The sequence below is a fragment of the Hippoglossus hippoglossus genome, chromosome 5 (genome assembly GCF_009819705.1).
Source record: "Hippoglossus hippoglossus isolate fHipHip1 chromosome 5, fHipHip1.pri, whole genome shotgun sequence".
Taxonomy (NCBI): domain Eukaryota; kingdom Metazoa; phylum Chordata; class Actinopteri; order Pleuronectiformes; family Pleuronectidae; genus Hippoglossus; species Hippoglossus hippoglossus.
Genome location: NC_047155.1, coordinates 15607793 through 15748334, shown reverse-complemented (window position 1 = coordinate 15748334; position 140542 = coordinate 15607793). Strand labels below are relative to the sequence as shown.

The window sequence follows — 140542 nt, the reverse complement described above, 5'->3', positions numbered from 1 at the left end:
CAAAGTGCAAAGCGAGGAAACAGAATCCGATCAGATTGACTTGACTAATGGTTCGACTGTTGTTCATCACAGAGGAAGTTTCACTGTGCCAGCCTGACGCCGTGGCCGCCCTGGGTCTATGCACTCTATGACTCTGTGAGTAAATCAGCCCTGCGTGCACGCCTTGGAATTTCCTCAGTACATAAACACCACACAGCTGCGAATGTAAACCACGTTGATTTCTGGCTCTTGTGTTCCACCTCACAGGAGTCGCTCATGAACAGAGTGAAGAAACACCTCCACGAATGGGACGAGAATCTGAAGGATGATTCCCTCCCTACGAACGCCGTAGGTCAGCCTCTGTTCTGTTTATTACAGATGGATCACAGACGTGTATACACACACACACACACACACGTGTCCACTCACATGCTCGCCTCTTTGTTTCTGTCCTTTGTGCTTTCATCCCTCCTTCTCTCACTCCTATCTGGTTTCTGTCAGACTTCTCCTACAGAGTGGCAGCCTGTCTGCCCATAGACGATGCTCTGCGACTCCAGCTGCTGAAGATAGGCAGCGCCATCCAGAGACTGCGCTGTGAACTGGACATCATGGACCGGGTAAGGAAAACGTCCCAGGTGACCCCGCGTCCCTGCTCCCAACACACCAAACTTTAAGTCTCGTTTTTACCCTGCAGCCTCAGCTATCGTTTCCCTCATGGTTTGATTTGTGCTGTAAGAGTCTGTGTGGTTTTTGAGTGTATCTGTTTCTGCCTCTGATGTTCTTTGGTGTATTTAACCATGAGTGACAGGAGGTGACCAGTGTGTTGACACTCAGTTGACCTTCACAACCAAAAGAGTGTCTACATTCTTAAGTTCAAGATCAGCAAAGAGAGTTTGATTAATTCCTCAATAAATTTTAAAAGATAAATAGTCCACGCACAATATACATCAGGGTCATTATCAACATCTATTTCCTCAGCAGACAGATCCTACAGTAAAGTCTATACTGAGCATAGTGACTTTATCCATGTGTTGTCTGAAATTCCAATGTGATGGTGAGTTGGATCCAGATTAAAGAAGCTGTTCTTACTTTATCTTGCCTTCCTCTCCTCTCCACTAACATCCACTTTTCAATATAAACAGTACAATGCAGTCTGGCCTCTGTCGTCCTGGTTTCACTCAGTCCTGTGTGTCAGGGCAGTTACAGGTTCTTTTCAGCCACAGTCGACCTGGGACTGCATCCTCCATCCATCACTTTGGTCCACACTGAAATATTTAGACAACAACTGGATGGATTGCCATTTGTCAGCCCCATGATGAATCATAATAACCTTAGCTAACCTTCCCTCTTGTGACATCATGAGATCAAAATGTTCCTTCTTTTGCTGGGCAGGTTTGTTAAAAGAAGGGTGAGAGGTATCATGTGGTCTACATCATGAAAGAAAAGGTTAAAGCAGGTTTTACTCCAGGCCTAAATAATATTGCATTATAGATGTACAATAACCGACAGGTACTTAAAAAGCAGATATCACAAAGGTATCAAAATATAAAAGTTTGAAGTCTTAAAGTTTAAAATCAGCAAAAATATGGTATGTACCTGAAGTGGAATCTGATTTTTTGAAAGCGATCATAAACATTTATCGATCAAAGAAATTATTTTACATTGGACTCTCAGTATGATTTAACTTTGGATTCTATAATGACAGAAATGACAAATATTTCCCTGTGATGAAGGCCAGTCTCACTGTAACCTAATCACAGACGTTAAGAGAGTGACACACAAGCTCTAAACACAAAGTACCATGGTTGCATTACCAGGAGCTGTAAAGCTGTCGCTGGATGTGTGTCTGCCCATCGTCTGCTCTGCTCCTTGGTCACACTGAAGGTCTGACCTCATGTCGCCCAGCTAACGGCTCTTGTCTGATTGTTTACTAGGATCCTCAGTGAGAACAATTTGACATCTGTATATTCTGTAAACACTTCTCTTTATTCTCTCCTCCTCAGTGCACGTCCCTGTGCTGTAAGCAGTGCCAGGACACAGAAATCACCACCAAAAACGAGATCTTCAGGTGAGGAACATCATTTTTGCTTCAAAGCTCCTACGTCAGTATTTTGACATGCCGTAGCTTACTTGGTCCAAATTCTTCTCAGCACAGTGTTAACAAAAGCTTCAAGAGACTTGACATTTTGTTTGAAATAAGTAAATAATCATTGGTGATATTACACTTGACGGTGTCCCAACTTCTTCCATCTGGCAGGTTACCAAAACAGAGCTAAAAAGCCAGTACTGCTTATTTGGTCTAATAATCAGCACTGACAGCCCTCTCACATCAAACAGGAAGTCATTTAATTCGGTAATAACATCAAAAATATAACCTGATGCAACATTTTATTCTCCTACATTCACAAAGGTCTTTCCCTGAAGTATTTGTTCGTCTTACTTTTAAAATAAATGCAATCAAGGAGTTGTACATCTTTACTTTATTTTTGCTCAAAGACAGAAACCTTAACTTTTCAGTGCATTTAACCTTTTAGTATTTTTATTAATAGAAAAAACCTGAGCTGTTTCTGTAGTTCACAGTTTTGTCTGAGGTCATCCAGATAATCTCAGTGAGTGATTCTGTGTTGAATATGGTTTCTGAGGAAGATATTAGGAAGTTTATTTTTCTTTTCAAGCACACTTCCTCTGAATAACACTACATATATAATATATATGGGGTAATGGATTTTCCATTAGGGACCCACACTTCAACTGGACTAGAGTAAAAGACTCCTGGAGAAAATGACTCCGCAAAGTAAAGTTTCTGCTGCTGACTGTACAAGGATCCAGCGATTCTATTTTAAACTTTCTTTAACATGACATAGCATAGGTGGAGGTATTTGCTCTCCAAGCGCTCTTCAAGTTTTAAATTTGTTTTCTCCTTCTAGCTCTGTTTTTGGTCTCCACCAAAAATATCTTGTCCTCCAGTGACCAATTCTCTACTTAGAGAATGTACTGTTACTTAGAGAATGTACTGTGTCTTTATCGAAGCTCGTTCCACCCAGACAAGTAATGTGCAGCAACACAGAACCAAAAGAGTGATGTCGCAGGCGGTAGAACCAAAACAAAGACACTAAGACTCTCTGTAGAGCAGGAGAATCTGTGAATGTGACGATTTTACTTGGATTTATCAGTGACACATGCTACATTACACAGTCATTGTTAATTTTACAATATTGATTATAGCTTATATACCATAAAAACATCCCAGGCTGTATAACACCAAATGATTTCTGTACCTTCCATTGCAAAACTGAAACTACACAATACTTATTCTGACATAAGTGGCCATGACTGAAGTTTAACAACAGTTTACAGTTTTTCATCATACACATTTAATGCACATATTCACCATGACACGGTATGTTGCATCTTTAAAAAAACTGTTTACTTGCTTTGTGGATTTGAATAATGCACAAGTTTATTGTCTATGTATTGAATGGTTGGTTTACAGTGGATGCAGATTTAAAATTTCGATTTTGTCATTTCCTACAGAGTTTGATACCTTTTATGAAGTCTCCGTTCCGTCTCATTGGATCGTTCTGATATTTCCTTTTTGGCTGAGCTGTTTAATAAAATGGTAACTGCTGCTGCTGACATCCTCCACCTGCCTCTTGTCTCTCTGCAGCTTGTCTCTGTACGGCCCCATGGCGGCGTACGTAAACCCTCACGGTTACGTCCATGAAACCCTGACTGTCTACAAAGCCAACAACCTCAACCTGGTTGGCAGGCCATCCACACTGCACAGCTGGTTTCCAGGGTAACTCTGCCGTACTAATGCCATTAAGCTCTCTTCCCCCACCCAGACTTGTGAATAATACAACACATAACACACACAGTAAATTGAATGACTCAGACCTGTCACTGTGATTTTCAGTGCTTTTATAAATGTGTCCTTTTAAATGAGACTTGAGTGAGACCTCACTCTACCTCTGGCACGTTGCATTGAAGGTGCAGCTTTAATCCATTCTGATGTTGCCCACTGCCTGAAATTCAAAGTCTTTGGCATTACTGTGTTTTATCATGAACAGTAATGTCTTTTATTTTTGATGGAACATCTCTTCCTTTTTGTTTGTGGTCCAGGGTCATTGTACAATACAAGGCTTCAGCAGAGATCAGCAGGGACTGAGACCTCACTCAGGCTCAAAACTGTCAAACTATCAAATCAGACTAAAACTAAAATGACATCTAGTTTTAGTTCCTGTTAATAATAAAACATTATTATTCTCTCATGAGTGGAAATTAATTGAAATATAAATTTCAAGAGACCCTGACAAGATGCTGATCAGTGGAATATTTCGTTTATGATTAGAGAATTAAATTGATCTGCATTGATCAATATGTTGATCTATTGCTATGCTACATTTTCATTTATTAGGACGCTTTAAGAGGCTCTGAAATCATGGTGGACTCTGACATAAGTTGGTTGTTGCATTTATAAAATACTAATCATCAAAGACGGCATTGAGGATTTGTAATGAAAAATATATCCATGAAATGTGAAATAAAGGTTTTGATGAACATTGTGTAGGTTTTGATCAGTGGCAAAAGTTTAGCTGTTTGTTACCTCATTGTGCAGAAGCTGTTTTCATATTTATTATAAAAGTTTCTCTGAGCTCACTTTACATGTGATTTTGTGATTCCTGCATGAGATGAAAGGTTCTCGAGACGTGTGAGTCACATACAGACGGGGATTTCTGGAATCATTACACTGATTTCTGGAAGCATATCTGTAGACGATTGTGACATATGTTGCCCTGTTCTTCTGCCGTCAGGTACGCCTGGACTATCGCTCAGTGCCGGACTTGCGGCTCTCACATGGGCTGGAAGTTCACTGCCACCAAGAAGGACTTGTCTCCGCCTCGATTCTGGGGTCTGACCCGCTCTGCAATGCTTCCCCGCATCCCCCAGGTTGAGGGCGACGAGGAGGAGGGGAGGGGCAGCTCTCGCCTCTTCTGCCTGTGACGTCAGTCCATGAAACCCGCCCCCTCCTCAAGTCTGGATCTTCAGCCACTATCTATAGCTGCGATTACCATTAGTAATCAATGCATCACTCCTGTCACCCCTGGCAACAAATCCATCATATTAGTGAAAAGGTCAGTTGGCCAGGATGGAGGCGATGATTGTTCTTAAAGGTTCTTAAATGAGAAGGCAGTGGTGAGACGACACTATGCGCTGTGATAAAGTGAGACGGAAATGAAAAGTAACAGATCGAACAGACTGATTCTATACGCTGTGACATCCCAGCATGCAGCTCCACTTTTAGCCATTTTCTTGGTATTTACAACACAAACACATACGAACACAAAGGCTATGCTTAATGTATCATTTCCCCTCTAATCTCTATAATGGAGGGTGTGACTGTCTGTAGTTGAGATCATCATCGACAGGTAAGCTGCGTTAGACAACCTCAGCAAACAGTAAATCCACTTAGCAGTCAGATCGCTTTGCGGTTTCTCAGATGTGTTTTTTGTCATTTCAGCTGCTGTTGGTCAGCGGAGGAAACTGTTTGAATGAAAGTGGCCTCATGTCAGTGTAGATCGAACACGATAGGAGGATATTTTGAATATCGGAATTAAATCGGATGTATTTTTGTATGCAAGAAAATCGGAAACAAATTTAACGTCCATCATTATTCATGTGTGGAGAGTTTTATTTATTGTCACACCAGTTTTGTGTAATAAACCAAAACACTGAGGTGAAAATTATGATAGTGTGCAACATACTTGATATAATTGGTGTGTGTTTTTGTATTCAAGGTCATTTTCATGTCAGATGATGTGGGTCAGGAGTCAACGCGTCATCCTTGTGTTCAACAAGTGAAAATTTAAGACGTCTCCTGGCGGACTGTTTTCTTTTTGTAAAGGTCAGAGCTAATGAAGACAGAGTGAGACGAGCCTTCTTTATGTAGTTTGTTCATTTTGTGTGGCATATTAGAAAGCTGTGCCTACGCTCCAGCTCAGTGTCTTCTGACAAATGTGATAAAGCAGCGAAACGCAGACGTGAATGAAAGATTAAAAATGGCAAAGTGATGATGAGACTTTTGATTTAATTTCATCTTTTTTCAGGTTTGTCTTTGGTTCATAGTCTCACAGGATTCAGGATCTTACTTGGGATATTGTCGTAAGGCGCTGGCTCACGTTTGTTTAAGTGTAAATGTAAATAAGAGGCAATTATAGAATTTGCTGGGTAATATAACTGCTGTTCTACTGTTTGTAGAAACTGACTCTTATTTCCCAAATCTCACATGTTGGACTAAACTCTTGTTGTCAGTAAGCACAGGACTTGAACTCAATGAGAAAACACCTGGAATCTGAAGGTGTTGGTCTGTCTAATGAAATGTTTTTTGAATTTTCCCCAAAGCAACAGTTTGACATTTTGGTCTCTTACAGAGAATTAGATGAGACGATCGGTACCACTTATATATTTAGGATAAATAAAAAAACTTAAGTGGCTCCTTGCTGTAAAGTTATCATCTAACTTTCTGTGTCAAAGCAAATTGTTTTTTTTTTTTTTAAGTCAAACTGTCCTTTAAAGGAAAACAAATTACAATGTATTGGTTTTGTTGAATCTTTTCATTGATCCTTATATTCTTGTGGTAGTAGGGAAATCTGAAAACGTGAGCTTCTTAAGAAAATACTTCAATTAAGAAAAAATGAAGAAATCTTGTCCAAACATTTACTTGTAATTCTCAAGTTTGATGTCATATCACCACATCAATAAGAAGAGTTTTCACCAAAAGAGTGATTCATAAAATCTTGTGTAACATCTCTATTGGTCAAATTCTCTTGTCATATCACTAGTTCTGTGTTTGCCAGGCTGTCGGACTTTCATTCATCCCAACAATAAAATGCTTCACTGAAGAAATCAATCAGTGGCGTGGTTCCAAAGAAAGCCTCTGCTTGTTTTTCCATTGCACCCCCTGTACCACAGAATGAAATAAACATCCAGTTATTATCCTGTGACCCTGTTCTCATTCTCATGTGTTTGTCACCAGAGATGTTGTGTACACGGATCAGACACAACATTAAAACATGTGACTGGTCTGAAGCCGGTTTAGGTTACAGACACGACAATGTAAGAACATTTTGGCCGGTCTTTGGTTTGAAGGCTCAGATTACAGTTAGTGTAAAGGTTGGGGTATTTAGTTGGGATGGTTAAGGTTATGCTAAGGGGCTATAGTGGAATCCGTTATGTCAACTTGAAGGGCGCTCAGAAAGGACATACCTCCACCAAGGCTGACAGGCCACCATATTGCATGCATCGATAAAGCCCATTTATCTAGAACGCTTCCAAAAATTAAATGAGACAGAAAGACAAACTAGAGTGGACATTTACAAGAGCACATTCCTCCATCAAGTCCCAACAGCCCCCTTATGAAACTATCAAATTCACAAGATCCAGATTCATATTTGGATCTCATAAATATCAGTCCCATAAAAATGCCAGATTTTTTTTCATCTAGATCCATGAATTATTCTCTGAGAAATCTGTCACAACGGGAACATCTTGCAAAAGAATGTGAAAAGAAATCTTAAATCTGCGCCTTTGTCCAGATGAGTTCTTTCATAGCCCGTGTTCCATCTTTCCACCAAGTTTCATGGAAATCTAACAACCTGATTGGTTGAGGTAAAGAGGGTCCTCACAAAGACTGAAGAACACTGGATGTGTGTGTGGGTGTGTGTTGAGATGATTAATTTACATTTGACAAGCAGGTAAAAGGTTCTATGATGTCTAATTCCACGTGTGTCTTCTTGTGTTTGTGGGCTTTCTTGTGTCTGCATATGTTTGAATTGTAATCATCTCTCGTGCACATACACGTGCATGGAGGATCATTTGTGTGTAGGCACAGCGAGGGTCTTATGAGCCTCTAAGAGCTGGAGAGGAGACACGTTGACCACTGCGCTTCACTGAAGACTCGGGCGTGAGGATCCCTCCAACAACAGCATTTCTAGTAATAGTTATGGCTCATCAACACATGCATGCAACATGATTTCTCATCTCTCAGATCAGCTTGGTGTACGTGATGATCTAGACTTGTTTTTGGCATCAGAAATCATTATGTCTCTCTGCTACTCTGCAGTAATGTCTTTTGCTTTATGAAACTGTTTGTAATGTGTTAAATTGTCTGTTAAATCTGTGCTTTACCTTGAACAACTACTCACTGAAATTTGTTTGCTAGTCTGTTATTTTGAAAACCAACTTTACTGTCATCATGTTATCTCATAGTTATTCCTCAACTAATATTGAGTTTCCAAAAACCTGAAGTGATGCCTTCAAACTACTTGTCACAGCAGCAAATCCTCACACTGGAGAAGCAATTAGTATTTGTAATATTGATTGTTCACACCGTTTGCAAGAGTTGGCCAACTCTACTCTTTTCCAGTTATTACTCCACCAAGGAGGTTATGTCTTCACCCCTATCTGTTTGTTGGTTTGATTGTAATTAAGATTATGCAATAACTACTGCGTGGATTACCACAAAACCTTATGTAAGGATGCGGGATGGGTCAGTGAAGGACCCATTCAATTTTGGGGCAGATCCAGATCCGGATCTTTTTTATCACTTTCTTTAACAGTGTGAGATAGAGTTTATATGGTTTTTCATCAGTTGAAAAATAATCATGTTTCGGGAACTTATATTTATGAGTGTTTGAAATTTGGTGCAGCTTGGTTGAATTTAAGGGGACTGTTAGGCCTTGGTGGAGGTATGAGCTCTACTCAGTGCCATTCTAGTTTCAAGGTTAAATCACGTTTTGTGTAAATCATTCCCTCTTCTTATTACCTGTCTAAATGTCTTCTTTAATTGATCTAACAGTTTTACCGTGGAATAAATTCCTAAACGATGTTGAACCATTGCTCTCCTCATTGCTCACCGTCAGCCCCACCACATTTTCTTGTTAAAGCTATTTTTATTAGCAACTTCTCTTTTCCAGGTACCCCTCTCTATGGCCTCCTTTCATTTACTCGTAGAAACTAGTAGAAACTACTTGCAATCTTTTTTAATGTTTCTTTAATATAAACTCCATCAGTTAACGCTGTCAGTTGCTTCACTGTGGACCTGAGGTGGAGGTTGTTGCTGTGGGCTGTAACATCCTCATTCACATGTGTGACATAAGATGTTAGTCACATTTATTTAGTGCGCTAGTCCATGTGAATGTGTGTGTGTGTGTTTTTTTTGCATGTTTAAGTGATGCAAGCACACATTGTTCTCCTTTATATTCAATTACAGTCAGTGTTCATGTTGCGAAAACTGCCTGGTTAATTATTTCTTATTTAAACACAATTATTTGGGCTTATGTAATGTCCTTATCGGTTTAATCACAACTGAAGATGTCTATGTATAAATACAATAAAACAACTGTCTTTGTTTGATCCTGGACCTATATTTAAATCTTGTGTTACAGTGTAAAATGTATATCTTTCTCTGAGGAGGACACAGATTACATCAAATTACTGAAAGGATCCTGAAGAGGAGTCTTTGAGTTGTGTGCTCTCTTCGCTTTGTCATTAGAAGTAATCATATTTCCTTCTGCATGTGAAAAATTACTCATCTTTGAATCTTTTTAAGGAGGGTGGGCTTTCGAGTAATTGGACCTGAGGCTGAATTGAATCATTTCTATAAATTACGCAGGAACGAGCTATCTAAATATCTGCTGGAACATTATTACCAGAAATCCGGTAATTGTAGCAGCCAATGTTAAATGTGACACTCTGGTGAAAAGGCTAGTTTTCTCTAAAGCAGGATCTAATCCAGAGCAGTACTTGAAACAGGGATGACGTGGCTTGTAGTCGATTAAGATGTTTTTTGATTCTAGAACATACATATCCACTCATGTCTTTTCATGTTCTCTGCTGGCATTAACTATAATTACGTTCATTAGTGCCGTCGGGAACAGTGGAAAGTCTTTAGGTTGATGTGTCCATGTGAGCACATGGGTCTGATGAGGACATGAGCACAACAGGCTGTTTATGGCCGAGTCTGTTCCGCTCTCTGTTTGGTCAAGACAAGAGTAAACAGTGGCAGTAGACAACACAAACGTTTTAGGAAATAATTTCAGTGACTCAACTTTAATATTTTAAGCTTTTCACTTTACTTAGTTTTCTTTCAAAAACAGTCCGTGCATGGCTGGATTAATATCCTGAGAGGCCTGGAGGTAAAAATGTGTGATGTTTGATTGGGTGCAACTCACGGTGTGCTGAATGTTGGTGGTTGAGTCAGATAGAATGAAGGAGATCTATATCCTCTCTACCATCCAGAAATCTGAGAAACACCCAATGGTTGACATGTGGAATTAGATAATATAATACATCTGGAGAAAAGAGAGAATCATTCAGAAAAGCTAGAGTGGAACACTGAAAAGCTTGACTTCATTTTATTTACGACAGCACTTCTTCTGCTGATCAATGTCCCTGCAACAGGAGGCAGATTAGATGTTGCCAGAAAACAAAGGGTGGTTTCTTCGTGGACAGAAACTTTGTCACTCACTTACACTGACAGAAACCTGCTGGTGTAACAACTTCAATTATTTACCAGATGTTTACCCGTTTAATGCTAAAACTAGACAAGAGCTTGGACTTGCATGTGGATAAAAAGCATTCCTCTTAACATGGTGTAATAATGCGGCTGATTATTTTGATATTTGATCAATAATAATCATGAAGATGCTGAAAAGTTTCATTGGGAAATAAATCCAAGCACCTACACTTAGAAACGATGACGAAGAAACAGTAGCACGACTGGATTCTGTGGAGAGAAAGCATTAACAACCTTCGGGTGTTGTCATGAAGGTCAAAGCACTGAGTAAAATACATCGACTGAATCGGCCTCAGTAAAACTAACACAAACCTTTCCATTAGTTCTGCTCACTTCCACTGTTAGAATTATTCACTCTATCACTTTGACACAGACACAAATGACCTGTCTCCAGTCTGATCTAATTACAGAGCATTAGTTTCCCAATTCCACAAAATAATGGCAGAAAGAAAATGATTTTCATGGGCTGATTTTCAGGTTTGACTGAAAGTCTTGATCAGAATCAAAATGTTTGACCTTGATAAAAACCTTTTTACTCTGAACTGTATACTCACCAAGATGTGGCTGAAGTGAAACAGGACATGTTGTGTAACACCATCATGCTTAGTCTCAGCGTTGTCAAGCAGCTACGGCACATACCATCTACACCAGGCTGGAGTCTGGCTAGTATCTTTTCCATACATAACAATGATAAGATGAAGAAAATCATTTTTTAAGTGAGAGTATTACAGATAAAGCTCAGGTGTCTCATTGCAAACAACCAGTTTGCTGAACAGTCTTTGAATGTTATTCTCATAAATCTGCTCTCACTTTGACATATAAACAAATGGTGTATATACATGTACATCATTTATATACAATATATGTTGAGGGCCAAAAGGCTGAGACCACTTTCTCATTCGTATGAATGTGGTCTCAGACTTTTGGAATCTTTTTAAACACAAGTAAATGAGACAACGCATTAGTGAGAATATGATTTTACTACACATTAGCTTTCTTTTGTTGGTTATAGCATAAACAATATTGTACAAATACCATCACTCAGTGAGCGACCGTGTTCTTTTAAGAGAGAGAAAATATTTATCAAAGTGACAAATGTAATTCACAGCTTTTTAAATATACAGTTCTTATTTTACAGCTTCTTTGAGGCGGACACATTTCGCGTTTCAAACGCGGAATGTGTCTTATGTGAACTCAACTCAAAGGACTGTGGTATATTTTAATGTCCTGTAGTGTATGAACTGGTATTTTGCTCTTAATTCCCCTCATGCAAAATGCCAGATTTGCAGAGACAAAAAATAACAATACACTTAAATACACCTAGATTCTTCATACTTTACTCACTGACTGAATCTGTGGGAACATGAAAGTGTTTATGGAGCTTCTGTTAAATGTGAAGAATATTTTTACAGAACAAAAGAACTGTCAAAGTCTTAATGTGATTCACGCTCCAAGACAAAGAAGGATGTACAGAACCTCAGTGTCCTACTTGCTTTTGAATTCTGTCAACCTCCAACACCTGGAGCACAGTTTTCATTCATGAAGAGCCCAATTCTGTCTTTTGGTGACTACTTCAATGACAAACCATCTTTACATGTCAAAGACCCAGAGAGACTCATTTCGTCCTGTCCTCACATTTTCAGTTCAGAAGAACAATTCATCCAAACCCAGGGAGTTCCGATGCTCCGCAGGACGTACACGTTTCAATGCAGGATTCCCCCCACCCCCCCTTTTCTAGACTTGTTGTCCTTATTTGGGCTCGGAGACATTTTTGAAGCTCATGTACAATGTGCTGACCAGCGTCGACTCGTCGTGCATTGAATCGCCGTTGGACTGTCGCTGACACATGAGTGTGACCAGCCTTTTGGGAAACTGGTCGCTGAACACAAGGTAGATGCAGGGGTTCGCGCAGCTGTTCAGACTGGCCAGCAACATCAGGATGGTGAAAATCGCAGCTGGAAGAAGAGGAGAATCGCAAAGTGTCACAACGTTTCAAAGAAGAACAATTTGATACTTATTAAGGAGTTGTGGATTTTGTGCGTAATTACGCACATACGAGAGCGCGCCGAGGCCCCAGCTTTACAGTTAACAAGGGTCAGGAAGAACCCCCAAAGCAAATGACACAATAAAAAACAATGAAACAGAGAAACCAGTCCGAATAGTTTAATGACTTACTTTCTTTTGGTGCATGTGTGTCCCAGGCGGACCAGAGCTGGACAGTGAAGAAGGGAGCCCAGCAGACAATATAAGCCAGCACGATAAACACTGTCATCTTCAACGTCTTGACTCTGGCTCTGGACATACCGGCCACACCGCTGGCTCTGGATGGCAGAGGGAGACCTAGCCGCTGCTGGGTCTTTTGGTACAGGTTGATCTGGATGGCCTGGCAGATGCGCACTTGGCAAAAAACAATCGTAATGACGGGTAAAACAAAAATGACCAGCGTGGTCCAGGTTATGTAAGTCTGCAGTCCCCACGGCTGGACGAATTTCGCCCAGCAGTCAAACACACCGGGTGCCACCTCGACCTGTGAGAAGATGAAAACCTGCGGCAGGCTGCCCAGCAGAGAGACGCCCCAGGCGACGCACACGGGGATGTTCAGTTTTGTGCGGGAGCGCTGGAACTTCACCATCGGGTTGCACACAGCTTGGTACCTGTCCACCGTCATCACCACAATCATGTACGTGGATGAGAACATGCCCAGGACCTGCAGGTACTTCACCAGGCGGCACACCAGGTCCGGCCCCACGAATCTGTCCGTGATGTCCCACATGAGCTGCGGACACACCTGGAAGAAGGCGACCACCATGTCCGCGAGGCACAGGTGGAACACGAAGACGCGCATCCGGGACATCTGTTTGCGCTGTCTCCAGAGGCCGACGAGCACGGAGGTGTTGAGGATGGAGGCGCAGACGAAGATGACGCTGAGCAGAGCGATCTCCACTACGGCCAAACTCTCATCCCGCGCCAGGTCCTGCGCGCCCACAGAGCCGCTGTCATTCAGAGGACACATCGTGCCCGGGTGGTGTGGAGAGATCAGAGCTGCCAGCGGGCTGAAACACTCTGTGGGAACTAAAGAACAAATAGATCCATTACATGGAAATCTGACACTGTTCCAAAAAATAATACACAAGTGTTCAATAATGAATGACACTTTTCATTCTGATGAAAAGTATTGGTAACTAAGAGAGCCAATCAACATACTTAAAAAGCTTTGGTCACCAAGGTATTTTATTTCTACCTACCTTTAGATCAATAATGTGTCCACCTACAGTTGAGAGTAAATTGTTGTTGAGATGGAGTTCAGGTTGGGGATAAACTCCGGAGAGGAGGGAGGTCGGGCTCAGGAAGGTCTCTCCAGCTGTGCCCCTGGGTTTTATGTGAGGATGAAACTGGGTGGAGCTTCCATGTACTGTGAAGAGTTGGAATTCCAAAGTCTGACGTTTCTTTAATTATAAGTTTTAAATAACCCAAAGCCTGTCAATGTGCTCAAGTGACATGATTGAAAGCTCCAGACTAATAAACGGACGAGGAGGGGAGATTTTCCACTACCACTAAGACCTATATGAGTAATTACAGATGGGATAAAAGTTATGCAATGGAATGACCACTATCAGTGAAGCTATTACATATTATATTTCCCTATTGGAAGGTGCCAACTTAATATAGTTGCAGGTATACGTCGGGATCATTTTGACTACCTTTAATTATATTGGCAGTATAATATTAACATTTTTTTATTACACCCAATAACATGTCATACTGCAGGTTTTGTATATAAAATAATAATCTACAAAGCATTAATTATTATTATCAGAAAAGGTCATTTGGATTCTCCTCCAGCAGAATATTCTCTTTTTCACCAATGGACAATTTTTTCTATGCGATAATCTGTTGTAAACATATAGTAAACATTAATATTCCCATCTGCAGGTTTAATGGATGAATGTCTCCACAAGCTGAAAAAAAGCTGTTTTTATCAGACCATGCTCTGTTTAGCTTTGGTGATCGATGTATTAATTATCGATAACTTTGCTTAATTGATTGTGACATCTATAGACTGTACATATCTTTATATATTCAATTGTCTGAGACCATGTCCAGTCCCGATGTCGTCATGCCTTTCTCGGCCAATCACAGTACAGAATAGTTTGACGTCCCATTTCCAACCGGAAGAGAGAATGTAAACAAGATAGTTGAGGAGAAGTGGAGACTTTTGCTGCGGTGCTATCATGAACACGTCACCGTTTACTGGTTTTATAAACGATCGAACGCACTCGGACTGACTTTGTTTTACGCTTCTGATAAATTCGTCAACTTCCGCGGTCGAACACAGTCTTCGTTTATGAATATCTTGCTAGCTAGCTGCTAGCTAACGTTAGCTTCAGGGCTAATTCTCGCTGCGCTCACGGTTCAGCGGTAAAGTAGCCACTGATGCCTGAGGAAGGGGATCAGACTCTGCCCCTGGTTCGATCCCTGAACACACGGATACAGATCAGCGCCGTGTTCTGTAACCGCACGGCCCGTGTGGTACGACCGCTGTGGATAGACTACCAGGGCCACGCTCAGAGCTACGATGACTTACAGCCCGGGACTGGACGGAGAATGTCCACGTTTGTTGGTAAAGCAGCTTTTCCACCATCACAAGTGTTTGAATAACTGTACACGTGTGCTACGTCTCCTAGGAACAGGGACAGCTCATATAGGGACTGTTGGTGTTTGTATACAAAAGCCAAGACTACAGCAGAAGCACCATTAATATAATATCTAATATATCACTACATCTTGATTGGTGGACATGAACATGTTACTCCCCAAGATGAAGTTTGTTCAGATATCTCAGGATGTTTTCTCAGCACCAACAACAGTAATATAACCAACAAAGTCACCAATCAGTCTGTGGGACATGCACCATTTAATTCAACACTTGATGTTTTGATTTGGAGTTTAAATAATCCATTTGCCTGTTGTCAGTGAAGTGATACCACCAGTGAGCTGTGCATGATCGTTTTTAATGTCTGACGTGCATGTTCCTCCAGGTCACCCGTGGATGTTCAGAGATGCAGAGACAGGTGATCCTCTGAGGGTGAACAGCAAAGAGCTGTTCCTTCCTAAACCAGCAGAGGGGGGAGATGCTACATTTGCTAATATCACCCTACCAGGTGAGATTAAACCAGTGACCTTAAAATATTAGTGATCAGAGTCCATTTGTATAATAAGGCAATTCCACTTTAAACTGTGTCTAAGCACACTTAGGCAGGAGGTAAATACAGTGTATCTACTCATGAAGGTACATGTAGTTTTACCTAGAATTGTCTTAGGACACACTAAAAGGAAAAAAAAGGCGAAGGGCATTTGGCTTGTTGCGCTGGAAACATTACAAAATTATGTTAAAATGCTCCTGTAATCTCTTACATAAACTCAGGTACATAGGATAATCTTGCTGTGAAAGATTTTCTCTGAATCCTTCTGCAGCGTTTTTTGACATTTGTAAAGCAGAAAAACAAGCTTATGTTCTGCCTGTCAGTTGGCACAGAAAGAAAAAGCGTGTCATTCATCCACAAATGAAATTTAAATAGAAATTATAGCATATGTACCTCAAATAATGTATCTTCATTGAAAAGGGATTCTACCTAAATAAAACACAGCAAGTCAGGTGCCGTAGTGACCAGTTACTGTTCCTACAGTAACTGGTAGTGCAGTATGGAAGATGAAAGACGGTGTGTAAATTATTAAGCCTGTATCTGTGCATTGTGGTGATTGAAACCAAACACGGTTATTCAAAACAATTGACATTTGCTTTACTGTAATCCACTAAATTCTTCTGTCACTTTTGTTATTCAGTAATTTGAAAGGAAATATATGAAAAGAGATCTTTACTTGACATATTGCAAAAATGTGATTTGGTTTACACAGTTTACAGCCTCAAGGATCGTGCTGTTCAGGTAATTCGGCATCTCGTGCGACCCGAAGACTACAGGAGGTTGGAAATAGCGCGGTGTCTCCATGAAGAACTGGAAGATCGACCCAGTGTGCTGAAAGACCTGCACCGCATGAACCAGCGAGTAGAGCAGCATCTACTGGAGAGGATCCAAGGCCAGGAGGAATGAGACATGAAACTGGAGGGACATTGTTGAATTTTGGGCAGCAAATCCATATTAGACGTAATCGGAAAGGCAAAATAAAAAACGAGATAAAATGGATATATTTTCTTTAGGTTAGACTTTGTGCTGCCTGTTTGTCATCTTCACTCAGTGGCTTTAGCAAATGTCTTCCTCAGCAGCAATAAACTATAAGTAGCTTTTTCCTCTCAGTAAGTGGAGCTTGTATATAAAGTGGTGACAGTGTCCTCTGTGGAAGAGCCCTGTTTGTTCTCTAAAATGTTGTCTAAGGATTTCAATGTTTATTTCTAAATGGCCACTTAAGAAATGGGGAATTTCTAGCCATCTCTTTGTGTTATGCTCTACTTTATATTGCCATATACTTGCATATTGTCTTACGTTAACTCCTTAAACAAAAATCCTATTTAATTTACAAGAATATTTTTTCATGGAATCAATCAATTAGAGGTGAGTCTTTGTTCACAATTTAGGGAGAATAGAAAGTATGTTGTGAAACTCCCCCTTCAGTCCAGCCACACAGATGTGTTCAGGATTATGTGAGTGTGGACCAACTGTTTGACCAAGAGCTCCACTCCTGTTAGTACTGTACTTCACTGACCTCATTCTTATTGGTTCTTAAAGTTTTGTACATCTAAATCCCCCCCTGTTGTTGCACCCATTATCTCAAATGTGCAGAGGCTGTAATATTCTTATAGGGGATGACTGGTCATACCAGCTTACTTCAAAACTCCCCTTAGAAAACACGCTGTTTTGTTATCTGAGCTGTAAAGAGAAAAAATCTTTAGCTTTTACACTTTAAATGAACGGGGGGAGTCTCTTCTACAATGTGGTCTTGCAGCTAATTTCCTATGGAAAAAAAAAAATTCAAATTGTCTTCAAGTTTTAAAGATTTCGCTGTGAAACCCTGTCGGCGAGGGGCTTATATTTTAGTTTTTGTCTACTTTGTGTTCCTTTTCCTCTATTGTTCTTCTATGGAGACTTAAATTGTTTATTTGTGTATAAATGAAATATATTCTTACTGGTGGGCACATGCTGTGAAGAGTATTTATTTTAGTTATTTGCTCAACCCTTAAAACAAAATCATGAAACTGACATCATTTCTTAGAGTTGATTAAAACATGGAAAAACTATTACATCTGTTTATTTTGTGAAAAATACAGGAACACAGTTAAAAGATTAGAGTCTAATGACCAAAGCCTGACTCAGACTTTGGATTTTCTCTGCTCACCACAACTGGTCGAGGCAGATGGCCGCCCTCATTGAGTCTGGTTCTGCTTGAGGTTTCTTCCAGTAAATGAGGGGGTTTTCTGCCTCCACAGTTGCCAAAGCGCTCTATCACTGTGGGAACTGTTGGGTTTCTCTATAATTTTTAAGGTCTTCACCTTCTATGTAAAGTGCTTTGAGATAATGTATATTAGGATTTGCGATATACAAATAAAACTGAAATTGAATTGAACACACAACATATTATCAGATACCCGAGGTGGCTTATAGTTGAATATTCAGCAGTGTGTTTTATCAATTTATCTGCTGATTGATGATTTAGAAATAACTCAGTGATGTCAAAAACAAGAAGTAGATTTTTATTGAACAATCTATGGTCATTTCTTTGCTGTAATCTTTGTAATTCACTGATATCAAGCACATGAAGTTCTCCGGGTTATCGCAGCAGGGGTACTGTTGCAAAACATGTTGCTAAGCGACAACGTAACAAAACCCATCTTTGTTTGTGTGTGTGTGTGAGACGACGGGAACCGAGTGCAGTATTAATAAAAACATGCAGGAAAAGAAAAAAACATGGGACTCGAGTCGTTTCAGGCGAGAGCAGTAAGTGTTTGTTCACTGTCTCACACACGTTTATAGATCCAGTGTTTGTGGATGATGTGACTCAAGTTCAACAGAGTGAACTGAGGCTAACTGATGCTAATGATCCTTCTCTTTTTAACTGCAGTTTGACTTTCTGGCCAAGGAGTCACCCAGTGATGTTTCCACATCTCCAGACAGATCACTGGAGCAAAATGAAAACAATGGTAAGATAAATTGAAGAAAAAAACGTTTCCTACGTTTGGACTCAACACTCAAGGTTTATTAATAACAAAAACATAACCTACTTTGTATTCATGTGATACTATGTGATGTTATCCCCACCTATAGGTACCAGGTTGTCTTACATCAGTCCCAGCTGCCTTGCTGAAGGACACAGGTTTGTACAAATGATCCTATTAACAGACACAGTAGAGCACAAACCTCCACCAATGCCAGTCCCCTTAAATTCAATCAACCCAAATACTCACACCCAGAGATATCAGTCCTTTAAATAGATTTGATTGTTTTCATTTAAAAAAGCACTATTCAAAATGTTAAAGAAAGTGTTCCACCTCTTTGTCTCAATCTTCGTCAAAACTGTATGCCTTTTTTTCTCTGCCCATATCCCATCCATTTACTAAGTTTCTTCAAAATCCATTCAGTAGTTTTTGTATAATTCTGCTGAAAAATCTAACAATTCAATGATCCGGGGTGAAAACATAACATCCTTGGTGGAGGTAATCAAATAAAACTGGAGCCCAGTACAAACAGAGCTCTGGATAGACTGCATGTTACAAAGGAACATTTGTCTTTAAATTGGTTTTATTATATACCCTAGTGTATGAATCAAACAACACTACCAGCAGCCTGTTACCTGCTCTGACTCGGGACGAACCTGCAGCTCTTGTTCACATCCCCTCCACGGTGCGAGCCTACGGTAGGTCCCACATTAACAAGAGTCTAAATATTTCTGTTTTATTTGCTTCCCTGCGCATTTCACTATCACATGGTCCTCTGTAGGCATCAACCATAAAAAAACCTCACCTCAAAACATGCCCCAGTACAGCAACGTGTTCAATAACCGAGCCAGGATGGGATTCTGCTACTGGATTGTGGAGAGCAAGGCTCCAACTTGTAAGTGATGATCCAAGCTTTGACTGCAATGTGTCAGATATACAGAGCGTGTGTCACCTATAGGGGAATGCGTGACGTGCATATTCATATGTGAGTGAGACCCATACATATCCTATTCCTGATTCGGCTGCTCAGCATTCCCCCTGTACACTCAAGGTTTTGCAGCTTACAGTTAATTGCTGTAAGCAGTGCTGTAAGCACTGGTGCATTGTTGTGAACAGCAGGACAGACCTTTGTATTTTATCCTATTATACTCATTTTTGAGTGGGCTTAGTGATTGAGTGCCATGATCAAAATCTGCTGCATCTACAGTATATATGTAATAATCACCATGCTCCGTATTTCATAAAATAGATTATAGACTTCTGAACGTGTGTCACTAGCAGTGTTTATAAAGGACTATGCATCTTGCATTGTACAGAATAGAGTAACGTGTGTCCCTTATTCCATGGCCAGAACACAGATGCATCTTTATTCCTTCTTTACAGGTAAAGGATACAGCTTCGGTGCCTACAAGACCTTTTTGGGATTACCAAAAGTCTGATGAGGGTCACTCAGATTCTTTAAATCTTCTGTGTAGATTTGCTTAAATGACTTAAATGAACCAGATGATTCCACTCTGAGGTTATTACGATGAATCTTCACTCTACCAAAGATGAACACAGTTAAAAAGCTGTCAAGATGCAGTTTTTGCTTTCTGAAGAGTGATGTGCTTGTTGTCAGTTTGAAAGAATATACGTGCAAATAAAAAAATTCAGAGTCCCTGCAATAATGTGTTTATAATTATTTACATATAAAATGTGTGGTATATCTACTGTATGCTAAAAACTATGAACATATCAATGATAGCATACAGTGTCTGACCAATCACTGTGAGCTGCAAGGTTATTTTCCTGCAGAAATTAATTTATTCCTATTATTATTATTATGATAATAGACGCACTATGTGTAGCTTTTGGCATATAGGGCATGATGGGCCACTAGTTCATGTGTGTTAGTGATCTCTTTTAAATCCCTTGTTAAAACATAATTTCATTGGAGAGCCTTTCCTGATTTTAGCTGAATTTTTATTCAATTATATCGAATAATTGTATGTCTTTTAGAGTTCTTTCAAATGAATATAGTCTGTTAACATTTGTCATTCCTTAATTTTTTCTGTGCTCATGATTTGATGACCTGACTGTTTTATTTTGCTGCCCTTGTAGAGCACCTTGTAACTTAGATTTTTGAAAAGTGCTCTATAAAAAATATATAAAATCAAATAAAACCATAAATCAGACGATAAATGCCACCATGACGGATTATATGCTGAGTTGGATCATGTGAAAAACAACATTGTGACACAGACATTTTTGAACTGTCAACACCAGATGGACGTAGTCTAGCAGGACTGAGATACACAATAACTATGATATAAATGGGCAAGATTGATTAAAAAAAAACACACAAAACACACAAAACACATGACCATCATCACTTAAATCATATCTGAAAAAGCAGGACATAACTCAAGTTGTGATTAAACTGTGTAATATTGTAAACACTCACATCAATATGCTCAGTACTTCAGTTAGTACTTTATATTTCATCTTATATCTCAATAAATGATTTATGATGGATTTGGACAGACTCACAGGACAAACTATTTCTTTCTTTATCTAGTTAGCTATGTGTTTATCTATTTATTCAATATGGACGTATGGTCTTCCATATATTTATTAATCAATCCAACACAGGTTTTCCTGTGTTGTTTTTGTTCAGAAACTTAATCAGCTCAAAGTTGTTGAGGCTCCCGGACAGAGACGCGTTGACTGACCCGCCGTCAGGAAGCTCCTCTTCGTCACTGTGACGCACCTGCTGCACCTGAGAGGTAACTCCACTGCTCTTCATCACCAACTGTTCGTTATATCCATGTATGAAACCTAACTAGTGAGGTGTGAGTGTGATAACTATGTGTAAAGTCTCCTTTACGCTTCTGACATGAGCCAACTCCGGTATTTACTCCCTGAGCTGCTTTTTGAAGCACGTGGAAAAACGGCTAATGCTAGCAGTTAGCCAGTTGATTGGCTAGAGTAGAGATGCTAAGCTAAAGCTAACGGTCTCATTGGTCTCCGGTGTGTCAGACAATGTTCTGCTGCATCTCAGGCCCAAAGTTTTACAGTTTTACATTTAAATTTTATTTTAAAATGGATGGACACCATTGTGGTGTTCATCTGATAAAACAGCCCTGGGGCTAATCACATGCTGTGGAGTGTAGGGGTCATTCTAGGCCTGGGAAATATAACAATAAGCATTAGAAAACAAATGTGACCCATAGCAAAAAGACTATTATTTATAATATATCAATATTAGCACAGTGAAGAGGTGTAACACATAGTTGATCTGGTTCAGATGTGTAAAATGTTTTTCTGTTTATCATTGTCTGCTACTAAACAACAGTTTAAAATCACAACCCTCTCTCTGGAGCAAAAATCAGCCTTGAAACTAATAATGTGACATTTATTGTGATCATTATTGATATCAAGTGACATAACATTTTTAGTTTTTATGTAATTTTGGGCCATATCTCCCAGCCCTGTGTCAGTCCATGACAGAGACCCTAATGAAATGTGGTCATATGAGAAACTATATCCCTTTTTTATTTCAGTTATGGAGACATTGCTCAGATTTTTTTATTTTATATTTTAGCTCTACAATTGTATCTTACAATTATTGAAGTTGGTGAAAGTTAGCCTGTAATGTCATCAAGACCTCAAGGAAGTTTCGTCATCACATCAGTAACTCCTTCCAATGTTGTTGAACAGCAGATAGTCATCAGTGCATGGTCAGGCACATGCAAAATAACAAAGTACGACTCTGTTGATGGGTTCCCAGGCCTCTAGATAGTCTGCTCAAAGAAATATAACATGGGTGGAATCCAGATTTTTATCAAAATCTGTGATGGTGTGGACTAAAGGTATGATGATTTGGCATGGAATGACCCTGTAGCCATGGTCAGTTAATACAAATATTGGTGTTATAAGGCTTTAGGGATTAGGAAATAAAGCCGGACCCATGATGATCAACAAACGTTACAGATGCTGCAGATTGTGAACACTAACAAAATCAGCAAATGCACAGTCTTACAGGAAATGCCTGATGGTCATACAGAACTGTTAATTCATTTCATTTTTGTTTTTATATTTAATTAGGAACATAAACATGGACAGTAGCAGAAAGAAGTTGACGTTCAAGTGGCGACGAAAAGCAGCCACCTCACCCGCAGATCTTGAGGGGAGAGAAGCTGGCTCAGACACACCATCGCGCAGGAATATGTCGCCAGATGAAGATTCAAACACTTCATCCCACAGTGACTCTCCAGGACCTGAGGCCTTTAAAGCACTAAGTCTGGACACCCCCAAGAGAAAAGCAGAGGTGCTGGATAAAAGTGTTCCCTCTGTGGGAAAAGATAAGCTGAGGAAGCTGTCCAGAAGAAATTATGAGACATTCACTACTTCAAAGGTAAATCTTTACTTGAAATTTTGCTCTACCCATTGACTCCTATGTGCTTTCTCATGCATTATGTTCAGAAATGACGTGTTGATTTTTCCTGTCGCACATAAACCATCAGCAAAAACCTATGGGCAACTCACCCAAGCAGCTGAAATCCACTGACGACCAGCAGGTGTCACCACCTCCATCACACTCATTTATCCTGAAGAAGAGGGAGAGGACGTCCCAAGAGGGATCAGAGGCCATCTACAGGATGGCAATGTTAGCTGCTCTTGACGGCACAAATGCAAGACGCAGCCCTTCTAACATCCCAAAGACTGAAGTGTCTTTGCCACTTGTGCCTTCACCAGTGAAGACTGAAGTGCAGAGTCCGGCATCACTTGACAGAACTGTCGTTGATATTAACAGCTCAAAATCCAAAGACAACTGGTTCCTCCCCCCTGAGATGTGGGAGGACACAGAGACCCGAGGTGACAGCTCTGATCTGAAAACAACTGAACGGGTAAGTCAACCAACACTTAGTAACCTGTCTTTTCTTATAGCTTTGTTTTGATCATTTAGTGACAAAAATATTTGATTCAATATTTAATTCCTGGATCTTGATTTAAAATAAAAAATAAGCAGGCATGTGTAAGAGACGTGTGTACCCTTTGATGCAGCTTGATTGAATTTAAGGCGACTGATGGGCCTTAGCAGAAGGAATGGCTCTACTGAGTGCCATTCTAGTTTGTAATGTTTTCCTCTATTTCTTTATGTTTTACAGCGTGTTGTGCTGGAAGGAGAGGACTCACCTGGGAGGTCTGTTGCTCAGGACTCTGTATTTGTCGAGACCACTTCTCAAGATACAGAAAATGAGCCTGAAGATGGTTGCGACTCGTCCCTCCCTACTCTGGAATATATCCCAGATTCTTGTTGTTTCATGACTCATCAGGAGGGCTCTTCTGATGGCCAACAACGCCAGAGTCCTTCAGTTAAACATCGGGGATCTACTGCGTCCCCTTTCCCCTTTATGTCCCCTCATGAAACCAGTGCAGCTACTGAGGACATTGAGACTTTCTCATCGCCGCAGAGGACAGTTTTTATCTCCTCTAAGCAGCTGCAGCCACCAAACACTGGCCCTTCAAAGACTGAGACTTTCCGCTCCTGCAACATGAATGAACCCTTTGCTCTACCACTCATCTCAAATACAGGAATATCCAAACCTTACTCAAGATCAACGACACGCAGGCAGTCAGACGCTGGTTCTAACATTCATTACCCCCCCTACTCTTTTACTCATGGTGGCACTCCCAAGAGAAGATTTTCCCTGGGGGCAGAATCTGCGTGGACCAGTTCCCCCAACCTGGACAATCAGGTTGGTTTCATAGACACACACTGCCATATAGACATGCTCTATGGAAAACTTGGCTTCCGCGGACCGTTCAGCAGTTTTCGAAGGCTGTACCAGAGCAGCTTTCCTTCAGAGTACAGAGGCTGTATTGCCGACTTCTGCAACCCTCGGATCATGGTGAAAGAGGCCCTGTGGGAGGGTTTGCTGAATGAAGACATGGTATGGGGGGCATTTGGGTGCCACCCCCACTTTGCCAAGGAATACTCAAGTGTCCAAGAACGCAACATACTGATGGCTATGCGACATCCAAAAGCTGTGGCATTTGGTGAGATGGGGCTGGACTACTCGCACAAAAACTCAACTAACACCTCCAGGCAAAAAGAGGTATGTATCAAATTGATATAAATAAACAGTTTGTGTTGACCTAGATAGTCATGTATTCTAATTTTGAAGTACTCTGACCTGTATTGTGTTTAATGGAATAATGATTTTGTGCAATAATGATTTTTTTGCGTCTTGTTTTGTTTCTCTGCTTCTCTGAGAAGGTGTTTGAGCGTCAGCTGCGTTTGGCCGTGGCCATGAAGAAGCCGCTGGTGATCCACTGCAGAGACGCAGATGACGATCTACTGGTCATCATGAAGAAGTGTGTTCCCAGAGAATATAAAATTCACAGGTGTGTGCTGTGGAAAATAGACTTGTTATTCTCATTTTATTGTACATATATAATTATTTTTTGTTCCATTTAAATTTATAATCCTCCCCCTTATAGAATCAAACCCCATTCTGACATCATTTATTGGCATTTTTTTTCCGCCACATCTAAGACATGTAATTCATTAATCTCCCTCTATAACCTTAACTGTTGCACATTTAATCAGAGAATTTTCTCTCTTGACTCCTTGCGTTGTTTCCAGACACTGCTTCACAAACAGTTATCCAGTGATCGAGCCCTTCCTGACGGAGTTCCCCAACTTATACGTGGGCTTCACAGCCTTGATCACGTACTCCAGTGCCACCGAGGCCCGAAATGCTGTCCGCCGGATCCCTCTGGACCGCATTGTGTTGGAGACAGATGCACCGTACTTCCTGCCAAGACAGGTCTGTTTATATTAAGGCCATAGAAAAACCTAAACACTGCTTCAGTGTCATTTATAATTAATAGGCTTTTCCCCAACTGTTAATATTATTTATAACTGTAAATTATTTAATTTTGTCATTAGATGCTACTAACATGCTTAAAGACATTTGTGCGTTAGTCTTGGTTTTAGTTGTAGCCCATGATTGTTTTAATTTTCTTTCAAAATACCAAGAAGTGACAGAGACAAGATATATTGATATAATAATAATAAATTCAACTGTTGCCACCTATTAACCAAAAACCTCTGGATGAATCAACACCACTGGTACATTTAAACCGGGAGTAAATTATGACTGCATACATATGAGTGTGTCTCACTGTTAACAGGTGAGTAAAGCTGTCTGTCGGTTTTCACATCCTGGAATGGGCATCCACACTCTGCAGGAGCTGAGCCTGTTGAAGGGAGAAGACATGGCCACCGTCCTCTCCACGGTCCGAAACAACACCACTCAACTGTACGGAATCTGATCATCAGACACGATGGGCCAGATAGAAATCAGCGACTCTGCAACTGGTTTGTGACGCATAAACATTTTTTATGTGGCTTTTTGTTCAAGATTTATAAATCCTCTGTATAGAGAGATGTTGCTGTGTGGAGGAGCAGTCTGAATATTTCACAAAATAAAATACAAAAAAATGCCTGAACGTGTCTGACAGAGATACTGTACATTATTGTTTATCTGATTTATATTTTGTGGTTGTTCATTGAAGAAATTAATTAATAAGAAGTTCTAGTTTTAATTTGTGTTCTCGGTGTGTTGCTCTGCCTTGTTGAAATGTGACTGTATGTTTGAGTTATCTGCTCTCGGCGTAGTTTGATTTGATGCAGTGCAGATACATTAAAGGCCTTAAATCCTTAGTGCTTTCATTGTATTTTATTTACGTTCTCATTAACATAAATACTGATTCAAGAGCACATGAACATGTGAAGTGAAAAGAGTAAAGATAAGATTCACCATCTTGTCTTATATTCCAAAACACAGTGAACATGTGTAATTCTTGCCTCGGGCAAAGCTGATTTGTTACTGAAGACAGGTAGAGGTGGTGAGACTGGTCCATTAGCCTGCTTCGATTCCACAGTGTTCGCCTCTCACATTTGGTTTGAGTGCTTTTTATTTTGACAGTGACTCACCCGGGCGCCTTGTGATGTGGCAGTTCCAGTCTGCCATCTGCGGATTAATAGAAGATGAATAGAGCTCTCGTGTATATCTGGTCTAACGAGGGATGTGTTAAAATACACATGTTCCTCTTTTTGCTAATGAAAGCCTCTTTTTCCAGGTGTTTTTGCAGCTTGTAGGACAGAGCACTCTTGATTCTCGGTTCTATATCAGTGCTTATTAAGGTGACAAGGTGCAACGCAGGACAGTCACTGGGCGTCAAAACAGTGTGTGTGTTGTTGTTTGACCTACTTCCTGAGATTCAAACAGGAAGTTTTGCAGACTTGTTCTGGGAGTAATTCAATGTTCTCAACAGTAATAAAACAACAACATTTCCCTCTGTGCTTGGTAAAAGGTAGACACCCTCAGAATGCAGTTAAACTTAGTCAACGAGAGAGTTTTCATTCAAAGATGCAGTTCAATTTGAAAGTGAATGAATGTTCTTTGTTTTTATTTCTGAATGCTGCATAATACAAAGGTTTATCACAAAATCCATGACCTGGAAGCCTCTGTCAATTGTGTGTCCTGATTAAAAGGGAAAAAACAAACCAATCTGTTCTTCCATCTCTTTCTAATTCCTCATTTCACCCATAATCTTGACCTGCTCAGAGATGAGACGGAGACGAAATGTCAGTTGATGCTTTATTTTTACCACCACATGTAAGTCTCTGAAGACAAATAAAGACTTATGTTATATTCCATACTGCAGAGTGGGTGTAGATCATCATATAGGTATGAATACGAGTAATTAAATTGTGTTAAATGTCAGATGACGGTGACCTAATAATGGAAGCCTATGTGAGACTTAAATCTCACCACTAAGTTTATGAATGAGAACCATAGTTTGACAAATTAATTCAAACTCAAGTTTCATATACATCAATATTGAATTGATATTAACATCTTTATTATTTTTAACAGCCATCTTTATCACTGATGGTGGCACTGAGATGTGGTTGAAAGCTCTGAAAATAGACTTACTCATAGTTTCACTTGATGAACATGTGTTAATTGTACAGATTAACTACCAACAGTGTGAGTAACAATGTTTTAAGGCAACTGACACTTTTACTCATATTTCAATGATCACTATCTAATGAAGTAGAAATTTAAAGAAATAAAAAGGTAAATCTGCCAATCTTGTCCATAATATTCAAAGTTAAGATGGTCTCTCTGAAACAAAAAGAGACAATAGTTAAAAATTATAAAATTGTAAGTTTCATTATCTTACTATGCATTGGTCCAGGGGGAAACAACTACAGAGGGGGTTGTGTGTGTACCTGCTGCCTCCGTGTTTCCCAGCAGACGCTGAACGATCTCTTGCAGCAACACGCCGTACTCCTCAAAGTCCTCTGGTGTCATGGTGATGCCAATTTCAAATGGGGCACTCACCTGCTTAAGATCAGAAAGACACAGGGATGATTTTTGGTGCTGTGCTGTTGTCATGAGTGTGATGTTTTCCACTCACAGTGATGGGGTGCTCCTCGGTGGGTTGATTCTGCTCCTCTGTGATTTGGCGTCCGGCTCTCGGAGGTTTCCCCTTCTGTGTTTAAACCAGATATATCATGATTGTAACAAATACAGCTACACTGGAGAACACAATGCAGTCACTGTATCTGAAGTTCTAGCTATGATTGCACTATCCATATCACAGCTTTTGACTCCACCTGACAAATTTAGAATCACAACCATGAAATTATAGAAAACAATACCTTTTAGTCATAACACCATTCTCAGCACAAATGTACTCATTAACAGATAATATTTTGAAACTTGCTGGAAATCAAAGAGTGGATTCAGTGGCAGGAGTTTAGATACACTTGGAACGTTGTAAGGCTGAAAACTGAACAAGTAAAATATTGATATCTGGAAGATCAGTTTAAAACAAAGAAATAACAAGTCCTACATTATGGTATATTGAGTAATGTTGAAAGTGAAGCTCATGGGAGGATTCACTTTTCTATTTTTAACTGTTGTTTCATGATGAGCCCCAGAAAGCATCTTACCGGAGGTTTGTGTGAAGGGCTGAGGAAACTGGAGCCTGCGCTGGTCGACTTGCACCACAAGGTCAGAAAACAGAGTAGAACAACCAGCAGCCGGGTGTTTCTTTTCAAAAACATGGTGGAACCAAAGTCTCCGCTGCAAAATGATGAAGCAACATAGAGTGTTAAAAGATTTCAAATCAAATCTGCTGCTCTAAATCTGACACTGACACCTGTAAGTTCTCCTTTTATAGCCTGACTTTCATCCCCTTTCATGCAGATTTAAAATGCATTCAACAGAATGGTAACAGATACTTGTGCTGTCATATCTAGGAAGCATTGGACTGTTCAAATGTTTGAATTGATAACAAAGTGGACATTTCTCTGTTGACCTGCTAATCATCTATTATATTCAGTTGGGTAATGAGGGTAATAGCATTGCAGTCACAGAGATCTAGTCTATTCTGCATGTGTACGAGAATATTTGAGAACTTGTCTATTACTTAATGGACTGATACCAATCACCAATAGTGTTTGTTCAGCGTGAACACTGCAACTTATGTCAACACAGTTACACCACAGCTGATTACATTTTTAATCTGATTGCATTTACATTTCTGAAATAAACAGAAACAAAGCTACAGCAGTTCTCTTCTCAGTCCTCCTCAGTTACCAGTTAATGCTTCTTTTTGACATGATGATGCGAAGTGTACATCTTTAGATTTTAGATGTCAAATAGCTCCACTTTAATCTAAGACAGAGTTTTAGTTATTCACACATGGTTTACTTGTATAACAAATAATTCCACATGTGACCTGGATATAAGTTATGTTTATTGAAGGATTTGCTTTCAGTGGAAGTATCATCAGCTCCTTTTATAGCAAATAAACGCCCTTTATAAATCATTGTTATGGATTCATAATATCACAAAGATTATAGGATGATAAATTCTATCAGAGTAAATACTCACCATTTGAATTTACACTGAGGCATATAAGGAGGTGGCTGTGGATCAGCGGGTCGTCCACGGACCAAAAGGTTGGTGGTTTGATCCCCTGCTACAGATCATTTACCATACAGGCTTTCATTTGTAGATGCTGTACAATGATGCAGGTCAGAGGATCTTAACTGGAGCTGATGATGACCTTGATTTCATGACTCCAGACCTCTGCTGGAGGTCATACTTGTAGTGCATCAGCTGAGGAGACCTCCTGTATGAGAGATGGAGGCTGATCCACTATGACATCATCAGGTACAAATATTAAAACGTTTTCTACAAACATTTAAACACATTTGGTTTTTTTTGTCTGACAGAAACACTGGATCTAGTGAGTCTTGGATTGTGCTGCTGTTTCCTCCCTCAGGGTTAATACCATCTCAGAGAGACGGTGCTGTAGTTACACGAGTGACTCCGCTAGTTGGCGCTTACACCACATTTCGCCAGCGGGAGAAACACCAACGAAGAAGTGAGCGAGGCTAACACACAACAGTAGCCTGATGTTTAAGGAGGAAAAGAAATCATAAAAATGGACAAAAAGAAGAAACAATTCAACGTGACGGCTTCTTCGGTGAGTTTCCTACATTTACAATTAAAATGTTGGACCCTGTTTGGCTGTGTGACGTTTAACTATATTAAAAGCTAACGTTAGCTACCCGGCTAAACCATTAGCAGATACACAGAGTTGTGTTAAAACAGTTCCAGGTGGTTTTCTGTCTATATTCGGTGATGTTGTGTGTTTCTTACAGTTAGTGGACCTTAAAGCTGAGCTGTACAGGAAGCAGGAACAATTCAAGCAGGATAAACTCGGGCAAGAACATGCTGGAGCCGGATCGAAATCTAAATCCAACGTGAAGGTACAGTGTGTGTGACATATCTGACCTTTTAATCTCAGGCAGAAAACACCATACTCAGCACATTTTGTCCTGATCCTCCTGTGTAGAAACCGAGTGTCTGGAGCAAACCAAACCCGGGTGTTTCCGCTCGGGCGGAGAAAGATGCAGAGCAGCTGGACGAGGAGCAGAAAAGTCTTGATACATCAAGGTGAGTTCAACACATTAGCAGAGGATTCACTGCCATGGCACTCGTATGAATGAAACGTCTCACTCCTCACCCCTGCTCTCGCTACAGGCGCAGGTTGGAGGAGAAGGCCAAACTCTACGAGCAAATGACCAAAGGAGACTTTCCAGGTCGGTGAAGTTTAAATCAAACTCTCCTGATATTCGGTTGCATTACAAAATCTGCTCGTGCCATACCTAACTTGCTGTGTCATATCATGTCAGATGAAGAGACAGAGGGTCTGTTCCTGGTTGATTTCACGCAGAAGATTATTGACAAAAAGAGAGAAACATTTGCACAGAGGAACACGGAGAAAGATGAAGAGGAAGACAGCTCGACACCTATACCTGCTCCTGGAAACCCAGATGAGGAATGGTAATGTCTTAATCTTGATGGGTTTGCATTTTGGAAATATGTAGTTTGTTTTTATGTTGCTTCAAGTAATATACGTCCATCTTATTAATAAAATCTCTACTACAAATCCTTCTCAAAGTGTCAGCAGCATAAATAATAATTATTAAACTGTATTCATCATGAAAGCACAAGTCTGGCTGCATGTTAGTACACTGTTTTTCTTATGTGTTGATTTTCTGAAGGGTGGACTATGTGGATGCTTGGGGCCGATCTCGAAGATGCATGAAGAAAGACCTGCCAGATTTTAAGAAAATGGACCATGACCTTACAGGAAAAGGGTAAATTAAGAATTCCACAAATAAGTAACACTTTTAAGTTACAGGCAAACTTTTAGAAACATAGAAGACTAGATCTTTGTCATGCTGACCATTGTAATTCTTAGCGGATATAATTATTCCACATAGGAAATCCTCATCTGAGAAGACTTTACTCTCAGAGGACATGCGTCGAGAGCTGCAGAGGCAGGAGTGGGAGATGGAGGAAGAGGAGGCTATGAAGAGGCCTGTTGGACCAGTCCACTACGAGGATATCCGGGGACAAGGTTACTATCAAATCATTTCCAGAACCTTTCTGCATTTAGTTGAAACTAAGGGTTTTGATTTACAAGTCTTTTGCTGTAAAAAAGAAAAGTATGAAAAAGTTCTGTGTGTTTGTTCATCTCAGAGGCTCGAGAGCTTGGTGTTGGATACTTTGCGTTTTCTCAGGATAAAGAGCATCGCAGAAAGCAGAGAGATACTCTGGACATGCTCAGAGACCAGGTGAGCTCCTGATCTCCTGACACACACAGGGTTCTATATTGATGATCATGGTCTATATCACATGGCACCAGTGAATGGGACTTCAAAGGTGTTGTATTTAGTCTTTTAATCAATCATGGGTGTGTTTAGCATTACCTGTACTAAACCAATTAAAGGCCCATCTCTCATTCCCCTAAAAGCTAGGTGTGCTTGCAAAAAATTGCTTGATCTATATTGTTTCTCTCTTGCATCTGTCCTGTTCTTCAGACAACAGAGCAGCGCAATAAAAGAGAACGACTGAAGGGGAAGAGGCAGGCCATCCTGCAGGCCAGATTGGCCAAGGTAAGGCAGAGGAAGAAGAAGACCAAGCTTGATGGCACTGAAGAAGAAGACAGAGACGAGGAGAAAGAAGGTAAGAATCCAGCCTATGGGAGTCACCTTGTATACTATATACTGATGATCTCATCAATGATATTAAAGGATAAGTGTAATTTCTTGTCCCCCAGCAGAGGAAGATGAAAGTAAATTGATGGGATCCCCACCGCCACCAGAGGGATGTCCTGAGGTCAGTACTGTGAAGAGGGTGGAAGTTGAGATCCAGGAAAGGAAGGACACTAAACCAGGAGTTCCTCATGTCAGAGAGTGGGACAGAGGCAAAGGTAACTGCTACTGTATTACGTAAATGTGCATTTTTAACTTGCTGATCATCACCTTACATCGGGAGTATGTTGGAACCAGGGGTGGATCAAGTGAGTTAGTGTTTTGCACAAGTAGGACTTTTACTTTTCAGATATTTAGATAGATGTAAAAGAAGTGATCTTAAAGTTTAACTGAGTAAAACAGATATTTATAATGACTGATTTACATTTCCTTCCTTTGTCCAAACTGACAAAGTGATTATGTGCGCTATAACCATGTTTGTTTTTAGGTATCTAAAGATATGGTTACTCACCTGTCTTATACATCTGCACATGATCTAAATATTTGCTTCCCTAACAGCTGTTTTGTCTGTTTTTTCTTGCAGAGTTTATGTTTAGCGAATGGAAAAGCCGGCGCCGGGATGAGCGAGAGTCAGACTTTGCTCCTCCCTCTGCATATTTCTCTGATGGGAAAAAACATGCACCATGGAAGAATAAAACTCCGGAGACTAAATCCAAAATGTCCTTCAAGTGGTCAAAGGGCCCTGGAGAAATCTCTGAGAGTCAAGAAAAACCAAAACCTCAGCCTGAACCTGCTGCTTCACCACCTCTACCTCAACAAAATGATCCACCCATTTCACCGCCACGGACCACGTCACAGCCACCACCCTCACAGCCCCATGTTGTTTCAGCCCCTGCGTCTGCTCCTCTTTTCAATCCCCAGTATCCTCCTCCTCCTCCATTTTATTCCCCATTTCCTCCTACTCATCCTGCCCAGTTTGCTGGTCCACCTCACGTACCTCCTCACTATCCCTCCCAGTATCCACCCCAGTTTCCTCCCCAATATCCACCCCAGTATGTCCCCCAGTATCCGCCTCAGCCTCAGAGCCAGCCTCAGCAGCCCCCCGTGCCCCCACAGCACAGCCAGCCTCAGCAGCCCCCCGTGCCCTCACAGCACAGCCAGCCTCAGCAGCCCCCTCAGGGTTCTTCTCAGAGTCTGGATGACATGTTGTCCTTCTACAGGAACTCTATGTGACCTGACCATATTAGGATTTGTAAATAATACTGCTGTTTAGTTTTGGGCCTTTTTCTTATTCTTGTCGCAAGAATATTGCAGCCTAGTGTCACACTGTCGGATGCTAGAGGGTGATGCTAGACATCAACCTGCACAAAGGTCCTGAGGCAGCCAGAGGAGTGAGAAAATACCAACTTAATTAGATAAACTGCTTTGACCAAGTATGGCAATATAAATACAGAAATCTAAAGAAATCTCTCAGTAAATTGGCAAACCATGATGATACGATGAACAGAATATTAATTGTATATCAAGCTTAGTATAGATATTTTTCATTGAATCCATTTTGGTATCATATGTAGAGTCCAAATTCATTCACTGGAATCCTTGAAACAAACAAGATTGTTTAGCCCTGTGATGACAGGTCAGTGTGTCTGTTCATGACTCGTACAACAGACCATCTGGACACTTGTGAATGTTGTTTGAAGATAATTGGTGAAGGCCACAAATTCTCTTAAATCGCTCAAACACCAGGTGTCACTTGAGAACTGGTCTGTTCACACAACTGAATCTTGCATTTAATAAATACCAGGAATTTAAATTGCATTGTCTTTGTTTGTGTTTTTTTTGTCACTGTAAAAAAATTCTCTGAATTTTAGTTTCTAAATGGTTTTTTTTAGCATTTACATAGAACGTCTTTGCATATAAGAGGCTATGTATTGATGTGGTTAAAACTTGGAAGTTCACAGAAACCTTAGCACTGAGTTGCAGTATGAAAAGATCCACCAGATGACACTGTACACCTTAATGTGGAGAAAACCTCTGACTGATCAGACTGGTTGTGATCAACACTGATTATCTGAACTTGAAGAGGGAGGGAATCATTCTTGAGCTGCAGCTCACACACATTTTTTTTATTGATGAACCTGCTGATTATTTCCTCCATGACATAATTCATCTTTATTTCAGAAAATGCCAAAAGAAAATACAAAGTTGTACATCACAATTTCTGGATGATCAGAGTCCAATACATAAAACCTATATTGCCTCATATTTCTCAAACTGTGTTTTAGTCCTGACAGCTGTGAAAAGGCAGTTGTGTAGGTGTGAGTGCTTTTAGTTTCGGAAATGTCTTTTTCTGTGAAGTAGGTGCCAGGACACAGTTCTGCTAAAACTTAAGCCATTAGTAACCTGAAGTGAACCTCGACTGCTGCTCCCTGGTGCCTGAATGGACGCGTCCTTGTGTTCTGCATCGATCACCTCCTGCCTCTGTCCTGCAACACATCCCCGGTAAAAACAACTCGTGATTCTCCCTCCTTTCACTGTGTGTGGTGAGTCTCAAGTCAGTATAATGAGAATGTCATATCACGTTTAGTGAGTTCATGCTGGAGTTAGATACATTTGCTCTTTCTACAAGCCCCAACCCTAATTTCACAGTTCATATATGACCACACTGTTCCTGAGCATCTTTTAAATGATCCCTGTGTAATGCGGAGAGAGGACGTGTAACTGTATAAAGGCGTCTGACTCCGACCTCTGGCTTCGTCCTGCTCCACAGGAACCATGTGATTAAGCGGTAGTTTGATTTTATTACAAACTGGATCAACAATTTATCCACAGATCAGACATCAGATCACCTCATCACCCTTTTAATTATGTATTTGGCCTGAATTTCTGGCTCGTGTTCCCTCCATCAGGCGGGAGAAGAGGTGGTTTGGCCCATTGTGTGTTTTCCTGGTGTTGTGTCGTGTTGACCCCACTGTGACTTTAAACACTGTTTTTTCCCCTCTTTGTTCCTGCGGCCTTAAGTTAGACCAGTGCACTCAGAGTGGGAGAGACCAAAGTCAAACAGCTTCTGCACAAGGACCTCCACCTCCTCTCTTGGAAAACGTGTGTGTACGTATTGAAGTACAGTGCGTGTTTAAGTGGTTTAAGTGTTATGTAGTATATTTTCATTGCAGAAATGAATTTTCTGCCTGAGTGACTTTGCTGCCTGGGGAGATGAGATGATGATGCAGTGACAGGAGCTCACACAGTGATAGTTTAAAGATGCTCTTAGATGAATACATAATGCAGCACAGACTGCAACACTCATAATGATAAAGAAAACCCCTGTTTAATGAATTTACCAGCAGAATAATTGGCAGCCTGATATTATTTATTTTATATCAGTCTGTCGTTGGGTCAAGTATTTTTGGTCCAGTCTGAAATATCTCGACTTCTGTTGGTTGAATTGGCGTAAAATTTCCTACAGATGTTCATGGTTGCCAGATAATTCATTCTTATGACTATAATGATAACCTGACTTTTCCCTCCAGCCGTGCCCCTTTTATATTTGTGCATTTGAACGCTATGTACTGTATCATGTCCCCACAGGATAAGTTGTTCTAACTTAGATGATCCTCTAACTTTTCTCTTTTTTCATGATCCGGTGTAAATGTTTATTTGCTTGATACTTTAGTTTATGACCAAATATGGTAAAAGACCCAAAATAAGCAGAGGGGGACAGAGCATTTGCAGTCAGGGTCCCGAGGCTCTGGAAGGATCTGCTCGAGGAATTCAGATCAGCTGACTCGGTCATTTCTATCAAGTCCCTTCTTCAGAGAGCTTTTTCTTTTAAATGTCTGTGTAACTTTTATAAATATTGTCTCTTAATTCTGCAGATTTTATGACTTCTTGGTTTTTCATTGCTGCCTTGTGAAGCACTCATCTCAATTTTGAAAAGTGCTCTATAAACAAATAATATTATTATAAACATACCCTCTAAACATTCAGCTTTTTAGCAATAATGTTACTGTGAACATGTGAGCATGCTGATGTTGGCAGCTTCTAGTATACAGCCTCACAGAGCTGCTGGTAGCCACAAATTGTGACTATATAGCATTTAGAGTGGCTTTTTGTATTTTGTGTACATTTATTACAGCACAAATAGAAAAGTGTACATCTTCTCATTTTAATCCGATTTGCTGACCCACCACTGTGACGGGTCTAATCCCGTATTAGTGACGGGAGGGTGTGTCTCATTGACAGGTACGTCCTCCTCTCAGGGATCCGCTCCACTGAGAAATGAGCTCTGAATCGAGTCGTGGCAGTTTAATCCTGCTGTGGTCAAGGAAACGGAAACCTGCTGTTTTCATAATAGAAAATAAAATAAATGACCTTCAGCGTGTGGAAGCAGCTTCAGATCCAATGTAGTAGGATTTAGTTTAGCGTACTCCATGTTGTTGATATTGCTCATAGTGCAGCCATAAAGCTGCTGTGGCACAAGGGCTAATGGAGCTTTTATGAGTAAGGTTGAGTTGAATCCTTTGGACCTGACCTGGAAATCAATGTTGTCTTTATGTCACTGCAGGTCCCTGATCCAGGGAGGAGGGGGGAGGGGGGGGCAGCTATAGTGGAATGGAAGGCAAACATGAAATGGCGATGAGCCCATCTCGCAGTGGCAGAAAAAAATGTCTGGATCTGCCCTACTGATCCACATACTCTCTAAAATGTAATGGGTTCTTCCTTGGGTAGTTTCCCACCCTTTCAAAAAAACAAACACACACCCAGAAGAAAAACATAACCATCCTTGGCAGAAGTAACTATTTAAGAATTACCTGGATCATCTGAGATGCAACAATGAGGTCAATCACATTAAATACCTGAAGCTTGATTTACCTTCTTAAAATTCATTGCAAGTTGAAGGATAAAGTTTGTGGACTTTTTCACTAACAAACTAATTGATGATTCTTTGCTCGACTTAAAGGGAACGTTTGACATTTTGGGAAACTACACAAATTCTTTGTTTAAAGTTAGTTTAGAAGTTTAATGCAACTCTCATGTAAGTCTGTTAAATATGTAGCTATAAAGACAAGAAAGAGATTGTTTGACTCTGTACCAACAGAACGTTCCAAACAACATCTCTTGTTTGTTTGTCTGAACAAAACACAAAGTCTAGAAAACCAAATTTCACCATTTTATTGGGGGGGGTTATGTACCTGACTATTCCCTCGCTTGGAGCAGTAACTTCCTGAAGTCTCTTTGCTTTGCTTGTACTGAAACATCCCACAGGTCTTGCAGAGAATCTCCTCACAATTTACCCCTGGCTTTACTCCAGTGGGGCTCAGATGTGGTGCGAGCGAGCTCAGACAACACACTCATCTGTAAGAGGTTTTTAATCCTCGGTGCGGTTTTATGATGCGGAGCTTCAATGACCCAACAGGGGACTGAACTCACAGACTGGGAGCGAGAATCAAACTCGTAAATTGTCAAACCCAGGGTGGATGGTACAAGTACAAGTTCACTGAGCTGGATGAAGCCTTGAGATTGGAGGGTTTAGTCAACAGAAGACCAGTGCAATTTTAGATGGCAGCTATAGAGACAAAAAACTGCCTGAAGAGACAGCGTTTTAAACCTTTATGATCACTTCAAGATTCTTCTTTAAATTACCGACATTAACATTAAAGCAACTGAAGGGTGTAAAGATAATAGGTCATTAGAGATAATAGGTCATTAAGACTCCATCAGTAAAATCTACCATATTGAGGCAACAGATACATTTAGAAAACTAGAAGGGATGGTTAGGATAATGAGAACTTTGTGAAAACAATGAAGTTATAATACAGACTTGAAGAGAGACCGCAGTTTTCATTTTAGGTCTAATGCTGGATTCACACAGCGAGAGTTTGGGCAGTCCCAGATGAAAGATGATCAACGTGTGGCCGTTTCTTTGGTTGCATGCTCCTGTGTTATAGGATTAAAGATGGCCGTTGTCATGGTCTTGCTTCTGCAACTTTTGACAATCTGAGAAATTTAGGTTGACCCTCTCACATGTGACTGCTGCTGGGACTTACGTAAACTTACCAAACTGTAAATGCAGCATGAAACTAGGATGACGCTGAGTAGAGCACATACATCTACCAAGGCCCAACTGTCCCTTTAAATTTAATTTTGCTTCATAGTTAAGCCGACCAAAACAATGTAGGTCTTGAAATCATAATCTCCATAATGGAAGAAAAAAAAGATGGTTCATTTCATTCACCGACATTTTTGTACTATCGGTAAATAAAGTACCAAAAAGAAAAAGGTTATTGTTTTGAACACTTTTTGATTACAGTCATAACCCTGGTGGTCTCCTCTTTGAAATTTACAACCAGAGTCAGAATCAATATAAGAGACTGAACCAAAGCTGTTGCAGTGAAATAGTCTATGATCCGAAAATGCTTTGCGCCCATAGAATCAAGAGACTTTCAAGAATCCGATACCAACCAAAACTCACCTTGATGCTACCAAGACCAAAGAGTATTGCAATTGATTTTTTAAACCTTGAAGACTTTGACATAGAAATCAAGTAAAATTCACACTAGTCTAAAACACCACTGACAGAAGGGAGGAGTTAAACTTGTTGAGTTCTCTTAGAGATGCCGCATGATATCAACTAATAAATAGAGTGATGAAAGCTGAGGGCAGCTAAAACACAAAGGTACAAGGAGAAGAACCGCCGTCTTCCTCTTGTTTTACCTCTGTTACTACTTTTACTGCTGTGATTTCTTCAGCTGTTACAAATGCTGCTTCTATTACTGCTATAAAAACCCATGCTGCTTCCACTACACTCCCCTAAAAGCCTCACTAAATGAATGTGGTCATTTGAAACACAATAAATTAGGAAAGGTAAAGGTAAAAATAAATCTTAAGTCTTATTGAACTCAAACTTTCAGATGAGAGCAGCGTCCACAGCGCAGACAATTACAACACATTATTGCCTCACACTGCTCAATGACAATCCCTGATCTGCGGCTGGAGGCTCCCTTAATGGTCCATCGGTGAATAGCGTCTGCTGCCCGGCGTGCATCGCCACCTCCACACTGTGAAACAATGTGCTTCCGATGGAGGCCTGGGTCCCTTCTTTCAGCATCACCCCACGGTGAGCTGTAATGAGCTGGCGTGTGCGTAACGAGAGCGAAAGCTGCCACAGCCGCTGAGCCACTCCTGCCACCCGGCCTTAATGCCGCCCCTGCTGCGTTTGTGTCAACCAGCCACATGTAAAACAGACTGGTGGCAGGGAGTTGATGGTAGGCCTGCTGCACTGTGTCCCCCTGCAGCAGATGGATCAGAGGAAGAGGGACAAAGACCCCGTGGAGTCTCTAATGACAGTGTTTGGCTGCTGTTCAGACTCACTATGCTGGGATGTCTGAGTTTATGTTGTAAATAACACCTTTCCTCTCTGTTGACCACACATTGTTAGAACTGGGTTGAGGTTTCTATTGATATTTTTCAGTTTTAGTGCAGCTACAACACCTGAGTTTAGGTCCTGACCTAATACAGAATGCTACTTTAAGAATTTTAGTTTTTTAATTCAAGGAAAGGAGCAGACATCCTATAATATTAAAGAACAAGACTGGATATATGCTACAATTCTTATTGTTAATGAATTCAATTACAGACCAATTTAAAAAGATTTTATTAACTACTATTCTGTTTAGCTAAAGCCTGATATATGAGTTATTCTTCTGCCTATAGACCTTCACTGTTGTCCACCACCTATTGGAAACTTGTTGTAACTCCCTTTGTAAAAGCATTATTATAATAACATTACAGCACAGCAGTAGAGAGCATACCTCCACCAAGGCCCAACAGTGCAATCAAACTGCACCAGGTTTCACACTCATATATGTCAGTTCCCTAAATGTGCCTGATTATTTTCATCTAGATACATAATGATTCCCTCTTCTCGAACAAACCCACATTTTGTAGTGTTAGAGAAAGTGGGAAAAGATTCCTGAATCCACCCCTTGACAAATATCACATCCTTCTACAAACCTTATGGTAAAGTGTTCAGTAGTTCAGTAGTTGATCAAAATATAACCTCTTTGGCAGAGATAAAAATGCTCCATTACAAGTACATCTACATTCAAAATCCTGTAGGTAAATGTACTTGTATTATTACCAAAATGTACTTTAAGGGAAAGTACTCATGGAATACAGAGTTTTTATGAAGGCAGGGGTTTTCCTCCCCTATTAAATCCCATGTTTCATTTCATATGATTTGTTGACGATACGAAATTAGCTGGAATAACATCAGCAGATATGTAAGAAGTCTGTAAATCGTCCAACATTTGACATTTTGAAATACCACAGGAGCTACTGTATATAACGAGAAGTACGTAAACAAGAGTACAAATCTGTTTTATTTTTGCTTCAACACCCAGCCCTGTGTATATGAAGGTGCACTGCATTGATTTTAACAACATCTCCCTTAATGCACAGATTGATTCACAACAAGTGTGTTGGATTCATTATTTAAGTTGCTGGCCACATAAGAGAAACCAGTAAATGTGTAAGAAATGCAGAGACATGTTAAATGTTGTAAGTGTTCGCTTGGAGAGCCATTTGTCTCCTGGGCGGTGCATGTGTCGTCTGACAGCCGACCCCTGCACAGCGTTGGATAAAGATATTAGCTTGGCACTGTTGACACTGCATGCACACTTGTAATGGCCTCATAAATTCTGCGGGTGTGAAAGAGAGAAAAGGAGTGAAAAGGGGAAGGAGCTGTGGACTCATTGGCAGTCAGCTCTCACTCTCTGCCTCCTCTAAACCAGCCAGTGTTCCTCCTTCTCCACCTGCAGTTAACACATGCAGCAAATAGTCCTACAAGCAGCGTTTGACATTAAGGTTTATGCTCCACTCCAGAGTCCTGGCGTTGCTTCATATTATAGTTTTACGAATCCAGTAAAGGATTCACATAAAGATCGAAGCTTTCACTCACCCAGTGTTGATTTTAATATTTTCCTTTACATTTCTAATCATATAGTTATAAAAAATACATGTACATGTTTTAATTTAATATTATGGAGATTTTATGCAGAAGGAGACAAATCACCCAGAGTAAGTCTATATATACTATGTGACCCCATCCTTAATTGTATAACGGTGGAATTACAATCTGCATAATAAGGTGGCGAATGACATACGACACATTATCCACCATGTTGAAAATAATTTTTCATTTAGGTGGCGAAAGAAGCTGCTTTTCATGAACCAGGCTACAGATATACCACCGTGTCTACAGCTCATATACAGCTCAAGCCTCGAGTGTTGCATTTTGGCCATCGCCATCTTGCTTTAAAACCAGAAGTGACCAATGACCGAATAACGCAAGGCCAAAGTGGGCATGTGTCCAGGGCCCTGGAGCCAGTGGCAGTCCTTAGACTGTAAGTATTTTGGTTTTTAATGTATTGGTGTAAATATGAATTGGAAAATGTTGCATCATTATAAATTTTTTTTGAATGTCTTGTAAACTAGCAGATTAAATCATGTGTTGTTATAATGTATAAACATTATGTTACGACTGTATCTGAAGAGCATTCCTTCTCGCAGATGTCCAGGATCTAAATATAAATAATAAGATAATGAATATAATTACAAAAATATGTGCTGCGTGGCGACAGGTTGCCCTCGGGCAATGTGCATATAATATTGGTGTGTGTGTGTGTGTGTGTGTGTGTGGTTAGGTGCCTGTGGCGAGTGTGTGTCGACGGCCTGAGGTCATGATAATGACTGACAGCTTGAGAACACTGCCTGCCCACCTCCACCTGCAACCTACATTCATTTGGTGGTACTAGCTGTCAATCCCACAGTACGCCCCAACGAATACCACACTTTATCATCCATTTACCTTTGAATGGGAGCATATTCTACAAAATGAACATCATGCTGTATTGAAGAAAACTTGAAACTAGCGGTTGAGACCATAAACTCGGTATGAAAATGATTACTGATGTTGTAAATCGGTCATTTGAGAATATACATGTTTCAAGCACTTTCGCATTGGCTTCACTTTCCAGAACTGGAGTCTATAGATACGCAGTCTGTGTTCCTGCCTCAGGTCACCAGACTGAGAGTGCTCACCTTTCTGCAACACCACATGGCGGTCAACTCTTTTCAAGAACAAATTGAAAACCTGAACCTGACCAATGAACAGTTGGTGTGAACGGCCTCTTCTCTTTCTGTTCCAGCTACTGCTTTTCATATTCATCCACATCTTCCTGGTAGCTGCTCCTCTTAGGCTCTTGACCTTTTCAGCAGTTGTCTTGGGTTGGCCGCTCTGTGGCCGTGGTCCCTGTGTGACCATCTCCACCTTCTGTGCAGCCTGTGCTCGCTGCTCCGCTGCTGTTCTCTGTGTTACAGGAAACAGGTTGGATGACCTTCATAGTAAATGTCACCTCTTCCTGTTACAACTTTACATTGAGCTCTCGCCCTACAATACTCTCTGCAGCAGCCTTGATGTATGTAGCAGCCACGTGAGTATGGCGGCAGGCTCCTCTAGTGCTTTCTCTCCAGTTCTCCAAAAATTTGTCAGATCCCTTAATGTCTCGTCTTCAGCACAAGCACTGGGACTCCTTCAGCTGGGCTTTCAGAAGAGTTCATCTCTAAATCTGCTGCTTCTTCTCCTCCCTGCGCTTTGGATCAAGCTAATTCTGAACTATATCCAGTGTCTCAGCTGTGTTTTCAGATGACAGACCCCAGGAGTGTGGTCCTCCAGCTCGGGGAACTATGTAGCTCAGGTTCGGTAACGGCTGTGGGTTGAAGTAGTGTCCAACTCCCTGAAGAGCTTATGCTTTCATTGTCGTTTGTTTGTCTGTCTGTCTGCAGGATTACTCAAACAGATTTGTATGAAATTTTGTGGCGGGGTGGGGCATGACCGGAGGATGGCCGCATTAAATGTAGGAGCCGATACAGATAAACAGGCAGATCCTTTTGCATTTGACTTTGACTTCAAGTCTGTATAACGCTTAATATCCAACACCACATTTATATCCAGAATTCATCAGGTCAGTCATCAGCAACAAAATGCCTCATCTTTAATAGAAAAGGTTTCTTGGTTCATGAAATAATCCTCTTGAATATCTAATTTATAAATGTGGCATGTTTCGAGATATAAAGGATTTAAATCCAGAGAGTCTTTTATACACTTTAAAACGAAGGCGTCTCTCCTCTCTGTCAAGTTACAGCTTTCTTTTTCTACTTTGGTTCAAAATAATACGTCTTACAGCCTACAGAGTACTGTTCTCACAACATGACACAATAAAGTCTAAATCGTATGTGGGAGTCTTCTGTGAGCAGCAGTTGAATAATAAGTAAGATCTTCAAATTGTCAGATCAGGTCAATGAGGTGAGTTTGATGGTCGGACGTGACAGTCGCTGTCTTTGCCTTAATAAGATGCGGCAAATGGAGGAAGTATTGTTTCTTGGCAGTGGCGGCAATGTCACTCTCGCTTGCTCCGGCATCACATGGGCAGTATTGATTGTTAGATCCAGGGGCTGTTAAGGGGCTAGTTGCATCTCAATGTGTCCTTCAGCAGAAGATTAATGACGCCACTAAAAAAACAGACTCTATCCCAGCTGCATTTCTCTTCATTATTAATGAAACTTAAAAGGCAGTTTGCCAAACTAAAGGAAGCATCTGAGTTTAAACACAACTGTTCGTCCACAGACACTAATATTAACCACTAATGCAACTATCAGGGTGATCGTAGAGTACGTGCTCTACTTCTTGTCAACTAACAGGCTTCAAGGATTATATACACATTTATAAGTAAAATAAATCTCTCTGATTGGTCAAGACAACAGATTTAGCCCACATCAGCCTCTGGTGCAATCTCATTTAAACTGTGCATTAGTTCCACTGTCAGGGCTCTCAATGTTTTTATCAGTGCAATCTCAATATATTTCAATGTGCAATTCTTTTTTTACATTGTAAATATTCTGTTTACATTATATATATATTACTTTTTATATTTCTTATGCTTATATTGCATATTAAACTATGTATTGCTTTTTTACTGATGTTTCTTATTTTCACTATTCCCCTTGCTGCACAGAAAATTTCCCAGTTGAGGGTTAAAAAAGGATTATCTTATTTTATCTTAAATATGTGATTGAATATGTGACAATGTCATATCAAATCCTTTTGTCATATATTAGCATCAGGTTTGCTGAACAAGGAATCCCAGTGACTGTATGTCCATCACCCAAACATCGCTGTATTGTCTGGTAAATATAACACAGGGGCACATTATTGAACACACGCATTAAGACTCATGACAGAGGGTCAGTCCAGGTTAATCCAGTGTGGCGTGTGATCAGTATTCACATAAATATGCTCATGAGACTTACTGTTTCATGACAAGAACCTGATGGACGTATTGTTAATTTCAAGGTTAATAGCTGTCACTACTCTATAGTGATAAATTAGCTAAAAGTAAAAAGCCAATGAATAAATCTGACCTTTAATGAGCATCATACTATTGAGTACCTCAGGAGAGACCAATAATAAACCAGTTTACTTGTATTGAATGCACTGGTATGTCTGTAAGCTTGACTGGTAATATATTAAAGATAATATAATATAATATAATATAATATATAATCGTATTCATTTAAAGAAATTCAGTACTATACAAATGGTTCTGAGCATGTAGTCTGTTGTTTATTGTAGTGAATTAACTGTTATTGGTTCCTATCAATGTAAATAACCCTAATACATTAGATTACGTGTAATGAAAAATATCATTACTCACAAGTACATTATGAAGATAGATTTTACTATAGAGGATATTTCTGTGTCATACATTTTGTTTTTCTTTACAGTTTTCCTTGGTAAAACTATTCCCATTGTCAACGTGTCACAGAGTTCTCACAGAAGAACAAAAACAACCCTCCAGCTGTGTTTTCTTCCTCGTCACGTTGTGAAGCAGAGCTAAAATTAGGCCGCCATGACACCAGAGTTTGTTCCTACGTCCCGTCGGTTCAAAAACTCGAAAGTTTACAGGATTCAGTGTTTTGCCAAAGTCAACTCAGGGTAACAATACTTTCCAAGGACACCCAAATATGCATCGTTTTTTTTCTGTACATGTGTTTGTCAGTGGATGTCCGTAAAAATAAAATGTAGAAATTGTTGTAACTAATATCCTGTCCATTCCTGTTTGTTATTTTAATCGTATTTAAAAAATGTGTCTAAGGGTCATTTTTCGGTGAACATAATTTGAATAAGCACGATCAATAAATGAATAGACTTACAAGTTATTCTAATTATTCTGCCATAGTTTAAAGCTGTTTTCAAGCTACAGTGCAGAAAACATCCACACATTTCTTAGAGATTCACAGGAAAATCTTATTTTTCACAATTCTTAAGGTAAATTTAAAAGGAGACACATTTTTTTTTTTTATGGAATTGCTTGTCAACTGGTGACACATACAATGCCGACAGTGGCATTTTTTCCAGAACCATACCAACCTGCAATGATAACAAAACAAAGGACTGTGGGGCCCATGTTGAAAATAAATGGAATTATCCTTTAATTTCGGTGCCTACGCCCTCCCGGCTCCAGTTTCGCTGAAAGACTTGAAAACAGTCACAGGAAGGAGTATATCAAGATGGAGTTCCTTTTTAAGCCCCAGTCTTATTGTTTCACCTCAGAGCAGGAGAGAGGAGGAGACGCACTCTTTCCTCGCCTGACGCAAAGAGGAGACACGCAGACAGAGATGAACCTCTGAGTTCACACTACGCGTAATTGTTTTTTCTAATCTAAAAGCATACAGAGATTGTTCAACACTGTTTATTTACACAACCCATACATCATGACTGCACGCATCTGACCTGGATCTCTTATACACCAAACAACCTGAGAGCTCCACATAAGGAAAAGGGCGATTTATCCATTCAGTGTTGAACTCCAACAAATACACACATTCGTTTTGATTTGAAGAGGGACACAAACCTTTGCATTGCAGGTTGAAAGAATCTGCACACATGTAAAGTCAACAGATCCCTTCAAAAGAGACCAAAACCAACAACTAACTGATCCTATAACATATTTTTTGTCAGTATCCATAGCCAGAACACTGTGGCTTATTCCTCTGTGCCACAGAGCTCCATTGTTGCCCATAAACTATTAAAAACACACTGCACAGGGTGGCATCCTCCTTCATCACTAGAAACATGGGCACCCGAACCAATTGTGTTTTTATCATGGACCCAAATTACAGCATTTCTCCTGTTTGAATAACATTTAATACAAACTGCAGTGGCCTGCTGTTTTCTAGAGAGAAGCCAAAAAGTGTACCCAAGTAAAAACTAACACACAAATACAAATAACAGTACAGCAGACAAAACAAATTCTTAAATTTTTTTTTTTAATTGTATCCAGGGTGTGAGGGATCCTTTGGAGATTTTCTCTGCCCACTCCCTGGTCCTTATGAAGTATGAGTCCTGAAGGGAGGGCAGGGAGGGCAGGGAGGTCCCAATGACCCAGACAACAAGTCGTAAAGTTTTGTGAGACAAACTAACATTGTTCTGGTCTTCACATGGGATTTGTCGACATATTTGTTTTGAGCAGCCTTGTGCTTTATCCATTATATCATGTGTGGGAGCATGAGGAGACACCACACACACACAGCATGTTTTCATAGCGGCCATGTTTGTTATATGTCTTCTTTCTCATGCTGTGGATCACCCTCCTCTTCCTATTGAATCAATATGAAAATTCAACAATTGTGTGTTCAACCCTGCTGAGTTGGAATAATGTGTGTAAGATTTTCTTTTGTAGCTGTGGATGGATTTTCAACCTTCAAGTGTAAGAAGCAAAACAGAGACCTTCATCAACCTGTTGTACAGCCTCAACAGGAGAAGCCTGACCATGGTTCTTAAGTTTTCCAGAAAGAGCCTGTCTACTGTCGGGGGCTGTTTAACAATGATAAGCTCCAATAACAACACTTTATATTGTACTATAATATGAGGATGACATCACATCATTTTCTTGTGTCATGGCCTGTGGGGTCAGTCCATAGATGGCACCAAATAAAAACTAGATGTGTGTTGGCTGTGGCGTCAAAACAGCCAGGATTAGACTTTTTTTATTCTCACTTCTGTATAACGAGCCTCCACGGAGCCACTCCCCATCTTTATGCTGCTGTTTGTAGCTGTGATACACAGCAGAAATATTTTTTACTGTAATAAATCTTCACCAGCTGACCACGATTCAAGAGTATAAATAGCTCCTCTTACTTCACCGCCTGTGAGTCACAGCTAATTCACAGAGGGGTTAAATGTGAGCATGATGTCCATGAGCTGCTGAGGATGTGAGGCTGGGCTGAGCAGGAAACAGGGAGAGCAGTTTCCTGTTATGTAGAACGGAGCTTGTTGTACACCAATCAGACCGTCAGATGGGTGTGCAGGAAAACAAGTTTATCAATGCAGGAGAGTTGATTTAAGATCGCAGATACAGACTGGTTTTTAATCAGACGTGAAGGGGAATACTGAGAAATGTGGCTTTATACCAACTAAGATCTGAGAGTATATTGTTTTCACCTGATTATAACTTGATGCAATTACAGTCTCTAACACTGGGAAGTGCTGGTTTAATGGAACTAATGGTGTTTTTTTAAGGTGAAACAACATACTTTAGTACTAAGTCCTCATTAGGCTCTTTTGTTAGGGGGTTTTCAGTTGTATGACTTCATTAATGGTTGATAAAGAATTTGCCAATACTTTATAGAGAAGCTATAAACTACTAATAAGAACAACTTTTGGGTTGCCAGGTTGTGAAAATCTTTTTGTCTGCTGCTTTTCCCGTTCCTGGGCTTTTCACTTTCTGATAAGCCTCCACCTCACTTAGATATTGGTAGTGAACTTCACAACCTGGCAACCCCAAAAGTCATTAGTGTCTTACGACTGATAAATCAAGCATTAGTAAATTATCTATATATGATCAATGAAGACATTTAGTTACAATCTATTAAGTTGTTGTTATGTGTAAAGCAAGAAAAGTTCTGACGGACATGCTTTTATTATTCGAATTCTGCGGTGATGTTTGTGATTGCACTAGATAGTTCTATTACCGCACCATATATAACTAGAATAAGAGCCATGAGGTGGCCTCCACCGAACAGTGAAGTTTCAGTCCGAAAAGTTTCAGACGCTTTTGAGGTAATCTTACATCTGGTCAAAATTCAAAGAAATTCTGTCAGGGCAGACTTGAGTTTCAAGAGGTAAAAACATGTTTTGTGAATCCATTGTGACCTTGACCTTTGACCACCCTAATCTAATCATCTAACCTGTGAGTCTAAATTAATATTTGTGTAAATTGTATCTCCAGGTTTCATCTTTGAGTTAAAGTGAAAATTTTAACAAATTTGAATAAATTACCTCAAAGTGTTCCTGAGATACTGCATTTACTAGGCCGGAAAAAGTGTTTTGTGTCATCACAGCGACCTTGACTTTTCACCTTCAATCCACGCAATGAAATCAGTTCATGCGTGAGTTCAACAGAACGTTTGTACCAAATCTGAAGAATTTCCCTCAAGGCGTTCTTGAGATGTCATGTTCACAATGGGTCAGACAGAGCAACAACCCAAAAAACAGGTCATAAAAACACGAATCAGCCTTTAAATTCACTTGCATGTGCTGATGTAAACATCTGCACCACTGGAGTCTGGACTGGGGCTACTGCTGTGTGAGGAGGGTCCTGTGGTGTGATGGGGAGGGGGTCGAGCGTCTTTCCATTTGGTTTCCAGTCGCGTCCAGGACGCACAGCGATCAGCTGAGCAGCGTCTCTCTCAGAGGAAGAGAGAGCTGTGTTCAGTCCGTCTCTCTCTCCCTCTCTCTCTCTCCCTCACAGTGTGTGTGTGTGTGTGTGTGTGTGTGTGTGTGTGTGTGTGTGTGTGTGTGTGTGTGTGTGTGTGTGTGTGTGTGTGGGGACAGTTGGACGGAGTTAGCTGCGCGCTCCGCTCTTTCACTTGATGCGTATCGCAGCTGCTTCTTTGGAGCGAGATGTTGGAGCTGCTCGCTTCCTCGACAAGATGAACACAGGTGAGACGTTAATTTAGAAAAGACGGGAGGTTTTAATGTGGATGTGATATTTAACGTAAAGCTTTTATGCGTAAGTTCGACAGAGAGGATTGACAGAGAGCACCGAGTTTTAGATCTTTCATCTTTCTTTGATTTACTCCGTTTCTCCTACATTCCTGTGGATAGATGGTGAATCCAGTGGAGGCAACAACATATGAAGCAGTGAAACTCTGTGATTATAGAGATTATTGTGCTTATCAGAGTGGTGGTTGTCGACTTCATACCATTTCACTGTGGTGAAGCAAAACTAAAAACAACTCATTTTAGGTGTAAAAACTCAAACCACTCGGGTTCTCAGCCGGCTGCACTGCAGTCTACATGAAGTATGTGTTTTATAGGTTTGGTGGGTGAGAGTAATTTGCTGGTCATGCTTGATTAGCCTCATTCCAGGTTCCTCTCTGCAAATGAGTATATGTTATCAGTGCAATTTATTATACACACATGAAATAGGCTACAGGTTGTGTTTTTGTCATTACATTCTGCTTTTACAATAACACTCTAAAAGCAGCAGCAGCAGCCTGAGAGGGGTTTCTCTCCTTTGAATCACAGGAAGTGAGTCAGGGAAATCCCTTAGATTTTTTTGTATTCTATTAGAAAGAATAGATGCCATTCTTCTATTCTATTACCTTTATCTTTAAGGAGCATCTTTTTAAATTATTTTGAGCGGCTTTTAAATGTTAACTAAGGAAGCTTTCAGTCGACTTGCATGGTCTGTACAGTTGGTTGCCTAAAATGATCAGCTTGAAATATATTTACACGTGAAGACGGAATCTTTGTGCAGTTTTAGGTCACAGGGACACAATACAAATGACCTGTTTGCTATTTTAAAGCTCATAATCTTACAGTTTCCTTTTCCTGTTGTTCTGTCAGACTGCACCAAGCCTTCTGTTGCTCCGACGACAAGATTTGTTTGTCACGCCAACCTGAAGCTGCCCTCCCCTCTCATGTCTGCACCCAGGGGTCCCAAACCTACCATCGCCCCGAAACCTAAACTCACACCAGAGATTAATGGCAACCGAGGAGTATGCAGTAATGGCAGTTTACTAACTTCAGACGGCGAGGCTGATGAAGAGCACGAGACGCAGAATGGTCTAAACGGAGGGATTACAGCAGAGGAACAATTTAACGCCACTGTCCTAAAATCACCACTAAAGGATTTGCAGAATGTGTCACGAGGGCTGGATGACGGAGAGGTGACAGAGGAAGAAAAGGAAATGGAAGAAGACGTGATTCAGAAGATGGATGAGGACTGGAGATTAACGGACAGTGCGTTAACAGAGGAGCCGGACTCCCTGGAAACACTGTGGGTCAGTGCTGAACTCACGGCTGACCCTAAGGAGGTTGTGGAAATGATTGACGCAGACCTAACGGAGGACATGGACGCTGAAGGGTGTGATGCAGGTGAGGCGCTGGCTGACACAGATGGCCTCTCAGTGGGAGATATTTCCGTTAATAGCATTGATGAGGAGGCGGGAGGCTCTTCTGCTGTAATTCGAGACGTGAAGGAGAGGCAGGAAAAGCTCCAAATCAAGGAGGTTGAAGCAGGCGACTGCACAGCAGATGATTTAACTGAGTCGCTCACAGATGAACCTGGTTTCCCCATCAACAAAAACATGAAGGACACTGATACACAACAAGGTTTCCTAACAGATGGAGAGGAGAGGGAGGAGGAATCTGTTTCAGACTGTGGCATCACTTGCAACATCCTCAAGTTGCGGTGTGGCCGTAAAATGCAGGAAAAAGGCGAAAACCTACAGAACATTAGTTTTTATGACTTTATCCCTGAAGACCAGAAACACTTCTGTGATACAGCAAAGAAACATGTTGCCTTAGAGGAGGATTCAATCCAAGAGCCTTATTATGTTTCTTCAAATGACATTATTAACAGAGAGATGATGGCAAGAAATAACAAAGCCGATGGAGTGCCAGATAGTCCACAAACACCTCAGAAGCTTTCGTCTGTATCAGCTGGGAACTATGAGGAAACGGCGGAAAATGGACAAATCGAATGTGTATCTTTTGAGAATTACGTGAAAATTATTAACAGTGATGGATACGGCTGTGAAAACGGTGAGAAGAACAAGGTGAGAAGAACATGTCAGAAATGGCAGTCTTTCAAAACTGAAGAGCACAAAGCTCATACAACAGAGGCCTTCTTGAACGATTTGGACTACCAGCCGAGGTTCAGGCTGGTGTCCATCTCAGTGCCAACGGACACTGACACCTCGCTGACCTCTTCTCTCTCCGTAAGCCAGCTACTTTCCCCGAGCGACTCAGACGTCTTTCGAGACGATGATGACTTGGACGGTCACATAGTCCCATTTCTGGACGACACTACTGATACGGAGCAGGACATCGTTGATGATCATGTTTACGAGGAGCCGGGGCACAGTGCAGGCAATGGAAATATTTTTCCATTGGATAGAAAGGCCACAAGGATGCAAATTCGCTCAATGTCACACCATATTAATAACAACGTGGCTGAGGTAGGAATGCAGTATGTTCCGAGCCCCTACATGAGTGGGTTCGGACAACCTGCTCTGAGCAGCAGCCCCATGTTAAACTCAGTGCGGCACAATAGCTATTCCAAACCCCACTATTTGTCCTTGTACCCCCGCTCCCTCTCCATGGAGGCACAAGACATGCCTCTGTGTGCTTACCGAGACAAAGAAGAGCCTCACAGACAGAGAGGAGCCATTTGTTCTTCTGGAAGCTTCTCCAGATGCTCTCCACTGTCATGCAGTGGCCTGTCCACTCCAACATCTGTGGTAGATATTCCTCCGCCATTTGAACTGGCCTACATCACCAAGAGGCCCATCACAAAGAGTTCCCCCTCACTTTTCATTGAGGGAGACTCATCAGAGAAGAACAGGAAAAAGAAATCCTCCATTAAGCGTTTCCTGATGCTTAAGTTCAGGCGGAAAACTGAGAGCAAGTCTGTTGTGGATGTCAGCCCGTGTTCCTCCAAGTCCTCAGCAGAGTCCAGCCACCACACGCCCAGCAGACTGCTGGATTTAGATAGACACAGCTTAAGTAGGTCTCCGCAGCTCAACTCACACTCTACAAGTAGACATCAAGTTTCAATTGAGCCGACCTCCAACTTCTTGCTCTACAACGAAAGCAAAAGAAAAAGCAACGCTGTGGCATTCCTCAATCGCAGCGTCATCCGAGTGGAGTCCTTTGAGGACCGTTCCCGTGTGCCTTTCATACCTCTTCCCCTGACCAAGCCTCGCTCCATCTCCTTCCCCAACACAGATACCTCCGACTATGAGAATGTTCCTGCCATCAGCTCAGACTATGAGAACGTCCAGGTCTCACAGCGGAGGACTATTCCACGGGGACCTTTCACAGACTTCTTTGACCGTCCAGCCTCCAATCGAGTGCTGTCGTCTGCCAATGACACGGACGGTTATGTGGATATGAGCAGCCTCCCGGGGTTTAAGAGCAGAACTCAGTCACCTGAAGAGGAAACAGAAAGGTATGTAAACAAGACTATGGGCCCTAGTGTGGTACAAATCCACTGCCCATGTTGTTGCACCTATCTGAGCACTCATGGGCAGGTTGGTCCTAAAATAAGTTGTGGTCAGGTGCATTGCTGGCGCTTTGCTGTCTAGAAGAATTGGCAGGTAAATGTGCATTTGACCTACAAAAATCTGGTCTTTGGTTATTTATGGTGCACTATCAAGATAGTAAAAGAACATAGTAGTAATAGTGATGCACCTATATGGATTACTACCTGGCAAATCTGCCATACAAATGGCAATCCACCAAGGTGCAAGCACACCTGGCTTTTTAAAGCCAGGTGTGCTTGCAACCATTATAACTTAAGAGACCCCTTAGAACCATTCAATTTAATGACTGTTGAGATATTTCAGTTAAGAACAAAGCGGTGGACAAACCAACCAACCGACTGGTCATCCATAGCCTTTGTTCAAGTGTGTGTTCATGTGTGATCCTGCTGGACATTATGTTAGTGATCCTTACCACCTTTTACACCAAGCACTGGTCTTTTTTTTATTACATCTACTGTGTGGGTTTAACAATGCCCCTGGGGAGGAAGATTTATAACTATTTATAACGTTGAGTCCCCTGATGCCGTGATCACGGCCGGCAGGGTTGTGGTGATCAGATTTACAGGAAAGAGCTGTACAGTAGCTTCCCCTTTTCATTGCAGTGAGATCAGCAAACCCCCAGCTGTGATGTATCCCTGTGTTGTTGGGGCATGTTGGGTGGTGGAGGAGGAGGAAACACTTGGGGTGGTGGTGGTGGTCCCCTCAGGTCTGAGTTAAGCACAGGGTGGTTTCATTCATAAATCATCTGCTTCGGTGCAGAAACAGCTTGTTGTGTTGATGCTGTTGGTGGAGCTTCTTGTTAGCGTGCTGTGGTGTTATTTGTTGGTATGATCAACCGTGCTGTGCTGACATAATCCCATCCCCCCCCCCCCCCCTGCATTCCTGTTGGTGTGTTCCCATATCATACAGGCTGCTCAGGATGATTAATAGTCAGAGCATTTTGGAGTCATTGCTCTTCTCTAGCCAGTGAAGAACAACAAGCTGAGATACAATCTCAGTATGTTCTGTAGTCAGCAGTTGTTCACTGCAGTGGTTCCCTCTCATCGTGCTCACCATCATGGTGTGTGTGCAAGCAAAACTGTACCATTAGCTTTACAGTAAAAATCTGGGTTTATGATAAAAACAAGATGAATAAATCCAGAACTTTTTTTTTTCATCCTTTAATGTGACTTTAAAAAACAAACTGAAAGGAAAAACATATAACTTACAACTGAATTCAAAATCAACCACTCATATTCAAACTCATGCTAAACTGCTATGAAGTAACGTGACTCAGATTAACTCATAAAGTAGGCCACAGCTGTTCCTGTCGGGGTTTCTTGACATCTTCTTATTGCACCCTGCTGCACCTTCAAAGCATGAACTGTATCATCAACAAGTGGAGAGAATACTGAACAGCAGTGACGATACCATGAACAGGACATCCACCCAAATTAAGAAGAGAAGGAGGAAACTGGACAGGGAGGTTGCATAGAGGCATAAAGCCACATTAAAAAACTGCAGGAATTTCTAGCGAGTACTGGCTGCTCCCTGTATGTGACAACCATCTCTCATAGTCTTCATACTGCATGTTTGGTCTATGGAGGGATGAGATAAGCCTTGTCTCATGAATAAAAACATATCCAAGAATGGCTTAACTTTGCAAGGAAAAAAAAATCCATTCTCCCAAGACCACATTGAAAAGTGATGTTACAATCTGATGAGACCAAGGTTGAACACGGAACCCAATCACTAAAGGAACACCAGATGAAATCAGTGATGAAACATGATTGTTGTGTCTGTTTCAGCCAGAACTGAGGCTTTAGTCAAGGTAGAAGGAATTATGATTCGCTCCAATACAAGTCAAGTTAACCCTTCAGGTGTTTGCTAGAGAGCTCAGATGAAGAGAAACCCAAACCCTCTTTCAGAACAACAATGATTCCAAATAACAAAGTGGACTTGAGTCCTTAAAATCTGAACGTGAAAAAGATTCCACGTACCACTATTAATGTACATTTGAGCAAATAAGAGTTTTATGTCCTGCTATTCAATCACAAACAGTTGCACAAGTGTAGCTCATGTGTGCCCAGGTTTTCTGAGCTAACACTAAACAGAAGCAAGTTGTAGCTTTAGAATGATAGTTTTCTGAAAGAAGAGACTGTAATCACAGAAAAGCAATATCAGTCCGGTGGATGTTTATGAAACTTTATTTTGCTAAAATTTGAATTGCCAAGACTAAAAGATTTAGCTTCGCAGTAGCCTGAAGGGATAATATTAGCACATAGTTTGATCGTTGGCAAATTTGCCCCATCACTCTTATCACTGTACCGTCGGCTCACAAGGAACCTGAGGCAAAAAGAAAAATAATCCATTTTTAAATGTCCTTCTGTAATTTATCCCCATTGCCTTGAGCCTTTGAACAACATGGCAGGACAGTGAGACGTGACGGAGACAGTGCGAGTGATATAAAAGCCTAATATAGAAACGTGTAGTTTGTGGTTCAAGCATCCCTGGTATCTCATCCAGAGTTAGACCCTATGAGCAGTAATGGGCCATGCTGCTTTAATGTGTGCGATGCAGAGATCTGAACGGCCCAAATATATCCTTCATATGCAGCTAATTTGCATCTCAGTGGGATTCAGTCCATTGCTGCTGGGAGTGGAACATGGCGGGATCATTGTCAAGGCAATTGGTCACATAGAGGTCTGCTGCAATACTACTGTAACTTAAGGACGTGTTTTTATCTGCGCTGCGTACGCTCCCTGCTGAGCTGCACATTAGCATATTCATTTGGGCTCCCTGCAGAAGAGAATCTCGTCGCATAAAACACCGACGTGCATCCCTGACTGGGATCAGTTGTCACCGTAGGCCTTTCAGGATGACTTTATTGGTTTCTGTAATACTTTATCTATTTATATTTGCTTCTAATACTGATTGCTGTACTTTTATTATAGTGATTTTTCAAAGGACTTTAAAATGGCTTTGAGGTTTAAATGAATTCCATCTGCTTTACTTGACGGTTAATAGAGATCATAGATTCTACAACAAATTTATGATGAAAACAGAAAGTCAATCTTTCAGACCAGACCAGTGTTTCCCAACATGTGCAACAAGACCCCCCCAAGTGGTGCCAAGATAAATCTGAGGGGACACAAGACGAGTGAAGGAATAAGAGAAAGAACATTTTTCTCTTACACAATATTTGTTCAATATTTTTTCACACATTCTTGTAATTATTCCTTTTGTCTTGTGAAATACTGGAAACCGTCACATCTCCCTTACCCGTAAAAAGGATTAAAGAAAAGGTCAGGAGACATTGTCCCAATAGAGGATCAATGTTTTCTGACACAACACTCAGGCAGCTTATGAAACATGTTTGTTGCTTGACCCTCATTGATTTTAGTTATTGCTTTCTACTTACTGCATTAGTAAGTGTAAATGTGTAAAGTTGATTATATGCAAACTGTCACAGTAAATATCATTGATATTTGTGTATCAACTGTGTGTTCCCTGTATTTCCCCTGTGGTTCTCCCCACAGTGCCTACACAGAAGCCTACAACGTGTGCTCGGTGGCCGTCAGTCCACAGGCTGGTTCAGTGGGTGATGTCAGGGGAGAGACGACGGGTGAGGAGGAGCAGGGCCGCACCTCAGAGGAGGAAGATGGAGGCGCAGACAGCAATTATAACAGACAGGTTAGTTCTGGCAAATGCGAGTTGAGTTTGTGTCAAGGTTAAAAATAGTATTAACGCATAGAATAGTTGTGACATGTGTTGTGTGTATTTCTAAATACAATTTGAATATCCTGCCTGGATAGTCTCACAGCAGCGTGAGGACGGGATAGTGTTTTGAAACACAGCTTGTCCGCCATCTAATATTGGAGGAGAAAGAGTCCCCTAATGTAAACTCTGTGTTTCTCTTCCCCCTGTTAATAGGTTTTTTTTGGTTGTTTATCCTTCCTGTTGTTGAGGGTTAAGGACAGAGGACCTTGTTAGGACCTATGAGACAAATAGTGATTTGTGAATATGGGCTGTACAAATACAATTTGATTGATTGATTGATCGCTTTGTAATGGAGATTTTATAAGTTTATATTATAGTTATCTTTATCACTGAGTAATTACTTTAGAATATCTCCGCCTTTAAGTCTTCTATACTCCCTCTCCATCCTTTAAAATGCAGTTTAATCTGTTTTGTTTTTTACCAGCACTTATAAAGAGATGGTGTCACCTTTTCCATTATGCTAGAAATAAAGACATATTTAAAGACCAGAATTCAACCAAATAAAACAAAGCGAAGTGTTTCTCAGGTTGGGCAACTGCTTTCCCAAGCCAGGATTTTAATGTGGGTTAATGGAGGTTAATGCGCGACTACAACACTGTCCTCGTTATTTAGAAGTTTGATTGCTGCTTAGAGAAGATGTGGAGAGGGCCAGCTTCAGCTCCTCCTAACCCTGGGCTTATTACAAATTAATAATGCGATCGTTTACAGGCTGACGGACGATCCAGAGCCTTTTACGTAGCGAAAGAACTGGTGGATACAGAGAGATTGTAAGTTAACTCATTCCCCTTTCACACATATCTACCTCTCTGTCAAAAATAATCAGGTTCTTATTGAATAATGGAAATGTTTCTGTTCACAGGCACGTGAAAGCCCTCAAGCTTCTTCAGGAAGTGAGTTATTTTTTATTTGTATTTACTCAGGTAATATGTGTGTGTCCAGATATTTTCTTAGCGTCTATGTGAGGCTCCAATCAGTAAGATGTCAGACTTCTGCAAAAAGGATTACGTTTTACACGTCTTGAATTCCCTTACATGTTAACATCTGTTTAGTAAATTCATATTACATTTATTCATTTTTCTTTTCAAAATTTTAACTTTTATTAAATGCTGTTTATGTTGTTTTTCTGTTCACTGAGCATGACCACTTATGTTCATGGTCATAGACATAGTCTGATCTTTTGGCCCCTGAGCAGCTCTACTAGAGCAGTCAATGCCTTGCTCAAGGGCACCTTAGCACAGGTAATGAGGACAGGAATAAGTGATGCTCTTTCACTTCCCTACCTAGAGTCACTCTCACTCTGGTGTGTGGATTAAACCAGTGTCAGCTCAAAGAGATTCCTTGATACAATAGCTCATGTACACCCTGCTGTCAGATATTATCTTGTTGTTCAGTTGCAGTGGGAGGGAAGAAAATGCAGACTTAAGTGAAACAGCAAGTTTAGTAAGATTTTAACGTACGCGATAAGAACTGACCTTCCCGTCCTATGTGCCAGGACTTTCGGGAAGCGGTGGGGGCGGCTGTCGGGGACGAGGGCGAACCTGTGGTGGAGGAAGAGAGACTACGAGAGATTCTCAACGAGCTTCCGGACGTTTACACCCTGCACCGCAGAATCCTCACCGAGCTGGAGAATCGAATCCGACACTGGTGAGACGTCACATGTACACACTGCTGCTGAAATAAGGAATACTGGCACACATCCATGCAGCCATATGCCACAAGTTAAAGGAACCCCCCCCGCCCTCATCCTTCTTTCATGGTTCCACAGGGAGCACACATAAATATAACTGCTATATTCTGCTTTGACTGCTATGACTGTTTCTCCGCTCAGGGAGGAGAGCCAGAGGATCGCTGACATCTTCCTGTCCAGAAAAGCAGAGTTCTTGGTTTTTACCACCTACATTGGACACTACGACCGGAGTATGAACCTGTTGGAGGACAGCTGCCGGACTTCACCTTGCTTTGCTGCGATTGTTCACCAGTTTGAGGTCAGACCGATAGCTACTGTCTTACACTAAACACTAAACTGTAATGCAACACAATGCAGTCCATAAAAATCAATATTTAAAAACAAATCTAATGTAAATTCTAATTTATTATCCAAAGTATTCACACATGTATCACAAAAGTCCGAACTTTTTGAGAATGAAATGTTCTCTGATGCATGCAATGTGAAACTTACCTTTCTTTATTCACCACAAAGTCACAGCTATGAATTTTGAACAACATGGATTTATGTATCAATTAATGTTAAAGATCTCTAACATACATATACACAAAGTATTTTTTCCACATCACATAAAGCCTCCATAGTTTCTTCATCTTGGTCCTCCTCAGCTCTTTTCTTCCTCTCGTTGCAGTGTTGCCCTTGATTAGTAGTCTGTAAGAAAATACAATTTGGAATGAGCCCGCATGAAAATAAGAAAACATGCCCAATGGGAACGTTTGGAATAATGAGAGTACTTCAACATAAACCTAGATGCAGTCATGAAAGATTGCTGCTGTTTCAAATTAAAAACAACAGAGACAAAATTTGGTGCCAACCTTTGATATTTGATCTTTATCTTTTTTATCTCTGCACGTTATCTCTAATCTGCAGGGTTCAGTGTGTTTGTGTGTGTGTGTTTGTTATGTGCAGTGACAAAGATGAAGTGCATGTTTTGCAGGAGCTGGGATGATAATGGCAAAGTGTGTTTGGTGTATGTGTGTATATTTGTGTGTCTGTGAGGTGGGGATACTTAAAGCAAGAGATCCAAACCTTAACAAAAGGTCACTTATGAGGCTAAATGAAGTAGTAATTTAATTTAATGGAAGAACTACACTGCGTTCTTGGATGTTAAGTGTAACAGTCATGACCCTCAAAGGAAAAATATAAACTTTATGTATTTTTGGTGAGGAAAAAAATATGTTTGGCATGAGCCACTCGGAACAACAATGAAACACCACTGAACATGTTTTTAAAAACAGGGGAATATTAAAATGAATTCTTTTCCCAGCAGCTTTTCTGTGCACTTTAGTGAGGAGTTATAATTAGCCTCAATTAAATGAACAGTTTTTCAAACCAGTCTGCCACAGACGTTCTTAGAGAAGATATTAAGTTGATAGATGTTATTATATGAAATGCTTAAACATTCAACAGGGAGATTTCTGCATCTGTTCACTACTTTATGTACAATCAACAGAGCCCAGCCAGCTGCTAAATTCATGGCAGAGATCAGTGGTGCAGCCCTTTTTTTAATGATCTATTTGGATTGTGGAGGGAAATCCAGTCGTGCCATATGCATTTATCCTATTTATCGATTGAGGACTTTGCTATAATTCCCCCTCATTTTATAGACCACTGAGGAGAGGAGTTGGCAGGAAGTCTTTGCAGAGCTGGGCAGATTTCTCTGTTTGATTCTAGAGCGAGAAAGTGTTTAATAAATCCTTGGATTCTCCGAGGCACTCTCCGTATCTATACCAGTGCAGCTACATCATTACATTACATTTCATTACATGCATTACAGCAGTGTGGCTCTGTGGAGGATGATGTCAGCCACGCAGTCGGTTCCTTGGCTCTGGTCCAAACTAAAATATCTCTACGAGTGTTAAACTGATTGTCATGAAATGAGGAAGAAGGATGAATCGTGATCGCTTGACTTTTCCTCTGTCAGGACCATGAAATTTACATATGTGGTTTAGAGTGAAATGTGAAAAGTGAAAATTAAATAAAGATTAAACTCAATAATAAGATAAAAAAAATAATATATATATATATATATATATATATACAAATATACACACACATGCACATCTGTATAAGTATGTATACACGATGGATATCCATTGTTCTACAAAGAGCAGGAGCAGAAGTCCCTCAGGATGAACTTTAATCACTTGGGGGAAAACCCTCATATCTACATCTAATGTTAATCTATCAATGTGACTGTGTCCCCACAACAGTAATACAAGTAACACAGCCCCCCCCCCCCCCCCCACACACACACACACACACATAAACACACATTCTGCAAAGTACTGTGCTGACCAGCAGCCTTGTTCATGAATATGATTGGTGGTTGTGCTCAATGGTCCAGTGTTGTATAATTTACTCCTCATTAGAACTTTGATTTCCTCTGTAAACTTTTTAAACAACCTTTGACTGTTTTAATGAATCAAATGTGAATTTGTTTGCATTCATGTGAACTTCTACAGTAAATGAGTCCTGAATGAACAGCGGAAAGGTTGAATTCGTTTTTTTCTTTATGTCTCAGCAGCAGAGTCCAGTTGGGGAAAAGGTTTCTCTCAAACAGCAGCTCCTGCAGGTCATCGTGCGAGTTGCTCAGTATCGGATGCTCCTCACTGGTGAGGATTAGTGAACCACACAGGTCTCCTCTGAATAAGAATATAGTTCTCCTATAGTGGTTTGATTCTTGTCTCTTAGGAGGAATTAATTTATTTCACCCCTCTCACAGATTACCTGAACAACCTCTCCCCTGATTCCAAGGAGTATGAAGACACCCAAGGTACCATAAACAAACAGCAGCCTCAGCTGCTCTGTGTCGCCACAGGAGAGCATTACCGGCCTCTGTTTGTCACTGTGTGTTTACAGGGAATTTATATGTGCTCATTTGGCATGGAGAGATGGCCATGAGAGAGCCAATTTAGATTTCTTTGTCTGTGGTGGTAACCCACCAGGAAGCTATTCCAGCCCTCTTCTGTGTGAAGGCAATGTGTAATTCATGAGAAGGCAAGTTGCAGCAACACTATCTCTGACTGTATCTTTGATAAGAGAGCCACCCGAGTCCAGACATGCAGTCACATCCACACTCTTGACTCACTCTGACTTTTATGTGTGGTGACTTTCGACACAGATGCGAGGAATAAGAAACATCTCATGAATTATGAATATTCATTGTGACTCTGTCCCCTTGTGTAACATGAACTGATTTCTCTGTCTGTGTTTCTCTTGTTCAGCGGCTGTGGCGATTGTGTCGGACATTGAGGATCAAGTAAACGACAGTTTAAAACATGGGGTAAGTTTCATGTGTTTCCATTTGTAAGCCTTGAATCCAGAAAAGAAATGTAACATATCTGCAATAAACCTAGTACTTTCAATGGTGTGACTGGTTTCTGTCTAATTCTGTATATTTCTTCAACTTGGATCTTCTTTGCCCAAAGTCACCTTAAATTTAGTTATAGTCTTTTCTCTTTTCATGCAAGTAATTTGTTGTTACAGCCTCTACCATTGCAGAAACAGAAATAACCACACCATGCTTTTTCACTTCTTGTCAAGACTGAAATAAAACAGTTAGTGCTCACAGGCATGGTCCTCAGAGGATGAACCCTGATGAAATTGATGTTCTCGTGACTTTTTATGCCTCCACACCGGTGATAGCCAGTTGCTGGAGGCAATATGTTTTCGAGTTGTTTGTCCATCTGTCCCATTCATAGATTAACTGATTAGATTTCAGTGGTTAAAGGTCAAAGGTCAAGTCTGAATAAAATATATGTAGACTGAAACTGCACTAATAGACAACTGCAGTGCGGTAACACTGGGTGGCTACTGTTACAGTATTTAGAGTTACATGCCTGCATGATGAATGAAAACAGCCAGAAGAAAAAGTCTGACTGCTTATGCTTTTTCATCATTTCTGTTATCTTGGCATCCTAATCCTCTTCCTCTTCTTTTCTCTCTTTGTTCCTCAGGAGAACTTGTTGCGTCTGGTCAACATCGAGTACAGTGTTCACGGCCAGCGCGACCTGCTGCAGCCTGGCAGGGTACGACTCTGATAACAGCATTGTTTCTGTCTGAAGCTCGCCAGCCCACCCTGTCTGCCCTGCACCACCCCTGTGTTGGCCTTTACTCAGTCACTCAGCCGGGAATCCCCACCCGGCTCGGAATAAAAACAACGTTAATAACTGCAGACGTCCTGTATGTGTCATGATCAGACAACCTGAAATGCTCAGTTTGATTTAACCCTTTGTTTTCTTTTTTTTGTTGCCAGGTCTTTGTGAAGGAGGGCACCCTGATGAAGGTCAGCAGGAAGTGTCAGCAGCCCAGGCATCTGTTTTTGGTAAATGCTTCTTCCTGTTTTTATTACTTAAGTTAAGAGATACCTGTTAGATTATTTTTTATGTTTCTGGGTCCAGACGGAGCTGTTTAGAGCAGAGGTTCCTCACAGGATGTTTGTGAATGCTGACTTCCTGAGCCAGGTCTTTACTGACAGCACAGTGAAGGTCAACAGCAGCTCCTTATAAACTATACAGTCCATGTACATCTGTCAGCTAATATTAGTCCAATGTATCTTCAGCATCTATGTACAGTGCTGTCAGCTCACTAAGATCATTTGAATTCAAGGGAGTGCTCAGACGTGGCATCCCTCTTGGATGATCTCCTCCTGACCTCCAGCTCTCTCTCCCTTTCCTTTTCACACCAACACACACACACACACACACACACACACACACACACACACACACACACACACACACACACACACACACACACACACACACACACACACACACACACACACACTGACATCAGACCCATTTCTATAGTCTAACTGGTGTGAGCTGACAAACAGAGGGTTTTCTATTGTGACCTATTATGATCGGCTCACCCGAGACAGATGTTAATACCAGGTCTGATCAGGGCCTAAGTAGGAGTCAAGCAGATGTTGAGGAAGGAGACGCAGATCCTTCTCTTTTGGACAGTACGCATAGTGCTCAACAATCAACAGACTAAATACTCTAAATGACCCAGAACTACCTGTATCGGATAATTTCCATCTGTTAATCCTTAAACGTCCACCTGAAATAATATAAAATGACCTATCTTATAAATAAAGTCTAAATATAGTTGTAAATGAAAACTAAGTGACAATCTGAGGATAATTCAGGTCTTTCTTCACTGCCAGGTCAACACCACGTAATGAATTTCACAAGCAACAGACTGTTTAAGATAAGAGATGCCACTAAAATATTGTAATCAAGAGAGATTTTTAAAAAAAAGATTGGAAAGATTAAACGCCTTTGCAAATTACCCATAGAGCATCATCAAAGCACACCGCCTCTCCCTCCTGTGGCGTCTTTGAAATTTGTGATCTGGGCTTGACACTAAAAATGCTCGTAAATGTCTCTGCTGGAGGAATGTCGGTTATCATCGCTGCGTAACTTTCTATCCTGCAAGTTTAGCCAACCAGCTGCTGATCACGTGTTTTTATCTGTTATTAATGTTGGAGACGGCATAGTAAAACAAGTGTGCAGGAGCTGGCTGTCTCCTGAAGCAGGTAGTAAAACACACAGGGACAGTGAGTAAAATGATACACTGGGAAAAAGATAATACAGAGGTTAATGATGCAATTTGATATCTATTTACTCAAGTATCTCAGTCATGTATGATCGTAAAAACTGGGAGCAGGGGTTTAAACTGCGTAGTTCCCCTCCAGTCACATTTTAGGACATATACAAATGATCTCCTCGGATTAATAATTAAAAAGTGCAACCACTGATTTTAAGTAATCTCCTACTTAAGTGAAATGTCTGTCCCCAGTGGACACACACTAGAGGCTGCAGGTTTCCACATCAACACTTGTTATCAAAGTTGCCTATTGGTGATGACTGGCAACTAGTTGTGATGTCATAGATCCCAATTGAATCTGTTCTCAGTCGTCCAAGTCATGGTATCTTCAGGAGCTGTACAAGTGAACATGTGTGTGTCTGTGGGTGTGTTATAACATAATGACTCCCAACATAGGTACAGACCCACAGAGGTTAAATACCTGCAATATCCCACTACACATATACAACTCCTACAAGATACCACTTGAACATATACATGTTAAACTCACGTGAAACACTTTCCCTGATCCAAACAGCCTTCTTGCATCAAACTCTACTTCACTCTACATCATCATGCAACGAGAAGCTCAAACATCCAAGTCAAGTATCAGCTGGACCGACACTGTATAGCACAAACTGTACCTCCACCAAAGTCCAACAGTCCCCTTAAATTCAATCAAGCCTCTTAGAAAAGCCAACTGCATTGCAGAAGAAAAAAGAAAAAAAGAAAGGTCTGCTCAACCCCTTTGTCCGGGTCTGTGCCAAACTTTAATGGATTCTTTCTTGGCTCATATCACATCCTTCCACCAAGTTTAATGGAAAATCCACTCGGTAGATTTTGTGTATTAATGCGGACAAAAAAAAGTAATAAACACATTTTTAAATTGAAACTTTGTGTTTAACCTCTTAAGTGTGAGTGTGTGTGTGCGTGTGCGCGCCTAGACTGCCATCTACTGGAGAAAAGCTGTACATTCATGAATGAGGAAATCTGGGCAGCTGATTTATTTTATCCTATCAATAGGTCCACACATCTGCATTTAAAAATGACTTGAATATTCCTCAGATGCACAGTGAGTGATTAAAGTTAAATCTGTTGTCAGATGAACGACGTGCTGCTCTACACCTACCCTCAGCAGGATGGGAAATACAGACTGAAGAACACGCTGCCTCTCACCGGGTTAAAGGTCAGAGTCTTTCATCAAATCACCCCACGTCGTCATCTCTCTTATTTCTAACAGTGGGATCTCAGGGGTTGAAAATGTATTTACAGCAGATACACAAACTGAAAACATTTGTAACAGTGAATCATGAAGGTTGTATTTCCTGTTTTTGTGGATATGGTGAAATGGTGCTAACAACAAATAACAGAAAATAGAATAGAAAAAAATGTTTGTTCCTCAGTTATGTCCTTTGCTTTTTGCTCTCTCTCTTATTTTGTCTTTCTGAATTTTGATGTGATGTTAAACTGATTACTTACCCAGGTCAGTAAACCCATCATAGAGAATGTCCAAAATGCACTGAAGATTGAAGGAACAGACATCTCCATCACTTTGTCTGCAAGGTGGGTCACTGTTTAAATGACGGGTAATAACTAGTAAGGTGCAAGATTTCTCATCATCAGTGACTGTTACATAATTTTTTGGCATATTTGGTGTTAATAATATGTAAAATCAACTCTGTAATGATATTGTATTGAATTTATTTGTGCATTGTGCAGTTCTTTCATTGAAAGAGAGGACTGGTTTTACACTCTGAGCCGCACTGTCACCGAACACACCAGAGGATCTGCAGCCTTCAACAGCTGCTCAGGAGAAGTGAGTTAACTCTGCCTCTGTTTTCATCATCGTCTGCCGTCAAACAACTGAGGCAGAGGAGTTCAGTCTCCAACAGATCAGTCAACCATTCCTGAAATATGCCTGTTGGCTTTAAAACACCACATTCTCCATGGATATTTAACTTTAACTAACAAAGTTAATACAGGTGGTTAAAACGATTGCACTTTCACAACAACATTGTGCCGACCATATGTTAGACCATGTGTTCCTTTAGAGAAGTGTGGCTGCATCGGCAATGATGCAAAACATGTCAATATGTTGCACACTGACTCATCAACACTGTATTCTAATGCTGACTGATGTTACATGATGCAACCCTATCATCAACATGATGCTTCTTTGAATGGTTCCCTCTGTCTGTGCAGCCGCTGGTTCTCATTCATTTCATTTCACAGCGATATGAGAAACTACGTGCAGGGTTTCAAATTGCTAAATGTGTGTTTCAGGCCAGAGATCGTCTGCATCTGTCTCTCGGAGAGAAAGCTCCCACACTTGTTCCAGTCTCTCAAGTGATGATGTGTATGAACTGCACGGCAGATTTCAGCCTCACCCTTCGTAGACATCACTGTCACGGCTGTGGGAGAGTGAGTCACACGCAATTACAACACAGCGTTCTGTGATACTTTGATATTATTATTTTTACTTATTATATTATATATAGTCAGGATACAGTAAACTTTGCCTTTGACCAGAGCACTGAGTGTGCTGGATGTTTTCATTGTTCCTGTGGTGCCTGGATTTTGCAGATTGTCTGTCGAAGCTGCTCCAGGAACAGATATCCACTGAAATACATGAAGGACCGCATGGCTAAAGTGTGTGATCACTGCTACAATGAGCTAAAGAAGAGAGGTGGGGAAATGCTGTTTTTTTTGTGATCAAAAATGTTATTGTCATTTAAGTCCGGATAACCAAACCCACAAAAACTAGGTCCAGACGCAGAGCGAGAAACAGGAAACTCTTTATCAATCATTTTGACTCCTAGTCTCCATGTGAGCGCCCAAATGTTAGTGTTGCTATTCTTCTTATAACCAAAAGAGGGAGTATGGTTACACACCACATGGTAACTACATCACTCATCTTAATCAGTGGCATCAGTTCTAAATACAGGTGGAGTTCACCATTAACAGTTAAAATACAGGAAGAAGTACATTTGGAAAAGTAGAAATAACAGTAGAAAGTCTGCATTTAGTGAAATTCATGCTAATAGCACAACTAGTCTCATTTACCTTGTATAGTTAAAGGTACATTGGTGTCAATTGTATGATCACACAAAAATATACATAATTAAGTGTTTTTCACTATGATTACTCTAAAACGATATGTGTAATTTATAAAACCAGCAAAATTAAACTCTATTCCATTCTATTCTTTAAATGGTGCAGTGTTTAGTACTGTACAGCAAGAACATTCTTGGTTGAAATCTCAGTTTGTATGTTCTCCATGTGTCTGCATGGGTTTTCTCCAGCTTCCTCCCACAGTCCAAAGACATGCAGATTGGGGTTAAATTAATCGGTGACTCTAAATTGACCATAAGTGTGAATGTGAATCTTTCTACAGCGCTTTTCTAGTCTTGATGCTCCCTGTGACCCCTTCAAGTGGATGGATGTTCATGAATTCATACTGTTTCGTTTCCACTGTTACAATCACGTAACAAAAATGGATATAGCCTCTGGTGCAGTAAAGTTCAGACAGTCAACCCTCCATGCTCTGGAGTCTGTCAGTGTGGGTGTTGTACTTTTGTACCTGTCCTGTGTTTTGGCTGATATGAAGTTGTCTGCCTCTGCAGGTGTAGATGTGTCTGCACTGACAGGTAAAGGCAGCCCTCGTGCAAACCGCTCCAGTCGTCCTATCTCTGCTGTGTTCCAAAACATTCATCCACCAAACATCTGGAGGCATCGGAAAGGCACCCTCTCCTTCAACCAGGTACAACCTTCTCTCTCTGTGAAGGAGCTGTGTTCACTGCAGACTGCAGATTAATGAACAGTTGATGCTGTGATGTGAATGTCAACTCTGTTGTGTTTTGGTGAGTAACAGTGCTCCTGTTGTGCAGGTGACAGTGTCAGAGGAAGGCTCCGTTAGTGGCACTCTACAGCGCAGCAAGAAGAGCAAGCGGAACTGGAAGAGACTGTGGTTCCTTCTAAAAGACAAGGTGCTTTACACCTATCGAGCTCAAGAGGTGAGGGGAAACATGCACTCCCCTTTAACCTACTCTGCTTTCACACATGCACTGAAATCTGGACATTTTCCTGAAACTGTATGTGAGAAGGCAAATGTCCGAGTGAGCCCATGTGAGAATACAGCAGGAAAATGTCTGGAAATTCAATTTGATGTGTTGATGTTTCTAACATGTGACAATCGCAAAACTGGAAGAAAACAAAAATCTCAGGATTAAAAAGAGGAGGCATACAACTTGACGTTGTTTAGAAAAACAATGAGATTCTAGAGCTTTTATTAATCATTTTTTAGTAACACTTGCTTTCTGCAACAGAATTTAAACGTCATGTCCTACCTCCTACATGCTCGACCAAGACGCCGGCCCTCTCATGAATGTTCTGGAAATGTTCCTGTCATTGTGAAGGCATCTGACCCAAACAGTATCCTGCTGTGTTCTTCATATGTGAAAGGCAAACTCTGGAAAATGTCAGACACAATTTTTCTGACATTTTCTGAAGTTCATGTCTGAAAACAGTACATACTAGTTCATATTCAGTCACTCAAACACACTAAACATAGCGAGGAGACATCAGCTTTACTTTTAGTTGTAGCCACCACTCAACTAAAAATAAGTAAAAGAGCAAAAAACAGTTACATCCTTATATCTTTTAATACACTTCTTTTTTCCTAATTGATTTTTTGTATCTGCAGGAGAAAGTAGCATCAGAGAGTTTGCCTCTGTTGGGTTTTACAGTGAAGCTGCCTGACAGACACGAAGAGGAGACCAATGTCTTCCAGCTTTACCACAAAAACACTTTGTACTACACCTTTAAAGCTGAGGACAACTACACAGCACAGAGGTGAGACGCATGCCTGACTGAGAGCTCATTACAATATGTTTATCAACGGCAATTTAAAGGCATTAGTGGAACTTCATTTGGGAAACACTGTCTCACTGTAACACTATGATTGTTGCAAATGTAGTCATACAACTTATGTTTTAAATGTTTATTACAGCAGCAGAACATAGTTAGAGTTTGACGTCCAGGCTCAGACTTCATCACTCACACACGTATGGTGATGTAGAGATAATGGGGAGCATGCAAATTCCACACAGAAAGACCGTGAACCAGGATTCGACCTGCTAACCATCTTGCTGTGAGGCGTCAGTGCTAACCCCTGCACTCTGTAACTTAATCCCCTTGGACATGATATACTCATTTAAACATTTTTTGGGAGTAATATATAATAATTGCTCAGTTGATGATAGCGGTACACCCGCTATAGCTCACCTGGCACACTCATCTGTTAGTCACCAATTCTCTCTCCCCATTTCCCACTTAATGACCTGTCAATAAAGGCCAAATGCCTAAGGATCTTGTTGTATGCTAACAGGCACAGGATTGGTAGTTTTAAGGTGAAGCAGACTGATATGACACATTTATAAAACTTGCAGTTGCTGCTGTAACTTGTTCCTAATTTAGACTCTGCTCCTCATACAGGTGGGTCAATGCCATGGAGGAGGCCACAGTTTTATAGGATCAGCTACTCTGGAAAGTCACTGGAAATAAACATCTTTCTTCTGCTACATACTCCTGTTGCCCACTGTGAAACCAAAATTGCTGGACAGGGAATAAAAAAACTGTGTTTGATTATGTCTGGAAGCTGTAACCTTCTTGGCTTGACTGATGAAAGGAAGACATTTTGTTCTTTGTGCGGGTACACGCTCACCTACTTTGTCAGCTGCTGTTACAGCAGGTGTGATGCTGAGAGCCACGAGCGGCGATGGCCCAGATACCTGCCGGTGTGGAACATTACATCCATGGGACCTGTACATCATCACCAACATTCCCCCAAATCAATGGATTGGGGATTTTTGGAAAAGAAATTATATATATTCTATGATCTCCACTGTTTTTCAAGATATCCAATATTTCAAGACATTGTAAACAAAGGTTTTCAGTAAGATTCACAGTCAATTTACTGTTGTTTTCAGGGAAGTGTAAAAAAACAACAAATATTTCCAACCTCACTCAGAAATGCCTGAATCTGGAACACCCTGATTTTCAGTTTCAAAAATGTATTAGTTATGCCTTTGTTTCATTGTGAGTTCGTGTATGCATTTCTATGACTAATTCTTTGAAGCACAGGCTGAATCAAAGAATTACTATGTTTTTATATGTATAGAAGTGTGTGTAGCTCTGTATTGTTGGAGACGGTGCTGCCAGTGAATAGTTTCTATGCTTTTTTTGCACTTACATGAAGAGGAATGAACCTGGAAAAGTGATAGAGGCCAAAAACTAGAGCCACTGTACTTAAATTACTTAATTTACTTAACATGCTCTTTTGTTGGGAAATTGTGGAGTAGTACACGGGTTACATATATCTTTATAGATTTAACCTATAACAAGTATATCATAAATTCATATTTGTATAAAGATGCTGTGTCCTGTTGTGCAAAGATTTGTTGCCCTGATCACTGATTTCACTGACATGCAGAATCTGTGTCCTGGACTTTGTACTGTATATTTCTAACACTATTATTTTAAAATCAAGTAAAGGAAGCTGTACTGATGGAAGCCGTCTGTGTCTGTGTTTTCTCTCTATCCTCCTCATGTCCTCTAGATGGCAGGTGAACTTAACACCAAACGACAGGAGGCTGTCATTGACTTCCTGTCGCATGTGTCCTTGCTGATGGAGCTCGGTGCTTATACATTAAAATAGGAAACACTCCCCCACTATGCTGCCAAACTGTTTGCACTCCGCTTGTAGCACCTGCTATGTGAGCGCATGCTGTCTGTGTTGGCATGTAGTGCATGTGTGGCCTGTGCTGATGAAACTGCTGGCGAGCGTATTAGAGCACACTCTGAGCTGCTCTGGAAGACACCAGGGATGCAGTGATACGCAGCCCAGTGTGGCCAGAGAAAGGCCAGGACTGTTCTGCTTCTCATCTCCCCCCGAGGCTTCCTGACCCAGAATAATATCAGGCGGAAAAGTTTTTTTTCTGGGGCTCCTGAAAAGTTGCAGACGTTTCGTCCTACATAGAGGCCAGACCATCCATCACTCTCTTCCCCTCCTCTAGCCCCAATTCTCTGCTCTCTCTCCCTCTGTTGCTTTTACCATCTATGTTGTGTTTTCTTGCCTTTACTGATGTTCCTAAAACACAATTACAGCATTTACCACCACACACTTCCTGTATATACTGCAAACTTCCACTGGATTAACCTTATTTTATGACTTGATTTTCTCTTCAAATCACTTCACGTACCAAGTTTATATTTATTTCTAATGGTATTTACTTCTGTTTGTTATTCTCTTTTCACTAATGAAGCAAGAAACAGGATCGCTGAAGAGTAAACCGGGCTAAAACCGGAATGTCCAGTCACACCTTTATTGATTCTCTGTGCTAGTTAATTAAAACAACAAGTAATGAAATGCAATGAGAGCTTGCAGTGGGATGAATGGTGGAGGCTTTTTTTTCTTCTTTACAGTGGGGCAGCAACAGTGTCATAATCAGAGCTTACTTCCATATTGCCGCGGGCAGGAACAATGCAGAGAGAAGCAAATAATCAATCATAAACACCCAGCCTACTCAATAAGGTCGAATGCATTCGGCTCTGTTACATGTGCACAGCTGCGAGACTCATTAACGACTGAGGAGGTGAAGCATTACCTGAGCTCAGCTGTGGCCGTTTCTCTTTCTTTTACCCAAGATGCTCTGACAGCAGAGTTGTGTGAACTTTTTTAATGACTGACTCACACTTTCAGCACGAGAAGCCAATGCACTGTTTGTGTCGGTGTCGTGAGTAACAACAGCGAGGCTTCTCATCTTTTTGCAGGGTTGTGTGGGCAGCAGGTCCTCAAGACAAATGGGAAGATTTCATTACATAATACCTGGAGATTTAAATAAACATACCAAAAAACACGAGACAGAGAGAGAGAGAGAGAGAGAGAGAGAGAGAGATAGAGAGAGAGAGAGAGAGAGAGAGAGAGCTGTGAAAATAGGTGTGTCAACTTGACATTGGCTCGACAGTTCTGGGTCTGCGCCTTTTCTCCTGATTCCCTGCACCCCTCAGAGATGGGGAGAGGGAGATGGAAAAATATGATGGGGAGAGGGTGGAAGAATAGCAGGACACACTCTAATGTCCCACTTTGCAAACTCTTTGCAGCCCACACTGCCAAGTCAATGTTACACCTATTCCACCTCCCCTAAAGCTTTAAATAGCCCACTCTCCCTCAGCGGGAAGGAAAAAACACACAGCCTTCAGCACACCCTGCACCTGACTGAACATTTATTATCCCCCTTGCCTTAACATGGAGTCTGCATTTTGTTTTCCATTCTCCTGCAACACATGTCTGCAGAGAAACAAGGAGAAATGTAGGTCCGCAGGTCTGGTACTTGTCACCAGGGGAGTCAAACTCTGTCTGTATATTCTTTTAGCCAAATATGCTTTTTTGTTATCCTGCAAAACTTAAAATGAGACGATTACAGCAAACCTGTAGCCAGCAGCCAGTTAGCTTAGCTTAGCATGAAAAAGGGGATAAACAGCAATCATTGACAACATGCACCCCACCACTACTTCTAAGTAAAATACATAATCCAGACATAAATTGAAAAGTAAAAAAAAAGGCCTTCATTTATATATAGCGCATTATGGGATGAAGGCCCTATTCTTTTGTCTGGTAGCAGTTGCCAAGCAACCAGTGAAGACTCCAGTATAAGAAATTAACTTAAACCAAACATATAAACACATGAAATAAGCATTTCTGGTTTTAACACTGTTGTTTTTGTATACAGATATAACTTTACAATTAGGTTAAAATGTGATGGTGGATTTGTATGCCTTTGAGCTAACATGCTGGTTCAGGCATTAGAGCAACATCAATCTTCTCACCTATATCTTACCCTCTTAACATAACTGCTTGTGTTAGGTAAGATTCAACCATGTTTCTTAATCTGCCTATTTTTGCCTATTTTGCTTTAACGTTTGAAGCCTTAGTGGTATAAAGTATAAACAAAGGACAGTTTTACATTTTGTTTGGAAAAAAAAAGGAATTGTCATCTCTTTTTGGCTTGAAACCCTCTACAATGAAGCAATGTCTACTTTTATGACCCTTAATCACAGGTTAATAGTGCTGATATCATTAGTTAGAAAGTCAACCAACAAGTGATATCTCCTAATCGGCTAATTAACATTATCTTTAGGGGCCCAGATAATATAATAAAATACTTTTTAATCATCGCTATGCTTTTGATTTATCTTGGGAAACTTGGGCGTGGCCACAACCCTCATGAAATTCACAGATTGTATCAATTCACTACAATTTCACCTTCAAATGTTTTCACTATCTCCCGACCGTACCATGGCAGAGACATACAGCTGAATGCTTCGACTCCATGCCTATGGGTTTCTGCATTGCTCTCTCTCTTCTTGCTAAATTTAACATCCGCCTGTTCTACAACCTATACATCCCACAGGTGGATAATGACAGGATATATGTGTGTGGGTGTGGCTGTTTGCTCCAGGAAGAACAGAAGGGGAGGCTTGCCTGGACCTTGAATGTGTGTCTGTCAGAGTCAGAGAGGAGTTGGTGAGCAGCGAGGTCTTTAGAACACACACACACAGACACACATGCTCACATGCGCCTGGTCTATGCTATAGACTTCCTGTGTCTGCCATGACTCACAATCTGCCTGTTATGCAAGTCCTCGGCAGAGAGGGAGAACACTGACACACCTGTGCCGTGTCCGTCTGCTCCTGGCAAGTTTCACTTAACTTGAACTCACAGCAGCACATTCAGTTTCATAGACTTGTAAATTTCAACTAAACACTAAATTATGACTCACCCTGCAATTCTCTGCTGCTTTCTTTATTTAGAGCTTTGTTCATTTCAGTCAATATTTCATTTGTGTCATCAAGATGAGAATAGCTCAGTTGGCATGAATGAGGTTTGCACAGGGATGTCTGTATGTGTGTGCGTGTGTGTGTATACTTGTTTTTTCTACCTCTGAAAGACCTTTTCTAGCATAAACACTGACCTTGTCAGAACCCTTAGACCACATGGGGACCAAAGCTTGGCTCTAATGAGGCAAAACATCATTCCTGAGGTCCTGGTTAAGTTTAGGGGTGAGATGTGAATTGTGGTAAGGTTAAGGTTAGGGATAAGGTTTTCTTTGGCTGTTGAAGATGAATGGAAGTCAGTGTAAAGTCCTAATGAGGATATCTGCGCAAACCTATGGTCCAGGTATTACTCATGTTGTGGGGACCAAAATTAGTTTAAACACAGTCACATTATGGGGACCTGTCTTCCTTATGGGGACATGACCTAAATCATTCAATTTCAAGGTGAAGACATGTTGTAAAGTTAAGTTTAGGTTAAGGTTAGTGTAAGTCTCCAGGAAATCAATGTTAAGTCCTCCGAAGTCATGGAGACACGACAGTGTGTGTGTGTGTGCGCACGGGTGCACTTGTGTGAGTGAGGGGGTGGAGTATGGGGGTGTGTGAATACAGGCATGCATTATAAGGACAATTTTAAAGTGCTTGTGCTTAGTTTAGAACAAGAACAGATCCTCTTGGCTGCAGGAAGAAAAATCTGCCACCTCCTCACCGGCAGCAAACCTTAGCTCAAACCTCAAAACTGCCCCCGCAGCCTTCCAGCCACGTGACCCCACCCCCCTTCCACACAAATGTGAAAAAAAAGAAGAAAAGAAAATCTTCCCCCACATATGAGACTAAGATACAGCAATCTAGGGCACTCTCAGCAGCAATGCAGATATACATGGTAACCGGGGGAGTCCAGTGATGTCTGCGTTGGGATTTATATGATGGAGCGACCGTGAATCGCTTTGGAGACGATCTCTGTATATTCTGACAAATCAACTCCTGTCAATTTTGACATTTGTGGAGACCCCATACACAAATCAAACACCAGAAATATAGGTCACCATATGTCGCTATGACTTTCAACTAACAAGTAAACTTAAAAACACTACAACAGACAGGCTTCCACCCCTGGAATTTAAGTGGCCACCCCAAGTTCATTTTGAGCATTTGCTTTTTGAGATCAGGCTTTATTTAAATGTGCCACCGTTTCCTAAGTGTGTGCCACCTGATCTGATATCACAATAGTGGAGTATTCTGTATTCCTGACAGCAGGGAGAATGTTTTATTTATAATTTTTTTTAAAGATATAAATGCTTGAAAAACTTTTATGGACCTGAGAACAAAAAGAGTAATTTTATTCATGAGGAAAAAGAAATCGTGAGAAGTAAAAAGAAATAAATCCAACTGCACATTGGTTTTTGTGACTCACAACACTGCTGTGTGATTGTTATTGTTACACGTGTACATGTATTCATTCAACCGTGCAGGTAGTTTCCCTCTCAACTCAGGTGACAAACAGGTCTGCAGTGATTAACACACACTGACATGTGAATGGAAAAAGACGTGTTAGGCTGCAGCGTGTGTGTGTGTGTGTGTGCAGAACAAGTGGACAACTGTCCAGATCGTGCATTATGATAATTGGCAGGCTCTTTATTCAGAATAGGACAGCTGGTGTGTGTGTGAGTGTGTGTACACCAGGTAAACGTCACAGCCTGTAAAGAGAGAGAGAGAGAGCCTCAATGTGCGTGTGTGTGTGTAAGAGAAAGAGAGAGCCTCAGCAAGAGAGAGAGAGAAATAGAGAGAGAGAGCGAGGCTCAGTGTGTGTGTTTGTATGTGTGTGTGAGAGAGAGAGAGAGAGAGAGAGGCACCTCACTTCCTCAATCGTCGGAATAACTGAGCGAAGAAAAGGAGAGGAAGCTAAAGAGCAACTTTTCCTTCGAGCTGCGGTGATCAAACACCTCGCACCGCAGCTGCTGGACGAGGTGAGGCTGCCATTACTGTTTCTATCTTTGTCTGAATGCGAATCTTCTTACGTTGGAGTTTGCAAAAAGTTGCTTAAAGGGTTGTAAAGGTTTCCGTCAAACCATCTTCTTCTTCTTTGATGGACAAACTGTAACTTGCGTGTTGTTTTACGTCACCAGCGGCGCTAACGTTAGCCAAATATTACTCAAAACATGTACGTTGACTCACATTAGCAACTTTTACGTGTTAATTAAAAGCACATTCGTCGCTACTCATCTGTTCTGACTTTACATAAACAACAATAGCAACTTTAAAACATTTTTAAAAAAATGGTGCGGCGGAATCTGTGACCTGTCACTACAGCGGGAAGAACAAGAGATTTATAATGGCCACCCGCTTTATGCAACGACAGCCACCACGGATCCCCTTTGAACACTGTGGGTGTTTGACAGCAGTTGTGGCGTTGTGGTCGCGCTGTGGAATTCCAGCTCAGGTCACGGAATCTCCCGGGTCACGGAGTACGTTGTTACACCGAGAGTAAAGCGGCAGCAGCAGGAATGTGGGCAGGTCCGGGCAGCTAACAGAGGGGAGTCGAGTTTTGGGATATTAATGGTAAATAGTTAGACATATTTGTGTGTGTGTGTGTGAGTGTGAGTGTGAGAGAGAGAGAGCGAGTGTGGTTGCTCACTGTGGTCTGAGTCTGCGACATCTGCTCTTCTGCCAACTGACATGTCGACCACATCCTTCAGAGAGAGAAAGAGAAATCAAATGCACTGAGTGATCCAAACCTAGTTAGAGTGCTAATAGCTGTGTGTGTGTGTGTGTGTGTGTGTGTAACTCCGACAGCTTCATGTTAGGACTTGTTGTGTCAATCACCTGCCTTAAAAGTGTAGTTAAATGCAGACCGGCTGCTTCAAATCAGTCTGAAGTGGTTTTACATACATTTAATTTATTAAATAGTTTGACAATCACATTGGGAAAAAGAACACAAATATATAAATCAAAATATACAGAACAATTACTGCCTTTATATAGCTTGACTTGGAAGTCAGCAATCAAGCAATTCTGATTGCTGACTTCCTATCAGGGAAGTTGGCTAGCTCTGGCTAATGCTACACAACCGGAAGTATCTTATTATAAAAAAAATACTTGCCAAAGAAGAAGTGATTTCTTAAAAAGGAAATTGCACTTTTATCCGGGTGAAACTAAGACGTAGTGTCAGATGGGTACATAGATTTGCCTACTTGTCGGCAGTCAACCCTGCATTTTCAGCAGTATCGGAAGAAATTACGATCTTATCGGAACATTTCCACTCTTTTTATTCCTGTCCTGGTGTGAGGTCTCACTCTCCTCATTGGTAATGATTTTAAATTGCACTCAAGCTACTAATGCCACTACTGCCACTGTATTATAGTTATTCATGCAATACAGTGGCTTATCTTAGATTTTGAAAAACGGTATTCAAACACAACCTAAACATGCAAATACAGAGCCTTTTTTGCCATTGCACCTTGTCTCTGCCCAGATTGCAGGTGTAATAGTATAGTATATTAAATTAGCCTTAGTAAAGGTACTTGCTACTACAGCTAACAAACACGCAATGTGTTGCTCATTAATGCAGTAAGGTATAAAAATGTAGGCTATAAGTAGTAGGGTATAAGTAGTAGCATATAAAAATGAGTCCTGCGAAGTCTGTTAGTACTGGTGCAAGAGACATTTCCACTGAATTTACAGTTGGGACTAATCGAAACTGCACATGAACAGTTTGCTAGGAAATCAATCACCACCGCCCTCTATCACACAGTGTGCTTGCTATTGACTAACTCCTAAAACCCTGGACCACAGCTCCCAGAAGCATCAAGTGTGGGAACATTATTATTCATCTTTTTTTCCCTCCCTGTTTGTTCTCTCTGTGTTTTACTCTTATGGCCTCAGTGTGGATAGTATTGGGTTAAGGATTGTAAAAAGCAGCCGGGCCTACTGCAGAGCGCTACATGCTTGTGTCTGGATTAGAGACATGTCAAGACTCGCTCTGCTCTCAGTGGTACAGGCAAACACCTCTGCTGTTGCAGCTGCAACCTCACAGAATCTACACCGTGAAAAAATAAATACACAGTGACAGGGAACCAAGCAAGTTGGCGAGCCACAAGTATGATGTTGGCACATTTGTGTTTGTATTTTATACATAGAGGTGAGGAACTCGTAGAGCAGCATGGGTGCGACTGAAGCTCCTGCCAACTCATGGAATTGATGGGCGTCACCACTTGCATTGCATACAATATAGAAACTGGTGTTAAGATTGTGGCTCTGCCTGTACATAAGCTTGCAGGCACTAACTCACAGAAACTAGTGCGCAGCATGAACACTGACATTGATCTCTTACCAATATGTCACTGTCAGCATGTATTTCACCTCCAATACACAAGGGATGGAACTAGTTTTCATGATCTTTTAACATATTAATTCTTTCTGTTTGGAAAACTCAGTTATGTAATTTGTCATACAGCAAAAACATGAAATACAAAATACATATGGAAAATTTAAAAGACACTAACTTTTACTTCCAACAACCAGCTTTGGAATCAGATACCAGAAACCTGCACTCCCCACAAAAACAGGTGTTGTCCGAGGTGTAAAAATGTTCCATGTGGGTGTGACCCAATTTAAATGTCCTTTTCATTTCCTGATATTAAAGTCTGTCACGGGTGACCTGATCACAAGTGGACAGCTTTGAGCACATGTGTGAATGCACCAAGGACACATTTCAGATCCGACACATTTGGAGGTGGTCTTGGACGAATGCGGCTTCATTCTTTTAGCTGTTTGAACACTCGTGTGTCCTGGATCACATAATCAGCTGACGTCCTCAGGCCTGGTCAAGTTTCATGATGGACCAAAAATATTTTTAAACATCTCTATGTTTCCGATGTATTGATTTTTTATTAGCAGTCCGCCACAATATTAACACTGAGTGCCTCCCAGGCTATTGATTTACTTTATTGTTTTTTTTTTTGTTCTCTCTCTCTCTCTCTCTCTCGCTCGCTCGCTCGCTCGCTCGCAGCGAAGTGAGATCATAAGTGGCCACTTGAGATTCTATCTAATGCCAGGTGTATACTGACTGATCTTGTGATCAGATCACGCATGTTCATGTCAGTTATGAACATGCAAAGTATGAAAGTAAATACAGTGTCGTGGTGGAGCCGGAGTCAAATTTCTTTCCACTTAAATATGAGCCAGCTGCGTGAGAATATACAACTGTGTGTATGTATTTCATATAACAATGGATATACTGATATCTATGTGTGCAAATGACATATCATAATAGATAAATGTCACCATGGTAACACTGGGTTTGTCCGTCTCTGAGAGCAGGTGATCCTAGGACCTGTCACCATGGCTCCTTTCTTGAGGGTCACCTTTAACTCGTACGATTTGGGCGTCCTGCCCCCTCTGGCTGACCCTCCGTTCTGTGCAATCAAGATGAAGGAGGCTGTAACAACTGGTGAGAAACTCCTTCACAGGCTACACTGCTCTGTGTTTCACAGAAGTTGTCATTCCTAAACTGTACCTCCTCCTATATTTCCTGCACTGTATGAATTTTAATATTAATATTAATAATAATCCACTGGACTAAACATTTTTCTTTTTGTCTCTCTTTCTCTCTCTTTTCCTAGAGCGGGGTAAGACCCTGGTTCAGCGGAAACCCACAATGTACCCGGCTTGGAAGGCCAGTTTTGATGCACACATCTACGAGGGTCGTGTGCTCGAGATACTGCTGATGAAGACAGCAGAGGAGCCACTGGCTGAGGTCTCCGTCGGTGTGTCCGTCCTCGCGGAGCGCTGCAAGAAAGCCAACGGCCGTGCTGAATTCTGGGTATGACATTACAGATTATTCTCTGTTTTTACAGATCAATATCTCAGACTGTCTGTTTGTAACTGTCTGTGTGTTTAACTCAGGTGGACCTCCATCCTTCTGGGAAAGTGATGATGGCAGTGCAGTATTTTCTGGAGGGAATGGAATCAGGTGAAATTACATAAAATGAAAAAAAAATCCTCTTTCTTCTATTCTTTGCTCTTTCTTTCTTGGACTTCTTTCTTTAATCTATATCTATATGATTTTTCATAGCTACTACCATCATGTACTAACTACATACTGTTAAAAAGACTGTGGTTTCAAGTCACTAACTTTTGATATTCATGACAAAAAGGTAAGAAGAAGTTATAGTTTGAAAAAAAAAGAAGTCTCTTAAAGAGTTTAATATAAACTCGGGCTGGTCTACTTCATCAGTTCTGTGTGGGTGTCAGTCAAATGGCCAGTTCCATGGAAACACAGTCAAACCACCACACCGCACACCAGGGTTTTCTCTGAATTCTGATCGTTACACAGGGACATGTGTCATCTTTTGATTCACTACTGAAACTCCACTTGAGTAATGAAAACTTCATGTGAAATAACTCAAATGGAAATCTTTGAGTTGATGTAATTCCCCCCCACCACCACCACCACCACCAGTGATTGTTAAAATAGTAGAAGTGTGAGTGCATATGGGGAAGTATATGTTCTTGTTCTGTAACCTAACTTTATAATTGATAAAACATTATCAGCAGGTCCACAACTAGTCTGATTTATAGTCTGTAGTTTTCCTTCCTTTCATTTTAACCCCACCCCATATATTCACAGGCTGTCCAACCAGTGTTTTTCCTTCCCATCACCGCAGACATTCACATCAGCAATTGTGTGTCCCCATAGATTGACATTAAGACTATTCATTTATAAATTTTTACATAAACAAATCAGCGCTTTTTTTCCTTTGCAGGGTTGTGGGATTAATGATCTGTGTTTCTCTGTGTATCTTGAAGAGGGTAAACAGGCTGGGAAGGAGGAAGACGCTCCTACTCTGAACCGCAGACGTGGGGCCATCAAGCAGGCCAAGATCCACTTCATCAAGAACCACGAGTTCATCGCCACATTCTTCAGACAGCCCACTTTCTGCTCCGTGTGCAGAGAGTTTGTCTGGTTAGTGAGTCCCACCTTTCAGCCCCATAAACAAATGTTCAGGGCAGCTAAAGGAGAAATCACAAACCGCTGATCAGATAAGCTAAAACATTAGATGAGAGATTAGAAAGTGTTTCAGAATTGCCTGAACATTTTTCCAGCAGTTTCACACTCTGAAAAGGCAGATATTTGTCAAAGTGAGTTAGATGACCTATTTGACCAGTTAGGTCAACTTTCCCTTTAAGTTGCAATGTTTGTCTAAGCCAATGATATAGTTAGTTCACCCTGGAGGGCTGCATATCTCCACTAATGTGCTTTGAAGAACTCACAGGAAAGGAAACTTATACACAAATCTGCATGGTTGTCCTCCAGCTGTTCATTATCACAAGGATTAATCAGAAAACCATTTACAAGATCAAAGAATGAGTTGTGTCTCTCTGTCTCCCACAGGGGACTCAACAAACAAGGCTACAAATGCAGACGTAAGTGTGCAATGATTTATAAACTCTGGTGCATCGTGCTGTGATTGAAGTGTAATATAACTAATATTTGCTTCAAAAATACCTTTTGGTTATTTTTATTATCATTGCCAGTGTACAAGATAGGCTCAGATACAGAATCTAACTATACAAATCTTTTCTTTATCTTTTTTGTTTTTTATCAGAATGCAATGCAGCCATCCACAAGAAATGCATAGATAAAATTATCGGCAGATGTACCGGCACTGCTGCCAACAGTCGGGATACTGTGGTACGTAACACACATTTCTGCAGCACACCATGTTCTGTGAGCGTTGTCCATATGTCACTTTAGTGTGTGGGCTTTTCTCACTCCAGTCTGTGATGTTGTAAAGAATCTTTCCTCAACAACATATACAATGGTTATTTAAATGAAATGGCATGTGCTGCTCGGTCAGAGTCTGATGGGGAGATAACAGTTAGGGTCCACTCTATTTTCAATGATCATCAATATTGGAGGATAAAAGCAATCAAAGACCAACTGAATGATTGAGTACACACACCCACACAGTGGGAGAGGCAGTTTAAATCAGAGTGGGGTCGAACCTGTGAGAAAAAAAACACCAAGTAACATTCAGCAGTGTGACAGTGTAAACTCTGAGAGGGAAGAAGAAGACAAAAAGGAAAAAAGATGAGACGAACTGAGAAGTTTTCACAGTGATGAGGATTATTTTGCCGGTCATTCACCGAGAGGATGACTTCTGTTTTTTCACGCAGTTCCAGAAGGAGCGTTTCAAAATTGACATGCCCCACCGTTTCAAGAACAACAACTACATGAGTCCCACATTCTGCGACCACTGTGGAAGTCTGCTGTGGGGTATTGTCAAACAAGGCCTGAAGTGTGAAGGTACATTGCAGATGTGATTGTGTAATCATCGGGGTGTTAGCTGTTTAGTTTGGTCTTTAACTGACTTTTTTTTTTAATTGTTTTTGCAGATTGTGGCATGAATGTTCATCACAAGTGTCAGGATAAAGTTGCCAACCTTTGTGGTATCAACCAGAAACTACTAGCTGAAGCTCTAACACAAGTCAGCCAGGTGAGTTCCTGGAGACGAACACACGTTGTAATCATCAAACTGAGTATCACCTGAAAACACCCACTCACGAATTGTTCGGTGTGACACCTGACCACGACGGGAACCTGAGCCTCCTGTCCTGGTGTGTTTAAGGAACAGCTCTTTGTGCAACTCCCAGCTCTCCTCTCTGTTTACAGGGCCCTGGTTTCAAAACCAAATGGCTGTAGTTTGTGGGACAGTCACATAATTAATGTTCAGAAGAAGAATCTGACAGAATGTGCTCTCATTGTATCAACACACACAGCTAGATGGGTAATGATGGTTGGAAAATTTCTGTCTGTTTCATGCCTATTTTTTGTCTTTGTTCCAACAGAAATCGTCCACACGTCGTTCGGATCCAAACCTGCCTAATCTGCCAGATATTGGAATCTATGATGAAGTTAATAAACTTGCTGGACTGGATATCAATGGTTAGTGAGTGTAGGTGCATGTAAGCAGTATAAGCTTGGTCCGGATTATAACACTCACAGAATAATATGTGAAAAAGTTAAATTTTTAGGATGATTATGTGAATGAGTAATTTCAATGTTTGGTAATTTGTTTGTCCATTAGACCCATCTCCCTATGGCAGACTGTGGGAGGGGTCTAGTCCTCATTCTCAGTCTCGTATCACCCACCTGACACACATCAACGTGGACAACTTCATCTTCCACAAGGTTTTGGGAAAAGGCAGCTTTGGCAAGGTACCGGAAATAGAAATACACATATGAAGCCTTTTATTGTTATGGCATTGTATTGTACCATGGCAGTGTGAATGTAATTGTGAGATCAGGTAGACAAATGGTGAGTCAGGGCGAGTAAGTGAGTCACACAGAAGTGAGTCCTGTCAGCCAGAACACTGGCTGCATGTCATGGCTGCATTTAACATATTGAATTTGATTTGATTGTTTGTTGCTGTATGTTTTGTATTGTATTGTACTCTTGTTTTGCTCAGTAGATGAAATTGAAGGTTTTTGTTTTGTAGTATATAAAAAAAATAGAGAATCCCAGGAGAACCTGAGGATAGCAGCTACCCAGTAATTACACCCAATCCAAATTGCTGTTCACCTGAACAGACCTTAACACAGTGAAAAGATAAACACTGTTAGCAGCAGTTGCGAGCTATCAATTAACCTTATCAATTAACAAGCAGTTGTACTGGAAAGAGCAGCAACACCATGAATAATAATTCAATATAAATTCATATAAAATACAATCATTTGTTTCTGTGCTTTAAAGATGAATTTATATTTCTGCAGAAAACAGTAAAACATTCTAAAGACCTCAAGTATGATTTCATCATTTAATATCTACCCTACTCTACTCTCAGGTTCTCCTAGCAGAGCTGAAGGGTCGTGGAGAGTACTTTGCTGTGAAGGCCCTGAAGAAAGACGTGGTGCTGATGGATGATGATGTGGAGTGCACTATGGTGGAGAAGAGAGTCTTGGCTTTAGCCTGGGAAAACCCCTTCCTCACACACCTCTACTCCACCTTCCAGACAAAGGTAGTCTTAACTCCTTAGGTCAAATTTCTCTCAACATAATTAGTTGTGATCATGTAATCAATACTGAAGTGAAACTTGTCCACAGGAGCATCTGTTCTTTGTGATGGAGTACCTGAACGGAGGAGACTTGATGTTTCATATTCAGGAGAAAGGGCGCTTTGAGCTCTACAGAGCCTCGTGAGTCACACCTGTCCCACAGATTTGACGATACACAATCTCTGAGGAAAACACACACAACCTGCCATCGTTATTCAACACTTACATGTCCATGTTGCTGTGCAGAGACTCACATACAGAATCAATGAGCTGATGGAAAGCAGATACTCGTAAAGAGGAGCCTATGTTTACTCTCTCCCTTTGTCACTCTCTTTGTCTCTCTCCCATTAGTTTTTTTTTTCCTTTTACATTATATACTGAGCCCTGATGGCTTCGAGCTGGGATGTCGTCCATTAGCTGCTGCTCACTAGCCAACTGGCCTTGTAAGGAGTGAGCAGCTCTTAGTGTATTCATTGTGCGCAGCTGTATCAGTTATCGCCACCCACCATTCCCCTCATCACTCTGTGGGAAAACCTCCAGGAAAAAGACAATACCACACTAGTGTAATTATGTAGAAATCTTGGTGGCGCCTGTGTTACCGCCAACTGAAATTTAAAAAAGCCCCTCGTTTACAAACACATAGGTTAATGCTAAGGAACACTTCTTAGCAGGTGCTCTTAGATACACAAATCATGCTTGAGTGCAATAAACAAAAATCTAAATGGTTTTGTTTGGAAATGAGACAATTTAGAAAGCAAATTTACAAAAGTTGATTAGCCCTATTTTATGAAATATCTTCGTCACATTGTATTAGTCAGAGACTGTATACAGACTGATACATGCGCTCCACCAATCACCAGCCACTCTCAGCTGTCAATCAGGTCCTTTTTACTCTGTTTTCATAGCATCAAATAACTAATTAAAACCAAATGTACCTAGAAAATTTGCACAGTGTGATAAAACCACCCTAAAATTACAGAAACCATGTTTGAGCAAAATGTATTTGACATGCACTTTTTTTGGTCCATGTTCCACCCACTTGGATGGAGGAGGCAGGGTTTACGATATATACTGCAGCCAGCCACCAGGGGAGTGAACAAGATGACTTTGCTTCACTATATGGAGCCATCATGTCATCCATCTTTATGAACAGTCTACTTAATTAGTCTTTTATTGTGTTATGTGCAGATACCTCCCTCACTCAGAGCAGAAATTTACTTTGAAAGGGAAGCAAGATTTCTTTTTGAGTCACTGAAGTGAAAAATTATTTTATATTATGGAGACTGCATGGAGAATGCATTGCTCTATTCACTGCTTAGTGTATGTAATGGCCAGGCACTGATCTTGTTGTGCAGTGTGCAGTTACATCTCCTGTAGTTAAACTGGTGTCCGCCTCCTGAATCCATGAGGTGACAGGAGTAATTCTCTACCTGGCAAACACTGAGTGACACCTGATCTGGTGTTGGCATCCCCAGTCACCCGGTGACTTGTATTCAGCCTGGATGGATAATTTACCCTCTGCAAGCGTGGGCTGTTTTACCATCTCAGATGTTTGTTTGTCTACATGTTTGAATCTAATGAATACATTTGTGTTTTGCTGCACGAGCTGCAGCAGAGGAATGGAAACACTGCTGAATTCAGTTTTTCTTGGGCGAGTGGCCTCTGTGCTCTTTGTTAGCACAGAGGCCTTGTTCGCCCAGTAGCTGCTGCTAACCTGTTGACCCTGTAACATAGAGTCTACTTCCTCACAAACTGCATGCAGATACATGCATCAGGACCAAATGTTTTATTCTTCCCTGACACAATTAATATTTAGACTTCATTTTACATTGTTGAAGTGTTTGTAGGGTTGTTTGTAGAGCACGTGCAGACATGTATATGTGTGAGAGATAATGAGTAGATAAAACCTGACAGTCTATATGGTCCTTGCCGGTTGGTCATTTACAGAGAATAACCAGTGAGTGGGTTAGAGCGGAGGTTTCTCTTATCTACCCTTTGGACTCTGTTGTTTCACCTGAGACAGATGACCAGAGGAGCCGGGCAGTGATAGGCTAATCCTTCAGCCCTGAGCAGCTCTCAGGTTTCACATTATGAAAGTGTTATTCATCTGTCTCCTACTCCATACAAATGTCCTCCTCAATAATTCAGCTCTACATTGAAATTAGTCTGCAGTGACACCACTGTTTAGCGGCCAACTCTGTTGTGAGATAGCTGCAGAGCAGGACCTGTGTCTTTCCACCAGAGATGATGAGAAGTTAATATCAATGCTGTCTCCTCCATCTTTGTTTTCCCAGGTTCTACTCGGCTGAGATCATTTGTGGTCTCCAGTTCTTACACTCCAAAGGGATCATCTACAGGTCAGAGCAAAATACTAACTACATCAGGATGGGCTGTACATACAGTACACTTAAATGACAGTACTACTCATTCTTCATGTTTAACACACAAACTAGAAATACTATTTCCTATTCACACCACAGCTGACTATTTAGAATTATTTTCCTATCTTCAACAAGACCTGTGATTTCAGTTTATTTGCAAGCACGATGTGAAAACAAACCTACAGAGCTTCTAAACTTGCTAGGTTAGATAATCCCACACATTTTAACACTTTTCTTCTGAAAGTTTCATTATGATTGTGTCATAATGCAGTTGACTGTTAGAAAACTCTGTGGATGTAGTCCAACAATCAATGAAACACGGATTCTGTAAAGAAAAATGGCAAATTGTTAATTTCTTGCATTAAAAATATCTGTCTCTGAAAACTCAGGAACAGTGTTTGTAGTTGCATAACCAACTGTAAAATACGTATATATAATCTTTTTAACATTTTGGGAAAATCAACCTAGGGGAATAAATATTCACTTTGATGATTATGATTTATTTTAGGCAAGTCTCACATTCCTATAGAGAAATAAACTGTGACCAGAGGTATAAAAATAAACTTAATTAAATTAGGTTGAAGACATTTAAAATGACTGATATGGTCCTGAAAAACATTTGTCATGACTTTTGAGTTTGTTTCTTTTTAGGTTTCAACACACATTTAATTCTCTAGAAACGCGTTTTTGCTTTTGAATTATTGTGATAAACACAAAATAGTCCGATCAGACACAAATTATTATTGTGTTCAAAGTAATGCGTGTTTCTTTTCTAGTTAATCACAGTAGATTGTTTTGTTTCCAGAGATCTAAAGTTAGACAATGTGATGCTGGACTATGAGGGACACATTAAAATCGCTGACTTCGGGATGTGCAAGGAGAATGTGTTCGGAGAGAATCGTGCCACAACCTTCTGTGGCACTCCTGACTACATCGCTCCAGAGGTAGTTTTTTTTTTTTATTCAGAGATGCTCTTCTGAAATAAAACAATTCCAAAAAAACAAGTATCATGATTCTTATTTATAATATTGTGTTTCAACAGATCCTGTTGGGACAGAAATACTCATTCTCTGTTGACTGGTGGTCATTCGGGGTGCTGCTGTATGAGATGCTGATCGGCCAGTCGCCTTTCCACGGAGACGATGAGGATGAGTTGTTTGAGTCCATCCGCATGGATACTCCCCACTATCCCCGCTGGATAGACAAGGAGGCCAAGGACCTGATGGAGCAGGTCTGTACCATCTCTCCCATCTGTCTTATGACACTCATTCTTTTATATTTCCATGTTTGATCATTTTATGGTTAAAACTTTAAGGTTTAACTTTTTTCTTTTGGACAGGGTCAATTCTGTCCCGTTTTTATGTTGTAATCGTGCCCACGCCTTACTTACTGTTACTGTTTCCTTGCAGTTGTTCGAGAGAGACCCCACCCGCAGACTCGGAATTGTGGGTAATATTCGTTTACACCCCTTCTTCAAGGCCTTTACCTGGCAGGCGTTGGAGAGTAGGGAGATTGAACCCCCCTTCAAACCCAAAATAGTACGTCTCTCACACACAAATCACTTCATGAACATTTTTGGTTTTGTTTGCATACGTCTACAATCCCGTGAGGACCTGTCTCACCTTTTAACTGACACTTGTACGTGGTTGATTACAGAAAGCACCGAATGACTGCAGCAACTTTGACCGGGAGTTCCTCAGTGAGAAGCCTCGTCTCTCTCACAGCGATAAGAACTTCATCGACTCCATGGACCAGTCGGCGTTCGCTGGGTTTTCATTCATCAACCCCAAGATGGAGCACCTTTTAGAAAAGTGACCCTTTTAACGACAAAGTCAGACTCAGGTCACATCTCTACTGGTTTCTGGGACAGTTCACTTGTTCTGTCACAGATTAATCAGATGTTCCACAGTCAGTGTGCATGTGACCTTATTTTAAGCACAAACTATTCTCCTTAGGTACATTTAGAAATAATAAGAATAGAAATTGGCCCTCGTACTGTATATGTTGATGTCAATGTATTTGTGTGCATGCTTATTATTTGTCTAGGTTGTGAAGGCCTCTGCTAATAATAATGATAATAATAATATTAGGGCGGGAGGCTGGAAATCCTTACATTCCACTTGACATCACTGCTACCATCTGCAGCCATTCTGTTTCCCTTCTGGTACTGCTCAGTTCAACTCGACTGGGATTGAAAAATAATGGCGAGGGAAAGAAACGCATAAGAATAAATTGTACTGTATACTTCAAATGTAGAACGTGTGAATGAGGCGACTGCATGTAAAGAAATCTCAGACCAACAAAAACCATGTCCATGTTTGTTTTAGCTGAATAATGAATGTTACCTGTCTTCGAAACAACTTCTTGCTGGAGGAATCGTGTCTTGATAAAGAGCTTGTGGTTGTCTGGTTGACAGTGCCATGTAAAGATCAAATGTAAACAGAGCCTCATCTGCTCTGTGTTGTTTGGAAATGTCTCATCTGTGGATGGAGACTGAGTGGGTGCAGAACATTTTGTAATGGTACATGACTGTAAACAATGAGCAGGAAGTCACGAAAAAGGATGTGTATATAAAGAAAATGTATATGTACAGTATGTTGTAACATGTATATTGGTTCACTGAGGATGTACTTTTTTTACTGTCTCCATCTTTTACATCTGATTAAAAAAAAATCATCAACTGCCAACTCTGATGTATTTCTTATAAAACTCCTGCACTTGTCTCTACTTCTTCCTGAGTCCATGAAAGAACTGTACATTTCAAGGTCAGACCAGGATTTATTGTGGTGGAAGTTCTCACATTATCAATGAAAGGTTCCTTGAGTTAGATGTTTACTTATTACTCCTGTATCAATGTTTTAGTATCAATATTTGGTTAGTGCTGAAGTAACATACATTTAAATATATATGCTGTTATATTTATTGTAGTTTTATGGTAATTCTTTCATTCTGACTTGATTTTAATGTCCGGGGAACATGTCGGACACGTTGAACATGTTCTCACTTTATCATGTTTTCCCTTTAATTGATTGTATTTTACACACACACACACACACACAGATAGATATATTGATATATAGATGAATATATAGATTGATAGATAGACAGATGGATATATAGATTGATAGATAGATGACAGATAGATAGATAGATAGATGATAGACAGATGTAACTTTTGATGATTATAACTATGCTATTATTATTGTTATTATTGTTATTATTAGTAGTAGTTAATCTTGTGGACTTCAGAATGATCCTGTGTAGCTTATCAGAAGGATCACTGCGACCTCTAGCGGCTTCACGCAGGACAGCCAGAACGCTCTGTGACGTCAGCTCGTAACGTGGCTCCAGTCAGTGTGTACGGAAGTGGAAGCACTGCTGTCACACGGTTGTCTGGAAGAAGAAGAAGAAGCAGAAGAGTTTTAAAGTAGAATAAGACAGTTTTCTCAGTTTGTCTCCATGATGATTTTACGTCGTGGAACGCAGCGGCCATCTTGTCTGATTAACTCTCTGTAAGAGTCACAGCAGAAAGTCCACGATGAGCTCTGAGGATGTGCTGAAGAACGCGTCCAGGCTGGCGTCCTATAATGTGGTGCTACAGGTACACGGAGACCGAGCTGCAGCACCGGGCTGACACAGCTCTGTCCGGTAATGGCTGACGTTGTCTTCTCTTGTTCCTTTGATCTCAGGTTATGTTCCGTGTGCTCACCTTCCTGCTGAACGCGTTCACTCTGCGCTTCGTGTCCAAGGAGCTGATCGGGGTCGTTAATGTCAGGTGAAGAGAAACCGGACAAGAAGCACAGCCACGTGTCACTGCCTCAGCTGCTCTAACGTGTGTGTCTGTGTGTGTTTGCGCGTGTGTGTGTAGGCTGACACTACTGTACTCCACACTAGTGTTTCTGTCCAGAGAAGCCTTCAGGAGAGCATGTCTGAGTGGAGGATCAGGGACCAAACACAGCTGGAGACAAGTGATCAACCTGCTGTGGCTGACGTGAGTTCAGTTTACTAAAGCATCTTACGAAAACTAACCCTTAAACTTATCCTTATCCCTACAAGAATAAAGTTGGAATATTATGAGACTAGCGTTGGAATATTATGAGAATGAAGTTGGAACATTATGAGAATATAGTCGTAATATTGCACATTATCATAAGCATCAGGACTTTGAAAAGAAGAAGAAAGACCCTCATATTCTATTGGAGGAAGTTGTCTCTTGAATTGAGGACGAAATGTTAATTGGAAAGTGCTCAAAGTATGAGGCTATTGTTTGTTACATCTGTGTGATATTCATCAAGGTTTCATAGTATCTCCAGAAACAATACGATTATTAATCAAGATGTTGGATCCAGAAGGAATGGAATTCAGGCGAGCGCAGGTTCTTGTGCTATTTCCTAAATGTTCCTAAAATGACTTTTTGTTTTGTTTGTGTTATTTTCTTTAACGTGTCTTTAATACTAAGTCGTATGAATTAGTTTTTCTTGAGAATGGATCACAGATCTTCAAGCTGCACTCTCGTGCACAGACAGATCAAACATTCCACCAACCCTGATGTTATAGAATGGTCATTAATGCATTCAGCTTGAGATTCTTCATCTGTTATGGACGTTGATTCATCTTGTGTATTCAGCTTGGATGTGTGTCTGTGTGTCTTTACCTCTCTCACCGCTCAGGCTGCCGCTCGGTGTGTTATGGGCCTCCCTGCTGGTCTGCGTGTGGCTCTGGCTCCTGGAGGTCCCAGATCCCCAGACCGTCCCGTACTACGGCCCTGCTGTGGTGTTGTTTGCCTTGTCAGGCGTGCAGGAGCTGCTGGCTGAGCCGCTCTGGGTCCTGGCTCAAGCTCACATGTTTGTCCGCCTGAAGGTGGTCGCCGAGAGTTTAGCGATGATCGCTAAGTGCAGCGTAACCGTGGCGCTGGTGGTGTCGGCCCCTGAATGGGGGCTTTACATCTTCTCTGCTGCTCATGTAAGAAATCAGCTGACGTTTCTGTCATTATTACAGTAAATTTGTCTTTCACGTATCATTTGAATCTTTTGTCAGTTGGTGTACACAGGATTCCTGGTGCTGTGCTATGGCGTTTACTTTATTCGTTTCCTGGGCTCTAAAGAAGCAGAGAAGAAGAGTTTTCCTTTGAGCTGTGTTGGAGATCTCTTGCCCTGTAGAGCAGAGGGAGAGGTAGTTTATCACACAAAGTCAAAAGAATCCTCAAATTGAAACAGATTTTCCAGCTGTTCGCTTGGTCCTAACAGACTGATTATCTTCATCTAATGTTTTTGCAGGCGCTGGTTGACTGGACTCTCGCCCGGCTCACATGGAGCTTCTTCAAACAGTCCTTCCTGAAGCAGATCCTGACGGAGGGCGAGCGCTACGTCATGACCTTTTTAAACGTCCTCAGCTTCGGAGACCAGGGTGTTTATGATATCGTCAACAATCTGGGCTCCATGGTGGCGCGCTTCATCTTCTTGCCCATTGAGGAAAGCTTCTACATCTTCTTTGCCAAAGTGCTGGAGAGGGGTCGTGATGTCAGAAGTCAGAAACAGGTTGGAATTTTGGAAATAAACAAAGATATCTTCGTCTGAAAAGCTGGTTGTCAAATTTTAACTCCATCTTGCCTCCACAGGAAGACGTTGCCATAGCAGCAGATGTCCTGGAGTGTCTTCTGAAGCTGGTGTTGGTGATCGGTCTGATTATCACAGTGTTTGGCTACGCATTCTCTCACTTGGCCCTGGACATTTATGGCGGCTCTCTGCTGAGCAGTGGAGCAGGTCAGTGAACTAACCTCTGTGATCCCAGGAGAAACCCAGATATTATGAAAATGCATTCTCTTGAGAAAAATAAATTCTGCTCTGTTTTTCTGAATTAACTAGATAGTTCAAATTCCTTGTACTTCCCATCTGAACAATTCCTGAGGTGCCTGTGCAAAGCCAACTTACTAACTAACAACAATGCCAACTATATTTCTGAAAGACACAAGCATATTTCAATGTCTGAAACCCAGGAGGGGATTTGTATGAGATGAGGAGGATTACCATCCCCTTTAAAGGTTCAGTGTGTAGAAGTTAGTGACATCTAGTGGTAGAGTGTCATGTTGCAGCTGAATACCCCTCACCTCACCCTTCCAAACATATAAGAGAACCTGTGGTAGCCTTCAGTCGTCATGAACGACATGGCGACCTCGTTAGAGAGGACCTGCTCCAGATGTTCTCTGCTGTCGTCCCCCACAGCCCCACCCCGGCCTATCTGCTCTCATAGTTAATCATGTAGAGGAACACTAATATTCACAAGTTTGTGAATCTATATTACTTTACAATATTTTGTCGGCTTTGCACAGGACACTCACAAGGATTTTGAGTTCTGTCATTAATTCAGAAAAAGAGAGCAGAATTCAATTTTTGTTCTGAAGTGAATGCAGTACCCTTCCGTAAGATAGAACCCACAACAAGATACGAAGCTCTATATTGTTTGGTATCCTAAGTTGTGTCATATGTAACTTTGTTGAAGGGCCTACTTTGCTGCGCTGCTACAGCTCCTACGTCCTCCTGCTGGCTGTGAACGGCGTAACAGAGTGTTTTGTATTTGCTGCCATGAGCCAAGAAGAGGTTGACAAGTAAGACTGTAAAAATACACAGAGATACAGTCGTCACAGAGTTTATCACCTGTCAGTTAACACAGTTTGTTTTGTTCTCAGGTACAACCTGGTGATGCTGGCGTTGTCTGTGTCTTTCCTCCTCTTGTCCTACTGGCTGACCTGGTGGGCTGGCGCTGTCGGATTCATACTTGCAAACTGCCTCAACATGGGCCTCCGCATCTTACACAGCCTGCTTTACATACACCGCTACTTCCAGTCCAGTCAGTGGAAACCACTGCAAGGCCTCCTGCCCTCCCCACTCCTGCTGCTGACCCTGGCTGTCAGTGGAGGTGTCACAGCAGTTTCTGAGGTATCAGAGCGACGTGCTTATTTAGTTGCTTTCTTTTTTTTTTAAATTCCTGTAAAACCTGATCCGATATCAGTGTCCCTAACTTGAGCTTCTCTTCCCCTCTGGTTCCAGAGTGTTTTCTGCTGTGACAGCGGCTGGTTACTGAGGATGGTCCACATTGGAGTTGGTGCAGTGAGTCTGCTCTGTGTGATTGTAGCTGTTCTTCTCACGGAGAGTCGGATGATTCAGTTTGTGAGGACTCAGCTGTTTCCCCAGTACAGAAAAAAACACTCGTAAACTTGACTGAAAATGGAAGAAAACGTCTGCACCGATAAACAGCAGATCAAGAGCTACTAACTGACGTTCACGGGTTGTGTGAATGAAACCCAACCAGGAAATGGACCTCTTTGTGTGTGAGTGAGATATTTTCTCTGCAACATTCCTGTGTCGTATGAAGAAACCTGTCGTGACTGTTTCACTGTTTTGTGGCTGAAAAAGCAGATGAATGTATTTTAATACAACTGAATCTGAAAATGTGAATTTGTTACAGGGATAGTTTGTCCCAACCAAACATAACTGGGGAATGTCTTTCATATTTTTAATGTTATAATTAAAAAGTATGACATTTTGCGACACCAAATGAAGAGCATTTGTCATATTTGATTTCACTATTTTGAAGGTTCCTGTTGTTATTTAGGTAAATTTCAGGTTTCAATAGAATCTGAATGTAAATAACATGACACAGCACAAGACAAAAAATCTTCTCTAAAATCAGGGTTTCCACAGGGTCTCAAATTTTATATTCTGAATTTTAGGCCTTAAAAAGTCTAAACATTTTACGCACTAGGTCATAAATATGTGTAGGTAGGTTTTAATTATGTTAACGTTCATTTGATGCTACTTGCGTTGTGTGTTAGTGAGTTTTAGTTTGTAAAGACTCTGTGTTGTAGCTCTTTCTCAAAGATACAGATATTTGTACGCTGTAATGAATCTACAAACAAGACCAACATGGAGTCTATAAAGGTCTTGGTCATAGTGTATGTCAGTTCATATCTCTGCTGTGGGAAAGACTATGGATACTGTCACTGAGACAAAGTGGCGTTTCAAGGGTACTTCTCTCTTAACTACTTCACTGTATCTTCAATTATGGGGAACTGTAAGTCTTAAATATTTGATTACTTGTATTTAAAAAACAACGAAGGACTTCATAAAAACTTTATTCATTCCAACACTATTATTATTTCCTTTGTCTCGTAAATGTTAATTTTCCTGGTAAGAAATGTCACATTTATATAAATATTGTCGCACAGGAACACACTTTGTGATGCACAGGTTTAACACTATGTTTGTGATTTACTTTTTAGTCTATGAGAACCTGACTGGTTTTTCAATGTGACCACTTACTGGTCACATTGACATGTTGCTGAGAAACACTTTGGTTATTTGTTGTTCTTTCCTCAGCTCTGTTCGTCCCTGTGGGCAAATCATTACATAATTATAGGAAACAAGCAGGAAAGCATGGGAGCGGCTTTATTTTAAGCAAATGCTTTTCCTCTCTCTGCTCTTTTAAGGAAGTTTTAGGACAAAGTCATATCTTTTAAACATTGAGTCCTGGTTTAGTCGCCAGTGCAATTAGAGAGTGGTTTGACAGCAGGAGGGAGGACGAGGATACACAGACAGAGACGTGTGTCATGTTGTTGCATCCCTGGGATGTCCTCGGGGGGTGGGTGGTGGGGGGGATGTGTGTTCCACCAGTTTCAGCAGTGAGCTCATCATTTTCTAATGTAGCAGCAGGGGAGACAGCAAAGCATGACAGAAAGCAGAGAGAATGAGAGAAGGAGGAGTCTGAACACTCGTTACGTCATTTGTTAGTGTTAGGAACAGATTTATTGTCCTCTGGAGAATCTCTGCCTGGTTGTGTGTATATATGCGAGCTGGACGTACAGGAGGAAAATAGCAACGGCTGACACAGGAGAGGAACATTTCATATCAGGATATTTTCACCTTCTCAAACATCATGTCTCAGGTAAGTCACTGTTTGAGGAGATATTTCCTTGTGGATTTGATGCAGAAGTGGACTTTGAGAAATCTCTGATGTGTTCTCGACTTCTTTCTCCAGCCAGGTCAGGAAGAGGATGAACAAATGCAGCGTCCTGAAGTGAGCGATCAGGATCTGACTGAGGCAAAGGGCAAACTGGGCGGTGGTGGGCCAGCAAAGAGCAAGACGTTTGAAGTAATGGAGGAGTGCGGTGAGGACACACACACACACACACACACGCACACACACGCACACACAAATAATTTGACACTACTCTTGCAGATGGAAGCCAAAGGAAAATCTAACTTAAATCATGCATGGTTGAGCTTTAGTCTTAAATCGTGTCAGTGTGTTTGTGTGTGGGGCGTTTCTCATGATGTTTCCACTCCATATACAGAGAACACAGTCTGTCTCACGCAGTGGGATGAGAAATGAAGTGTGTGTGTTTATAAAGAGCATATCCTCACTCTGACTCAACCCCTCTCTCTCTCTGCCTCATTAACAGTGAAGTATGATGATTGTTTATTTCTCTCTCCTTCACAGCCAAAGTGGGTAAAGCTGCTCCCTCTGTGTTCAGTGGCGCGAGGTCCGGAGCAGAGACGGCTTTCAACACACGCTCAGCTCGACCAGTCAGAAAGTAGCTGAGGGACTTTCTGACCATCAGATGACAACACCTGTTCCATGTTAGGGGGGTTTGGTATGAGTTGATTTACAGCTGTATTTAGTGGCCTGGTTTTGTTCATCTTTGTCCTGCTTGTGTTTTGGCACTTAACTGGTTTCTCCAGGTTTCAACAAGTTAACTTTAAGACTTTTTAAAACCATAATGAATTAAATTTAAGATTTGTGTTGTGTGTGACAGATATGAAGGAATATCCCTGAATAATTTACATTTTGCTGTTATTGAAGATTAGGTGAAGTAGCACAATACTCAGATGAATTCACACTCCACATTGATCTTGTTAATATTTTGTGTAAGTTTCTCAAAACTTATTCCCACAACCAACTGCTAAAGAAAACGAGAGGTTAGAAAAACAAAGGTCTTGTTTGTAGTTTCATTAGTTTGCTCGTATCTGTCACGTTGAAAAAGAACTACAACACACAGACAATACAAATGCCGCTACAGCAAAACTCATTTTGAAGCACAACAGAAGTAGCGTTAAATGAACGTTAACATAATCAAGACCTATCTAAATGTATTTAATAACTCAAACATAATTTCAACATATTTAAGACTTTAGGGGCTGAAATTCAATGGATTTTAGACTTTTTAAGACCCTGAGGAAACCCTGACTTAAACTGTTTTGTTGTAGCATGTTCAACTAATTTCTATAAAAATATAATTTGTTTTTTATTTATTATTTTTTGTGGTTTCTCCTTTTTGTTTTTCACCTAGTGTATAAGAGCACAGGATAATAAGCCAACACCTGCCATGTGCTATATTGTTATTGATCCGTTTGAACATTCATTAATAAAAACAAAATAAAAAGGTATCAATCAAAGTAAATCTGAAAGAAACTCAATTTGTGTTTTTACTTTTTATTCAAAAAATGTTTCCATCAACAAACAACGGATAAAATGTATTAGAACAAAACTAATGTTACAACAGTGAACGAAACATGGAGATCGATGGGAAAACAAAAAGTGAACCATGATAGAACCAGCTCTGTGTTGAAGGAGGACAAAAAGAAGTAGAAATCCAGTTTTATTTCATAAACTTGTGATGTTGGTCTTGGAGGATTTTTGCGGAGGACTTGGCGTCGTAGAACAGCTCGTTGATCTCCTCCACCTGCTCCCTCTCCACGCTCTCTTTCCCCTGAACACGGCCCAGCAGACTGGCTGGTGTCAGCAGCTGCACAGCGTACCTGCAGGGAAACACACTCAGGTCCTAAAATTCCTCTACGTGCACTGCACATCAAACACTTCCACCTCAGTTACACTGGTGAGTTACAAAGCAAATGTTTTTCTCCCTTTGTTACCAAATGGGAATAAATGTGGTGCCTGTGAGACCAAACTTTTCCTATGAGGAAAATAACAGGAATGAAACATTTTACTGGTTGCTGAATTATTCAAAACAAATATATAAAATATATAAAATTTCCCATTATCCCTCAGAGAATAATTCATGGATCTTGATGGAAAAAAATCTGTTATGTTTAAGGGACTGATATGATTGTAAGGCTGCTTCTTTCTTCACTGACACACACACAACATGTCCGTCTGTACCTGAGCGTGGTCTTTGTGCCGATCTCTGCCAGGTGTGAAAGTGCTTCCTCACTAATGGTGATGCCCTCAGTCTGCGCACGGATCTTGACGATCTACAAACCACAGCAGCATTAGTGACACACGCACAGACATGACATCACACGTGGAGAAACTCTGACTCTCAGACTCACCTGCTTCAACTCCTGTGGTGTGTACAACATGGTGCGGATTATCATGACTCTGTCCAGTAAGTCCAGAGGGATCCCATGTGGAGAGCTGATGTCCTCTGTCCCTCTGGTGGACAACACGTGGTTGTTAATACTACAAATCTAACATCTTAGTAAACTTCTCTTTTCTGTCTCCTGTTGAAGGTTGATTTCTAGACATCTTACCTGATTAAACAGTTTCCCCTGTTCGAGGCAAACACAACTATGGGCGCGATGGTGCTCTCGAGCGCTCGATGGAGGTAGGTGAAGCATTCGATGTCCAGCATGTGAACCTCGTCCACGAACAGCACACCAGGTACGAGCTCAGCTACGCCCTGGTCAATGTAGCGATTCACCACCTTGTTGATCTCATTACGCAGCTTATCTAAAAACAGGAAAATAGATAGAAGAGCATTCATTTAAAAAAAGAAGCACTCAGAGCACATACCCCCACCATGGCCAAACAATTCTACACATGGTTGTCAAGTTCTAACAGTAGAAATATTAAAGAAAAAATGAAATGGTCTGATAACAAAGTATTTAATACCTTTGCCAAGGAGGTTATGTTTTCTTCTGCATTTGTTTGTAACTTAGCAGGATTATGCAAAAACTAGTCAATCGATTTCCATGTAATGCTGTGGAAGGGCGGGACATTACCCAAGAAAGAACCCATTACATTTTAGTGTGGATCCAGGATTTCCAGAGATGTGGCTCTTTTCCACATTTTCCATTTCTCAAAGAACAACTAATGGATCTTTATGGTAAAGAATAAATCGGACTAGTCTTAAAATAACCGAAATGTAATGGTTTTATCCGCAGCCCCATCTCTCTTCCTCGCTCAGTGGAAATTGGTTAATTAGTTTATGTGTTATCCTGCCAACTATTGTGTGTGACTAATGTTTTTTTTTCCTACCTGTGATTTCTGTCTTTTTTGGCTTCATCAGTTGTCCCATCATGGAGAGAATGTCCTGTCCTCCCTTGGATCGAATAATGAACAATTATTTTCAAGATGTAGAGGGATAACTCAGTGGGACATAAACAGCTGCACTGATATTAACACGATCATTACACGACATTAGTGTTTATGTACCTGGGGTCTGGCATTTGCGATGTCCAGGTCGTGCAGAGTCACGTCTTGGACTATCTCCTTCTTTTTGTGGACGTCCCCTTTGGGCAGCGGCACGTACTCCTCTGCCTCCAGATCAAACTCTGTCGCATATGTGTCACAACGACCTTGTCTCTGCAAAGACAAGAGTGCAATAGCAAAATATGTTAATAATTTAAAATGAAACAAACTACCCACTGTTTAACAGCAGTGAAACAAAGACAACACACGAGAGGAGGGAGAGCAGGTGTATGAGTGAACCTGGTGCCAGGCCAGCACAGAGAGCCGGCTGAGGGATGAAAGGGTTTTGAGGCGGCGGGTCATGAGATGCTGTCAACAGTAACAAATGTGTCACCCTGTCCGCCTCCTCCGGCCTCTGACGAGAGCCGACCTGCACCCCCCCCCCCCCACCCCACCCCATCAGCCCACCTGCACTGATTAAAGGAACCGTCATCGCAGCCTGTCAACATAGCCCACAAGCACCGCCGCTGGTAAAGGGGCATTGTGGGAGATGATGAGATAGAGGGAGCATGAGGGGCCGTAGGAATGAGAGACGCTAATTTCAGGGCACAGCAGAAAATGCAACAGAGCTTTCATGCAGAACTGAGAGAGATGAAAGAACGTGACCGTGAAGGACAGAAGAGGACAGGCAGGACAGAAATCACTCAACCTTGGCATAACCAAGACTTTAGTGAAATATTTAATTTATGAACTAAAAACAACTCAGACGAATTATGATAACAAAATAAAATAACGATAGTAACAGGTGGAAGTGATATAGTGATACCTTGACAGCTCCACTGTTTGCTTCAATGTAGATGACGTCTCCCGCTTCCACACGCTCTTTCTGTAGACTCTCATAAATACTAGGATCCAGCTGAGGAAACAAGACAAGAGACTTTAAGGCACTTACAGATCCTCATCTTGATCAACAAGATGTGTTTTTGCACCTAGAATATTTGATTCATAGTAAATTAACATGGTTACCCTTTTTTTTTTTTACATAATTATATTTTTACTACACTGTGAAAATATACAACATAGATCAAGGTGCTTTACAAACAGCAGTTAAACATGCTCTAATGAAGCAGATTAAAAAATATATATATATTTCTCAATCTGACCTTGAGCTGCTTTGTGCCTTTGCCCGTCTTCAGACCAATGATGACGTGGCTGATGGTTTTCCCGTAGCCGCCCATGGGATTCTCTGTCTCACAGGGGCTCAGCTCCGTCACCTCCCCCTCATATACCTCCTTGGTCTCTTTGATACGCAGTCCTGAGGGCGGGCAACATTAAAGTCACACACACAAGCAGTGTACTGAGTGAGAACTCAATCGGGCCTTTATATTCCTGTATCAACAAAGCCGCCACATCCCTCTGTCTATTTTATTAAAAAGGGAGAGAACACGTGTGCGGGTGCCCATGAAATTTCTCGGCATCGTTCTGTGTAACACGATCACATTCTATCCTCTTTCGAGCAGCCTGAGTACGAGCAGCACGCAGGTGGACGGTCATTTGTGGTGGGGGTCAGGCAGCGCTGCTTAAGGCAAGGTCTGTCTGTCACGGTGCTCTTTATCGACAAGGTGATGACAACCTTCAAATGAAAGCCACTCCGCCTGCAGATTGTGTTCAAGGGGAGGAGTGAAGGTGCTGATGACCACGTCTACCTCTGCCTAAGCTCCATTTCCTCCCCTGCGACAGGTGCCATCAGCAAACCCCTTCCCCCTCCTTTCCTTCCTTCTCAAATCCACTATAGTTCGGCCTTTCTGCTCATGAGGATGGTGCGAGCAGGACACAACTTTCTGCTCAATGACTTCTCACTGAGGGACTGAGCTGAACACATATTAGGTCATTTTACGCCTAAAAGATGCAAGAACCAAAGAAATTCAGAGGAACCTAATGTGCTAAAACTTATTCTGCCAATACAAAATAAAAATTAATTTGTTTCATTATGATACTATAAGATTTTGTCAGTTTCTATATCTCTGCTTCCTTTTGTTTTAGTATTTGCCCTCTTGTTGCAATTTGGTATCATGTCAACTACCAGTAATTAGAAAGGGTGCCTAGTAGCTAAGCTTAATAGAACCCAAAACTCAAATGAAACGGGACCTACCAAAACACACATCAACCTCAGTTACCGTGAATTGTTTGGGGACTAGGAACAAAAATTTGCTGTAAAATTAATTAGTTAAGAGACACTCACCAATGGCCCGCCTGAAGTTTTCCATCAGTACTTCTGTTTTCTTAATTTCAAATGAGTAGACCTCACTGCCGACCATAGGACAGAAGGGCACCTTGTTTCCCAGGTCCTGCGCTATAGCCAGGGCCAGAGCAGTCTGAAGGGAGGGGAGGTAGAAAATGTATTTAAAAAGGCACAATCAGAGGCACAAATAGAGGCTTTTACATTTGTCCTGTTAGGAAATCAACACTTACCTTTCCTGTACCGGGTGGCCCCGCCAGTAACACTGCCCGTCCTGCCATCTTCTTTGAGCGAATGAGCTCAACAATGATGCCACAAGCCTGGGGAGGGACACAAAAATTGTATTGCTATTATATATAGACATACAGTTCTAAAATGTCATCAGGAACTAATTTTAATTCAAGTAGCTGAGGAAGTCTGGAAACAGTGGTGGGATACGTAACTGAGCTGAATACTATGTTGTGAAAACATTATGGCAGCCATGCACGTCAATGAAACTAGGGCTGCAACTAATAAATACTTTCATTACTGATTAACCAAATTATTTTTGGGGATGAATGATTTTGGTTGATTTGAATGATTAAACGTTTTCTCTAACCTTAAACTAGTGAGAAAATGCACAGCAGTTTTTAGGATTTTTACTTTAAACGTTACAAAATAATTATCAAAATAGTTGCTATGTCGGCTTCATTGCTGCTGTTGTATTAATCAATTAATTGACAAATTATTTCAGCTCTGGTGAAGTTATCTATAAGCTTGACAGTGGCAGGAGCTCCAAACTCTGCAATGTCCCCCAAGTACATTTGAATGCCTTGACGACTAGAGCAACCCCTGGCTAATCTGTACATGTCAAGTATTGACAAAGAACAAAAACTAAATCTAATCTCTTTTTTAAATATATAACATGCCAGTATGCTAAGTATAGGATTTTAGATGATAATTAATTTGGCCCTTTTCACTTTGGAAAGTACATATTAACTAGTTGTAAGAGGGAAAAAAACATTCTAATATTCCCATGTTTAAATGAAATGACAACTGTTGTATTTGTTTAAAAACAGATCCATTGGTCTCTGTATTCAGTTATACATTTTAGCCTCTAACCAGACTGGTTAAAATTCAGAAATCCAGTATATCCAGTGTATTGGTAAACACGGAATAAAAGTGATTCATTTTCGGGGTGAACTTTTCCTTTAACTCACCTCCGACCTCAGCAGGAAACAGCGACACCACTGTGCTAACTAAGCTAGCATGCTGTAGCATCGCACCCCCCGAATGGAGCTAGATCTTCCACGCAAAACCCGCATCATCTATTTACGACATTTCGGAAACAGTACACGAGTAGCGCGGCTGCACTGAAAGATGGACATTACCTCTCTTGCAGCCTCCTGGCCGACCAGACCACACGCGGTCGGTTTAGCATTCCCGGCCTCGTCTAGCCCGAGTCCTTTGACATGACTGTGGGAGGCGATCCGCTGAGTTTTCGTGGTGCTCTTCACCTCCTCGATCTTCATTGTGGTGTCACTTGTTCAAAGCTGTGGCGTTAAAAATGCAACACGGGGTTAAAGTGGGTGAAATGCTCGTGTGTCTCAGATCACTTCTCACAGCGGCACTCGGCGCCGAAACTCAAAACACAGGGAAGTCGGTTTCCATGTGGGGTTACTAGGGAAAATCAACGGAAGTGATACCCGGATGCACCGCCCATTTAGACCATCCGACAAAATGATTGGACCATGCGAAGCCGTACAACACGTTCATTGGCTAAGGCTTGTGTCAATCATGTACATCAGAGTTTTCTGACTTCCGGTTGTGCTTTGAAACGCTTTGTCGTAGTAGAAACTGCTGGAAACTTGACAGCGAGGAGATGTCACTGAATGAATGAGGAGCTTAAAGACAGATGTTTTTACTTGTCACTTCAACACTTTGCTGTTAGGTTTGAACCAGAGAGACATTTTGACAGACACGGATTTTCTCTTTGTCTTTTAAAACTTATGCTAACTGCTAAAAACAAGACCCGCCTCATCATGCTGCCCTGGGGATGAAGTGACGGACAACAGGGAAGGAGTTCACATCAAAGTAAAGTTTTTTAGTGAGAATTATTTAGTGAGCCATACACTAGTTAAGCTAGTTAGCATCGCTTGTTGCTTGGCGTGTTTTCTGTTTGAACTGACGGGTGCTAACGAGGGGAAAGTTAGCTGACAGCTAGCCAGCACCGCCTTCTGCTTCCGTCGGAGCTGAGTTCAAGGTCCAGGTCAGAGTTGAGGAAAAAACATAAACACGCCAGTTCAGCTAACGGCGCGAGCCTCGGGTTAAAATGTCAGAGTCCGGGGGCGACAGCCGCGTTAAAACGTTGAATTTTAACGTCGGGGTGCTCGGACATGTCGACAGCGGGAAGACGTCGCTGGCCCGGGCGCTGAGCAGCACCGCCTCCACGGCCGCCTTCGACAAGAACCCGCAGTCCCGCGAGAGGGGCATCACGCTGGACCTCGGCTTCTCCTCCTTCACGGTGGATCTGCCCGATCAGCTGCGGGCCAGCGACGGACAGCAGCCGTACGACAGCCTGCAGTTCACCCTGGTGGACTGTCCGGGACACGCCTCTCTCATCCGCACCATCATTGGAGGTGAGCGCTGGGAATTGTCTGCAAGTTTGTTCGATGCCACATGTCACTGTGATGACAGTAGATTAAAGGGTCGGGAACTAATCGTGGGGACACACGCAGGCAGGGTGGGTTGATCACTATACCGCTGGATGATGATACAGGAGGAGGCCAAGTCAGATTTATTTACAAACCAGTTTAGCCAAAGTGCTTTACAAACATGGTAAACAACAGAAAGTGTGTATATAGAGAAAGTAAAAACTGTGCAAGAGAACAGTGCAATAAATAAACACAAGAAGAAAGTAAACAAGATAAAGAAAAAAGAGGGATATTAACAGGATCAGGGTGAATTAAAAGATTTAAAATCATCAATAGGACAAGATCGAGTGGACAGGACACTATTTCAGAGCTTAGGGAATAGTTCAGAGAAAGCGCTGTCACCTTTGGACTTTAGACCATTGAGAGCTTTGTAGGCAAATACTAGAAGTAGTAGAGGTGACCGCAACCATTCTTCACAAGCTACACTCATATTGTACCCATTTATCAGGTATATCATATAGTCACAACACCCCCTAACCCTAACACTCATTAAGTCATATCCACACTCCAAAGACATGCAGATTGAGGTTAGATAAACTTGAGACTCTAAATTGAACGTAGGTGTGAATGTGAATAGTTATTTATCTTTTTGTTGGCCCTGTCACAATCTGAAGACCCGTCCAGTGTGTACCCTTCCTCTCACCCAATGTCAGCTGGCATTGGCTCCATTCCCTCTGTGACCCTCAAAAGACAAGTATAGATAATAAGTATAGATAATGGATGCTTGGTCCCAGTATGCATGAGAATGTACTTATTATTCTTATGTTTGTTTCACCCACAGCCGACCCACACACACCTAGTTCATTTTTACCATTAACTATTAATTAATATGAATAAATATATTGACCTGTTACACATAGTGTTTGCAGGTTTCCTCCAGGTAGCCAAGTAGTAATAGCTGATATGCTGATAGTTGAATTAATGTAGCGCACCACATAATATTTCTGTTCCTGAAATGATCAAACAAATGATGGCATCAAAGGTAAATATTTACATAATTGTACTTTATTTGATCTATTCTGTTTGATCAAAGGAAGTATAAAATATGTCAAGTTACTATGACAACTAATGAGCGTAAACAAGTTGTAGAATGTTTTGGAACAATGTTGCACTTTATTGATGACATCAGCTGCAGAAAACGTCCCTGAAGAGAGCAGAAGCATTTTGAACTCTCCACGATCTTCAACCGAACTTGAGTCCACGTTTCTGTCGTAGCAGTTTGTTGATAACACTTCAGAATTAAAGATGATACATTGATACCTTGTGATCTTGACAAGGAGCTTTATACATTATTCTCACTACTACTACACACAACTTTGACCTCTCCAGCAGAGGGCGTCCTCTCTCTGAAGGCATCTTGCTTGATCATGTCATATTGATGAGGACGGTGGAAGTACGAGTTAAGAGTTGTGGGGTTCCAGAGCAAAAAAAAACCAAAACAAGATCCCACTTTTTTAAACTTAAGTCTGTGCAAGGGGCAGACTTTGATCGGAGTAATGGTCCTGATATTAAAGCAGACTAAATGCTGCTGTGTCATGTAACCATCATACTAAATATGAGCCAGTGGGGTGGCACATGCTGTAGATTAGGGAGGAAGGAAAGTGTGTGGATGGGGGTATGTGTTAAACTTCCCCTCCTGTCTCAAGTGGGGAGAGCACAGGAAGGAGAGAGAGCCAAATAGAAGGAGAGAAAAGTGGGGAGCACAGGAAAGAGAGACAGCCAACGTTAGGGAAAGGAAAGACAACCAAGTGAGCTTCAGCTCTGGTTTCAACCCTCTAGCCCTTTACTCTCTCTATGCCTCCATGCACCCCTCCCCTGATTTCTCTTCTTGTTCTACTGTTATTCTTGGGCGTCTGTGTCCGTTCCTGTTTGTGTTGCTGTTGCAGTCTTCATGGCCTCTTCACTGAAACTATGTAGAGTTTTGATGTCTTTTTGTAGAAGCACAACAGAAAAGCATGAATGTCTGTAACAGCAAATAACTGTGTTATTGTGCTTCAGCTCACTGTTTTTTCTGATTTAGTAAAATCAGGTATATTCTCCATTATTATCTGTCTTCTCCAGGTGCCCAAATCATTGACCTGATGATGCTGGTGGTGGATGTGGTGAAGGGGATACAGACTCAGACGGCAGAGTGTCTGCTGATAGGAGAGCTGACCTGCCCTCGCATGGTGGTCGTCCTGAACAAGATTGACCTCCTGCCACCCAACAAAAGACAGAGCGCCATTGAGAAGATGACCAAGAGACTGCACAAAACACTGGAGACCACAAGGTCTGCATTTGATCAAATATAATAAGTAAAATAATTAAATGGGATAAGTGTAGAGATGTGAAATTTGGGTCATAGCAGGTAAGAAGTTTGTGGCATACAGCGCTTGTTCACACACCAGTGGTGCATTGGTAGAAATTTGGCATTCTTGCCTAAGGACACTCAGACATTTGGACATAAGGATCCAGGGATCAAACTATTGACCTTTAAATTAATGTATGACCCGCTCAACCTTCTGAGCCACAGCTACTCATCTTCTTCAAAATTCCTCATTTAACTCACTCTCTGACTCATCTCTGTCTGTTAGGCACACCTTTTATCTTTTTTATATTTCTGCATTTATTTTACTTAAAGCAACTTAAATCATTATTTCAACATCAAAGAATGAAGTAATTGGAGCTTCATGTTTTTTTTGTTGTTGGCCAGATTTAAGGAATGTCCCGTGATTGCTGTGGCAGCAAAGCCCGGGGGCCCAGAGGCCCCTGACACAGACGAGCCACAGGGATTGCCCCAGTTAATAGAGGTAAGGTCTGGAAACGCACTTGAATATAATGCAATTTGCTGATCACCTTTTTTGATCTATAAAAACGAGACTTACACATTTGCGATTAAAACAATAAATTTGTCAGTTCTCTCTGTTGGATGTGATAATGTGAAAACACAAATTGTCTCAGTTATCTTTGGCATAACTCTAATGTTTTTTTATTGCTGATGTCAATATATTTGCACATTAATCCTGGCTGATTTATCAGTAAGTGTTTTCTTGTAAATTTTTTCAATATCTTCTAATTAAGAACAGACAAAATTAAATAAATTGATGTCATCGCACAGTATACTGCTGTAGAAGAATTATTATTCTTATTTCCCTTGGGTGTTCAAATAAATGCCAAATAACATGAGGAAATGTGTAATAGGCGTTGTTTGTGAAGCCACCATTAAGTCAGACTTGGCACTGGATAAACATGGATAGAATTATCACCTCTTCTTCTCTTTTATCTGGTTTCATATTTGAGTAATTGTGTCTTTACAATATTATGACAGCAGTCATATTATTGTGTGTGAAAATGTCTGCTTCTCTTTTTTTGCTTGTCTGTCTCAGCTCCTGAAGAAGCAGACATACCTCCCTCAGAGAGACCCTGCAGGTGACCTTCTGATGGCTGTGGACCATTGCTTCTCCATCCGTGGTCAGGGAACCGTCATGACCGGCACCATCCTGCAAGGGTCGTTGGCCATCAACGACACTGTGGAAATCCCAGCACTGAAGGTATCCTCTAGACAGGCAGGAATTCAGAACCTCTGATATTTACAAAGAAAGGAACATTCCTGAGAGCCGGTAATGCTTATGTAGAAACCACAGAAGTTCGGAAGTTCACTTGAGTGGAAGTGGGCAGACGGAGGGAGGGACGGCTGAGCGGGTCCAGAGGATGTGTCAGTTTAATGTGAGAGGAGGATGAGGGGACCGGGGGTGGGTAATATAGAACAGATGGAAACTTTCAGTAACGCGCAGCAGTTTTGTCTGCAGTTATCCTGTTCACCTCTTGGGGGCAGCAAATGTCTTAATGTCGGAAGACAAAGACTCAGCCTGGTCTAATTCTGTTGATTTGCTCAGTGTGCGGTTGTAGAAAACCACAGACACTAGGATGAAGTAAATATAAAGAAAGATAGATTGACTACTAGGCAGACAGATAAATGGATACTATTTAATTTACAGTTTTTATACTTTTTTTTTTTACATGTATAAGTTACTGAAACAACTATGATTTAAAAACGTTAAAAGTTAAAACTGTGTTAAAACTTGTTAATAAACAAAGAGATGTAAATGTGAGTTTTCACTTGAAGAAAGCCTCCAAATTTTTATCCCCAAGAAATAATCAATTTAGAATGACTTTAAATTTCCTGAGACCTTTATTAATTGATTCATTTAAGTAATTGACCTCCTTAAAGGGGATTGTATTCATCAATAATGACAAATGCAATATTTTGACAAAGAGCTTCTGTTATGCTTCAATGAAAGACCTGCAAGTTGATGAGCTGTTTACTTATGTGCATATTTTATGGAGAAGATATGGGCTTTTATTTCCTAAATATTATGTCTGTGGAAATAATAAGTGATGTTTTAATCTGTATTTAATCTCATGCTGTATTTCGGGTTCAGTGTTCAGCTTTTAAATGTGAAAGTAAGAGACCTGAAGAAATATGAAATTTAAAAAATCCACCCATATTTTTTATTTCATGAAAAGATATAAATATAAACTTGAGGCAGCCCAGTCCCTGTATTCATAAAGTTTTTACTTCCTTTTGTATCTGTGTGTAGTTTTATCAGACTGTTAAATTTGGTTTTAAATTGATGTTTGTTATTTGTCTCAAAAAATGTTTGTACACTCTCTGATATCAGGTGACCAAGAAGATCAAATCGGTGCAGATGTTTCGGAAGCCAGTGTCGGGGGCAATGCAGGGGGATCGTGTGGGCGTGTGTGTGACACAGTTTGACCCTAAACTGTTGGAGCGGGGTGTGGTGTGCACCCAAGGGTCCCTGCACACATTCTATGCAGCTGTCATCTCTGTCAGGAAGATAGGCTACTTCAAGGGTTCTCTTGCCACCCGTGCCAAGTTCCACATCACCATGGGTCACGAGACAGTCATGGCGAAGGTTACCTTTTTTGGCCTGCCACCTGTAGTTGCCTCCGAGTCCCCAGCCGAAACTAAAGCACCTCCATCACTGCCCTGCTCTCTTGAAACTCCTTTCACCTGTGACAGGCAGTACCTCTACCAGGATGAGTATGTCACAGGTCAGGGAGAGTCGAGTTCAGGACCTGACCCAGAGCAATGGGCCTTGTTAGAGTTTGAGCGGCCTGTCACATGTCCTTCCCTCTGCCTTGTGATTGGCTCCAAGCTGGACAGAGACATCAATGCCAATGCATGTCGGTTAGCCTTCCAAGGCCGTCTGTTACAGGGGTTTGAAGATAAAAGCTATGCAGAGACTGCCCTGCCTCATCTGCACATCTACAAGACCAAACACAAGGAGGGACAGGTGGAGAGGGTAAGTGGATACTCTGTGGTTTGATATTTAAAATGTTCTGTTTCATGATTATCAACCTCTCCTCTCACCCTTGATTGTTGTTCTTGCCCCTCTGCCCTCTCTATCACCTTGTTCTTCTTCTGTCTCTGGTTCTTTGGATGTTTCTCATTGCTGGTGGCACTGGAGCGTGCCTGTCAGACAGAGCCCCTATTGTATATTCATAAACAGACACGTACACACAAACAAGCATGTATATGCAGCCCTGATGAGCAGCGTTTGAGGTAGGCTGCGTACGCATGCCTTAGCATGTGTTGAGACACTGAGGTGTGTGTGGGTGGCCGCCTGACGCCAGTAGCCCTGTCTAGCTGTCAGTGGCTGGCGCTGTTTGGACACACCTGAGTGGCACAGGAATACCCACATGACTGTGAGTTAACCTGACTCTGTCTCTCTCTCTCTGGCTCAGCATCTTTCCCTCTCTACCTCCACTCCTCTCTTTCACCTACATGCCATCTTGATTTTAGTTTTTGTGTTATTGCTGTTATGTTCTGCCCTAAATCCTGAAGTCCAGTTCAAACCAATATCTCACGTTCTCTTATTGACTTCAACATCAGAACTCATCTGTATGCAGTATGGATTTTAGGTTGTGTGTGCCCGGAAGATGTTATGACTCATGTCCTTTGGCATGCTACAGTTAAACTGTGTGCACCCTCGTACAGGGTTAGATTCAGGTTAGGGGTCAAGAGTGTGAACTAGTTTCCTGCTGTTAGCACCTCAGGCTGTTGACAGCTCCAGTCGCTGCCTCAGGAGTAAAAGAGTGCGTGCGAGAGAACTGATCATGGTCATGTGACGTTGCATTTGTCGTCTTCCAGAAAAAGGCAGTTATGTTTCAAGACTTAAGAATTCTCTTGCGTAAAAGAACACATTACTGGCATTGCTGAGATATGACAGCCTCATCCAGTCACAATTCATACGGTCTATTGGATGTGTATAGCAACTGTAATTTTTGTCTTTATCAGAGCATCAGTCACGCTTGAGGGAAGTCAGGGTCAAACGTTCAAGAATGAATGAGGGAAAGGACGAAGACAGTGTAAGGGCTGGCGGTGGGGGGGGTGAGCAGGAGACAGAGCGGTGCCCTCCTCTTATCATATTAGTGGCAGGTTAGATCGACTTAGTGATGGATGATAAGCAAGAAATACAAACAAACATGGCGTAAAATGTGCAGGAGGATGAAGGAGAGCGTGCGCGACAGCTAGACGGAGATTCTTAAATAACGTGGCCGACGACGAACAGTGTGGCGCAGGACAGATGATCAACTCTTCTCCCTCATCCAGCCAAGATAGCAGAGTGAAATCATGGCAACCCACAACACATAGACATCGCAGGAAGGAGCCAGCCGATCAAATTAAAAGACATCCTGATGTGGTCACACTCAACTAGAATGACACTCAGTGGTGTGTATTCTTCCACCAAGGCAAAGCAGTCCTCTTTTGTTTGGATAACCACCAAAATTGCCCACACTCATGAATATCAGCTCCCTAAATATACCTAAATATTTTTTTTTTCATCAAGATCCATGAATGATTGCGTGAAATTATCGGAATACTTGTGCAGAATACTCATTAGATCATAGACTCTGAAATACAACACATTTTGTTTACAGCGTCCAAAAATCCTTAATCACAAATGTAACGGGCTCTTTCTTGGCCTTTATCATATCCTTCCACCAAGTTTTGTGGTACTCTGTTCTGTAGTTTTTGTGAAATCCTGCTGACAAACAAAACAAACCAACCAACAAACAAATGGACAGGGGGGAAATATAACCTCTGTCACATCTGTAGTTTTTATTGTGTATGTTATTAAGTCCCTTGCTCATAAGCCTCTTTCCCACTCTCTTGTGCTCAGGTGAGTGATGACTACACTGTGATTGGCCGCAACCTGTTCAAGAAGGAGACCAACCTCCAGCTCTTTGTGGGGTTGAAGGTCACACTGTCGACGGGCGAGAGCGGCGTTATCGAGGGTGGGTTTGGACAGAGCGGGAAGTACAAGATTCGGATACAAGGTAAGGAGTCCCAGGTGCATCTCAACAGTAGACACTGACCGTAGCTTGACACTGGAAGGTGTAGAGAAGTATCCCTCTTCATCAGCACACATCCAGAACACAGAATACGTCTCCTTGTCTTTCGGGGTTCTACAGACAGTTTTCAGGATGTGGTAATCCTGAGCCACATTCCCAGGATTCCGCTGGGGATTGCCCGTGTTCCGGGGGAAGTCTGTTCTCTGTTTATTTTACCTTCTGTTGCTCCAAACCCACGGCTCCACACCGGGAGGGAATGAGAAAACAAAAACATTTAGAAAGAGAACCTCACCTACATCCTCTTCACTGCCTCACACTTGCACACTCAAACTCGCACACTGAGCAGTGCTCCCCATTGATTATTTTGACTGTGGGCAGTTGCCATTTAAAAAAAATTCCTGCCACATTTTCATAATGAACCAAATTGTTTTTACACTTCCCATAATAACACAAGAGCTCTCTAATTTGGTGTGCAACACTATTTTCAGCACTATTTGCTGTGATGCTCACCACGTGTCTGTGCAACTACGAGCTACAGCATTCTCGCTATGGTCCATAGTGTTTCTACTGTCCATGCAGACAGTCAGACCTCCTAGTTTCAGCTGCAGTTCTTCATCTCACATGAAAACTTGGATTTCTCCCAGTGCTACTGATGGCTAATCTGCAGCGTTGTATGACGTTGGATCTGTTGTCATTTGTGTTTGTGAGACTGAAAGAGAGAATGGGGCAAGTAGGGGCTGAGTGAATCATTACAATGCACATAGCTCTATAGTGAAATAATATTTTACTCATTGTAAATTGTAAATAAATTGAAAACAAGTACGTTGTTGTCAATGTTGATATTGGCGGGGGCTGCCACAAATTCATCAATTTATTTGAAACACTGAATAGCAACAAATACTGACATTTACAAGGCTGTAGTTGGTGAGTAGTCAGTATTTTGATTACAAAAAGAGTACACAATGAATTGATCATCAAAATATTTACAACTGACTAATTAATTAGTCTAATGTGAATCTATTGTGATGTTTTACCAATTCCCAACATATACTGTATGTCTCACTGTATGTGCCATCATATAAGTAACTATTCACAGCTTTTGTGATAGTGACTGATGTTAAAAAACTCCGCAACACAGCAGCCAGTCACTGTGTTTTTCCATCTTTCTGTGGGCGCAGGAGGCAACAAGATTATCATTACTACAAAGTCTTATCTGGTCTAAGCACTGAAAACTCTAAAGTGGTCTGAAACCTGGTGTTATAATTCGCCACCCAACATAAAAACCCTCCAACTACTGAACCAATTTTTTTTGGCCCTGGTTTTAGTTTGGTGAAAATTTTCCACCTCGTCTGATAAGGAGGCCACCAGTCAACTCCCTAATGCTTCATGTGCACTTATCTTGATTTTTAGACCTCAGTGATAGTCCCGTCCCATTAGGTCTGTGCAGGGTTTTTATTGTATTGTAGATGTTTTCATGTTTTCAGAGTCAAATACCAACAAATGTATTTGAAGAAAAACATGAGAAAAGTGCTGCTTGCATGCGAACACAAAACATTGAAGTTCGGGTGTATGAATGTGCTTTGTGGTGGTAAATGGACGTTTTTCAGCTGATCGCAGATAACACAAGGAGATTTCTGGCTGCGCTGCAACCATAACAACCCTCACATTGGCATAAAGATAACGAGAATAATGCTGGCGCCGTTGTACGTGAGGTCAGACAGGCAGCATGTAAAGCAGTGAGCGCAGAACATTTCTTACCTTCCGCGTGTGAAAGCCAGACAGTATTTCATCCTTGAAAACATGCACATACAAAAGAGGGGCAGATATGACGGCACAGAAGAATTTATAGTGCATGCATGAAGTGCACTGAACAGAAACTCAGCTTTCACAGGAAGCAGCTCAGTACGACTGAGAATGAAGTTTGAGCAGATAGAGGAGACACGATGTTGGCTTGCACGTGTCAGGATGAACCAGAAGAAGCCACGAAGCATAAGACAGCGACTCGACAAGCAACTGAGATATTTTGATCAGTTACATCAGGAGGATGAAGACATCAGTTGATCTCGAGGTCAGAGCACCAAACAGGCTCCAGCACTAATACTGTACACATAACGGGGAAGAAAAGATCTCTATCATGCATCAGATACACCCACACTGAGATGATTAAGTGCTGCACACAGTGTAGGACAGCATACACTTTACTCTGGATTTATTACATAAAGGGATCTATTTATATAATGTTTTTATTTTTATTTTAGATGTTTAACCCTTTTGTTTGAACCGTCTGTTTATCCTTTCCTCAGAGGGTCTTCACCCGGAAACCAAGCAGCTGTTATCCTCCACCTCTAAGAAGAAAGGAAAAGGTGGAAGCAAAAGTAGTCCAGGAAATGAAGAGGAGTCCAAAGCAGATTCTCAGCCTGTTGGCATCCACTTACATTTTAAACGTTATATCTTTGATCCCCACAAAAAGATGGTGCAGTCCTGATTTCTTTTGCGAACACTTGGGCCTGACTCGGTGTCACAGTGCTGGAGACGGAGAGAAAGAGACGGCCTCAGAGGTCACGTAGAGGTGAGGGGGATACTGGCCTCGATATCAGGGCTGCGTAACTTTCTTCAATTAGCCTATCTTCTGCAGTTGGCGACAGTCTGCTGAAATGCAATGATTGTGGAATGCTGAATGCATTTGAAACAGTGGTTGTTTTTATCTTCCTTTATGGAGATGGACTTAATCCAGTTTGCTTCCATCACAAGGGTGGAAGCTTCTGTACCTGATGCTTTTGATTTGTATCACAAAATCACTTTTCTTTTCCTCTTTGTTGAACGAGTCTGAATCGATTCCTTTCATTAGCAGCAAACTTTTTTTTCCCCTGGATGTTTCCAGTTTAGCTGAGTCCTAATTGGCCTAAACACATTTTCTGGCATCATAGTTTCGTTCAAATCTATATCCTCAGTGCCTGCGTCACTCCAGATCATGTCCTGTTTCAGGTTTGGATATATTGGCCACTGCTCTGTGATTTCAGAATGTTTCCATATTTCAATGTTTTTTTCTTCTCACTTTATTTTCTTTTATCGTATTTTGTAGAGCTGCATTTTAGCCCCGAATAGCAATTACATCAGCAGTTGCTTGAGTTGAATTGAATCCTAATCATTGACAAATAAACACATCTATCCTGAACCTCCAGTTCTGACTGTTCTCTGTTTGACAATTGGTCATGTCCTTAGGAATCACAAATTATGTACTAGTTTTTTTACGGCAACAGTTAGTTGAGTGATCAGTTAATTGATTAACAGAGAATTAAACATTTTCATCATCACTTCACTGTAATTAAACAATTAACAAACATTGTCTTATTTAAGTTCCTCAAATGTAAAGATGACCTCAACTGTACAAAACAGTGGTGGACCTTTTAACTCTCTTCAGATGTTGCACAGAACAAAATATGCATTTTATTTCATAACTGATAAATAAATATATAATTAGTTGCTTACAACATTTTATCTGACGATCTGTGCCTGATGCGAATAAGAGCAGAACATGCTGCTGCAGATATTTATTGAAAGAGACCTTGCAAACATATATTAAAATTACTATACATACTGACCCTAACTGCAGGTTTCTCTGGTTGTTTTGCTCTGCTGACAATTATTGTCAGTATAATGGACATATTTTACCATATAATTTCCTTTTGCTTTGCTCAAAACCTATTCGATAAATATACGATCCCAGCAGTTACTAATATCCATAAGACGTGTACCTTCTGCTGTAGGTAGAAACATATCACGGATCAACTGGCAGAGTACCACTGACTCCCAGGGTTCCGCAGACCCTCATTAGAAAACAACTGCTTTAGGGTTTAAGTTACAGAAATTGTATTTTTAAATACATTTTAAATGACACCCAGTAGAGTGCATACCTTTGCCATGGCTCAACAGTCCCCTTAAGTTCAATCAAGCACCAAATTGCACACACTCATAGATATCAGTTCCTTAAATATACCTGATTTGTTTTTCTCATCAAGATCAAGAGCCCTCACAAAATGCCCTGGCACACAATGTCAAGAGAGTGATGAAAAATTCCTGGATTTGCTCCCTCATCCGGATCTGTCCCAAAATGAAATGGGTTCTTTTTCCTTCCACCAAGTTTTGTGGAAATTTGCTCGATAGTTGTTTGCTTAAGCTGCTGACAGTCAATGAACCAACAAACAAATGGATAGGGGTGAAAACATAACCCCCTATTAGCTAAGGGTATTAATGGCATTGATAAATATAATGCTTTATAATAATTGAGCTCTGCACAGGGTTTGTCAGTGGGCGTCTGTGCGGATGCGTGTCCGTCCTGTCACAGACGTGTGGTGGGGCGGTGCAGTGAGAGTGCAGGATACTCGGTATGTAGCAGATGATGTCAGCAAACTGTCCCTGTGAACAGCGACTATCTCGGCAGGAATCTGTGGAAATTGGACAGAGAGAGGGAGGGAGGAGCAGCAGGAGCAAGAGGGGACACTGGAGGGATTGTTCCTCTGAGTGACAGTCCTTTTAGTCTTATCTCCTCTCGTTCCTCTTATAGAAAACCAGACAAGAAAAAAATCTCTGTCGCTTTTTACTCCTGAGTCTCTCCAGTTTCTCTTTCTCGCTCCACCCCCTCTTTCATTCCCCATCCATTCTAGTTTTTATTGAAAACCTTTTTCTCGTTACTGCGCGAATGTCTCCTAATTAGACAATAATGGAAATCATCTTTTAGAGTTCTCAATATTTCCCATAATGTTATAATTACACAGGCAGGTCATGATGAGGCCCAGATTTGTTTCATCGCTGAGATGGATGTGAGAGGTTTTTTGAAAGTATAAAGACCAAGTTTCTTATTTTCAAATTTTAGAGATAATCTACATTTTCATACATATAATTTTGTAATTAGTTATGTATATTTTCCAATAAAATATATATATGAAAAAAATAGAAACCATATAAACTAATATATAACTAAACTTAAGCTAAAATCCATTGTTTTCTTTCAGCTTTCTAAACCATTTTAAAAAATACAATGCATTATGTCTCAATATAATTGCAAAATGCTGAATCATTTTTATTTCTTCTTAGAAGATTTTTTTCCCATCCTCCTTGTCTTGATAAAGATCGTGTCACGTTCCACTAATACAGACACGGGAGTGTGGCTGCAGCACGTTTCCCCTACTATGTTTTAACATGCATGCTAATCCTGTTGTGTGTGCGTGCGTGCATGCGTGCGTAGAGTCCCCTCTGAGCTTAGGTGAGGAGGTTTGGATGGACTTAATAATCCGCTTTTAGGGCCGTAGCTGATTGTGGCAAGAAGAGGAGACAGGGAGGCTATGTGACTGCAGCTGGGAGTGTGTTCTCACCTCAGCTTATCACACACACACACACACATAAATCATTATCATCATCATCGTCATCATCATCTGTCTACAACCAGGTCTAATACCGGACATGGGAAAGCAGTCACACCAACTTGTCTTCCCGAGACATTTTGATATTATGCAGTATTTTTCGGCCTGGCGCTCATATTCCAGTTCCACATATGACTCCCTCATACATATTCCTCCTTTTAAATCTCTCGTCATGGTGATTTCCCTTCAATACCACTCTTTCTATTTTTTGCTGATGGCCTCCGGGTCAGCCGAGAGTCGCGGGTCAGCGTCTCAGCTCCTGAATGTTTATAGATGGGAAAGAGTGGCTGATGAGCAGAGATAACAGGACAACACAGAGGGAAGAGAATACGGCGGCTGGATTATTGACAAGGCGAAAAGAGGAGGGAGAGAGAGCGGAGTTTAAAATGTGGCTCAAAGCAGAAGAGATTGAAAAGACTAATTAGCAGCCATTTGACTGATAAATGGCTGCAACATTAATTAACTGTTTAACCAGTGGGGAGGTGGTTAGGCTGCTAACGTGCTGAAATATATTCATAGCTCGCTCCAGACTATTTCTAATGGTTTGACAATGTATTTATATTTTTCAAAATAATGAAGCTGCTTTTTTCAGGTGTTGCTTCAACCTGTCCTGCGATCAGGACTACTAGTAGTAGTAGTTACAGTATCACCCTGACAGAGGTTATGTTTATTACTGATTGTTGATGACAGAAGTCGTATGTGGCCACCAGACAGCTCCACAGCACTAATGAGCACAGGCACAGATACCATCACCCTCCCTCCCCCCTCCATCCTCTCAAACCTTGCCTACAAATATAATTAGTCATGATTAAAATGGGCATTGTTTAATTAATACAACCGAAGCTGCTTTCATTAAACGTGTCCATTTCCGAGGCAGCTTTCCCCCCCATCCCCCCCATCCCCCATCAGCTGCGGACGTCTTTTGCAGTTGTTTTGTTTTTGTCTCGAAACCTTTGTAAATGATTTATGCCTGCTTTTATAAATGTATGGTTACAAACACTTTCACTGCTCCTACAACAGCTTGAGTTTTGGTATCATCATAACGCAAACACATTAAGGTACAAGTAATTTTGATATGAAAGGACAAAATGTCCTCTTTTCAGAGCAATATCATAAACTATTTTAAATACCTCTGCCAAGAAGGTTATGTTTTTGTCTGTGTTTGTTTGTTGTTAATTTGTCTGGTAGTTTGCAGGATTGTGCATGAGTACTCGTACCTCTAAACTGTTTTGCGTTACCTGTTTTTTGTGTGCAAGTGTTTTTTAGAATATATGAGATAAATTTTACATAAAAGAAGACAGTATATTCTCAGTTTTTATGTTGCAGCAATAAGCCACAGCATTCAAACCATCTGTCTAATATTGTGTAGACATGGACTCCACAAGACCTCTGAACATGTCCTGTGTTATCAGGCACAAGACATTAGTATCAGATCTTTTTAAGTCCTGTAAGTTGCGACGTGGGGGCCTCGGTGGATCAAACTCTTTTTCCAGCACATCCCACTGAAGCTCGATCAGATTGAGATCTTGGGAAGTTGGGGTCCAAGTCAACACCTTGAACTCTTTTCCATGTTCCTAAAACCATTCCTGAACAATCTTTGCTGTGTGGCAGCGGCACAACGGCTGAAAGAGACTTCTGCCGTCAGGGAATACCGTTACCGTATTGGGGTTGTACTGGATCTGCAACAGTGGTTGGTACGTAAAGCAACAGCCACATGGATGCCAGGACCTAGATCATCAAACTCTCTCTGTTTAACTTGCTGCCTCAAGCAGTCCACACCTGTACAGGCGCCAGTGTAACAAGATTATCAGTATTATTCGTTTCACCAGTGGTTTTAATATTGACACTGATCGATATATATTGCTTGTAAGTACAAAATTATATCAAAAACAAGGAGACCAGACAGTATCCTTTTGACCTTGGACCACTCAAGGTCATCTGTACTTGTCTCTGTTGCAGTTAGTGGTAAATTTGTTATGTTAATGTGTTATTACATCACCAAGGAGGTTAGGCCTCTATCTGTTTGTTTGTTTGATAGTATTATTACACACAAACTAGTACTGGACAGATTTCCACAAACTTGTTGGAAGGAAGGAGCATAGGCCAGGATCCAGGAATTTCAGGGGTGTTTTTTTAGATTCCAACTAAATTTCCAGACAGATGAATCTTGAAGAAAAAAAGTATGCACATTTTAAGGACTGATATTTATGGTTTGGTGCCGGTTGATTCAATATATAGGGACTCTACTCAGCGGCATCTTTACTATTATGTTTTAAATTCCACATTGACTTCCCTGTTAACATTTCCCGTATAGACCTTGAGTATATTTCTGTAAAGATAACAGTCATTTTTATTGAAGTACTGTTCAGTCTTGGTGACTTTTTTTTTTTTACTACCACAGCTAAAAACTCATCAATACTGAACCCAATTTCTTTGTTTGCAAATAAAACAGGATCATGAGCTGATCCGTCTGAAACATTTTGCACGGGTTAAGCAGTACTTCCTAATGAAAGACAAGCTTTTAAGATCACCATTGTTCTCCCATCACCACTGCGTTGTTTGCATATCTATTCCTGTCTAATTTACGCAGTCAAAAAAAACATGCAAATTAGGGCTGGCACCTCAACAAGGCAACCTATTGATATACTGTTTCCATACCCTGACACTCTGTTTTTACTGCCGCTGTCATCCTCTCGTCTCTCCTGCCTCGTCACCTCAGGACGAAGGGACGTTATTGAAAGGCTGACGGCAGAAGAATAACAGTCGATCTTTAAAGCTGAGCTCAGCAGAGTCCAAGTCGTCCGGGGTCAGAGGTCACCTGCAGCGTCACCTTGAAATATGTCAGCCAGTAGTCTGTGCACCTGCCCGTGTCATGTTGTCTCTCATTCACCTTACATACAGAGGAGAGGGGGGGGGGGGGGCTGAGGTGCACATCAACACATCTGGACTGCAGTTAAAACACAAGTAAATAGAGGGAAAAGAAAATACTTCAGCAAAGAAAGAAACCATGTGTTTGAATTAGACTGCAACTATTATGATATGTTTTCTTATTCACTAAAATGAAATTATGTTTTTATTTCAGTTCTGCGAGGGCCTCAGATACTGTTTTTCTTTTTTCTATTCAGACGACTTTATTTATTGATGGTTATCTGGACATAAAGAGCATTTAAACAAATAAGGTAAACGTTTTTCAGAAACGATTACCAACCTTAACTAGCTTTAAGTACATTTGTTTTTTAAATGATAAGGGATGCTTATCTGAGTGTTTGTGTACGTTATGTATTTTCATATAAAAGGACATTTGCTGGTTCACGGTTCAAGATCAGGAGGAAAGATGGTGAATAAGCAAAAAAAGACACGTCCATGACAGCATATTGCATGGTGTACTGGACCTGTTGACATAATTAACATAAATATAAATGATTGTTTTTTAAATATAAATGTTATATTATACATATATATCACTTATCGTCTGAGGGTGCCAGGGGGGGTGGAACCAGGGCACCTCTCTCTCCTAATCAGGATTTTTGTCAAGCAAACTTTCATTATATATCGTGCCACCACTGTTGCCATCGGCAAAACTGTTTTTAAACCATAGTTTTTTGGTTTGAGCTCTTGTGTAGGCACAGAAATGTCCCCATTGATTATGTTAAAACAACACAGTAATGAATTTGAAGGAAAGGCCTGAAGCGGTTCCCTTTTGAGCATTGTGTTACTGCTGAGGAGACTTAAAGCTTCAGGGAGGAGGGATAAAAGCTGGTGGTCCGGTTCATCAGCTAACGTTGCGCCCAGTGGGGTCACGTGATGTGTGGGGTCATGTGAAAACCCACTTCCACTCTGCATAACCTTGTGAAAGATGTCAAAAACATGTCATCTATTCTTGGGACGACATGCTTGTTATACCATCTCATGAAATGTCTAAAAGGGGGGGCCTTGGGGAGTCCGTTTGACCCGCTGAGACCTAGAGGTAGATGTGATGTTTATTGTATTAGTCACCAAACATGATGGGACTAAACAAAGAGACCAGTCCTAACTCACTCCTTATGTGTCACACAGTCGGAAAGTCGTTCGATTTTTTTAATCCACATGAGCCTAAAACGTGTTGAGCAAATGATTAAGAGCTGTGTAACAGTAACATGTCTTAGAGTCTGAAATGTGAATCATCTCAGTGTCTTTTTTTATATCATATTTATATATTTATTTTTATATTTTATGTCTTTGTATGACTTTAAATAAACAAGTATCAATCAAATGCTGTAAAATATATTATAAATAGAAATTCTTAAAAAGTAATATTCTTGCACTGAAAATGTCACTACAGGTACACAAGTAGTATCAACAAAAGTTACTGAAAAGTATTGAAATTAAAAGTACTCTTTATTAACTATACTATTATATACTTTTCATTAGGTTATTGTTACTGATGCATAAAAGTATAATTTTGTTGTTGAAGCTGGTGAAGGTGTAGTCAGGTTTTCTGCTCTACTTATTTGTTTATAATTTAAAGTATTACAGTATTTTTTGTTCAAGTTGTTTTTATGCACAGTTTCCATTTTTAAAGAAGTTTCAGTCAAGCAAATGGGAAGTAAAAGTATTATGTCCCACAGAAATGTTTTTGAGTAGAATGATCAAGTAGCATAACATTTAAATACTCAAATTTAGAACAAAAAAAAGTATAATCTACTATATAAGTACAGTATTTGAGTTTTCTACCACTGTTGTTGTTGGTGCAAATAAATCTTAAAATCAAAAATTTTGGTAAAACACGTCCTGCCAAACCTTTAGACAGTTCTTTACTCAGCAGCGCAGGAGGGTGTGAACGAGGTGAGATTGAACCCAAAAAGTAAATTTTGAGCTGTAAATAACAAACAAAAACACACTTAAATGTAAAATGACCTCCTCGAGTTTATTTATTTATTCATCTTTAATAATCTCCATTAGGTGAAACATGCGTCATTGATGGACAAGTCATCTGACAACATGTATCCCTGGAGTCTGAACTGCTATTATTGTAGGCTGTTATTGTTAAGACTGTGAATAGGTTTCTTTAAATGTCTTCGACTGCTACTGCAGTTCCATGTAGAGGATTTTTGGTACGAAAGAAAAAACCAAAAGCACATTAAGAAACTCATAATCTTAGTTTGAGAAAACCACTAACGGTTCTTGAACTTTCAGTGAAAACTGTTTACAGATTTAATAATCCGCTAACGCAGCATTTCAAACCCTCAAAAGCCTCTAAATAACTTACTTTTTTAAGTAAACGAGAGGTTATCAGATTAAAGGGATATTTATTGTGCCCTGAGGTCGACTCTGTGTGTTCTGTAATGGGTCAGTGTGTATACAGAGTTAATCCTGGACTGACAGGCGGGGACAATGGCGTTCTGACGGGCCACGGAGCTGTGTGCCTGTGGGGGGGAGGGACCCAAACATGGCTCTGGTTCTGTCTGGGACACGTCTGAAAAGCCCAGCACTGTCAGACTGGCCCAAACACTGGCTGATGGGGCTTTTAGAAGAGCAGAGTGAGTGACGGAGGTTTAGAGGAGATCTGACACTGCAGCCTGTGGTGCTGCTGTTTATGTATGTATGCTGGCCCTCCAAAAACTGTGTTTATGAAAACAGTGGCGCGATGCCCATCAGATAGGAACTGCAGGGCTGGGACAGGGACAGGTCCTCTGAGGGAACTGAAGGGAGAAGGAAAAGAGACAAAGGCGGAGAGAAATGGACGGAAACACAAAAAATGAACACATGAAAATGTGGTGGTGGTGGTGGTGGTGGGGGGGTTCATTTGATGCAAACTCGGTCTGAAATAACCAAATCAGTTTTTGCAAATGTCTCTTGAACTTTTTATTCTCTTCACTTTGTTTCGTCCTCTCTCTTTCCAAATGTTTGAGCTGAACTCCAGCAGAAAGTACTTTGCCTCTGCCTCTAATCCCCTCCTGCCTTTAATTTGATTTCTTCCCTGTCTTACCCCTTTGGTTGTCTTCCTCCTTAATTAGCTCATATCCCTCTGGTTTGCCAGATTGAGGGTGAAGACATGCACACGGCACAGCCCCAAATCAAATACATACAGAGCCCTCTCAACCACTAACAACACACACACACACACACACACACACACACACACACACACACACACACACACACACACACACACACACACACACACACTTTCCAACTTCCTCTGCTTCTTTCAAGGAGCTTTAACTGTTATTGTCGTTTGCCACTGGCTGCTGCAATAATCTTTTGTTTGCTGTTTAAAGTGACATATGCAGTTCATGTTATATCTTCATTTTGTTTATTACAATATTTAAAACTGACAGTTATTTAATTTTGTACCAACCATATGGATTCATCATGTAAACGCAAACAAAACATAATTTATACTTCACTGCTGTTGAAGCTTCCATGTTTGTGGGCTGTGTTTTTTTTCCGCGGTGGTCCGCTCACGCTCTTTTGTTCAACGTTTTTTTCACATGTTCCAGATCGCTGTAACGTTATCACAGAAAAGTGGAGGGAAAACTACTTCTCAAAGTTCATATTTCAAATAATTTTTAATTGTTTTGTGCAGCTTTCATTTATTTTTCTAATAATCCCCCGAGGCAGCTGGAAGACTGTTTACTGTCTTTGATTCGCAGTCCTGTAGCTTTCACTCCAAGCGTTAATTAACCTTCAAATGGAGAAATTATAGCAAGCACACAAGGATATGTGGTGCACGTCTGACAACCACACACACACACACACACACACACACACACACACACACACACACACACACACACACACACACACACACACACACACACACACACACAAATACACAGACTCCCAACAATGGAGCAGAGTTTTTTTTCTGCTTTTCATCTGAGATCTACTTCTTGCGTCTCTCTCGCTCTCTTACACACACACACCAGACTTAGAACATGCAAGTCGACATTTATTCTCTCTTTCTCCTGCTCGTTCCTTTTGTGCACCAAAGTCTAACTCAATCTCGGCCCTCAGATTCTTTGAACTTCTGTCGGCGCAGAAATAACATTACAGGTTCAAAGACAACAGATATCTGTTTTCTGCTAAGAACCAGTTAATCTCCCTGCCTTTCACGGCGCTCGTCTCTCTCTCTCTCTCTCTCCTCAGCTCTTTTTCGTCCTATATGTCATCTTTGTGGTTTTTTTGTTCACTTCGCACATAGCTGGTAAGACATTCTATTATTTTGATATAGGCTCTCATTAGCTCTTCGGTTTAATTAAAGGAGCTCATTCATATGAAAATGGGCCGGCTGATAGTGATTTTCCTCCTTAGCAACAATCGCTAACCTTGCACGGCAACTCTTAATTAGAAACCAGCTTGACTGACGTATACACACATGCATGCATAAGCATTATGTGAAACAATATTATACCTTTAGCTTGTGTAACACCAGTAACAGTAAAGAATCGCCTGCAGTTAAAATAATTTAAAATAAAATGTTCAATTTATGTAAAGCTTTATTGCTTTTATTAACATGTTTTCATTGACAATATTATAGTATCGGTTATATCTTCTCTGTCGTCTCCCCCCCTCTTCATTTGTTTTCCGCTCTTGCCTCATGTTGTCAAAGGTCTGATAGATTATTTCATGTGGTGTTTACTGTCCCGAGAAGATTCCCATCAGCCCTTTCTCTCCTGCTGTTTTTGTTCTGTCCCTTGCTTCTCTTTTTCACGGCTTCATCGCTGCATAGTAATCATCAGGTGTGTGTACATAAGATCATTGGAGGCACAGAGCGGCGAAGAGACAACAGAGGAGCGGAGACCAGTGGAGGGTGACCCAGTGAATGGCAGATGCAGTGACTGATAACGCAAAACATAAAAATCCCCTTTTCCTCTTTCTACATGTGATGTCACATCTGTATTTAGGAGCATTAAATTACCGGTTCATTATATTACAACTCCATAGGACGTGTCAGTGCTCCTCAGTCGTGTCGATTCATGGGCTTATATACACAAATACTATTGATGCAAAAGGCACTGATGCAATTCTCAGTAACAGCAATCATATTTATGATACATCATTACACACAAACACATCCTTTGTTATTTATGATTTATACAAGTGGTTGATTTTGGAAATAGTACATTGACTAAAGATTCTCAACCCAAGGTCCCCTTACAAGGTTTTTCATGAGATTTAAGCTGCACCTTGTGGCCTTCGAGGATCATTTAATACAGAGAGTAACGAAGAACTATCTAGAAAAAGATAATTATTAAAGTAAGACAAAAGTAAGAGCTAAGCTGATCAATGGGCTAAAGCAATATATTAATTAATTTTAGCTTATTGTATATTTAATGTTATTGGTATGTATAACTTGAGGAAATAACTGGTGGTAAATTGACCATAAAACAGCAAAACTTCATTTTTACACTTGACTTTCACCTGCTCAGGTATCTTGGTTTCAATTCCAAACAAAAAACACTGTAAGTGATTCCTCTCTACATTGTGTTTGTGTTTTTACTCCTGGCTGATGTATTGTTGTGTTTTTTTTTTCAGTATCAGTAACTGTTTAAAAAATACAGTATTTGTTTAGGCTGTAACAACAAATACTTATTTCATTTATAGATAAAATTGATAAATGAATGGGAAAAACTGCAGCATAAATTTTTTCTGCATCTCTTTGAAATGAGATGACACAGATATACAGTGATTAGTTGTTTTATCAAGTGTAATCAGCTGTTTTACTAAATATGTCAACATGCAAAGACGCATTTATTTGTTTACAAAAGTCTCACCTTTCATTCTTTATTGGTTCATTATTTGTTATTATTGGTAATTTCAGTGATAATCAGTTAACAAACATGCAAAGTTAGTTTAAAACTTTTTAATTCTATGTCCAATTATGCCTTCACTAGTATTTATCTGACGGAAATTACAGATTAAATTTGGAGTCCGAAAATACAACTTTTACTTTTACTAATGCACCATCTCTTATTCCCTCTCTGCAAGTTTTCTATGTTTCAACACATGCATTGTTTATAATCTCACACTTAATTTTCCACTGACACACATACAAATAAACACATGAGCAGACAAACAGAAAACTAATCATGAATTCAGTCTGTTTGGGTCGGAGGTTTCACCTGCCCTGCCACCAGCATGTCTGACTGTCCGTCTGCTCTCTGGAGTGGACGACCAAACTGAGAAATCTGATTAGACATACTGCTGGCTCTTATTCCTGCACACAGAGTGGGTGGATGGGAAGATTTAATGCAGGGATGGGGGTTGAGGGGTTGAGGGGTTGTCTCTTTACTGATGTCAGGCCCAAGGCTTAAGGGTAGTGTCCCACGGAAATGAGCCATTAAAATTGAAGATTTATTTATTTTTCTCCTTTTCCTTTTCCGTCTCTGCATTTGGCATGGGGGCGAAGAAGTCAGGCAGACTGTTTGGGAAATGGGGGGGACAGGACGGACAGCCCCTGTGTGTGTGTGTGTGTGTGTGTGTGTGTGTTAGATTTCATAAATGGAAATGCTGCTTCGATTATTATGACTGCATTATTTAATCAGCGATATCTGGACAGGGGTTATGTGTCTTGAATGCTTCCGATTTGCCCAGACAGTAGTACAAGCGTGTAACTGGATCTCTTCTTGTCCCTGGCCTCCTCTTTTCTGCTCCAGTTTTGTCTATAAAATATGTTCCAAACATACAAGTACAAGCTGGTGTCAAGCAAATAAAGGAAGATAGCACGGAGGTGAGGGATGTGGTTGAAGTTACGGATGACGCATTGCTTTATCATTGGCGTGCTGAGCAGAACTTTGATTTGATCTGCGATCCAGACAGTGAGGAGGAGAGTTATCGCACTGCAATAATGAGGGGTGATGAAAAGAGAAGGCAACAGCGAAACTCTGAAACAAACTCAGACCACAACAAGCAAATCCACCAGGTCACACAGCAAAAATAAATCTAAAGAAAGGACATTTTTTTGTTATAATTCATAACTTACAACCGTAACTTGATTGATGATTGTATATTTAGACCGCATAATTAAGTCAAATTGCACTCAGTAGAGTTCATACCTCCACCAAGGCCCAGCAGTCCCCTTATGAAGCCACATTTAAACTCACGAGATCTGGATTTTTATTTGGATCTGTACCAAATTACACAAACTCATAAATATTAGTCCCCTAAATATGTCTGCATATATATTTTTTCATCAAATACATGAATTATTCCGCAGAAATCATTGAAAATCTCTCCACGTTAAGGGAAGAGGGAAAATATTCCTGGATTTGCCCCCTGACTGTCGAATTAAATTGTGTAAATTAAATATAATTTAAAAAAATGATGACAGTCAACATTAAGCAGAAAGTGATAGAAGAGAGAATATGGAGTTCACCAAAACCTCCATATCTGGATCTGATCCATGAACACAAACGTTCATGATGAGTGACTCTTGTGCAACATTTATGTATCTGAAAACACAACAGACATGCTTTTTGTTACTGTGTGAGTTTTCTGTAAACACCCGCACTGAAACCGAAGCTTGTCCCTCATCCTCCATTTTGGAGATTACACGTCACCACAATTATATTTAACCCTGCTGTGTTGAATGTTTTCATTTTGCAGTGTGTGTTTTTGAAGCATCACATTAATACCTGGTCGTTGTCTGTCTGAACCATCCACTGCTTTAGTTTCTGTGTTAATCTTCATCATCACAGTGTTTGTTTGAATGTGCGGTTGATTTGAAGCCTCAGTGAACAGATTTCATCATTTCATATGGAAAGGATTAGCTGATTGAAAGCACATCTTGGTTCACTTATCTTTTATCTTCCCTTTGTTAATCATTTTCTTTCCTCTTCATCCTAATGAACCAAAACTGTTTTCAAACACGAATGTGGTTCCTCTATTCCTCTCATCTTCCTCCTCTTCTCAGTGGAGTCGTTTCTCAGCTCACCCTCCTCTTCTCTTGTTTTTCCTCACATTTAGTAACTCTTTATTTAAATCTTAAATATCAGGTGACAAATTATAGCTCTTGACTATTTGCTGGATTCATTTTGACTTTAGCAATCTGAAGGTAACACCTAAGGCCCAATCCCATTTCACCCCTTCTCCCTACCCCTTAGCCCTTCCCCTCCGTTTTGCCCGTTCGAGAGTAGGAGTAGTGTGACCCCATCCTTGTTGGGATGGAGGGGTAGGGCCAAGTGTTCGAGTTATTCAGCCCTCGAAACTGAGATTTTTCAGGCCCACACTTCAAACCGGGGGCTCTGAGAATTTCCCAGAATGCCTTGCGAATCACCGGCAAGATGGTAGAGAGACCCACAAATTTGTTATTTTCTCCATTAATAAGGATTTAAAAATTATGATAATAATTGTAATATCTTAGTTTCATATCGTTTTACATGATTTCATGTTGCACCCCTCGAAGTGCTGTCCCAATTCTTAGGGGGAAGATTTCAACTACTAACCCTTGTATCTCCGATTAAGGGGGCAAGATAACCCTCGAAAACAAGGGATAGGGAGAAGGGGTGAAATGGGATTGTGCCTTAGAGTCTTTACACACTGATCCAGCTAACAAATAGAAGTAATGACATGGTGGAGCACTGGTTAGCGCTGTCGCCCTCGAATCCTGTTTTTGTTTGTATCCTGGTTTGGCCAGGGTCTCTCTGTGTGGAGTTTGTATGTTCTCCCTGTGTCTATGTGGGTTTTCTCCGGAATCTCCCACAGTCCAAAGACATGCAGATTGGAGTTAGGTTAAATGATGATTACAAGTTGACTGTATGTGTGAATGTGAGTGTGAATGGTTGTTTGTCTCTGTAGGTGTGTGTGCCCCACCTTTCGCCCAATGTCGGCAGGATTGGCTCCAGCACCTGCGACTCTTATTGGATTAGCTGTATCCATAATAGATGGATGCTCGGATGACAAATATAATTATGTATTGTTTGATACCAGACGCTGCCAGTTGTTTATGTTTATTAGTAATTTTGGAAGTTACTTGTCTAAAGGGAGAAAACTACTATTAAATACATATCTTTACCTGAAGTTTACCTCTGTTCAAATCCATTGTCATCTTTGTAGGCATGGCTCTCCTTCCAGGAACTCACCCAATCTCTGCTTTTTAAAATCCAGTTTGTGTTGTGATATGCATATAGTGCAAGCTTCCAGTTGCTGCTGATGTTTTTTGGTATAAAACATGGATTTGGATTATCACATACTGTCAGATCTCCACCCGTGACTCACAAATCTCCTTGTACTGAGTCAATCAGTGTGTTGTTTAGTGTATTTACTCATACGCTTGATGCTCCTTACTGACTGTCAATATTTATGTGTGGTTTTACAGATTTATAGATTTTCTTTTTATAGATTTCAGCGATTGTTTGTCTCGAACTTTATAGGCAACACATCTTAAATATCAGGTGACAAATTATAGTTCTCGACTATTTGCTGGATTCATTTTGACTTTAGCAATCGGAAGGTAACACCTAAGGTTCAATCCCATTTCACCCCTTCTCCCTACCCCTTAGCCCTTTTTAAGAAACAATCTTATTTAGAATCTTTATCCACCCACTACTTATTTCTTACCCCTTAATCTATCTTACCCCTTACATCCCTCTTGTTTAGTCTTGGAATGTGTTAGTGATGTCGTCAGCTAACACTCACTTCACTCCCCTTTTGCTCCCCCTGTTCCTTTAGCGCGGACGGCCCCACCACCGCGAGAGTTGTGTTTCTTCTTTATAAATATGAATGAAACACGGCAGTTTGGCTGTGTGCAATTTTAACAATTAGAATATGATTAAAGAAATTGAAGCAATTCCACTACTTGTGAAAATAACTGCAGGCGAGGTATGAATCAACGTGAGCTTAAATGACTGTACACATTATAAGTAAGTGTGCTCATAATTGCTAAAACAGGAGGAACGGACACATGTAGACATTTACAATCAGGTTTTCCTGCTTTGATCCGCTGGTCCAGGCCTCCAGGCTTTGAAAACATTTCAGTATCTCACTCTCTGCTCAGGCCATATGGTTAGTTTAGGTGTAATATTGAGGCTTAATGACATAACTCCCACCTGGAGAAGCAGGCTTTGAACAGCCTTTATTAAGCCTGCTGCAGAGATAAGGCAGCCATTAGCCTGGCTTGATCATTTCATGGCTACTGCAACAATAAGAGTGACAGCCCTTTAACGCTCACTGTGCCCAGTGAGACGCACTGCTCTTTCTTTTTTTAGGCATGTCTGGAGGGATGTGGTGGAGGGTATTGTGTGTGGGTCAGAGGCCGTTTTAAATAAGCAATAAGTGTTAAATCTGCCTGACATCTTCAGTATCCATTACTGCAAAGAGCATGCTGGGGAGGAGACAGAGATGAAAAAGCGGCAGTGAAACTGGTAGACGGAGGAGATGAGATCAATAGAAGCAGAATGGAGGATTGATTCAGGCTCTTAGATCTTTCAGATTAGTGGCTCGATTGGAGACAAATATGGAGCCTTATTCATGTGACCTTAGCAGTGACAGCCTGAACTAAGTGGTCAAAGAGTAATTACATTCAAACCCCAATATCCCACTGATGCTGTAGATTTGGGGATGACTGGTGCTCTGGATTTTCTCAAATCTTACATGACAAAAAAATGTTTGAATGGCCCACTTTTTGACAGGACTGGTTCACTCCCCCACTAATGTTGCCCGGCACTGCAGATTTAACTCCGTGGCCAAGTTTGTCCTTTCATTAGTCAGGGAGATGACGTGCTGCAAACATCCATTTTACTTTACTGACCTCTTAGATGGTGCTGTGGTGTTACCCTGTGGAGAACGTGGAGGTGTTTGATGCTACAGTTTTGAAAAGTGGAGCCTTTATGTGGTCTTGATGTTCCTGTATAAAAATAGGCCTCAAGCAAATGCACCATGTGTGCGAGTGTGTTGTCTGTTGGCGCTTGGTTGTGATCAGAACTGGTCTGACTGGTGGACTCACTTACCTCAAATAGACCTCAACAATAGATTCATATTAGGGGTTTGTAATGTGCCAAATTAGATGATGAGCAATGCAACTCTGTATTGCACAAGCATTATTTTAGACAAAGGTCTTACTGCATGTTTTTTCTGAATTGAACCAAAATTTGAATTCTCCTCATTTCTTGTTTCAGAAGCGACCAATTATATTGGACATGTTTCCTGTAGTTTTTAACATCTAAGCTTCAAGCCCCTGTGTGGGTTTCTCTGATGGCGGCAGGTGACTGACATCCAAGGGCGACTGTTGAAAGGAGACACACTGTCGTCCTCTGTCATTATATTCACTGGAGCACGTCATAGCCTTGTGAAATCAGCGATACTTGATTTGTTTTTATCCACTCCACTTAGTGTTGGCCATTCAGGATGACCCATCATACCCTTCAGTTTCAAGTAGATGTTGGAAACTACTTCTGTTAGCATCTTGGACTGTGTATAAAGATGGACTGCATGACTGCTCCCCAAAAGTGAAACCAAAATGTCTTGATCACCCCTTGGTGTCTGCAGTGTTGGTCATAAATCCCAACTCCTCTATGTTAGTGGATGGGACATGGACCAAACTAAAAAGTCAAAGTAAGCGTCAACTGCTTCACTGATGAGTCATTGTGAAAAGTTAACTTCATATGTATTCACTTGAACAACAGTTAAATGTACATGTGTGGAAATCCTGCAACCATACTGTGTTATACATACACAACGAAGTCACGTTTCACAAATCTCCCAAAACTCATGCCAGGTTAGGCAACAAATGAGGTTCAAAACAGTTCTGCTGTTTATGTCATTTAAGTTCTTGTCAAGCTGATGTATGTTCAAGTGTAAATTTTTCCAATAAGTTTGCTTTAAATTAATTATTTGATATAAAATGGGGTGAAACGACAGCTTATACTGACTCAAGCACACGTATCAGCTGGGCCACGATACAGTGGCTCCTCTTCTCCCATTGCCACTGGGATAGTCCTACTGTGAAGTCCCTGCTTGATCAGTGTTGACAAAACATTCAACAAGAAAATACAGTTCATATTACCAAGCATACATTAAACATTAACATAAACATTAACCTATAGCTCAATATTTTATATATTTATGTGGACTACGGTGCAGTCTTTGTGTTGAATGCTGTCTGGCTGCTGGTTTTGTACAGTTGTAGCTCGTGTCTTGTGTATTTAATGTAGCTGACGGCTTGTTTATGATTGGCAGGTGAAGCCTCTGTTGCCCACACTGATACGACTGTGAGAGATACGACAATAAACAACACTTACAGCTAGAATTAGCACGAGGAACCCCTGTACACACAATGCTTGTGCGCGGATGGCCATTTTAAATTAGATGAATAAATTTGGAAGCTTAATTATTTTTGGTGCTTTGAGCTATTAGTCTCCTCTATGGAGAAGTGAGGGGTGGGGTGAGAGAAAAGGATATATGATCCCCAGAAGACAAATGCAGATGTTGTTGCTGAAAATCTCTCTTTTCTTTCACTTCACTTCTCTCCTTCACTACCTGACAGGCATAACTTTATTTCGCTCTCCCATCATTAGATAACAAACAAAACAAACTCAATTAACCTTATTTCACCCTCTTAATTCTCTCTTTCCAGAAGACTCCATCCAGCTCACGCAGATATGTAGAACTTTCTCAGACTCTGGTTTTCTAATGTTAATAGTGTCACTTAAATGGTAACTAAGCAGTCATAACAGTGTTTGGAGTCATTATTAACCAAAGTCTGACAGTTTCTCCACTTTCAGCCCCACACATGGTGTTTTTGGCCGAGTGTAATTCAATCAATTCACACCAACTCTCTCCTCCTCCCCTCTTTTCCTGCTGAACTTGCCAGGTCATGTTCTGTGGCTCATGTGTTTGATTGAGGCCTCCCTCTTGTGTCTGGGAGAGAGGGGAGGTGGACTCCACAGGGAGAGACGGCCCCGTTGCATCGGGACTGAACTTCCCTGTGCTAGGAAACAATTACAACCCCCCTCCTCCTCCTCATCCTCCTCATCCTCCTCTTACTCCTTCATCTCTCCACCACCATTCTTTTCTCTCTCTCTCTCTCTCTCTCTCTGTCTCTCTTTCTCTCTCTCTCTCTCTCTCTGGCTTTAACACTCTGTCTCTTCCATCCCAGTCCTGGGGCACTATATACCCCTTTATTTATTTATGTATCAGGAGACGGAAATGGATTCCCACCCAGGGAAGAGGGGTGAGAGGGAGGTGAATTGTGAATGTGTGTACATGGATGTGTGTGTTTGTGTGTGTGCACAGGCAGGAATACTGTATATACAGTATGTATTGTGATGTATGAGGTGAGATGCTTTATTTCAAAGCATCCTGTACAATTTTTTGAACAGTAGTAGCACTACATCCCTTTTTTGTTTATATCAAGCTTGTGCATAAAGACATACATGGACCATTTGATACACTGTCCTGTCAAAACATTAAAAAAACGTAGTAACATGCAAACAAAGGCAGCAAAGAATAATAATATACACAGATAAAAATATCTAATATGCAAGGGGGATTTAAAAAAAAATAATTTGAGGAACGATCTTGCCATGATGGACTCTAAGTTTTTGGGGTGACAATAACTGTAACTAAACATAACTTTAAAAAAAAAGCTTTTTTATTTTATCTTTGCGCTGCATTAGACACACAAGTTTTTTTCTTTTTTCATATCAAAATTTATATAACTCTTCTTTGTTGTGCATTTTGCAACTTGAAGAGTGGAAAAATTATAGGGGACTCTGCCGTGGCAGTAGAGTGGACTTTTTAGTTTGAGATTTTTGTTTCGTTTCTCATTTTGATTTAATTTCAAATCTGCTTTTGCACCATCTAGTTTTCAAAGATCTCAGTTTTGGTTTTTAAAGCAACCCAGATGCTTCTCCTCATGCTACAAAGTTTTCCTTCGACAGGGGTGACTTACTGTGCAGTACACGCCTGCATGAAAAACCTCTGCCAAAAGTCTCAGCCACAAAAAATGCAGAAAAAAATCAACTAAAATGGAAAAGACAAAAAAACACACCCTGAAAAGTGAAGCGGGCTTACCATTAGATGAGAAGTTCTGATTGTGTCGTGCACTTCCCAGCTCCTTCCTGTACTTGACCTTCACCTGACCTGCGGGAAGGAGTCAAAGTCCTCTGCTCAGCCGCTTTGGGCTCGAGGTGGAGGAGGACGGGGTGAGCTGAGGTTCAGAGTGCCAGCTTTGTGTTGGCCCGAGAGTACGCGTTATCGCCTCCATCACCACTACACGCTGTTGTAATTGCAGCCTGTGATCTCTTTCTGGCCGAGCTTTCATTTTCCTCAGAGGAGAGTTTTGAAGGTCTTTCAAGTGTTCTCCTCCACCCTGTTGTCGCCCTTCAGTCCATTCTCTTCAGATACACTGTACTTAGCAAGAAAGAAAGAAAGAAAGATTACTGAACATTGCCATGTGTGTGATTGAATTGCATGTATTGTAAACTTCACACACAACAGGTAACCAGCCTATTATACCCGTACTTGTCATTTCTATTTTTCAGTAGACTGACAAAGTTTTAACAGAGATGGATTTCGCGGTGTGGGGTATTTGAGATACTTTGAATATATTAAACATTTTCCAAAGAAAACATGCTTTTCTGTCAGTTTGCTCCAGCATCAGGCAGTGGAATAGAAAATGTATAAGAAACTGCATTTGGCAAAGTCATGGTATAAGTGTGAGGATTTTGTTGTTGCTGCTTTTCCAAAAACATACAACAATGGTCACAAACTTTGATGATCTGTATTTAAAATCTGAATATCAATATTCTCTCTTCAGATTTACATCTGTTTGATGTTAAGGCCATCAGGACTTTGCACGGTAGGACCTTTAATCAGATTTAAAGATGAAAGACAACTAGTTTGATAAGTTTGGGATAACACAGTTCAAGTGATTCTTTTCACAACAACTTTTTATGTGTTCTGCAAGACTGAATATTAAGAAAACTTTTGAAAGACAATTAAATCCCAAACCTGTGGGAATTATAATAGTTTCCAAATTATGTTTCTTGGCATGTTTTAATGTTCAGAAAATATTTAAACAGTTTACCAGACCAACACGGATTTTCAAAAGAACATTTATATTCTAAATAAAACAAATTTGATAAATATTTATAATGGCAGATATGACTCTAGGCCATAGATGTACCTTACTGGCAAAGTACACAAGATATCACGTACAGAAAAATCACCGAACTGGAGAGAAAACAACTGTTGCACTCATGCGTACTTACATCTTGTAATTCATAGTAATAAAGAATAATAAAAACTCATCTGGATAAATTTGAATATACAGACCTCAGTTATTATGTACCGTGTGTGTATGCTACACGTGTGTGTGGTCAAGTTATTACTCATGTTGTGGGGCCCTATATCTGCTTAGGTTAACACAGTCAAATTATTTTCTATATTGGGACGAAAAGCACCTCATAATGCAAATCATTACTTTAAGGCGAGGATGTTTTAAAAGTTAGTTATGGTTAAGGTTAGGTTTACAGTTAATGTAAGTCAACGTAATCTCCTCATGTCATGGAGACAAGACTGTGTATGTGTGTGTGCATTTGTGAGCGTGTGTATTTTGCATGTGGTTTGCGTGGCTCTGAGACCTGCAGGGCCCGGTCTGCTTCTCTTATCTCTTTGTACTGCTCTGATTGGCCTTTATCAGCCCTCTGAGCTCTGATTGGCTTTTATCTCTAACCCAGGATGCGATTGGGAAGTCATAACGCCTAACTGCAATATCCCATAAATAGCCCGATAATGCACTGACACCAGAGTTCAGCTCCAACGCACTCATAATACTCAACATTATATTCTGACCCTCATCCTGTTGGCACCAGATCCTCCCCCTCTCCATACAATTGCAGTCCCACCATGTTTTTCATGTATAACTTCAACAATAACATGTGGACACCGCAGTTTATAAATATGGCTTTTTATTATGAAAATACCTGCGTTGTCTTTGGTCTCTTTACTTCAAACTGTTAGATTCAATAGATTTTTCTCTTCTGAAAACATTTTTGAGTCCGTTTTTTGAGTCCGATGTTGTTTAGTGTCCCATAAATTTAAAAACATTGTTTCTACTTTATCAACATTTCCTCCTTTTTGTCTTGAAGATATTCCTATACTGAGCTGTGTACCTCTAGGGGGTAGTAGTAATTAAGATTGGTTAGTCTGTGTGTGTGTGTGTGTGTGTGTGTGTGTGTGTGTGTGTATGTGTGTGTGTGTGTGTGTGCTGCAGTAACGACACAGATTTACTGTATATGGTCTTGCTTTGTTGTATAGCAGCAGAGTTGAGCCTGAACCGTGTGACGAATTATTTAAAATACGCAGGAGGTTTTCCACAGTGGAAAATTTCCATTGCCCTGAACTCGACTGTTCTCTCCCTCTGTAACCGGCTCAGACCTTTAGTTTAATGGTGTATATCAAACACATCCAGATCTCAATTATCATTCTTAATGAGGGAACGACTCTAGAGGAATCCCCTTTCCATCTGCAACCTTCAAAGGTCCTTAAAAGAACATCTGAGGGTCTTTATCGGACAAAGTTTCTTCTTCATTTGAATAATTCTCTAAATCGGCCGGGGGGGAGATGAGAGTGGAGAGTGAGGTCCTAAAGTCCTGGAACTGAAATGAGATCTGGCTATCGCAGGGAGGGAGACGTAGTAGCCCAAGCCATGATATGTATTCAAGTTTTAGGGATCTGTATCGTTCTCTCCCCCCCTCTTTTTTCCCTCCCCTTCTCCTGTTCTTTTCACTTTGTTTTTCTGGTGTTTGCGCTTCAGCCTTCACAAGTGTACTGCTGCGTGTGCACCCTCACAGACACATCAACGTTGCACTTGCCCAGAGGTAAAAGGAGGGTCAGGAGGTGTCGTAGGGGAAGAGAAAACGTCTGAGATATGTGTGTTCAGGGGGCCTGTATCTCATTACATAGGAGTGTGATAGCCATCAGAGTCAGAATAATATTTAGCACATGCTGCCTGCTAATGAAGCGGTAATGTCCACGGACTGGAAATGAGAACCAGAGATGGCTCTGTCTTTTTCTTTTATCCTCTCTTCTTCGTGCCCGCACCTTCCTTACCTGGCTCGTGTTGAATAATTCACCATCAAATACCTTAATGCTTAATGCGGTATTTGTGCCTTTCTTTTGAAATCTCACAAAGACAGAAATACCAAAATATAAATAATTATCCAGAAGCAAAATTAATATATAATATTATTGTCTTTAATGTGGCAGCTTTTTCTAAAATTTGTAAATTTGTAAATCATTTAAAGTTAAGAGTAAGTTAAATCAACATAACTTACCTTCTTATCGTTGATTTTATATATATATATATTTATATATTTTTTTCTATGTCTTACAAATATACTGATACAGTTATCTCCAACAGAACTATTTTTAGACAATGTGCTTTACATTTAAGCAGTTGTAGTTTTTTCGCTTTGTGATTTTTTTGTGTCAACTTTTAAGTCCAGCTGAGGCAAAAGAGTTTCTGTGTTAAGAACAATTTAATAATTCACTCTTCAATACAAATCATGAAAGAACAACTGTGCATCTATTGAAGGCAAATGAGCAAGAAAATGTGCACATGTTCTCTTTGATGCTGGCAAGTTTTTACAGTAAATTTAAAGTGTTTGATTTACAACACCCCAGAGGGTGTTGACAAAATACAAAATAAGAATATTTTGTATCTGTACTTATAGAGCCTGTGAATCAGTTAATAGATATTTACATTGTCTTTTGAGAAATATCAGCAAGACTTGTGTATTGTTGACCTTTTTAAAAATTGCCCGATGGAATTGTGAAACAGAATTCATCACATAAATGCCTTTATAAATAAATATTTAATAGCAACAGGGTACACACACACACAGACACAAACACACACATACACTGAAATAAAACCGTCATTCACTACTGCTAAATGTGCTTTTAAGACTCATGAGACATGAGACCACACTCACAGCTCTGATTACAGTCTAAACATAAATTAGGTTTTATAGTTCCACAATAAAACACTATGTCCTGAACATCCGCTGCTGACTTGATTTTTTTTTTTTGTTGTACTAAAGATTATTCTTGGTTCTCATAAAAACTATGGTTTTTATAGTGCTATAACATAGATATAATATATAGACATATATAGACGTTTTACATACATTTCAAATCACTCAAAAAAAATGCAACTATTCTGAATTAAATGAAGCCAATAAAATATGCAACTCAGACACTCTCTCTCTCTCTCTCTCTCTCTCTCTCTCTCTCTCTCTCTCTCTCTCTCTCTCTGTCAATCTCCTTCACACACACATAAAACCTTGTTCAGGGTTTGCAATCACTAAAGGGCAAATGCAAATCATCCGAAAGTTAAACCAGAAGAGAAAGCAGATCTGAACTCGGCTTATTTGGTTAATGCCATTAAGTCTGTCTGTGTCATTCACCCCCCACACAACACATCCATTCTCTCCGCTCTCTCTCTTTTACACACGTGCACACACAAAAACACCTGCACAAAAGAAAAAGTGATTGTTTCAACTTTCGCCCGTGCCCCCTCTTTTCTCTCTCTCCAGCCCTCTTCCTTGTCGAAAAGATTTACATGCTCTTTTTTCTTCTGGCTCTTCTATGCAGAGACCGTCCCCCTCTGTAGACACCCCCCACCACCACCCCACGCTCCACACAGTGACTGCACAAACACAGCTGACAGGAGGTGGAGGCGCTGCCATGACACAGTCGCGTGCCGTCCAACAAATCCCTCTCAATCTGCCAGGCAGCAGGCCCCGAGTGCAGGGCTTGTGTGTGTCTTTGAAACTGTCCTCAGCTTTGGGGTTTGTGTATCTGTTTATTTGTATTTTATTGGTCTGTCTGTCATGATTTCTGTGTTACTGTTTTTTACCTCCTTAACAATTATTTATGATTATTTTAATGCTGTTCATCCTCTGGTTTGAGAAAGAGAAACACAGCTACACACTATTATGATTCACTTAGAGAGTTAGTGAGTGTATTGGGCATCAGATGTAAGTTTGTTTTGTATCAGCCTGTTGCATTCATACATCTTCTGACCTATCGATTTTGTCGTTGTTCAATAATCAATAACCGGATGGATCAATTTTGGTAAGTCAGGTAATCAGCAGTTTTATGAGGATTCAATTTCTTTGCACTGTGAATATCCAATTCAATAGTTGTAAAGATATTTTTTTATGTGAAATCCTGCTAGTAGTGCGACATGAAAGCTCAGAAAGATACAGGGTTGATCCTCTGGGGACCAAGAATGTACAAACTGTTTTGGAAATCTGTGCAATAGTTGTCGAGATAATTGTTGGGACCAAAACGCTGTACCACCGAACTCACGTACCACATGGATATTGATGGTAATGTCAGGCTGGCTGTCTAAACAAGAGAAATCCAATGCCCGAACATTACTCATCATCGTTCATATGACTGCATATCATTGTGCTCAGAGGCTCGTCTCTATTCAGAAAGTATTTATTTTTTCAACCGGTCTTTTCAAGTATGATCTTTGCCCCTTCACACTGTGTGAAGAGGTTGCTGTTTGTCTTCTCTGTTGTTAGGACGCTGGCAGACTATTGTCATGTAAATACAGACTGCTGGTGGTCTGTTGTCTATGATGAAATTCAAATTCTCAACAGAGATCGCTCGTGAAAAATAAATATACATCTAATGAAAATATACAGACATCGTCAAATGTATGATTAGGTTTCTGTTGTCGCTGGTTGTAAATGAGATGTTTATATTGTGTTGGTGTCTTCTACATACATTGTGTCTCAGAGACTGAAGTGATGCAGTCAGTGATGGATGGATGTGCTTTGCTGTGTGGCATTTTAACCAGGTCTTTACAAAACAACTCTGCAGCTGCCTCTTGCTGCATGGCACTGCGGGTTAAGCACACACACACACACACACCCACACACACAGATGAACGCTGCAGCCCTCCAGCCCTCCTGAGTCCAGGAGGCAGTAAAGTGGTTATCTCTCTCTTTCAGATCCTAATCTGACAGCAGCTCCTGCCTGTTGCCAGGTTACCCCTGGGGCGTCAATCTCCATTTAAATCCTCGCTGTGTCCCGCCCACCCATCAACACCAGTCCTGTACACCCACCACCACCACCACCCTCCACCGCCGTCCTCTACTCCCCTCATCTCACCCCCTCAGCCTGAGGGTTTGCTCTTCCCCCCGTCACCACCACCCTCACCCAAACCCCTCCCTCAGTCTGACAGTGGCATCAGGCTGAATTCACACAGGGCAGCAGGTGACACATGGATGCTTTGGAATCAGCTGCTGTTCAGGAAAATGTTGTGTGTTTTCATGACGTAAGAGTGCGCGGCAGTCTGGCAGAGTTTGTTCAACATACTTTGCGCCGCAAACTGTTCTTTGATGGTGGTTCACACACAACGTGCAACCTGGTTATGTAGAGCAGGGGGATGTGGGCTGAGTGGGTATGTTTGAGAGTGGGCCTCAAAGCTGCAGGAGGATGTGGGAAGAATCTGTTCTGTCTTCTCTGCTCACACACAAGAGGGGAAATGATGGAGAGATGGAGCGATAGAGAGACGTATGTCTGAGAGAACGCTCGTCCAGTTCTTCTTCTTTCTCTCCTCCCTTGCCTTATGAATGGAGGTCCATTGTGTGTGTGTGTGTGTGTGTGTGTGTGTGTGTGTGTGTGTGTGTGTGTGTGTGTCAGAGGCGACGTCTTGCACCTGACCCTATGACCTCTGGAGTGAGGTCACAGGGCGAGCAGGGTGGTTGAGAGAGAGAGAGAGAGAGAGAGAGAGAGAGAGAGAGAGAGAGAGAGAGCGAGAGCGCATAATTTCAGCACAAACAGAAAGACGAGCCCACTGCGAGGCTCTGCCACTGTGTCGGCTCAACCTCAAACAAGCTGCCAGCCATGGCTGAGCGGACGGCTGGTTATTAGGATGTTTCCTGATCCACAGATATACAGTAGTATGTTTGTCCACTCTGTCATATGTGTGTGGAAATGTATATGATTTGTTA

General features: G+C 41.0%; 12 protein-coding genes across 23 annotated transcripts in view; 9 read left to right on the top strand and 3 right to left on the bottom strand.

Annotated features, from left to right (window-relative positions):
- Positions 1 to 6983, top strand: part of crbn (cereblon) — a 10332-nt gene extending 3349 nt beyond the window's left edge. For both annotated transcript variants that reach the window (XM_034586901.1, XM_034586902.1), the window contains exons 6-11: positions 73 to 135; positions 247 to 331; positions 481 to 596; positions 1983 to 2047; positions 3647 to 3778; positions 4794 to 6983. In XM_034586901.1, the coding sequence (XP_034442792.1) occupies positions 73 to 135; positions 247 to 331; positions 481 to 596; positions 1983 to 2047; positions 3647 to 3778; positions 4794 to 4983 (651 nt within the window). In that variant the 3' untranslated portion in view covers positions 4984 to 6983. The remainder of the gene's footprint in view (positions 1 to 72; positions 136 to 246; positions 332 to 480; positions 597 to 1982; positions 2048 to 3646; positions 3779 to 4793) is intronic.
- Positions 6984 to 12198: 5215 nt separating this feature from the next.
- Positions 12199 to 13956, bottom strand: LOC117762307 (vasopressin V2 receptor-like). Its single transcript, XM_034586904.1, has 3 exons — positions 13801 to 13956; positions 12731 to 13627; positions 12199 to 12510 (listed from the first exon to the last, which is right to left on the bottom strand). The coding sequence occupies exons 2-3, from the start codon at positions 13566 to 13568 to the stop codon at positions 12305 to 12307; spliced, it is 1044 nt and encodes a 347-aa protein (XP_034442795.1). The 5' UTR covers positions 13569 to 13627; positions 13801 to 13956; the 3' UTR covers positions 12199 to 12304.
- A 763-nt stretch (positions 13957 to 14719) lies between these two features.
- Positions 14720 to 17797, top strand: vhl (von Hippel-Lindau tumor suppressor). The gene is made up of 3 exons (XM_034586905.1): positions 14720 to 15176; positions 15595 to 15717; positions 16472 to 17797. Exons 1-3 carry the CDS (start codon positions 14990 to 14992, stop codon positions 16663 to 16665), a joined length of 504 nt encoding a protein of 167 aa, XP_034442796.1. The 5' UTR covers positions 14720 to 14989; the 3' UTR covers positions 16666 to 17797.
- A 3539-nt stretch (positions 17798 to 21336) lies between these two features.
- On the top strand, positions 21337 to 26436 carry tatdn2 (TatD DNase domain containing 2). 2 transcript variants are annotated; one of them, XM_034586477.1, is made up of 7 exons: positions 21337 to 21487; positions 22809 to 23118; positions 23228 to 23611; positions 23873 to 24823; positions 24985 to 25112; positions 25354 to 25537; positions 25905 to 26436. In XM_034586477.1, the coding sequence occupies exons 2-7, from the start codon at positions 22819 to 22821 to the stop codon at positions 26043 to 26045; spliced, it is 2088 nt and encodes a 695-aa protein (XP_034442368.1). In that variant the 5' UTR covers positions 21337 to 21487; positions 22809 to 22818; the 3' UTR covers positions 26046 to 26436. The 2 variants fall into 2 exon arrangements, with proteins under 2 accessions (XP_034442368.1, XP_034442369.1); XM_034586478.1 differs by lacking the exon at positions 21337 to 21487 and adding an exon at positions 21500 to 21553 and having other exon boundaries at positions 25905 to 26045.
- Positions 26437 to 26835: 399 nt separating this feature from the next.
- On the bottom strand, positions 26836 to 28899 carry ghrl (ghrelin/obestatin prepropeptide). Of its 2 annotated transcripts, none has more exons than XM_034586479.1 (4): positions 28741 to 28899; positions 28203 to 28277; positions 28015 to 28129; positions 26836 to 27907 (listed from the first exon to the last, which is right to left on the bottom strand). In XM_034586479.1, exons 1-4 carry the CDS (start codon positions 28852 to 28854, stop codon positions 27894 to 27896), a joined length of 318 nt encoding a protein of 105 aa, XP_034442370.1. In that variant the 5' UTR covers positions 28855 to 28899; the 3' UTR covers positions 26836 to 27893. The 2 variants fall into 2 exon arrangements, with proteins under 2 accessions (XP_034442370.1, XP_034442371.1); XM_034586480.1 differs by having other exon boundaries at positions 27539 to 27907; positions 28015 to 28126.
- A 1216-nt stretch (positions 28900 to 30115) lies between these two features.
- On the top strand, positions 30116 to 34182 carry ccdc174 (coiled-coil domain containing 174). 3 transcript variants are annotated; one of them, XM_034586275.1, is made up of 12 exons: positions 30152 to 30284; positions 30463 to 30570; positions 30657 to 30757; positions 30845 to 30903; positions 30997 to 31147; positions 31369 to 31464; positions 31591 to 31727; positions 31850 to 31944; positions 32191 to 32335; positions 32430 to 32582; positions 32948 to 33447; positions 33484 to 34182. In XM_034586275.1, exons 1-12 carry the CDS (start codon positions 30243 to 30245, stop codon positions 33595 to 33597), a joined length of 1701 nt encoding a protein of 566 aa, XP_034442166.1. In that variant the 5' UTR covers positions 30152 to 30242; the 3' UTR covers positions 33598 to 34182. The 3 variants fall into 3 exon arrangements, with proteins under 3 accessions (XP_034442164.1, XP_034442166.1, XP_034442165.1); XM_034586273.1 differs by having other exon boundaries at positions 30116 to 30284; positions 32948 to 34182; XM_034586274.1 differs by having other exon boundaries at positions 32433 to 32582; positions 32948 to 34182.
- Positions 34183 to 49146: 14964 nt separating this feature from the next.
- LOC117761353 (FYVE, RhoGEF and PH domain-containing protein 5-like) lies at positions 49147 to 70687 on the top strand. 4 transcript variants are annotated; one of them, XM_034585164.1, is made up of 21 exons: positions 49281 to 49426; positions 50336 to 52943; positions 56556 to 56709; positions 57505 to 57563; positions 57656 to 57686; positions 58289 to 58440; positions 58625 to 58781; positions 61047 to 61137; positions 61248 to 61298; positions 61750 to 61808; positions 62482 to 62553; positions 62781 to 62849; positions 65220 to 65303; positions 65601 to 65680; positions 65837 to 65933; positions 66401 to 66538; positions 66701 to 66803; positions 67741 to 67877; positions 68005 to 68103; positions 68820 to 68968; positions 69611 to 70687. In XM_034585164.1, the coding sequence occupies exons 1-21, from the start codon at positions 49357 to 49359 to the stop codon at positions 69645 to 69647; spliced, it is 4497 nt and encodes a 1498-aa protein (XP_034441055.1). In that variant the 5' UTR covers positions 49281 to 49356; the 3' UTR covers positions 69648 to 70687. The 4 variants fall into 4 exon arrangements, with proteins under 4 accessions (XP_034441052.1, XP_034441055.1, XP_034441054.1 ...); XM_034585163.1 differs by having other exon boundaries at positions 68005 to 68130; XM_034585161.1 differs by lacking the exons at positions 68820 to 68968; positions 69611 to 70687 and adding an exon at positions 49147 to 49252 and having other exon boundaries at positions 49313 to 49426; positions 68005 to 68813.
- Positions 70688 to 75837: 5150 nt separating this feature from the next.
- prkcda (protein kinase C, delta a) lies at positions 75838 to 89132 on the top strand. Of its 2 annotated transcripts, XR_004613821.1 has the most exons (19): positions 75840 to 75975; positions 79328 to 79457; positions 79630 to 79829; positions 79913 to 79979; positions 80816 to 80972; positions 81402 to 81433; positions 81616 to 81701; positions 82187 to 82316; positions 82406 to 82506; positions 82859 to 82955; positions 83098 to 83228; positions 83855 to 84028; positions 84114 to 84205; positions 86359 to 86421; positions 87251 to 87389; positions 87488 to 87676; positions 87855 to 87983; positions 88102 to 88697; positions 88732 to 89132. XR_004613821.1 is itself a non-coding variant. In XM_034585165.1 (18 exons), exons 2-18 carry the CDS (start codon positions 79349 to 79351, stop codon positions 88258 to 88260), a joined length of 2055 nt encoding a protein of 684 aa, XP_034441056.1. In that variant the 5' UTR covers positions 75838 to 75975; positions 79328 to 79348; the 3' UTR covers positions 88261 to 89132. The 2 variants fall into 2 exon arrangements, 1 of the variants encoding a protein (XP_034441056.1); XM_034585165.1 differs by having other exon boundaries at positions 75838 to 75975; positions 88102 to 89132.
- Positions 89133 to 89739: 607 nt separating this feature from the next.
- Positions 89740 to 93994, top strand: rft1 (RFT1 homolog). The gene is made up of 10 exons (XM_034585254.1): positions 89740 to 90046; positions 90135 to 90220; positions 90314 to 90436; positions 91116 to 91407; positions 91483 to 91617; positions 91722 to 91982; positions 92063 to 92207; positions 92944 to 93049; positions 93131 to 93380; positions 93492 to 93994. Exons 1-10 carry the CDS (start codon positions 89984 to 89986, stop codon positions 93654 to 93656), a joined length of 1626 nt encoding a protein of 541 aa, XP_034441145.1. The 5' UTR covers positions 89740 to 89983; the 3' UTR covers positions 93657 to 93994.
- A 1124-nt stretch (positions 93995 to 95118) lies between these two features.
- On the top strand, positions 95119 to 96492 carry mustn1a (musculoskeletal, embryonic nuclear protein 1a). The gene is made up of 3 exons (XM_034585256.1): positions 95119 to 95385; positions 95479 to 95608; positions 95941 to 96492. Exons 1-3 carry the CDS (start codon positions 95377 to 95379, stop codon positions 96036 to 96038), a joined length of 237 nt encoding a protein of 78 aa, XP_034441147.1. The 5' UTR covers positions 95119 to 95376; the 3' UTR covers positions 96039 to 96492.
- A 318-nt stretch (positions 96493 to 96810) lies between these two features.
- On the bottom strand, positions 96811 to 102762 carry ruvbl1 (RuvB-like AAA ATPase 1). The gene is made up of 11 exons (XM_034585255.1): positions 102481 to 102762; positions 101344 to 101430; positions 101114 to 101246; positions 100035 to 100186; positions 99698 to 99787; positions 98896 to 99045; positions 98719 to 98782; positions 97992 to 98190; positions 97791 to 97893; positions 97621 to 97712; positions 96811 to 97259 (listed from the first exon to the last, which is right to left on the bottom strand). The coding sequence occupies exons 1-11, from the start codon at positions 102619 to 102621 to the stop codon at positions 97100 to 97102; spliced, it is 1371 nt and encodes a 456-aa protein (XP_034441146.1). The 5' UTR covers positions 102622 to 102762; the 3' UTR covers positions 96811 to 97099.
- Positions 102763 to 102892: 130 nt separating this feature from the next.
- eefsec (eukaryotic elongation factor, selenocysteine-tRNA-specific) lies at positions 102893 to 139663 on the top strand. 3 transcript variants are annotated; one of them, XM_034585250.1, is made up of 8 exons: positions 102893 to 103373; positions 103408 to 103728; positions 105865 to 106072; positions 106496 to 106592; positions 107169 to 107333; positions 108465 to 109109; positions 110991 to 111147; positions 113466 to 113952. In XM_034585250.1, exons 2-8 carry the CDS (start codon positions 103422 to 103424, stop codon positions 113645 to 113647), a joined length of 1761 nt encoding a protein of 586 aa, XP_034441141.1. In that variant the 5' UTR covers positions 102893 to 103373; positions 103408 to 103421; the 3' UTR covers positions 113648 to 113952. The 3 variants fall into 3 exon arrangements, with proteins under 3 accessions (XP_034441141.1, XP_034441142.1, XP_034441143.1); XM_034585251.1 differs by lacking the exon at positions 102893 to 103373 and having other exon boundaries at positions 103415 to 103728; positions 113466 to 114337; XM_034585252.1 differs by lacking the exons at positions 102893 to 103373; positions 113466 to 113952 and adding an exon at positions 139538 to 139663 and having other exon boundaries at positions 103422 to 103728.
- Positions 139664 to 140542: the final 879 nt, after the last annotated feature.

Bases quoted from the DNA above. Each gene is read 5' to 3' on its own strand.
- LOC117761353 (XM_034585161.1), top strand. From the start codon at position 49,357: ATGCGTATCGCAGCTGCTTCTTTGGAGCGAGATGTTGGAGCTGCTCGC. The intron at 52,944-56,555 runs GTATGTAAACAA...TTCTCCCCACAG, and splicing joins CCTGAAGAGGAAACAGAAAG to TGCCTACACAGAAGCCTACA. The intron at 66,804-67,740 runs GTGGGGAAATGC...CTGCCTCTGCAG, and splicing joins CAATGAGCTAAAGAAGAGAG to GTGTAGATGTGTCTGCACTG.
- tatdn2 (XM_034586477.1), top strand. From the start codon at position 22,819: ATGGACAGTAGCAGAAAGAAGTTGACGTTCAAGTGGCGACGAAAAGCA. The intron at 23,119-23,227 runs GTAAATCTTTAC...ATAAACCATCAG, and splicing joins AGACATTCACTACTTCAAAG to CAAAAACCTATGGGCAACTC. The intron at 24,824-24,984 runs GTATGTATCAAA...TTCTCTGAGAAG, and splicing joins ACACCTCCAGGCAAAAAGAG to GTGTTTGAGCGTCAGCTGCG.
- LOC117762307 (XM_034586904.1), bottom strand. From the start codon at position 13,568: ATGTGTCCTCTGAATGACAGCGGCTCTGTGGGCGCGCAGGACCTGGCG. The intron at 12,511-12,730 runs GTAAGTCATTAA...CTCTTCTTCCAG, and splicing joins CACACATGCACCAAAAGAAA to CTGCGATTTTCACCATCCTG.
- ghrl (XM_034586479.1), bottom strand. From the start codon at position 28,854: ATGTTTTTGAAAAGAAACACCCGGCTGCTGGTTGTTCTACTCTGTTTT. The intron at 28,278-28,740 runs GTAAGATGCTTT...GTTTAAACACAG, and splicing joins GCCCTTCACACAAACCTCCG to AAGGGGAAACCTCCGAGAGC. The intron at 28,130-28,202 runs GTGAGTGGAAAA...TCTGATCTTAAG, and splicing joins CCGAGGAGCACCCCATCACT to CAGGTGAGTGCCCCATTTGA.
- rft1 (XM_034585254.1), top strand. From the start codon at position 89,984: ATGAGCTCTGAGGATGTGCTGAAGAACGCGTCCAGGCTGGCGTCCTAT. The intron at 90,047-90,134 runs GTACACGGAGAC...CTTTGATCTCAG, and splicing joins CCTATAATGTGGTGCTACAG to GTTATGTTCCGTGTGCTCAC. The intron at 90,221-90,313 runs GTGAAGAGAAAC...GTGTGTGTGTAG, and splicing joins ATCGGGGTCGTTAATGTCAG to GCTGACACTACTGTACTCCA.
- ruvbl1 (XM_034585255.1), bottom strand. From the start codon at position 102,621: ATGAAGATCGAGGAGGTGAAGAGCACCACGAAAACTCAGCGGATCGCC. The intron at 99,046-99,697 runs GTATCACTATAT...TTGTCTTTGCAG, and splicing joins CAAACAGTGGAGCTGTCAAG to AGACAAGGTCGTTGTGACAC. The intron at 98,191-98,718 runs GTAGGAAAAAAA...TCCTGTTTTTAG, and splicing joins AAAAAAGACAGAAATCACAG to ATAAGCTGCGTAATGAGATC.
- mustn1a (XM_034585256.1), top strand. The intron at 95,609-95,940 runs GTGAGGACACAC...TCTCCTTCACAG, and splicing joins TGAAGTAATGGAGGAGTGCG to CCAAAGTGGGTAAAGCTGCT.
- eefsec (XM_034585251.1), top strand. From the start codon at position 103,422: ATGTCAGAGTCCGGGGGCGACAGCCGCGTTAAAACGTTGAATTTTAAC. The intron at 107,334-108,464 runs GTATCCTCTAGA...CTCTGATATCAG, and splicing joins TGGAAATCCCAGCACTGAAG to GTGACCAAGAAGATCAAATC. The intron at 109,110-110,990 runs GTAAGTGGATAC...TCTTGTGCTCAG, and splicing joins AGGAGGGACAGGTGGAGAGG to GTGAGTGATGACTACACTGT.
- vhl (XM_034586905.1), top strand. From the start codon at position 14,990: ATGCCTGAGGAAGGGGATCAGACTCTGCCCCTGGTTCGATCCCTGAAC. The intron at 15,177-15,594 runs GTAAAGCAGCTT...ATGTTCCTCCAG, and splicing joins GAGAATGTCCACGTTTGTTG to GTCACCCGTGGATGTTCAGA. The intron at 15,718-16,471 runs GTGAGATTAAAC...TGGTTTACACAG, and splicing joins TGCTAATATCACCCTACCAG to TTTACAGCCTCAAGGATCGT.
- ccdc174 (XM_034586273.1), top strand. From the start codon at position 30,243: ATGGACAAAAAGAAGAAACAATTCAACGTGACGGCTTCTTCG. The intron at 30,758-30,844 runs GTGAGTTCAACA...CTCTCGCTACAG, and splicing joins AAAAGTCTTGATACATCAAG to GCGCAGGTTGGAGGAGAAGG. The intron at 30,904-30,996 runs GTCGGTGAAGTT...ATATCATGTCAG, and splicing joins GACCAAAGGAGACTTTCCAG to ATGAAGAGACAGAGGGTCTG.
- prkcda (XM_034585165.1), top strand. From the start codon at position 79,349: ATGGCTCCTTTCTTGAGGGTCACCTTTAACTCGTACGATTTGGGCGTC. The intron at 83,229-83,854 runs GTACCGGAAATA...CTCTACTCTCAG, and splicing joins GAAAAGGCAGCTTTGGCAAG to GTTCTCCTAGCAGAGCTGAA. The intron at 87,677-87,854 runs GTCTGTACCATC...GTTTCCTTGCAG, and splicing joins CCAAGGACCTGATGGAGCAG to TTGTTCGAGAGAGACCCCAC.